This window comes from Salmo trutta, chromosome 18, assembly GCF_901001165.1.
Source record: "Salmo trutta chromosome 18, fSalTru1.1, whole genome shotgun sequence".
NCBI classification, from domain to species: Eukaryota; Metazoa; Chordata; class Actinopteri; order Salmoniformes; family Salmonidae; genus Salmo; species Salmo trutta.
Genome location: NC_042974.1, coordinates 51,368,068 through 51,512,246, shown reverse-complemented (window position 1 = coordinate 51,512,246; position 144,179 = coordinate 51,368,068). Strand labels below are relative to the sequence as shown.

Sequence of the window (144,179 nt, the reverse complement as noted above, 5' to 3'; positions counted from 1 at the left end):
TTGGGTCAAACGTTTCGGGTAGCCTTCCACAAGCTTCCCACAATAAGTTGGGTGAATTTTGGCCCATTCCTCCTGACAGAGCTGGTGTAACGGAGTCAGGTTGGTAGGCCTCCTTGCTCGCACACGCTTTTTCAGTTCTGCCCACAGATTATCTATAGGATTGAGGTCAGGGCTTTGTGATGGCCACTCCAATACCTTGACTTTGTTGTCTTTAAGCCATTTTGCCACAACTTTGGAAGTATACTTGGGGTCATTGTCCATTTGGAAGACCCATTTGCGACCAAGCTTTAACTTCCTGACTGATGTCTTGAGATGTTGCTTCAGTATATCCACATAATTTTCCTCCCTCATGATGCCATCCATTTTGTGAAGTGCACCAGTCCCTCCTGCAGCAAAGCACCCACACAACATGATGCTGCCACCCCCGTGTTTCACGGTTGGGATGGTGTTCTTCGGCTTACAAGCCTCCCCCTTTTTCCTCCAAACATAACGATGGTCATTATGGCCAAACAGTTCTAGTTTTGTTTCATCAGACCAGACGACATTTCTCCAAAAAGTACAATCTATGTCCCCATGTGCAGTTGCAAACCGGAGTCTGGCAATTGTATGGCGGTTTTGGAGCAGTGGCTTCTTCCTTGCTGAGCGGCCTTTCAGGTTAAGTCAATATAGAACTTGTTTTACTGTGGATATAAATACTTTTGTACCTCTTTCCTCCAGCATCTTCACAAGGTCCTTTGCTGTTGTTCTGGGATTGATTTGCACTTTTTGCACCAAAGTACATTAATCTCTAGGTGACAGAACGCGTCTCCTTCCTGAGCGGTATGACGGCTGCATGGTCCCATGGTGTTTATACTTGCATACTATTGTTTGTACAGATGAACGTGGTACCTTCAGGCATCTGGAAATTGATCCCAAGGATGAATCAGACTTGTGGAGGTCTCCAATTTTTTCAGAGATCTTGGCTGATTTCTTTTGATTTTCCCATGTCAAGCAAAGAGGCACTAAGTTTGAAGGTAGGCCTTGAAATTATGTCAATTAGCCTATCAGAAGCTTCTAAAGCCATGACATCATTTTCTGGAATTTTACAAGCTGTTTAAAGGCACAGTCAACTTAGTGTATGTAAACTTCTGACCCACTGGAATTGAGATACAGTGAATTATAAGTGAAATAATCTGTCTGTAAACAATTTACTTGTGTCATACAAAAAGTAGATTTCCTAACCGACTTGCCAAAACTTTAGTTTGTTAACAAGAAATGTGTGGAGTGGTTGAAAAACTAGTTTTAATGACTCCAACCTAAGTGTATGTAAACTTCTGACTTCAACTGTATGTATACAACCATCCCAGATCTACAGATTTTGCTGTGAAGAGACAATCATTAGATCACTTGTTTTGGTACTACCCATATGTATCTTGTTTTTGGTTGCAGGTCCAGGAAAGACTGAATTACTGAAACATTTACTAGGAGCCAACTCTGCAAATAGCACTGCTGGGTGATTTGAAGTCATAGTCATTAGATCAATAATATAATAATACTCAGCAAAGGTATTTATCTTTAATTTACAATCTGTAGAAACTATGAGAATAGAAAGGTTCAACACCTCCCGAGTGGCGCAGCGGTCTAAGGCATCACTACAGACCCGGGCTCGATCCCAGGCTGTGTCGCAGCCGGCTTCGACCGGGAGACCAATGAGGTGGCGCACAATTGGCCTAGCGTCGTCTGGGTTAGGGGAGGGTTTGGCCGGCCGTGATGTCCTAGTCCCAATTGCACACTAGACTCCTGTGGCGGGCCGGGTGTATGCACGCTGACTTCGGTCACCAGTTGTACGCTGTTCCCTCCAATACATTGCTGCGGCTGGCTTCTGGGTTAAGCGGGCAGTTTGTCAAGAAGCAGTGCGGCTTGGCAGGGCCGTGTTTCGTAGGACGCATGGCTCTCGACCTTTGCCTTTACCGAGTCTGTTGAAGCGATGGGACAAAACTGTAACTACCAATTGGATATCACGAAAAATAGGTTAAAAAATGATAATAATTTTAGGTTCAGCACAGTAGAAAAATATATGGCAGCTAGAAATCTAAACTGGATGGTCTTCAGAGATAGATGGGAGGGGTTGAGAGTAGCTCAAGGCTGGGACTAAAAACCAACAAAAGATAACTAATGTAAAATATACTGTTAGTGAAATGTATGTAGTATGTGTAAGTATTATTTTCCATTACTTTACTCCAATTATGGGAGGGGTGCTAGAGTTAGGGGAAAATAATAACATAAAAATATATAGATATGGGGGATTGCAGACAATTACATTGACAGAAGCCACAATCTATCTGCAATATTAAAGCTGATGTTTAAAAAAAAATATATATATATATATATATATTATAATAAATAAACCACTGCACTAAATGACTATCGCCCCATAGCAATCACTCCTGTCATTATGAAGTGCTTTGAAAGGCTAGTCAAGGGCCATTACCTCCACCATAGCTGACACCCAAGAGGAACATCTATGTGAGAATACTATTCATCGACTACAGCTCAGCTTTTAATACCATAGTGCGCTAAGCTCAGGCCCTTGGGTCTGAACTTCTCCCTGTGCAACTGGTTTCTAGAATTCCTGACGGGCCGACCCCAGGTGGTGAGGGTAGGAAACAACACCTCCGCCACACTGATCCTCAACACGGGGGCCCCCCATGGATGTGTGCTCAGCCCCCTCCTGTACTCCCTGTTCACACACAACTCCAACTCAATCATCAAGTTTACTGATGACACAACAGTGGTAGGCCTGATTACCAACAACAACGAGACATCCTACAGGGAGGAGGTTAGAGCCCTGGTGGAGTGGTGCCAGGAAAATAACCTCTCAATGTCAACAAAACAAATAAGCTTATCTTGGACTACAGTAGACAGAAGAGGGAGGATGCCGCCATCCTCATTGACGGGGCCGCAATGGATAGGGTCAAAACCGCAATGGATGAGGGCAAAAGCTTCAAGTTCCTCGTGGTGCACATCACTGAGCACCTAAGACCCTCACAAACTGCACCATTGAGAGCATTCTGTCGGGCTGCATCACTGCCTGGTATGGCAACTTCTCCGCCCTCAACCGCATAGCTCTCCAGAGGGCGGTGCGGACAGCCCAACGCATCACAGGGGCCACGCTGCCTGACCTCCAGGACATTTACCACACCCGGTGTCAAAGGAAGTCTAAGAAGATCATCAAGGACCTCAATCCCATCGACACACACACGCACAGCCAACGCTGCTGTATCATGTTATAGAGTAATTGAACCAACCACTGGTCACTTCCCGTTTCACACTGTGTATTTAAATACTGTATCCTCAACATAGCTTATTGTAATATTTCTACAACTGCACATTGTATTTTAGTTACACTGATAATACGCATCACATATTTATTTATATACCGGATTCTTGACATAGTTCATTATTGTGTCTACTGCTGTACATTCTTAGTTGATCTGGTGTAAATTCCCCCGGTGTACATACTGTATGTATAGATTACATTTTGATACTGCTACATTGCTATTTGGGTTGTTAATTGGATTCGTCCCGCCATTCTTTTTTGTATTTTTCTTTACATTGTAATTGCTTGACATTTGACTGCATTGCTAGGAACTAGCAACATAAGCATTTCGCTGCACAGCTATTACACCTGCTAAACTGTGTACGTGACCAATAAACCTTTATTTGATTTTCTCCGCAACACTGATGGTTAGCTACTGACTTGATCACAGGTGTACGTATGATGATGTATTGTATTGACTAAGGTGTTACAGTACATTTCTAGATACACTTGTACAATTCTGGGGGGGAAAAAATCATTCAAAACATATCTATAGGAAGTAGAACATTGCATTGCATTTCATGTTGCATGAAAGATCAGTCTGTCCGTCCACTAGACGATGACTACAGAGAAAACTTGAGTAAATATGGATGGAACACATCTCCACTAGACACAGAGGCTGGAACATCTCAATGTTGCTTAATACTCAGTCCCTGGTTCTTCAACTCCACTAGACACAGAGGCTGGAACATCTCAATGTTGCTTAATACTCAGTCCCTGGTTCTTCAACTCCACTAGACACAGAGGCTGGAACATCTCAATGTTGCTTAATACTCAGTCCCTGGTTCTTCAACTCCACTAGACACAGAGGCTGGAACATCTCAATGTTGCTTAATACTCAGTCCCTGGTTCTTCAACTCCGCTAGACACAGAGGCTGGAACATCTCAATGTTGCTTAATACTCAGTCCCTGGTTCTTCAACTCCACTAGACACAGAGGCTGGAACATCTCAATGTTGCTTAATACTCAGTCCCTGGTTCTTCAACTCCACTAGACACAGAGGCTGGAACATCTCAATGTTGCTTAATACTCAGTCCCTGGTTCTTCAACTCCACTAGACACAGAGACTGAACATCTCAATGTTGCTTAATACTCAGTCCCTGGTTCTTCAACTCCACTAGACACAGAGGCTGGAACATCTCAATGTTGCTTAATACTCAGTCCCTGGTTCTTCAACTCCGCTAGACACAGAGGCTGGAACATCTCAATGTTGCTTAATACTCAGTCCCTGGTTCTTCAACTCCACTAGACACAGAGACTGAACATCTCAATGTTGCTTAATACTCAGTCCCTGGTTCTTCAACTCCACTAGACACAGAGGCTGGAACATCTCAATGTTGCTTAATACTTAGTCCCTGGTTCTTCAACTCCACTAGACACAGAGGCTGGAACATCTCAATGTTGCTTAATACTCAGTCCCTGGTTCTTCAACTCCACTAGACACAGAGGCTGGAACATCTCAATGTTGCTTAATACTCAGTCCCTGGTTCTTCAACTCCACTAGACACAGAGGCTGGAACATCTCAATGTTGCTTAATACTCAGTCCCTGGTTCTTCAACTCCACTAGACACAGAGGCTGGAACATCTCAATGTTGCTTAATACTCAGTCCCTGGTTCTTCAACTCCACTAGACACAGAGGCTGGAACATCTCAATGTTGCTTAATACTCAGTCCCTGGTTCTTCAACTCCACTGGACACAGAGGCTGGAACATCTCAATGTTGCTTAATACTCAGTCCCTGGTTCTTCAACTCCACTGGACACAGAGGCTGGAACATCTCGAGGTTGCTTAGCTGCTGTATTGTCTTTTATTCTGCTGTCTGATACTCCAGTTCAAGGATGTCCTTCATTTTCTTACAGGCTGCTCCACTAAAAAACAACTATTGAGATTATGTGTATAGTAACTACAGAGTTGGTTTGGTGTCTGTTTTCCAGTTGGCTTTGGTTGGCTTGGTAACTATGGAGGTTGGCTTGGTGTATGATGAGCTGATTGGTTTTGGTTATCCGGTTGGTTTTACTTGGCTTAGCAACTAGGTGGTTTGATGTCGGTTATGCAGTTGGTTTTGGTTGGCATAGTAACTATGGAGGTGATTTGGTTGGTTTGGTGTCTTTTATCCAGTTCGTTTAGGTTGGTATCAAAACTAGAGTGGTGATTCAGTGTCGGTTGAGCTGATTGGATTTGCATGCTAGGCCAGGGATAGAGACGATATGCAGGCATGCAGCAAGTCGACTCGTAACACGACGAGTCAAGATGATAGATCACTTACAGCCCACCTCGAGGATGGCTCTAACAGTCCGTGTGAGTTCTTTAGCCTCTGCAGCTAGCGTAGCTGTCGTCCACTGGGACTTCTTCCCCACGTGGGCTCCCAGGAGTTGAGAGGAAGCGCCGGGCTTCATGTCACCAGAGCTGCAGAGAAACAGACAGGTATAGAGTTAAGCTTTCAAGCTTACAGCACTTTTACACTGTTTTTACCATGGCTGTATTCATTAATCTAGCAAGAGAAAACTCTATGGATATTGGCTTTCACCTGGAATTGTCTATTTATGTCTGACAAAATAATGATAATAATTTTAAGGATATAAGGATATGGATAGGCTAGATAGGATGAAGTCAGAAGTGATGCAGAAAAATACTGTACTCTTTCTTAGGGATGTTACTGTAAAGAGTAGATGACATAGGCCGTACTACAGTTGGTCGGAAATATGGTGGCATGGTGGCAGGTCATGACACGTCATAGCTAATACTTCATAACTGAGAGTATAGCCTTGTCTCAAGTTAAGCAGTTGGTTACAACTGTGAGCGTTGTGGAGACCAAACAAAACTAGCATAGTTGTATTGTGGGTGCATCTACTCTCCTTATTTGACCTAGATATTTTGTGTGTATGTATTGATGTGTAGGCTAGGTGTGCCTTTTTTTTAAATTGATGTAGTTCTGTTCTTGAGCTGTTCTTGTCTATTAATGTTCTGTATTATGTCATGTTTCATGTTTTGTGTGGAAGAGAAGCTGCTGCTTTTGCAACAGCTAATGGGGATCCTAATAAAATACCCCCCCCCCAAAAAAAAATACCATAGTCTGAATTCAATTCAAATAGTGTTTCTAGAAAATACCGCAATATTGCCGACCTCGCCACCTAAATTGATGGAAATTATGTTGCTGTAAAAATGGTTATTGCCACAGTTAATGGGGGATATCAATATTAGAGAAAGAGAAAGTAATTATTGTCTGACAGTGACTGATGAAGTAATTATATTATGACAATGAGAAATGGATATAATTATCTTTGTCTACCATTACCGAGGTGTAAACAACAACATTTCAACCTACATTTCATCTGTTACAACTACTGCCCTACAAACGACCAGGAACACCTGCAGTTCTAGGAAGAAAACGTATTGTCAAAAGTGTTGTTTAACTAACAAATGGTCTGGTTACCTAAGACAGAAGGTTACTTAAAAGCCCAATGCAGCCATTTTTGAATCACCGAGCTGACTAGGTGAAAAATCTATTGGGCAAGGCATTTAAATCTAATTGCTCCTGTAAGATAAGAGAGTCTGTTAAATGACTAAAATAGTCTGAGTAGGGAGGGGTAAACTGGCTGTTGTTGGCAGAGAGGTTTGGAATTATCTTTCTTATTGGTCTATTAACTAATTTACTCCTTCCCACCAAAACAGGCAGAAATTTATTTTATCCTAATTTTCACAATTTCACAGTATAATTCCAACCTCAGTGTGGAAATATATATATATATATATATATATATATATATATATATATATATATATATAAAACAGGAAAATCTCATTTTTGACTGCACTGGATCTTTAAGATAAAAACGAAAGTTGGGAGGTTGGTCAGGGAACGGTTGGTCAGGGAACGTCTTCAAATCCTTTACCCCTAACCTACCTAAAGTTAGCCACAATTGCTAAGCAAAGGTTTACTACAAATGATAACACAAAAAGATGTATGATACTCTACGACTGCTAATATGTATGATACCGTACAACCACTGGACCATTTGTAACGTATCATACAAAATGGAGGGACATAAAAAAAATAACTATAATATCATGCAAATGGGTATGAGACAGCATTGTTATGTCACAAATCCATGTGAGACTGACTGGACAGCTATATTGAGGTTTTCCAGTGACCTACAGATTGACAATAGAACACTGGGCAGGGGTAGCACAGGGGGTCTTTGTAAAAAGGGTTTCAAACTGACACAGACTAATGTGTGTTACGTAGTCAGACTTACAAAACAGGACGTTGTCTAGGTCTTCAGAGGGCCAGAACTAATCATCACCCCACGTTGTTTGCTAAAAACTGCACAGACTGCAGCTCAATACCCAAGTGGAAAGTAAATATATTTAATATACTTATATCATACGTGAATATATTTAAGTATATAGAATTATGTCCATAATATATATACTTTAGTATATTTAAAATAATCTAAATTGGAAAACATTTTAATACATTTAATGTCAACTTTAATAGGGTTTTATTAGCATTTAAGTATATTAAACATGCCCATTAGAGCGTTAAGGGCGGCACCTCACTTGGGATTGGTCAACAAAAAATATATAATTAATGGTTTATGCTTGAAATGCTCATAAAAGTGTGGTAAAAATATATTGTTCAAAACAAGCTGTTACTTACTACTCTGCCCCTAAGTGACTGTCAGCAGTGGCAGCTCTGCCTCCGTGGGTGAACAGGCCGTGTGAACATTGCTTGGATTGTGTTGCCAGCTGTTTGCTATGAAATCAAAGGAATTCATAGCATGAATTATAACAGTACAAAGTAAATGGCCGTCCTGAGGCGATCAAATGTGCGTCCGTTCAGTCAGAACATCTGGGTCTGCTCTAGTCTCCTCCTCCCAATCAATCAGTCTCTTTATTATAGAGAAATACTCCTCAGCATGTTGCGTAGAAGGACAGAGCGATACAGTAGCTACAACCTTTTCATAGTGGATATGGTAGGGATTTTTTTTAAAAATTGTTTCCCACTGTTAGGGTCCTGTGTGGCTCAGTTGGTAGAGCATGGCGCTTACAACACCAGGGTTGTGGGTTGGATTCCCACCGGGGACCAGTACCAAAAAGTATGAAAATGTATGCACTCTGGATAAGAGTGTCTGCTAAACGACTAAAATGTTGTTTATCAGGTTCTACTCTAAGTGACATGGCGACGTGTCGACTACAACAGCATAAAACCAGGTGTTTTACAAAGCATGATCAAATGAATTAGCCAGCTACAGCAATATTGAGAAATAGTTTGGTTGATTTCTTGGGTCAAATAAACCACTTATCTACCTTTGATAAGCAGCTAGCTATAGCTAGCTATTGCTAGCTAGTTAACACCCATGTCAATATCCACAGCATCGGTATGTTTGCTGCGTTCTCCCAGGTTCACTTGTTCGTTCATGATCTTGGCTGCAGGTTGTAAATAGAATCATCTAATCCAGTGGTTCCCAAACTTTTTATAGTCCCGTACCCCTTCAAACATTCAACCTCCAGCTGCGTACCCCTCTAACACCAGGGTCAGCGCACTATCAAATGTTGTTTTTTTGCCATCATTGTAAGCCTGCCACACACACACTATACGATATGTTTATTAAACATAAGAATGAGTGAGAGTTGTCGTCACAACCCAGCTCATGGGAAGTGACAAAGAGCTCTTATAGGACCAGGGCACAAATAATAATAATCTCTTTTTTTTCAACCATCTTACATATAAAACCTAATTTGTTCATCACAAATTGTGAATACCTCACCACAGGTTAATGAGAAGAGTGTGCTTGAAAGGATGCACATAACTCTGCAATGTTGGGTTGTATTGGAGAGAGTCTGTCTTAAATCATTTTCCAGACACAGTCTGTGCCTGTATTTACTTTTCATGCTAGTGAGGGCTGAGAATCCACTCTCACATAGGTATGTGGCTGCAAAGTGCATCAGTGTCTTAACAGCACGATTTGCCAAGGCAGGATACTCTGAGCGCAGCCCAATCCAGAAATCTGGCAGTGGCTTCTGATTAAATGTAATTTTCACAGAACCGCTTGTTGCAATTTCGATGTGGCTCTCTTGTTCAGATATTGGTAAGTGGACTGGAGGCAGGGCATGAAGGGATAACGAATCCAGTTGTTTGTGTCATCCGTTTCGGGAAAGTACCTGCGTATTGCGCACCCAACACACTCATGTGCTTCACTATATCACATTTGACATTTTCCGTAACCTTGAGTTCATTTGCACACAAAAAAATCATACAATGATGGAAAGACCTGTGTGTTGTCCTTGTTGTCCTTGTCAACTTCTTAATCATAGCCTCAATTTAGTCCCGCACATTGAATATAGTTGCGGAGAGTCCCTGTAATCCTAGATTCAGATCATTCAGGCGAGAAAAAACATCACCCAGATAGGCCAGTCGTGTGAGAAACTCTTCATCATGCAAGCAGTCAGACAAGTGAAAATGATGGTCAGTAAAGAAAACTTTAAGCTCGTCTCTCAATTTATAAAAACGTGTCAATACTTTGCCCCTTGATAACCAGCACACTTCTGTATGTTGTAAAAGTGTGACATGGTCGCTGCCCATATCATTGCAGAGTGCAGAAAATACATGAGAGTTCAGGGGCCTTGCTTTAACAAAGTTAACCATTTTCACTGCAGTGTCCAAAATGTCTTTCAAGCTGTCAGACATTCCCTTGGCAGCAAGAGCCTCTTGGTGGATGCTGCAGTGTACCCAAGTGGCGTCCTGAGCAACTGCTTACACATGCGTTACCACTCCACAATGTCTCCCTGTCATGGCTTTTGCGCCATCAGTACAGATACCAACATGAGCAGCAGCTACGTTTGGCAACATACGGACCGTTAGTGGAATTCCCGCGAAAGAGTAACAGTTAATGTGATTGGATGTTAATTATTTGAATCACATGTTTATTTGGCGTAACCCCGACATTGCAATTTATTGCCCTGGCCACATCTGCAGTCCTCATGCCTCCTTGATGCCTCCTCTCGATACCCCTAAACACTGAGGAACATTGGGTGGAAACAATGTGCTTTCGTGGGACCGCCGTTGTGATACCCGGACCACACCGGGTTCGGGGACCTCGGCAACCAGTAACTTCCTCCATCGACCGAGCCACTTGGGAGCACTGTTGCCACAGTAAATGCTTGGGGAGGAGGGCCCTGAGGACACGCACCTTCCCCCGGCCTCCAGCTAGGGTCACGAGATCTGCTTCTTGCCCCTCACCGCGTAATAATCCGTTTTCACCCTGCTCTCCTTCGACCCAGCACGTTGTCTGTGCCAAGATGTCTGCCGCTGCCCAGAAGCACCAATACGGTAAAAAAAACCTTCTGGCCCGGACCCTTCCCTTTATGCCTCAGAAACTGACGCGCCGCCCCTGCGAAGGACTTTCGTTTGTCCTCGAAACAGACTGCAGACTGCTGGACTCCATAGCCGAGCCAAACAACCTTGTTGGTGAAACTGGCTCATCCAAATACATCCGCCTGTCCCTCTCAGGAATCCAGGATTACATCAACTAGAGGTGGCCCTGAGCCTCCATACCTTCCCACACAGCCAGGATAGAACAGCGGGACAGACACAGCACAAAATCAGCCGTAGCATGGCTTTCATCGAGAAGCTCTGGAGCCGGCTTCCCCGCCTCCATGGTCTTATTCAGCTCCTGTAGCAAAACGATATGATACATCTGCAGCATTGTGACCACATTCAATGACCGGGCCGTCACACCCTCTGCCTGGTACACTTTGTCCAGCTGATCCGCCGAGAACCGGCACTGTTTATTTGGAAGCACAGTGCTAGGATTAGCCCCCTTGTTAGCCTCTGGAGCTAAGTAACGCGATAGCTGTCCATCCACTGGCATTGTGCAAACGAGCCCCGCCTCCTCCATACCCTCTACATTCATGAACTCACCATAACCTGATAGCACCAGTCTGGCTGAATGAGGGGAATCCCAGGTCGCCTTTAGCTCATCGGCAAAACCTTTAAAACGGGTAAGTGACGCTTTACCGCTGCAAGGACAGGAGGTAAATACCTTCCCCCAAACCTGCCGGAACGCCGCTGCGGGGGAGAAGATGGCCAATCCACCCCCAGATGATCTGCCGCACTACGACACAGCTCCATCAAAGGTGAATTAACCATCAATAGTTCACTCTCCCCCACCGAATGCAAAAAAATATCGTTTCACAAGTGAAAATCCACATCATCACATGTGAAGTGTTCCAAAAAACACATGGTTTCAAATGATTTCACATGAACAAAACATGTGGAAATGTCATGTGAAATCATGTGGTTTTTTCGTAAGGGTGTATACACTGTGAATGAATGAGATTATCTGAAAGATAGCCCACTTTTGAAGAAAGAAGCAGAAGAAGCAGACATGATTCACTCTCTATTCATTAGAAACGTGCACAATACACATTCTTACCTACAGCTCTTCATGGGGCCTTGGTTTTCAATGAGGAAGTCTTGGACATTCTAAATGGGAAGGAATGTAAATGTACGTATTATTTGAGTTGATATATGCGTCTCAAATGCCACTCCATTTCCTATGGTACACTACTTTCGACCAGGACATATACATAGGGCTCTGGTCAAAAGGGGTGCACTATATTTTTTATTTTACCTTTATTTAACTAGGCAAGTCAGTTAAGAACAAATTCTTATTTGTAGGGAATAGGGCTCCATTTGGGACACATTTGATGAGACCACTTTTCTGAACACTACAACACTATTTAATCAGACATGGGTTCAAATACTATTAAGGTATTTCAATTACTTTCACATACTTTTCAAAGTAAATATTTGGATTTTAATATTTTGAAATACAATTGGAAAGTATTGGCATGTATTTGAAAATACTCCATTCGACAGACAAGTGTATTTTCAAATACAAATATTAAAATACTCCCATGCATTTAAAGCCAGGTCAGTTTGGTTCAAATGGTATTTGCTATGTTTTTGAAAATAAGTATTTGAAATGTGTATTTATAGGAAATAATTTGAAAAAAATACTTCAAATAGAAGCAGTTGATTCAGCTACAATATTTGAAAATACTCAAATACACCAGACAATAAGTATTTTAAAATACAAATACAAAGCACGTATTTGAACCCAGGTATTTATAAACTTGTCATTATTCAGAGATGTAAATGCTAATTTCAGTTTGTCTTTATATTTCTGTATTGTCTTTCTGAGGACGTGAATGATATGAATTCAAATCTGTTTCTCCTTCTCAAATCTGTTTCCCTTCACACACTGTAAACTAGATATGAAGTAATGGTCTTCGAGAGAGAGTTAGTGTTGACATTCAGTAATCACAGTACACACACATACAGTACCTCCACAAAGTTGAGCAGTTTTCCCATGGACACCTCAAAGCCCTTTTTGGCCCCCTCGTTCTTACGTAGTTGACACTCCAGAACGGCCACTCTCTTCTTCAGCTCCTCCACCTCATCCTAACAGGAGGGACATCACACTAGGTCATCAGCACGGGTTCTACTGAATGGCCTGCATCTGGATGGGTTTTCATTCATAAATTCAAAGATTGGCTGTGTTTTTAATTAAAACATTTTTTTTTTGTGATTAATCGCATTGTCTGAAAGCGTTCAAAATACACTGAAAATGTCCAAAATACATAATCTATGCAGCTAAAAACAACAATGCGATGTCAAAACAAGTTGACATTGAGGTTAAAGAAAGCGTGATTATCAATTTACCAGATTTTGCAAACCGTTATTTTAGACAGCATCAAGGCGTCAATATTCTTGCAATCCTTTTGTATAACAAATCTTAAATTACAGCTCAATTTGAGCTAAATCTGAATTTGTGATTCATCTTGATTATTCACAGCAAATCCTGGGATTAACAGCCCTAATTTTCAATAAAGTTACATATTTTCAATAAAGTGTCAATCATTGATGAAAGTTCAATTATTTTAAAACTATAGCAAAATTTCTATTGACTTTTCTGTGACTGCCAAAAGTGTGATACGTTTCATTTATTTATAAATTATCACACACTTTTCCCATTGACTCAGAGTACTATGTAGGCTACATGCCAAAAGCGTAATTGGTGATATAATTGTGGTCCAGGTACAGATCTCCCAAACAGGATGGAGAAAACCTGGAACGGGATCACAGACGAGAGGATTGGGGATCTGGTGCGGACTCACACAGTATAGAAGGGTGAAGAGTGACAGGAGGGAGAGGGAAAGCAAGGGAGAGAAGTTAAGAATGATGAGATGGGTCTACATTTATTTTACTCACACAGTGAAGCAGTAAATCCTGCAGACTCGGACAGGAAGAGGGGGGAAATCAGGAGCAGACTTTTCTCAGCACAGGGGAGAGGGAGGAACCTGGAACGGACTGACACAGGGAGGAAAGGAAGGAACCAGGAGCAGACGTTTCTCAGCACAGGGGAGAGGGAGGAACCTGGAACGGACTGACACAGGGAGGAAAGGAAGGAACCAGGAGCAGACGTTTCTCAGCACAGGGGAGAGGGAGGAACCTGAAACGGACTGACACAGGGAGGACAGGAAGGAACCAGGAGCAGGGTCCAGCAGGGTTTGGGTGGGCTCGACACACTGGATGACAGGATGGACAGAAGGAAATACAGATACATGGAAGGAAGGGAGAGGAAGGAACTACTTCCTTTGAAGACAGGGGAAGAGAGAGTGAGAGAGAAACAGATACAGAGAGACAGATACAGAGAGACAGATACAGAGAGACAGATACAGAGAGACAGATACAGAGAGACAGATACAGAGAGACAGATACAGATAAAGAGAACAGGGTAGTAAGGCCCCTCAGATCTAGCAGAGCTCCCTGTGGTTGATACCTTACACCAAGATAATAATGCATGCGTTTGAGGAGTAGACTGTTATTTATTCCAACAGGGGAATGTAGTGTAGTCCGTTACCTCAGTCTGGGCATGGGTTTTATGCTCAACAGAGAAAGAGGAAAGAGAGAAGGGGGTCTCAAATCCGAGAATGGCGGTTGACAGGTTTAATGGCAATTCTGCTTCTCAAAAGTAGTCTATGGTCCAAAGTAGTGCACTATGGGTGAAAATAGTTATGTTAAGAAGTGTGTAGGCTATAGTAGCTCTGGTCTAAAGAAGTGCACTACATGGGAAATAGTTGCTCTGGTCAAAAGCAGTGGTGGAAAAAGTACCCAATTGTCATACTTGAGTAAAAGTACAGATACCTTAATAGATCTTACTCAAGTAAAAGTCACCCAGTAAAATACTATTTGAGTAAAGTCTAAAAGTATTTGGTTGTAAAAATACTTAAGTATCAAAAGTAAATGTAATTGGTAAAATATACTTAAGTATCAAAAGTAAAAGTATAAATAATTTCAAATTCCTTATATTAAACAAAGCATTTCTTGTTTTAAAAATTTACTCAGACATAATTTACAAATTATGCATTTGTGTTTCGTGAGTCCATCAGATCAGAGGCAGTAGGGATGACCACATATTCACTTAATAAGTGTGTGAATTGGACCATTTTCCTGTCCTGCTAAGCATTCAAAATGTAACAAGTACTTTTGGGTGTCAAGAAAAATGTAGGGAGTAAAAGGTACATTTTCTTTAGGAATGTAGTGAAGTAAAAGTTGGCAAAATATAAATGGTAAAGTACAGATACTTAAGTACTTTACGCCACTGGTCAAAAGTAGTGCAATACATGGGGAATAGTGGCTGGTCATAAGTAGTGGAATAGGGATTATAGGGTATGATTTGAGAACCAGTCTGTTACCTTAGCCTGGCCGGGCTGCTGCTGTTCGTTCCTCTGGGCCTTGAGCTCAGCTATCTCAGCCTCCAGGAGATGGATCACCTCCTCATAATCCATCTCCATCCCCCTGGCCTGCTTCTGGGCTGCTACAGCCAGGTGGATCCGGCTCCGCAAAGCACGGCTCTCATCCGTCCCAGACTTTATCTCCTACCAGGGAGTGACGAGGAGAGGACAGGAGAGTCAAACAGGCACAGGAATATGCTGTAGGTAAAGGTTCAGTGCACTTTGAACTTGTTTTGGAACATTTTACTGCTTGAATGAATGAAAAGGATGCTACATTATTTATTTTTTTAGAAACGGTGCTTTGCTTTAATTTGTTTCTTCAATTATTTTGGCCTATTTCAGAGGCATTTTAGCTTTCTTTTGTAATTCTCTGTTAGAGGGTAACAGTGTTCTGAGGTGTGTGACACTGACACAAACAAACAGGTCTCCAGTGGTGGAAAAAGTACTGATTGTCATACTTTAGTAAAAGTAAAGATACCTTAATAGAAAATGACTCAAGTAAAAGTGAATGTCACCCAATAAAATACTACTTGAGTAAAAGTCTAAAAGTATCTGGTTTAAAATGTACTTAAATAAAGTGGTGGAAAAGTGTTGATACTTGAGTAAAAGTAAAAAGTAAACGCTATACATCAAAATTCTTATATTAATAAGCAAACCAGGTGCCACAGTTGTCTTTTTTTTTACGGACAGGCAGGCACACTCCCACACTTTTGGGTGTTATCCCTGATGTATGGAGTAAAAAGTACCTTATTTTCTTTAGGAATGTAGTGGAGTAAAAGTAAAAATTTTGAAAAATATAAATAGTAAAGTAATGTACAGATATCTCGAAAAACTACTTAAGTAGTTCTCCAAAGTATTTTTACTTATGTACTTTACACCCCTGCAGGTCTCCCTCACTCATCACACGCTAGAGCAGAGTCAACACGCTAGAACAGTCAACATGCTAGAGTAGAGTCAACACGCTAGGGCAGAGTCAACACGCTAGGGCAGAGTCAACATGCTAAGGCAGAGTCAACACGCTAGGGCAGAGTCAACACGATAGAGTAATCAACACACTACAGTCAACGCGCTAGAGTGGTGTTAACACGCTAGAGCAGTTAACACGCTAGAGCAGAGTCAACATGCTAGGGCAGAGTCAACACGCTAGGGCAGAGTCAACACGCTAGGGCAGAGTCAACACGCTAGGGCAGAGTCAACATGCTAGGGCAGAGTCAACACGCTAGGGCAGAGTCAACACGCTAAGGCAGAGTCAACACGCTAGAGCAGAGTCAACACGCTAGATAAGAGTCAACACGCTTGGGCAGAGTCAACACGCTTGGGCGGTGTTAACACACTAGTGTAGAGTCAACACGCTAGAGCAGAGTCACCACGCTAGAGCAGAGTCACCACGCTAGAGCAGAGTCACCACGCTAGAGCAGAGTCACCACGATAGAGCAGAGTCACCACGATAGAGCAGAGTCAACACGCTAGTGCAGAGTCACCACGCTAGAGTGGTGTTAACACGCTAGAGTAGAGTCAACATGCTAGAGCAGTCAATACGCTAGAGCAGTCAACACGCTTGGGCAGAGTCAACACGCTAGAGTGGTGTTAACACGCTAGAGCAGAGTCAACATGCTAGAGTGGTGTTAACATGCTAGACTAGAGTCAACACGCTAGAGTGGTGTTAACACGCTAGAGTAGAGTCAACACGCTAGAGTGGTGTTAACACGCTAGAGCAGAGTCAACATGCTAGGGTGGTGTTAACATGCTAGACTAGAGTCAACACGCTAGTGACACATGATAGATGATGGGACTACCCTGGAGAGAGAGAAACCTGACAGACTAGCCTACATAATTACATAAGATTATGTAATGCTCTACATAGAAAATTCCCAGTAGTTTTTCCTGACCACTTGACCTGAAAGAACTCCTAGCCGTACCTGATACTATGATAATACGGTAGATAACTGACACAGAAGGCTCACGTGTGTTGTGGCCAATCTATACAAGCTGTAGCGTAATATTGAGTTGCAGTTTATGGTTTTAACAAAAAACGTGGGATGGCGACGCCTCTGAAGACTTAAAAAATGTAAACCTAGTGGCATAACATGCATTAGTCTGTCAGTTAGTTCAAAGTTCAAACCCTCTAGCTAATGTTCTATAATCAATCTGTAGGTATGTGGAAAACCTCAATATAGCCGTCCAGTTAAAAAGTCTCAGATGGATTTATTTAAAAAAATATGGAGCTAATGTTCTATAATCAATCTGTAGGTATGTGGAAAACCTCAATATAGCCGTCCAGTTAAAAAGTCTCAGATGGATTTATTTAAAAAAATATGGTGTTTTCTTCCACAAACTATTTCTCTTTGTGTGTGTGTGTGTGTGTGGTCAATGCTGATCCCTGCTGTTGGCTAAAAATAAACACCTAACTCTCTGTGACCTAGATCTCCCCTGGTGTTCCCTATATGGAACACATGTGCACACACACCAGTAAATGGGCACATACGCATACACACATTCATTCACTTGCCACACACACACACACACACACACACACACACACACCATCTGTTCCTGTGACTGGAATACTGGGAATTCTATATATTCTCAGAACCGACGTTCAGAGAACAGAAGGAGAGAGCGCGAGAGAGAGAGCTAGAGAGCGAGGGATAAGATCACTTAAGCTGGGATACATCTCACAGTCATGTGAATGAGTTGCCCGAGTTAGCAATGACCAACAGCATCAGTACACAGGAAGGGCACGATAGGGCAGGGCAGCATACAAGCTGTAACTCTAAACACTGAGTATGCCCTCAATATTGTATCTTTATATACTGTTAGTCTGTGTCTCCCCTTTCCCCCTCAGCTCTACAAAAGAGCCTTAATAAAAAAAACAAACCCCATGCAAACTGATCAAACATGGGTTTATCAGATGGCGTTGTAAACCTTCACAAAATAGCAACAGCAGGACATGTCCCTGGATCTATTCAATACATAATTCAGTTATTTTACTAGTAAATGATGTATTTTCTTTATCCGCTTGTGTAATGTTTTCTGTGTGCTGGCTGGGATGACAGCAGGGATTTAGTTCTGTAATGCTGCTACCCTCTGAGCCTGAAGCTGCTGAGTCTGCAGGGAGCACTATACAGAGCACTTAAAGGAAGCATCCCAAATGGCACCCTATTTCTTATATTGTGCACTTAGCAACGGTCATCGAAATTGTTAAAAAGGTTTTAAAAACATTTATAATATTTGATCCCAGGCTGTGTCGCGACCAGGAGATCCATGAGGTGCCGCACAATTGGCCCAACGTCGTCCAGGTTAGGGGAGGGTTTGGCCCGCCGGGATGTCCTTGTCCCATTGCGCTCTAGCGACTCCTTGTGGCATGCCGGGAGCATGCACGCTGACTTCCGTAGGCAGTTGTACGGTGTTTCCTCCAACACATTGGTGCGGCTGGTTTCTGGGTTAAGCGAGCAGTGTGTCAAGAAGCAGTGCGGCTTGGCAGGGTCGTGTTTCGGAGGACGCATGGCTCTCGACCTTTGCATCTACCGAGTCCGTACGGAGTTGCAGCGATGGGACAAGACTGTAACTACCAATTGGATATCACGAAATTGGGGAGAAAAAGGGGTAAAAAACATTTCTAATTAATGCAACAGTTGGATAATGGGTGAAGATACTCCAAACTTTTAGAAATGTTAGAATCCTCAGATATCGACTGAATTATAGCACATAAAAATTTTACTGGCACAGACAAATAATGGAGTTTTACTTTTATTAGAATGCACTCATTTATACATTTTCTTATTGTATCAGGTATTTTTTTATTATATTCTGTGTTCATATAAAGATAATTATGTGTGCCTAATTTACATAAATATAGTCTATTTGCATATATGAATACATTAACATAAAAGAGAGGAACAGGGCTGCAACCATCAAACACTTGTGCCATCTTCCCTACCTGCACTGTCTGGACTGCCTCAATAATTACTGTTGTCTTGTAAACTTGCATAATTCAACAAGTGTGTTAATAGCAGGATACCCTCAGATTCAAAATAAACACGCTTGACTCTACATTATACCTATCTAAACATACTTTACATTGTTTGCGAGAAAATACCTAATATTGCTATAAACCAAGTGATTTTTTTCGTTAGTTGCCTTCATTTCAGCGCATCTAATTTGTAAACATTTCAACTGTATTCAATTATTACTTTTTTCAATTCCACAAAAAATTAACACCCGTCAAGTTCTCTTTCTTGTGATGCAAGTGTCGAGACGGTGAGTTAAATCCCAGACAAAGCTTTAGCGTTCTTATGGATTCAACGGAAAGGCAATGTATCCTTTTGAGCTCATTTGAGCCATTACTGTGGTGCGTTTGGTAGCAGAAAAGAATGATAGGCACAAGCAATTCCCTTAGGGGCAAGATTTAATTTGAGGAAGAAAAAAAACTCTCCATTGTTGGTCCTTGAATCAAATAACGCATATGTGACAAAGTAGATGATAATTAAAATGTATATAAAGCGTTGTAGAAAAATATAAAAGCAAAGTGTCGGTCCCATGTTGCATGAAATGAAATAAAAAATACCAGAAATGTTCCATACGCACAAAAAGCAGAAGCTGATTAAAAAGCACAATCATTACACAGGTGCATCTTGTGCTGGGGACAATAAAAGGCCACTTTAAAATGTGCAGTTTTGTCACACAACGCAGTCACAGATTGCCATGCTGACTCCAGGAATGTCCACCAGAGATATTGCCAGAGAATTGAATGTTCATTTCTCTACCATAAGCTGCCTCCAACGTTGTTTTAGAAAATGTGTCAGTACGTCCAACCAGCCTCACAACCGCAGACCACGTGTAACCACACCTGCCCAGGACCTCCACATCCTGCTTCTTCATTCTGATTGGCTGGGCCTGGCTCCCCAGTGGGTGGGCCTATGCACTCCAAGGACCACCCATGGTTGCATCCCTGCCCAGTTATGTGAAATCCATAGATTAGGGCCTAATTAATTATATTCAATTGACTGATTTCCTTATATAAACTGTAACTCAGTAAAATCTTTGAAATAGTTGCATGTTTGCGTTTATATGTTTGTTCAGTATACATGTACACTACCGGTCAAAAGTTTCAGAACACCTACTCATTCAAGGGTTTTTCTATATTTTTACATTGTAGAATAATAGTGAAGACATCAAAACAATGAAAAAACACATATGGAATCATGTAGTAACCAAAAGCGTTAAACAAATCAAAATGTATTTTACATTTGAAATTCTTGAAATAGCCACACTTTGCCTTGATGACAGCTTTGCACACTCTTGGAATTCTCTCAACCAGCTTCATGAGGTAGTCACCTGGAATGCATTTCAAGTAACAGGTGTGCCTTCTTAAAAGTTAATTTGTGGAATTTCTTTCCTTCTTAATGCGTTTGAGCCAATCAGTTGTGTTGTGACAAGGTAGGGGAGGTATACAGAAGAAAGCCCTCTTTGGTAAAAGGCCAAGTCCATATTATGGCAAGAACAACTCAAATAAGCAAAGAGAAATGACAGTCCATCATTACTTTAAGACATGAAGGTCAGTCAATAAGGAACATTTTAAGAACTTTAAAAGTTTCTTCAAGTGCAGTCGCAAAAACCATCAAGCGCTATGATGAAACTGGTTGTCATGAGGACCGCCACAGGAATGGAAGACCCAGAGTTACCTCTGCTGCAGAGGATACGTTCATTAGAGTTACCAGCCTCAGAAATTGCGGCCCAAATAAATGCTTCACAGAGTTCAAGTAACAGACACATCTCAACATCAACTGTTCAGAAGAGATTGTGTGAATCAGGCCTTCATGGAACCGCTGCAAAGAAACGACTACTAAAGGACACCAATAAGAAGAAGAGACTTGATTGGGCCAAGAAACACAAGCAATGGACATTAGACCGGTGGAAATTTGTCCTTTGGTCTGGAGTCTAAATTGGAGATTTTTGGTTCCAACCGCCGTGTCTTTGTGAGACGCGATGTGGGTGAACGGATGATCTCCGCATGTGTATTTCCCACCATAAAGCATGAAGGAGGAGGTGTTATGGTGTGTGGGTGCTTTTCTGCTGACACTGTCTGTGATTTATACTGTTCAAAAAAATAAAGGGAACACTAAAATAACACATCCTAGATCTGAATGAATGAAATAATCTTATTAAATACTTTTTTATTTACATAGTTGAATGTGCTGACAACAAAATCACACAAAAATAAATCAATGGAAATCCAATTTATCAACCCATGGAGGTCTGGATTTGGAGTCACACTCAAAATTAAAGTGGAAAACCACACTACAGGCTGATCCAACTTTGATGTAATGTCCTTAAAACAAGTCAAAATGAGGCTCAGTAGTGTGTGTGGCCTCCACGTGCCTGTATGACCTCCCTACAACGCCTGGGCATGCTCCTGATGAGGTGGCGGATGGTCTCCTGAGGGATCTCCTCCCAGACCTGGACTAAAGCATCCGCCAACTCCTGGACAGTCTGTGGTGCAACGTGGCATTGGTGGATGGAGCGAGACATGATGTCCCAGATGTGCTCAATTGGATTTAGGTCTGGGGAACGGGCAGGCCAGTCCATAGCATCAATGCCACATGAGGTCTAGCATTGTCTTGCATTAGGAGGAACCCAGGGCCAACCGCACCAGCATATGGTCTCACAAGGAGTCTGAGGATCTCATCTCGGTACCTAATGGCAGTCAGGCTACCTCTGGCGAGCACATGGAGGGCTGTGCGGCCCCCCAAAGAAATGCCACCCCACACCATGACTGACCCACCGCCAAACCGGTCATGCTGGAGGACGTTGCAGGCAGCAGAACGTTCTCCACGGCGTCTCCAGACTCTCATGTGTCACGTCTGTCACATGTGCTCAGTGTGATCCTGCTTCATCTGTGAAGAGCACAGGGCACCAGTGGCGATTTTTCCAATCTTGGTGTTCTCTGGCAAATGCCAAACGTCCTGCACGGTGTTGGGCTGTAAGCACAACCCCCACCTGTGGACGTCGGGTCCTCAGTCCACCCTCATGTAGTCTGTTTCTGACCGTTTGAGCAGACACATGCACATTTGTGGCCTGCTGGAGGTCATTTTGCAGGGCTCTGGCAGTGCTCCTCCTGCTCCTCCTTGCACAAAGGCGGAGGTAGCGGTCCTGCTGCTGGGTTGTTGCCCTCCTACGGCCTCCTCCATGTCTCCTGATGTACTGGCCTGTCTCCTGGTAGCGCCTCCATGCTCTGGACACTACGCTGACAGACACAGCAAACCTTCTTGCCACAGCTCGCATTGATGTGCCATCCTGGATGAGCTGCACTACCTGAGCCACTTGTGTGGGTTGTAGACTCCGTCTCATGCTACCACTAGAGTGAAAGCACCGCCAGTATTCAAAAGTGACCAAAACATCAGCCAGGAAGCATAAGAACTGAGAAGTGGTCTGTGGTCACCACCTGCCGAACCACTCCTTTATTGGGGGTGTCTTGCTAATTGCCTATAATTTCCACCTGTTGTCTATTCCATTTACACAACAGCATGTGAAATGTATTGTCAATCAGTGTTGCTTCCTAAGTGGACAGTTTGATTTCACAGAAGTGTGATTGACTTGGAGTTACATTGTGTTGTTTAAGTGTTCCCTTAATTTTTTTGAGCAATGTATTTAGAATTCAAGGCCCACATTAAACACACTATCACAATTAGTGTAGGTCTAATATGCGAGGCTACATTTGAATGGTAGCCTAAGTCTAAAGTGTGCCACTCTGCCAAGCCTTGTGAAGTGAGTGATCAAGGTTGTTTCAGAAATATGGTTTCTCATAGGCCATTACTGTGCTTGTAATAGACTATTTGGGGAAAAGCTTCTCCGGTGAAAGCACCTGCATGTGATTGGGATGGTGAATAGAACATGCCAGTTTACTTTTGTCATTATATAAAATGTCAGGTAAACTACAAGATGTAGGTTACAATTGTAGAAAGTGATATGTCTCCTCGTCAGGAGAGGGCGTAGTCACTATGGTTAGCCTCTACCAGGCTTTCACCCCACTGGCCTGGAAGTCGAGGCTACTCTATGGAATACTTGACCTGGATAAAGGTTATTGGGGTTCATAAATATTCCCAGGTTGTCATGGTCTATGTGGAGCTAGCAGTTGGATTAAATATTAATAATCGAAGAGACAAGTTGTTTGGCCCATCTTTATTTCCAAGCCTTACACATTCAAGGCAAAACACTTGAGCAACGAGGCAAGCAATTACAGGCTGTAAAAGATGTGCAGGCTAAACAGCGTTTGCTGTTGATTTGCTACAATTAAATACGAGTTAAGACCATTTTTTATTGTACGTAAATTGAAGTATTATTTGCAGTTGTCACTGACAATTAACACACCCAGAAAGCATTAGTAGGCCTACAGTGTGCAGTCGAATGTGTTGATCAGTTGATTGACAGGTGTACTGTAGAACGATAAATTATATAAAAAAACGTTCCTCTAGTGTGGACTTGCAAAAAACGTCTTTAAAACAACTAACACTGTTACTGCAATCTGTAGGATGATAACGAGAGTGGTTGACTTGGTTAAGGGTGCTCTTATGAAAAAGTGCTTGTTCACGTCCATCTACGTCAACATTTGTAATTGGCTAATGCAGAACTTGTTCCAGGAAATAATCACTGTCATCTGGTGATTTTAGCAGGACTAATGTGTGCCAGGTTATCTGATGGGACCAGCTACAATAGTGTTCTATCACGTGCAAGTAAATCAACAATGTTAATTGGCTGAGTTTAAATTTAAAGTGTTTCTAATGTTCGCAAGTATGACCCCACTGTGTTTGTGTGTGTGCCTGTGTGTTCGTGCATTTGTCTGCATGCGCATGTGTTACTGTGTAGAGTAGGGCTGCCCAAACCTGGTCCCGGAGGGCCAAAACACTTCTGGTTTCCATCCTCTCCTTTTAAAATCAGGGACTAATTCAGATCTGGGACACCAGTTGAGTGCAATTAACTACCAGGTAGAAACAAAAAACTGAAATGTTTCAGCCCTCCAGGACCAGGAATGGGCAGCCCTGGTGTAGAACTTAATCTGATAGCCAGGTAGTGACTACATAATATGCAATCAGTGTCGTGACGAACTTGATGTACAGGAGGAAGATATAGGGATATGGAGAAACCGAATAAATATGTTACTATCCCAGTGCCTGTTGGGATATATTACATTTGGAAATTGATCTGTGTGCTTTATGCATCAGAGGATGAGTCCCAAATGACACACTATCCCCTAAGTGCACTACTATGGGCCTGGTCAAAAGTAGTGCACTATATAGGGAATAGAGTGCCATTTGGGACGTAACCAGAGAGAAGAAGAGGTGTGTTGTGTCAATGACTCACAATACAGGGAGGATCTATTTAGGGTGCACCCACCTCTATGTTCCCTGTAGTCTCACATACAGTAAACCTACACTGTGCTGTCCGTTTCTCCCTCCTACACACGGTGAGTACTGCCGCGGTGCTACAACAATACAGTACGTGCTTAAACCCCATGCTCTCAACACACTCAGAGAGAAAAGATGCTTAGGAATGAGGACAACATGCATGGAGGGGAAGTTTGAGTGTGTGACTGCTCTAGGGTCCCGTAGCGAATTAAGGAGTTCATAATGAGGGGTTTGTTTGTTTCAGTATGTGACGCTCATGTGGTTGGGTGTATGCAGTATGTGATGCTCATGGGTTATCAGTTTATCGGCCGTGTCCGAATACCCCTTGTTGCATTCTACCATAAATAGCAGGATTTTTGGGTATGCTAAAATAGAAAGTGTTATAGCATGTGAAATGTCAAAATGTAGTAAATGCCAGGATGTCATACTAATTTTGGCTTTTCATCTACTAGAATTCTCCACACACGGTTGAGGAAGAGAATTGTCTCTCTACCCACGTGCGTTTGACAACAGCTGATAATCAGATAAGGGGACGTGCTGTACAAAAACGAAGAAATGGCAGGAATTAACGCAATTACACACTAGGGGCTCCCGAGTGGCACAGCGCATCTCAGTGCTAGAGGCGTCACTACAGACCTTGGTTCGATTCCAGGCTGTATCACAACCAGTCGTGATCGGAGTCCCATAGGGTTGCGCACAATTGGCCCAGCATCATCGGGTTAGGGTTTGGCCGGGATAGGCCGTCATTGTAAATAAGAATTGTTCTTAACTGACTTGCCTAGTTAAATAAAATAAAAACATGATGCATTCTTAGTATGGATGAGCTTAGTTTATATTTGTTGCTTACTGCGTTTTTACTAAAAAGTATGTTCTAAATAGTATGTAGTAAGATTAGTACAGTACACAGTATGTTGTAGGCAAGGCAGATTTCAGACATGGTCATCCACAAGACAAACCTGGACAATCTTGTATTATTGTATGAAGTCCACAGTCTAAGACCAAGAAAACTCCATCGCTTGCTGAATATAAACTGTAATCTAGATACATATATTTAAGAGATTGCATGCTAGTCTTATGTTACCTCTTCACGACCGGTCGTTAACAAAACTTCAGTTGGACTCAAGCACAGGAGGTTGGTGGCACCTTAATTAATTGGGGAGAACGGGCTCGTGGTAATGACTGGAGCGGAATGTTATCAAATACATGGTCTGCAGGTGTTTGATGACATTCCATTTGCTCGGTTTCTGCCATTATTATGAGCCGTCCTCCCCTCAGCAGCCTACTGTGGCCTCAAGTGTTTGGTTTGTTCTCTGCGTCTTCATAAGACAAAGAACCCTACAGAACAAAACACATGCATGTAAGTGTGCATGCTTGTGCAGAGCGCCCTCTGGTGAATGGGCAAACAACTACACCCCCCCCCAAAAGCTCAACAAAACCAGCTAACTTCCAGTAAGTGAGCTTCAGATGTATGTGTAAGGCCAGATAAACTATACTAAAAATCACCTGTTTGACCCTGTTCAGCTCTTCCTCCATCTGCAGGTGAAGTCTCTCTGACTCTGCCAACTGCTCCTGGAGAATGTAGAGACACAGCAAGAAAATGTCTATATATATTCTCTAAAGTCTACACACAAACGTTCCTGTGTTCTGACCTACTAATGTTTGATTTCTCTAACTCCTGTGATACCTGTAGTTTCTTGATCTCTCTCAGAGCCTCGATGTGGTCTTTCCTCAGTCTCTCCATCTCCTCCAGGTCATCAGAGTCAGACAGTGAAGGCTGACAGATACAGGACCACAGGGACATTATTAGACAGAGACAGTGAAGGCTGATACGGAGAGACAGGAAGACAGAGGGACATGGATAAAGGCTCTACTTCACACAATCACAGCAACAGAACATGGGACTATCACCTTGTCAAAGGCTTTACATAAAACAAGCATTACCATCATGTATAGCATCAACACAGGAACACAACACCATTAAAATAACATGTTACTACATGATTTAGTTACAGCCTGTATTACACTCTCACACTACAACATAGGAACACATGCATATAGGCCAGTGGTTTTCAAACCTATCCTCGGTGACCCCTAGATATTTCAGCATGTTGTTGTAGTCCTGGACTAGCTCACCTGATGCACCTAACATAGGCTTGATAATGACAGTAGTTGTCAAGTTGAATCAGGCGTGCTAGCCCTGGAACAGTTCAAATACATGGAACAGATGGGTGTCCCAGAAGAGAGATTTGAAAACCCCTAATATATCAGTTACTGAAGACTTTACTGCAAACATATATTGTACAATCATACTACTACATACATTAATCGCCTTCAAGCAGAGCATCAACAGGTCGACATCCATAACCACTACTACACTTTACACATGGATGTTTTCTATAGTAATGCTACAATAGAGAACCACTCTGTGTTAGCGCAGGGATGGGCAACTCCAGTTCTCGGGGGCCTGATTGGTGTCACACTTTTCCCCCAGCCATATAGAAAACACAGCTGATTAAACTAATTGCATTCTAAACTAAAGACCATGATTAGTTGATTATTGGAGTCAGGTGTGTTTGCTGGGGCTGGGGCAAAAGTGTATCACCAATCAGGCCCCGAGGACTAGAGTTGCCCATCGCCACCTTAGCATAACACAGATCTGCAAATCATCATACCCATTTCAAATTTCGCAGTCTGATGTGCACTTAACCAACTACAATACATTAGCTTTGGCGTCTTTACAGAAGAAAAACCTTGAGGCTAAAGTGTACAGTATTAATATCTCCTACCGTGTTGGTGGGTGACTCTAGGAGACTGGAGAGGTCATCTGACACGAACCTTGAGCCTTGACCTCCGACCCCTGACTCCTCAAACTGAAGCTTGAACAGCTCCCGTGTCAGTGTCTCAAAGTCTGCACACAGAGTAATAACATGTGTTTTATAATCACAATCTAGAAATATAGATGCTCATTCGGTATCGCTGAAAAACACATAAGAAAAGACTGTTACCTGTTGTTATAGTTTCAATAGAAACATGCTACATTATACATACAGTTGAAGTCGAAGTTTATATACACTTATGTTGGAGTCATTAAAACTTGTTTTTTCAACCCCTCCACAAATTTCTTGTTAACAAACTATAGTTTTGGCAAGTCGGTTAGGACATCTACTTTGTGCATGACACAAGTCATTTTTCCAACAATTTTTTACAGACAGATTATTTCACTGTATCACAATTCCAGTGTGTCAGAAGTTTACATACACTAAGTTGACTGTGCCTTTAAACAGCTTAGAAAATTCCAGAAAATGTTTGTTTAACACTTTTTTGGTTACTACATGATCCCGTATGTGTTGTTTCATAGTTTTGATGTCTTCCCTGTTATTCTACAATGTAGAAAATTGTAAAAATAAAGAAAAACCCTTGAATGAGTAGGTGTGTCCAAACTTTTGACTGGTACTGTATATATACACACAACCTCTTTTTTCTTCATGTTGTACCAAGTTGATTTTTACTTAGGAATTACCTATCCAAATTGCTTCAATTGTGTTACAAGCAATTCAATCTAAAAACCTGTTAATCAAGATATTACAGGTAGAACGTCACATTGGCACAATGCTGATTATTATGCGTGTAGTGTAGCTGACTTGTAAGTCACCTTTGCTAAGTCTTTCCATGATGAGCAAATAAATATACTGGAGCTTGGCATCAACATGGTCCATGTCTTGATGTCATAGATGGTGTGTTTATAAGTAGGCTACAACTTCTACTGTAGTTCTCTCTGTATTGACGCTTAATTGATTGTTTATGCAAAGCTTCAAGTCTAAATTGGAGAAAAGCAGAGTTATTGGTAAGGATGGGATTGTGTGGGTGACTGACTGGTGTCTGTTGGGTAGGTATTGTGTGTGAAGGTTAGTATGCATGACTCTATTGACACAAGGGCACCCACAACAGTACACGCTTGTATTGTAACCCTGGTCCTCGAGCACCCACAACAGTACACGCTTGTATTGTAACCCTGGTCCTCGAGCACCCACAACAGTACACGCTTGTATTGTAACCCTGGTCCTCGAGCACCCACAACAGTACACGCTTGTATTGTAACCCTGGTCCTCGAGCACCCACAACAGTACACGCTTGTATTGTAACCCTGGTCCTCGAGCACCCACAACAGTACACATGTATTGTAACCCTGGTCCTCGAGCACCCACAACAGTACACATGTATTGTAACCCTGGTCCTCGAGTACCCCCAACAGTACACATGTATTGTAACCTTGGTCCTCGAGTACCCCCAACAGTACACATTTGTATTTTAACCCTGGACAAGCACACCTGATTCAACTAATCAAGCCCTCAATGAGTTGAATGAGGTGTTTGCCATGGGCTACAACAAAACTGTGTAATGTTGGGGTACCCAAGGACCAGGGTTGGGAAACACTGATATAAAAAGCCTAGTATACTCACAACTGCATCGTGGTATAGATATTGCTAACTGTACATAGGTATATAATGGTGTTTTATATATTTTTTTACAAGTGTACTAACAAGTGACTAAAGTACCTGTATAGGCCTCTGTCCCAGCAGGCTTAGGGTTAGAGTTAGGATCAGGTATGGTTATGGTGAAGTTTAGTCTTACCTGCGTAGGCCACTGTCCCTGCAGGGTCTGTTCGTAGTCTGGCCCTCAACGTCTGTCTCTGTGCCTCCGTAGGATTCAATCCTAATGCATCCAGAGCCTGCCAACACACACACACACACCGTATCAAAGACACACACCCTACCCTCACACATTTATACACACATGACTACACACAGAGTAGTAAACACATGCACACCTAGTGTGACTGAGCATGCTGAATGTGAATACTGCCTATAGATTTTGCAATGATGTTGTGGGAGAGGGATTGGAGCAGCTTGGACAACATGCACCACAACGCGCACACACACACACACACACACACACACACACTTGACTGTACACATTTAGAAAAAAGGTTTCCAGGTAGGACCCTCTGTGGAAAGGGTTTTACGTGGAAGCCAAAAGGGTTTTACCTGGAACCAAAAAAAGAGTTATTCTATGGGCAGAGCCAAAGAAATCCTTTTAGGTTCTAGATAGCACATTTTTTTCTAAGAGTGTAGGCATCCGTTTGATTAGGCCAGAGCAAATGACTGGCCAGCAGCAGTAATAGCTTATTGAGCAGTGCCTCTGCAGGGAGGGGTCAAAGTCAACACAATCATTACACTGCAATGGCCCTAGCATCAAACCACATCCATACTGTACACAGACATCTACAGACACACCAAGACAATCACAAACATTCCTACACACATCCTCACAAATCCTCAGGTACAGGCACATACAGTCATACCAGTGGAGGCTGCTGAGGGGAGGACAGCTCATAATAATGGCAGGAACAGAGTGAATAGAATGGCATCAAACACATAGAAACTAGGCCTCCCAGGTGGCGCAGTGGTCTAAGGCTGTGCCACCAGAGATTCTGGGTTCGAGCCCAGGCTCTGTCGCAGCCGGCCGCGACCAGAAGGCCCATGGGGCGGAGCACAATTGGCCCAGCGTCGTCCGGGTTAGGGAGGGTTTGGCTGGCAGGGATATCTTTGTCTGATCGCGCACTAGCGACTCCTATGGCGGGCCGGGTGCAGTGCACGCTGACCAGGTCGCCAGGTGTACGGTGTTTCCTCCGACATGTGTTTGATACCATTACATTACACTCATTACATTCCAGCCATTACCACAAGCCCGTCTACCCCAATTAAGGTGCCACCAGCCTCCTGTGAGTCATAGTTATTACTTGTTAAACAAAAGCTCTTTCTCTGAACTATTGTATTAGTATAACATCTTTTTTTATGTGCATACAATATAGCTCATCATTTTTATTGATAGTCTTTTTTGCTCTTTATCAAGGGTGCCAATCATTATGGACCTGACCGTACAGTTCACCAATACACGCTAACAAATACACACACACACACTGACCTGCTCCAGCCTCTCCAGTTTGAGGCGACTGATGGAGCTGAGGGAGCACTTCCTGTGTGGTGTGTGCTGGATGCTGTTTGGCTGACAGGCTTGGTAGGATTCTGAGTATCGGGACACAGGTGAGGTGTTAATGTATCTCTTCTTTGATGTTTATGACTTACGTTTATTGCATTTACATGTGAAAATAGAAAAGCTTATAAAATGGAGAGAGAAAAAAAAAACAGGGCTGCGTTCAGTACATAAAAGTGTAATAGAACGTTCAATTGAACGGAAACGGTACTGAATTGAACGAACAGTTGAAAAACAGGGAGAGGTTGGATTATGGGTTCAAAATGCACACCTTCTCTTTAAATGCATCGCTCGTTGCTTCAAGCCACACCCCAGCACACCCACCAAAAGGAGCAAACGTATCTCAAAGTCTTTTCAAGTACAAGAAAGTTTGGGGAAAATGTGTCATTCAGTTAAAAACGCTCAGAAATGTAGCAAACGTTTAAGTGAACTGAACGCACCCCAAGTGAGCTACAGGTGTAAACAGACAGTATCACAGAGTCTGGAGCGAGGCATAATTAGAGAGAAAGGCACAGAGGAGAAAAGACAGAAAGAACGAGGGAGGGAGGAAATTACTATTCTGATGGACGGCTCTGCTTCACAGCTTTTCAAACACCCACATTATATTTGTTAAAAATCTACCAAGCTCACGGCATAGCAAGATGATAGACAGATGCAGTCCTTTGTACAGTCCTCTGACAGACAGATACAGATATAGTCCTCTGTAGCTCTGTTGATAGAGCATGATAATGGGTTTGATTCCCGGGACCACCTGAACGTAAAATGTATGCAAGCATGACTGTAAGTCACTTTGGATAAAAGCATCTGCTAAATGGCATATGTTATTATTATTATTATAACAAATTGAAAGTTTGGAAGTGGTGAATCGAGGTAGTTCAGGTAATTAGTATAGGTAAAGAAGGTAGACAATGTATGTAAAACAGTTTTAGGTTACGTTGACAAATGCAGTACACGTTTAGAATGTGTGCACAGGAGTCATATCTGATTATATGGCTGCACCAACTGAACATTAACATGCTGGGCAACAGTTGAAGGAAGCCTATGTGCCAATAATTCACATCTCTGTATCAACTGATATTTAACATGTTGAGCAATACAGAACATCCAGACAACACCACTCATCATCATACCAAAGCCGCTCGAAGAACATTATCCTGAGAAGGGATTCCATCCGGAAGATGACAGTGTCTTGTTTTTGACACCTCCAGGTCCAAGTGTGGGACGAAATGTCCCCTAGACTGTGTAGACTAGACATCCAAGGCCAGATTAGCCTTTTTCCACCTAATAGACACGTGTTGTTTTGACACATTCAGATGAAGCGTCTCCCGCTTCACCCTATCTCCTCCTTCCTGGCTGCACGCCACACCACGCTACATCTGTCCTACCAGTCTACACAGCCAAATCTCCAGTGTTAAAAAACAAACAGAGTTAAATCAACACTGAAAATGTTGAGTCTGTGGACCCATATAGGCACCGGAAGTGTTACATTAACACACTGCTAAGTGTAAAGCCTTATTCAAATAGTAACACACTGGAGAATTTGCTGTGTATCTTCTCTATGTACCAACGCAACAGTCTCTGATATATTTATCTGAGTTTGGGTTCCCAAATGGCTCCCTATTCCCTATATAGTGCATTACTTTTGACCAGGGCTCATATGGCCAACTCTAGAAGACAACATAGGTCAGTATAGAGCAGAGTAGAATATACTTCATTTTCTCATAAGGGGGAACTTTGGTACCCCACATAACCTTACAGAATTGCTTTGAATTGCTTAGAGTGGTATAGAACAGAGTAGAGCAGAGTACATTTCTTTAGAACTGTACAACCCAGCTCAGTGAAGTAAAACTGCCTAGAACAATAACACAGAACAGATACACACCAACGCACAGAACAGTTGTGAACCCTTGAAATTACACACGTGGAGCAAGGAGTGCGTGTGTGCTTGACAAGATATCATGTTAGAACTGGTTTCAAATGTAGGTTTCAAGTATAGGTCACATCATTACTTGGGCTGGTTGTTTGCCAGACTCACTGACTGAGTTTATGACATGGCTCTGTCCGCTGGAGAGAGATAAGGGCTAAAAGGCACACCCTCATTTGACTATTATCTCTTCTTTACCACCTGCTGCGACCAGCTTCCCAGTATAGTTCACACCTGGAGGTGTGAGTCCCAAGGGCACCCTATATAGTACAATATTTTTTACCAGAGCCCTATGGGCCCTGGTCAAAAGTAGTGCACTACATAGGGAATAGAGTGCCATTTGGGATGCATTCAAAGTATAGGTGTACTGTATGTGAGGGCGGGACTGGGACATGTCTTAAAGTCATGGGACACCGTGTTCCCAAATGTACATCAACAACTTTCTGGTCTTGGTGCTTTAAGAAATGTCAGAATAGTTATATTAGCCCAGAGGCAAATGTGAAGGTGAGACAGAGAGAAGAAGAAAGGAGAGAGAGGCTGAGAGAGAGAAAGGCTAAGAGAGAGAGAGAGAGGTTGAGAGAAAGAAAGGCAGAGAGAGAGAGGCTGAGAGAGAAAGAGAGGCTGAGAGAGAGAGAGAGAGAGAGGCTGAGAGAGAGAGAGATGAATAATTGGAGGAGCGAAAGACAGAGAAAAACAGAGACAGAGACACACAGAGAGAGAGAAGTAGACAGGTTTCTCACCAGGCTTGGCATCTGTGGTGCTGGGACTCTGACGGGGGGAGGAGACACACGTCTGTTCTGTTGTCATTCGAACCTGCAGGACACAACCACACAAACCATACCAACCATTAATACCATATAGGAGGAATAAACATATTCACAGAAGACTGGTGTGTGTGGGTTGGACGTGTGTTCGAGCCTCAGCCTCTAACCTGGCTAAGGTTGACAGATGGCAGGGTCTCGCTGGCGGGGTTGGGGGTGGAGGTGATCTTGGGCACCACCAGGGGAACCCCAGGGAGGGCTGCATGGAGTGTGGTTCTCCTGTGCTGGAGCAGTGATGCAGGGGGAGGCATGGCCCCCATCACGGCCAGGGTCTCTCTCCTGATGGGGGGCACTGCGGGGGCTCCGCTGACTGGGCCCTGGGGGGTGATAGGGCTCTGAGGGCCACTGCTGGAGGAAGCAGAGCTGGAGGAAGACCTGTGTCTCATAAACGCTATCTCCACCGTAGGGTCTGGTCTGAAGAAGAACAGAGAAATGAGAATGGAATGGAATACTTTTAATGTAGTAAATAGGGATACAGTGGGGGGGGAAGTATTTGATCCCCTGCTGATTTTGTACGTTTGCCCACTGACAAAGAAAGGATCAGTCTATAATTTTAATGGTAGGTTTATTTGAACACTGAGAGACAGAATAACAACAAAAATATCCAGAAAAAAGCATGTCAAAAATGTTATAAATTGATTTGCATTTTAATGAGGGAAATAAGTATTTGACCCCCTCTCAATCAGAAAGATTTCTGGCTCCCAGGTGTCTTTTATACAGGTAACGAGCTGAGATTAGGAGCACACTCTTAAAGGGAGTGCTCCTAACCGCAGCTTGTTACCTGTAAAAAAGACACCTGTCCACAAAAGCAATCAATCAATTAGATTCCAAACTCTCCACCACGGCCAAGACCAAAGAGCTCTCCAAGGATGTCAGGGACAAGATTGTAGACCTACACAAGGCTGGAATGGGCTACAAGACCATCGCCAAGCAGCTTGGTGAGAAGGTGACAACATTTGTTGTGATTATTCGCAATTGGAAGAAACACAAAAGAAGTGTAAATCTCCCTCGGCCTGGGGCTCCATGCAAGATCTCACCTCGTGGAGTTGCAATGATCATGAGAACAGTGAGGAATCAGCCCAGAACTACACGGGAGGATCTTGTCAATGATCTCAAGGCAGCTGGGACCATAGTCACCAAGAAAACAATTGGTAACACACTATGCCGTGAAGGACTGAAATCCTGCAGCACCCGCAAGGTCCCCCTGCTCAAGAATACATACACATGCCCGTCTGAAGTTTGCCAATGAACATCTGAATGACTCAGAGGACAACTGGTGAAAGTGTTGTGGTCAGATGACACCAAAATTGAGCTCTTTGACATCAACTCAACTCGCCGTGTTTGGAGGAGGAATGCTGCCTATGACCCCAAGAACACCATCTCCACCGTCAAACATGGAGGTGGAAACATTATGCTTTGGGGGTGTTTTTCTGCTAAGGGGACAGGACAACTTCACCGCATCAAAGGGACGATGGACAGGGCCATGTACCGTCAAATCTTGGGTGAGAACCTCCTTCCCTCAGCCAGTGCATTGAAAATGGGTCGTGGATGGGTATTCCAGCATGACAATGACCCAAAACACACGGCCAAGGCAACAAAGGAGTGGCTCAAGAAGAAACACATTAAGGTCCTGGAGTGGCCTAGCCAGTCTCCAGACCTTAATCCCATAGAAAATCTGTGGAGGGAGCTGAAGGTTCGAGTTGCCAAACGTCAGCCTCGAAACCTTAATGACTTGGAGAAGATCTGCAAAGAGGAGTGGGACAAAATCCCTCCTGAGATGTGTGCAAACCTGGTGGCCAACTACAAGAAATGTCTGACCTCTGATTGCCAACAAGGGTTTTGCCACCAAGTACTAAGTCATGTTTTGAAGAGGGGTCAAATACTTATTTCCCTCATTAAAATGCAAATCATTTTATAACATTTTTGACATGTGTTTTTCTGGATTTTTTTGTTGTTATTCTGTCTCTCACTGTTCAAATAAACCTACTATTAAAATTATAGACTGATCATTTCTTTGTAAGTGGGCAAACGTACAAAATCAGCAGGGGATCAAATACTTTTTTCCCCCACTGTACATACCAAATGGCACTATTTCTTACCAGGGCCCATAGGGATCAAGTCAAAAGTAGTGCACCTTTTAAAGAATAGTGTGCCATGAACGCATCCTAGGTTACAGTTCACACAATTACCACAGTAGAGATGGATGTGTTTACTCTTCTTCTACTGTATCTTTATACAGGAACCCCTTGAAAACAAGGTGGTAGACCTCCTATCAATACATATTCAGGTAAAGTCATACAGGTGCGCCCCACCTGAGTTTGGTGCGTGTCAGGATACTTCTAGCCTCCTCATAGGTCACTCCAATTAACGAATCCTTATTAATCGACACCAGCTGATCTCCTGGCTGTAGTCTACCGTCCTGTAATGCAGATAGAGAATATCATTAGTTCATTAGCCTATAGTTTTGACTATAAAAAACATGGTCATTGTCAGTTGAACTAACACATCTTTTTCCTGTCTCACACTTTGTCTTCCCACAAAACCCCATGTAAAAAACCATGAATAACACCTGATTCCCCCTGTATCAGAAGGTAAACATAGTGACAAGTCACCCTCTGGCAGTCTCCTCCAGGTATTATTTCCTGAATCAACACCATTGGTCCCTCAGCTTGGTTAGCTCCGCCTTTGATGATGAGGCCCAGGCCTGTTCCCTTTGAGACACATATCAACTGAATGACGCTGTCGCTGGGGGGGGGAGATGTATAAAATAGGGCAGGGAAAGAGAGAAAGATAGAAAGGGGCAGTCAGGGAGAGAGGAAGTGAGAGTGGACAGTATCTCAGACTAGCGCACAGACTGTGAGCATGATTAAATAAACACACAGGTTTCATTCAGGCTGTCCCTGAACAAATCTCTCTTCCTTTGTATTTGTCTCTTTCTCTATCTCTCTCCTTCTATAAATGTGAGGGTTTCTCTTCTGTTAGAGAGCAACGTGACTGTTCAGCATCATGCACACATTCAATATATTGTTTTGTGTTACACAACTAGATCTTATATAAAAGGATATCAAGGATAAACTGTTACAACCTTTCAATCTATCTTAGTGACACAAGGACATCAGGGATATATAACCTGGCCATATATCTATCTGGTTCTTTGGAAAAAACCTTCTGTCTGGATTTTAAATTATGAGGACAAACAGACAGTGACAACAAGTGCAATATTCCCAGTGCTTCAACTGTCTCGTTCTATTTCTGACTGACACTTACTTGTTGAAGACGTGCTGTGTAGGGGTTGTGTTAGGGTTCGATGTATAGGGGGGCCCAGTGGTATAGAGGGGTCCAGGGGTGTAAGGGGGTCCTGTGACCCCCTCTTTAGGGCTGAGGAGCTGGCTGGTGGGACTGGTAGATCTGGAGGAGGAAGAGGAGGAGGCCGTGTCTGTCTTGCCTCCTGAAGAGAGAGAGAGAGAAAGAGAGGGGGGCAGGGCCAGAAAGAGAATGGAGCAGAGAGAAAGGGGGTTAAGGAGTGAGAAGGATAGTGACAGACAGACACATACAGAAGGGGTTTGTTACTTCCGATCGATGACAGACATTGGTACAGGAGCCATTAATGAATCACACATTGTGAGGTGTAAAAACAGCTCTTTTGATTAGCATAGAGAAACACCTACACACATGTTAGCCACATTGTTGCCCAAAGTTCTCATGCATATCTCAAGGTAGGATTCAGCGCTCTATTATTTTAAATAATGCCGTGTTTAATTTGAGTGTCGTGAAAGGATGTTTGTAGAGGGAGGCGGATTGCGAGAGGAGCTGGGCCAGCACTCAGTTGGAGAAGGTGAAAACAATTGTGAATACGGATGAGAGTAAGGATTGTGAAAAGGAAAATGAATGAGAATTAGAAAGAGTGTGAAAGTAGGAAGATAATGGTTAAGAGACTATAGTGTTACATGGAGATGAGGAGGGGAATGGGGGATAACCAGGTCTTAGGTACAGTGGATGAGTCCCAAATGGCACCCTATTCCCTATATAGTCCACTACCTTTAACCAGGGCCCTTTTCCCAAATAGGAGCCATTTGGGACACAAAGGTCCTAGGTACAGAAACTCACCAGTAGAAAGCTGTGTAGGGGAGACTCTCCCTGAGCTTCCTTTAAAACTGCTTTGAGAGCCATACTTATTCATCAACTCTATGAACTCCCGCCTGGAAGACACACACAAACACATACCCACACTGTCAATTTACCCATAGAAACAGTGCAGTAGATCTCCGTCTCCCCCCCATGGTCAGAGAGACATTGATTCCCAGTGACATCTGACGGGCGCGGACTCATTAAAAGTGACTTCTTTGTCAGTGGTTGAGATTAGGATTATTAGAGCTGTATCAGATCAGGCTGCTAATCCAGTTTAATCTTGCGGTAAAGAGTCTACTGTCTTAAGAGTTCAGGTAAAGAGTCTCTAGGTGCTTGTGTAACCGGTGCAGTACTCTGCGTTGTGTGTGGTTGATTGAGACTATAGACGTGGACTTTGGAGATCAGGTAGTTTTAATCAAGCAGAATTCACTCTCTGCATCCTGCATCTGCATCCAAAAGAAAATGAAGCATTTGTAGAGCACATATGTTCTGCGAATCGTCGCCTCTTTCTCTCACAGCACATCAAAATTATTTTTGAATACAAAAATTAGTACAGCCTCTCCTTATTATGCATCAACACATTTTACATAGATAAAACCACATACCTGCATACAAAATAAAATAAAACATTTGTAGAGCACATATCTTCTGCGAATCGTCGCCTCGTTCTACAACAGATGCACAATACAAGGGACTGGGATCATTCGAGGAGCTAGTCAAATGTAGGGGTGAATATTTTGGGGTGTGGTTTACTCACAACTCTTTTTGTGCAACAGTGAATGAGACTGTCATTCTAGTTTATCTAATCTGTAGGTTCTTCACCTTGGTTTTTTCTGGAAGAGAAGGGTCCACCTCAGGACATAGTGGGCCCGGCAGACAGACAGACAGTCTTCTGTCTCTAATATGTCAGCTTGTATCTGTCTGGCCGTAGGGTGTGACTGTAATGTGCCTGGTAAACAATAAAAAGCACAGAGCCTAGCAGATTGCCAGGTCCCTTTATGTCAGGCCCGGTGTACAAGACTGGGTGAGATGTGACAGGAGTGAGACAGAGGACGGAGACCTTTCCTCAGCAGTTAGAACTAGAGTCACAGAGGGAAGTTTTTAACTGTGACCAACTGAATGACTCATCACAGCATTCTGAGGTAATATTACTGACCTGGCTTTGAGCCAGTGTTGTAGTCCGGTCTCGAGACCACATATTGAGTGTCTCGGTCTTGTCTCGGTGTCGGGATACATTTGTACTCGGTGCTGACTCGATCTCGGATAATAAGGACTCATAATTTCTTCCCGAGACCAGCGGAGTAAAAAACTCATAATTATCAGCTTCCATTCAGTCAGCGCATAAAACTGGTTGTTTCTTGAAGCATTAGCCTTTATATCTATTATAGACGTTTGCGCAGTGGCGAACCTATAGGCCTTCAGGTTGTGACAGATTCTTGATTATAAAAAGAAAGCAACCGTAATATCAGAGCACTCATGTAGGACAATGCTCTTTTTGTAACACACAAAATGGTGTAACGTTAGTGGAAGGTATAAGCAGCTATAAACCATATACCCACTTTTTTTGTGGGTTTTGCGTATACTCACATCTTAATCCTTACTGATGCATATCAAAATAGTGTAGTGGAGGTATACGACTTATCAATGATGTAGTACAAAAGAGAAATCATGCACAAAGTAGCCTGCACAATCGCAAAGGACGTGAAATATATTCACATGCGCGCCGCACACAAAGCCTAGTTTCAACGGAATATCATCATCAGGCAGCAAGTGTGCAGCTCACAGAAGAATGACATCGGTAGCCGGTAGGGTAGGAAATTATATATACCAGTATGCAAACCAGGTATTGAAAAAGTTTAGTGTCATCATGCGTTGCGTGCATCAGGGGCGTAGACATGGATGGGCCACTGGGGAGCCAGGCCCTGCCAGGCCCACCCAACCTGATTGATGTTATTTGTGGTATTGTTGTGGACTTAGAAAAAGATACAAAAAATGTATGGTTTATTTTTTTTTAAATAGTGATTTTGAGAGTGGAAATACAATTTTAAAAACATAGGAAAGCATAGGATTTTTCACACAGGGTGCCTTTCCTTCACTGGGCGGGCCGTTTGGGAAATTTAGGCAAAATTAGAGTATACCCACTTCTCCAGGCACCACTACACCACTGCATAGGGCCGACGGAAAGAAAGCAGTCACACACAGCATGGTGTTAAAGGATAAGCAGTCCATAAACTTGGACATAATCAGCCAATAGGTCCCAATCATAAGAATACAAAAACACGACCATTAAGCATTTCCCAATCGAAATGTACAACTATTAATTCCCACTGCAAAAAGCATGTCAAGTTTAGCACACAAAGTAACTGGTGACCTGAAGTTTAAAGTAGAACTGACAGCGTTTTAACTACTTTGCAGATATGAAACAAACAAACAATCATAATATCAGTAAAAAATATCAAATTTCCAGTTTATGCTATAAAACCAACTTTATAAGAGGTTTTAAAAATAGGTTATATTTTATTTAACATTCCATGAGGTAAACTAAAGCATTGTTGGCAGAATAGATGGATGCAGTTCAAATTAATATAATTGACCAATACATTTCTTGGTAGTCCCAAAAATATTGCTATCAGGTTGTAAATCATAGCTGGCCTGGTACATTGTTTCAGTTTTAATGACTCGATATTCTGGACAAAAATGGACAAATGTAACTAATGCTGGGAATGCTAATACAATCAAACTAGCAAGGGCAATGATCACAAACAAGTCAGTCATAACGTGGCTAATATGCTAGCGTATCTATTTATGTAGCAAGCTAAAAACACGGAGCCTAACGGTAGCTAGATCGCTAGCTAGCTAGCTGCTAGGGGGATGTCATGTCATGCCATTGGAGGAGTGGGTGAGTGACTGACTTTTCCCCCTCATATCATTTTTCGGTGGCTATACACAGCTAGAGATGCAGGTATCATTTGGTTAGATAGCAAGAACTTGATCGACTGTTATCCAGTTAGCGTATCTCTTGCGTTCACAAATTCACGCTGGTTATTTACAGTCAGTAAGCACAGGCAAAAAAAGTAATAGTTACTCAAGAACGCTCTAGATAACATGTAAACAGCCTAACCAGCTCTGCTACGGCAAGTAAAATGGCCAGAATGAGGTGTTCTCTCATTTGTGTCTGAAAGTAGCTAACTAGCAAGCTAGCCAACTTTAGCCAGTTAGCTTGGGTGCTTGGTTGGGACAAGCATGCATTGGCAGGCAAGCTGCAGAAGGATGAGGAGGCTACAATTCCCCATCATTTATCAGTGCAAATTTGACGGCCAACTAGCTGAAAAAATTTAAGAGGCTTTATCTAATGGTCCTTCTTGAGATATTAGCTCACCTTGCTCTGGCTAGCATTAGTTGTTGATCTTGTTGATGTGCATAACTGAGGGAGAGAGAGCATACCTTTTCATGGTTGTTTGATCAGTACTGTAGGACTGTAAAGTTTCCAAATGTAAGAGGACTCCCGTGGTGTTTACATATTTGCAGCAATCCATTCAGGTATATTTTGTGGCTTTTGGCGAATGCGTTCTAATGATCTAAAGTTGCACTGTTGCAACTGCCTGTAAACACACAATAAGGTTCAAAGTGAATGATGGCAGGCCCGTGTGGCAAATGTCTTGCTTTTATAAAGGCCTACTGTAGCTCTGATTGGCTATAGCACACCGGTCTGTGTAGACACCGTTCCTGGACAAGGCAGATGTTTTTATTCGGTTTTATTTACTGCAGTGTCTATTAATTGTCCAAACGCATGTCCGCTTTCCCACTCTATATTGATATAGAATATTCACACATGCCTACGTATACGTAATTCTCAAACATTCGTGACCATATTTAAGTGGTCGCCTGTCAGAAAATGTAAAAAAAAAAAATGGTAATATTCTTCCTGGGGATGTATATGAACAGATTTTAATAAGATTTGATGTTGCTAAAATGCTGTCAGTTCCACTTTAAATGCAACAATGTTTCACACACAAGTTATTTTCAAAGAGATGGCTAACAACGTCAAGCGTGCTGCAATAAAAAACACAGTTCCACTCACCAGATGATGTTCATTTGAAACATAACTTCTTGTTTAAAGTTATTCTTTAAAAAGGAGAAGCTAACAAATTAGCAACATCCTTTTTGATAACACCTGCGCTAGCTAGACCGTGGGAATGCTATTGTGCAGTGACCTGTTTGCCTTCAAGAAGGCATAAGATTCCATGTGTTTTTGTAAAAATGGTCCGACCCATTAAGTCAAAATGTGGTTGGTTGATTCCACTGTCACTCCTAAATGTTGCCCTAATACAGTTGAATGGCAGGTGCCTTTATCTAGCTTCTGATGGCCGAGCTAGATTAGCTAGCTAGCTTTATCTCCCCAGAGACCAGCAAAGAAATTACTGAATGGATCTTTTTTTCTCTTCAGTGTTAACACTTTCGAACAAAAACTGAAGAGATTAAATCAGAACATCATTGAGAATAATAATATAATTATCATTTTTATTATTCTAATCATTATTTTATAACTCCTTAGCCCTTCTCTGCAGGTGTAGAAGGCCCATTGTTCCCCACTGTGTTTGGGTTAGTAATAATTTGTAGAGTGGCTCTATTTTCCCTCAGCATGCATGTTTTCACTATTCTGAATGTGTAAAGAATCCATGTTCTGAAATATGAACCCAGAAATACTGGACATTTTGAACTCTTATTATGGTGGTGATTTGACAAAATGACAATCATGGTATAGAATTTTAATTTGCATTTTTCTGGTCTCGGACTTGACTCGGTCTCAGACCCCTTGTCCCCCTCCCGGTCTTGGTCTTGACTCAGACTCAATTTGCTCCGGTCTTGGTCTTCAATCGGTCTCACTTTAGGTGGTCTCGAACACAACACTGCTTTGAGCTCTCTGTTTCAGAGCAGGTCTGCTTTCAGATCAAGTCTTGATTGATGAACTTTAGTTGTTTCTATAGATCACTTTGGCTGTCTCTCATTGGCATAGGTTGGTAACTGCATCATTCTAATATAACTATGAAGTATTCTGAAAAGAGTGCCAAATACAATAGAAGCAAACAGAAGCAAACACCCTTGCAGCTGTGAATGAACGTGCTTCATCTGTCCTGTCATATGCCGTTTTCTGAATCTGCGCATTTGACATATGTATGCACATATGACTGTAAGTCACTTTGGATAAAAGCGTCTTGTTAATAGCATGTAGTATTATATTATTTATACATCAAGGCCTCAAACACTGTTACGCAACACTCTACCTTTCTTCCCTAAACTCTCTGTTTCTGGCATCCTATTCCCTATATAGTGAACTATTTTTGACCAGGGCTCTGGTTAGGAATATAATATTCCTAACGGTATATTATATATATATATATATATTATATTATACATGATAATACAATATTAGAATAGGGCACCATTTGGGATGCCTTGTCTGTTTATGAGCGAACACTACCAAAGCCCCTTAACGTTCTTACTGTCTTAACCCTATTTTTAGATTGATCAAAAACAAATCAAGGGGTTTATCACCACTCAGCTCCTAACAAGATTAACCCTCGTTCAGTAGTGACAACAATGATGAAGTACTCTGATGTAGTGCACCCTACCATACATAGACTACACACAACCTCACATAGGCTAAGCACTTCACTGCAATGGAAAACTGTCATTTATACAGTAATTTTAGGTATTATCAACCATAAAACATTCTAAAATATTTAACAACAGCATACTGTAAATTATGGTGCATTGTGAGAATATTGCTGTATTTCGAAAGACACTGTAATTCCACCCCACAGAACACAGTATTGTACCATATTTTTAGAGCGCCAAAAACCTTTTGACCACTAGTTGGTGCATGGTATTGTTGTTTCTGGCTCCTTAACATATTTTGAGGTGTGCCTTGTAAGAGGCAATATTTGTTGCACCTGTGAGTGAGAATGCTGTACCAATTTTACTCCTATGTGGTTACTTTTTTAAAAAGTATAATACTGTCAATGTGATGGTATTGTACTGTATGTCATTACACAGTACATGCTGAAGTTACCGTATTTATATTACACATTGTTGTGCTATACAGGGCTCATCTGGAAAAGAAACCTTGGTCTCAGCATTGACTCCCTGTCAAAAAAGTAAACTTTTTTTTTTAAAGTCAGTAGGTGTACAGTCAAGTAGGTGTACATGTGAAATACAGCCGCCAAGCTGCCTGTAAGTTACTGTAAAAATAGTAGGGCCTAAACTCCACACTTGAGGTCTCTCAGGTTCATCTCAGAGCAAAAAGGTCCAGTGATTATCATAGTGTAACTCCTTCACACAGTGACACAGCACAAATCAGACGTGTTGCATTTTTCTTTACTGTGCTTTGAGGTCAGGATTGGAACTTATAAGAAGAGTTTGAAATGATTGGTTAAATGCTCCAAAGTATAAATACCTTCAACCAAGACCAAGAACGGCAAAACTTATATAAACTGCTCAAAAAAATAAAGGGAACACTTAAACAACACAATGTAACTCCAAGTCAATCACACTTCTGTGAAATCAAACTGTCCACTTAGGAAGCAACACTGATTGACGATACATTTCACATGCTGTTGTGCAAATGGAATAGACAACAGGTGGAAACTATAGGCAATTAGCAAGACACCCCCAATAAAGGAGTGGTTCTGCAGGTGGTGACCACAGACCACTTCTCAGTTCCTATGCTTCCTAGCTGATGTTTCGGTCACTTTTGAATGCTGGCGGTGCTTTCACTCTAGTGGTAGCATGAGACGGAGTCTACAACCCACACAAGTGGCTCAGGTAGTGCAGCTCATCCAGGATGGCACATCAATGCGAGCTGTGGCAAGAAGGTTTGCTGTGTTTGTCAGCGTAGTGTCCAGAGCATGGAGGCGCTACCAGGAGACAGGCTAGTACATCAGGAGACGTGGAGGAGGCCGTAGGAGGGCAACAACCCAGCAGCAGGACCGCTACCTCCGCCTTTGTACAAGGAGGAGCAGGAGGAGCACTGCCAGAGCCCTGCAAAATGACCTCCAGCAGGCCACAAATGTGCATGTGTCTGCTCAAACGGTCAGAAACAGACTCCATGAGGGTGGTATGAGGGCCCGACGTCCACAGGTGGGGGTTGTGCTTACAGCCCAACACCGTGCAGGACGTTTGGCATTTGCCAGAGAACACCAACATTGGCAAATTCGCCACTGGCGCCCTGTGCTCTTCACAGATGAAAGCAGGTTCACACTGAGCACATGTGACAGACGTGACAGAGTCTGGAGACGCCGTGGAGAACGTTCTGCTGCCTGCAACATTCTCCAGCATGACTGGTTTGGCGGTGGGTCAGTCATGGTGTGGGGTGGCATTTCTTTGGGGGGCCCTCCATGTGCTCGCCAGAGGTAGCCTGACTGCCATTAGGTACCGAGATAAGATCCTCAGACCCCTTGTGAGACCATATGCTGGTGCGGTTGGCCCTGGGTTCCTCCTAATGCAAGACAATGCTAGACCTCAAGTGGCTGGAGTGTGTCAGCAGTTCCTGCAAGAGGAAGGCATTGATGCTATGGACTGGCCCGCCCGTTCCCCAGACCTGAATCCAATTGAGCACATCTGGGACATCATGTCTCGCTCCATCCACCAACGCCACGTTGCACCACAGACTGTCCAGGAGTTGGCGGATGCTTTAGTCCAGGTCTGGGAGGAGATCCCTCAGGAGACCATCCGCCACCTCATCAGGAGCATGCCCAGGCGTTGTAGGGAGGTCATACAGGCACGTGGAGGCCACACACACTACTGAGCCTCATTTTGACTTGTTTTAAGGGCATTACATCAAAGTTGGATCAGCCTGTAGTGTGGTTTTCCACTTTAATTTTGAGTGTGACTCCAAATCTAGACCTCCAATGGTTGATAAATTGGATTTCCATTGATTATTTTTGTGTGATTTTGTTGTCAGCACATTCAACTATGTAAAGAAAAAGTATTTAATAAGATGATTTCATTCATTCAGATCTAGGATGTGTTATTTTAGTGTTCCCTTTATTTTTTTGAGCAGTGTATATTAGATAATTAAATGTATTAAATAAAGTCAGCCTTGGTTACCTGCTTTCATCGTCCCTGGCAACTATCAGAGACATGTGATTGGAGGCTGACGCTGACCGAAGGATATCAACCGCCCTATAGAACCACAGGAGAGAGTAGAGTAGTTTTAACACTACTCCCAGGTTCAGGAAATTATGCGTCTCAAATGGCACCCTATTCCCTTTATAGTGCGCTGCTTTTGACCAGGGCCCATGGGTAATAGGGTGCCATTTGGAACACACAGGTTGGTGCTCCAACCGGACATAACACTTTCGGACATACAGTGCATTTGGAAAGTATTCAGACCCTTGATATTTTCCACATTTTGTCCTCATCAATCTACATGCAATACCCCATAATGACAAAGCAAAAACAGTTTTAGACATTTTTGCAAATGTATTAACATTTTTTTTTAAACAGAAATACTTTATTTCCATAATTATTCAGACCCTTTGCAATGAGACTCGAAATTGAGCTCAAGTGCATCCTGTTTCCATTGATCATCCTTGAGATGTTTCTACAACTTGATTGGAGTCCACCTGTGTTAAATTAAATTGATTGGACATGATTTGGAAAGGCACACACCTGTCTATATAAGGTCCCACAGTTGACAGTTCATGTCAGAGCAAAAACCAAGCCATGAGGTCGAAGGAATTGTCCGTAGAGCTCCAAGACAGGATTGTGTCAAGGCACCGATCTGAGGAAGGGTACCAAAAAATGTCTGCAGTAGTGAAGGCCCTCAGGAACACAGTGACCTCCATGATTCTTAAATGGAAGAAGTTTGGAAGCAGCAGACTTCCTAGAGCTGGCCGCTCGGCCAAACTGAGAAATCGGGGAGAAGGGCCTTGGTCAGGGAGGTGACCAAGAACCCAATGGTCACTCTGACAGAACTCCAGAGTTCCTCTTTGGAGATGGGAGAATCTTCCAGAAGGACAACCATCTCTGCAGCACTCCACCAATTAGGCCTTTATGATAAGAGAGGCCAGACGGAAGCCAATCCTCAGTAAAAGGCACATGACAGCCCGCTTGGAGTTTGCCAAAAGGCACCTAAAGGACTCAGATGATGAGAAACAAGATTCTCTGGTCTGATGAAATCAAGATTTAACTCTTAGGCCTGAATGCCAAGTGTCACGTCTGGAGGAAACCTGGCACCATCTCTACGGTGAAGCATGTTGGTGGCAGCATCATGCTGTAGGGATGTTTTTCAGTGGCAGGGACTGGGAGACTAGTCAGGATCGAGGGAAAGATGAACAGAGCAAAGTTCAGAGAGATCCTTGATGACCTCAGACTGGGGCAAAGGTTCACCTTCCAACAGGACAACGACCCTAAGCACACAGCTAAGACAACACAGGAGTGGCTTCGGGACAAGTCTCTGAATGTCTGAATGTCCTTGAGTGCCCAGCCAGAGCCCAGACTTGAACAGAATCAAACATCTCTGGAAAGACCTGTAAATAGCTGTGCAGCTACACTCCCCATCCAACCTGACAGAACTTGAGAGGATCTGTAGAGAAGAATGGGAGAAACTCCCCAAATACAGGTGTGCCAAGCATGTAATGTCATACCCAGGAAGACTCGAGGCTGTAATCACTGCCAAAGATGTTTCAACAAAGTAAAGGTTCTGTATACTTATGTAAAAACATTTTTTTTCGACATTTGCAAAAATCTTGAAAAAGCTGTTTTTGCTTTGTCATTATAGGGTATTGTGTGTAGATTGATGAGGGGAGTAAAAACGATTTAAACAATTTTAGAATAAGGCTGTAACGTAACAAAATGTGGAAAAAGTCAAGGGGTCTGAATACTTTCCCAATGCACTGTTAATACAGTAGACATACACATCATAGCCCTCTATGTACAAAATCCAGTTGTTTTTTTATGCAACGTCTGGCATTCAAGTAGATTATTTCCGCGCTTCTACGTCTGCATTGCTTGCTGTTTGTGGTTTTAGGCTGGGTTTCTGTATAGCACTTTGTGACATCTGCTGATGTAAAAAGGGCTTCATATATACATTTGATTTGATTGAAAACATGTTTGAAAGACAAAAGTCAATGAAACATGCTTTAGAGACTAATAAATTAAAGATCGGTAAGAATAAACAAGAAATCTAGTATAGCGTCATTCACACCTTAGGTTCAGAGTCTACCACTGTGCACTACTGACCTACCTCTCGTTGGTTACTCGTCCTCCTAAACTCATATTATTGACTTCCAAAACGAGGTCGCCCGTTCTAAGCCGCCCTGGAACAGAGAGAGATAGATCATTTTGCCATCATCAGCAACAGAGGTTGTTTATCAACTAGGGCTGTCAAAGGACCCCAAAAATTATATTGAGTTAATCGCATGTTTTTCTTTGCAATTAACTCGATTAATCGCATCACATTCTGTTTTCCTGATGGGCCGCCCCCCCAGGTGGTAAGGGTAGGCAACAACACATCTGCCACGCTGATCCTCAACACTGGGACCCCTCAAGGGTAGGTGCATAGTCCCTTCCTGTATTCCCTGTTCACTCACGACTGCGTGGCCAAGCACGACTCCAACACCATCATTAAGTTTGCTGACGACACAACAGTGGTAGGCCTGATCACCAACAACGATGAGACCGCCTATAGGGAGGGGGGGTCAGAGACCTTGCAGTGTGGTGCCAGGACAACAACCTCTCCCTCAATGTGATCAAGACAAAGGAGCTGATTGTGGACTATAGGAAAAGGAGGGCCGAACATGTCCCCATTAACATCGACAGGGCTGAAGTGGAGCGGGTCAAGAGTTTCAAGTTCCTTGGTGTCCACATCACCAACAAATTATCACCAAGACAGTTGTGAAGAGGGCACAACAACACCTTTCCCCCTCAAGAGACTGAAAAGATTTGGCATGGGTCCCCAGATCTTCAAAAAGTTCTACAGCTGCACCATCGAGAGCATCCTGACCAGTTGCATCACTGCTTGGTATGGCAACTGCTCTGCATCTGGCCGTAAGGCGCTAAAGAGGGAAGTGCGTACGGCCCAGTACGTCACCGGGTTCAAGCCTCCTGACATCCAGGACCTATATACTAGGCGGTGTCAGAGGAAGGCCCAAAAAATTGTCAAAGACTCCAGTCACCTAAGTCATAGACTGTTCTCTCTGCTACCGCACGACAAGCGGTACCGTAGCGGCAAGTCTTGGAGCAAAAGGCTCCTCAACAGCTTCTACCCCCAAGCCATAAGACTGCTAAACAATTAATCAAATGGTCATACAGACTATTTACATTGACCCCGTCTCCTTTGTTTTTACAATGCTGCTACTCGCTGTTTATTATCTATGCATAGTCACTTTACAAATTACCCTCGACTAACCTGTACCCCCTGTATATAGCCCGTTATGTAAATATCTTATCTTACTTTTTGATGTAATCCAATTTTTTACTTTAGTTTATTAGTAAATATTTTATTAACTCTATTTCTTGAACTGCATTGTTGGTTAAGGGCTTGTAAGTAAGCATTTCACGGTAAGGTCTACTACACCTGCTGTATTCGGCGCATGTGACAAATAACATTTGATTTGACATTGGGTTGTAGGAATAATATATATTTTTATTATAGGGGAAGAAAACACAAAATAAACTCTATTCTAAGACAATAACAACAGCTCAGCCAGGTCTGAGTTCATGTAAAAATATAATACAGCTATTAAATATAGCCTAAGCTAGGTTACTTATCCATGTTCTTCAACATGAACTAGTCACAAGCTGCTACTACTAGAATTGGGATAATTTTCTTAAAGTAATTGTCCAGGGAAAATCACACTTTTAAAACTCATACCCAAATAATGCTGTTGACCCATCCTATACGCGTTTTTGTGGCCAAAGCATACATTGGAGAAAAAACTCCACCTCAAACTTGTATCTCAAACAGACTGCTTCATGATGTCATCTTCCTGAGGAGGATGAGCTGGCCAATCAGTGTTCTACTTGCGTTAATATTTTTTATGACCGGTATACACCCACATCATTCTGTTGTTGGGATACGCGCGCACCATTCCAACACAGAAAAGCAGATTTTTAACATACTTAATAAATACAAAGTTGGAGGGAAAACTATATCACTCTTATTTTTTATTTCCTATAGTATTTCATAGAAATGTGGAAACACTGGAAATTTACTTTTAAATCTTTTGACCTGAGAACTACAACACAAGCAGTAGCTAAATGGAATGGATGTCCTGTTCTGATTAAAATAATTGTGGGAAATTAGAGTTAAATCAAGAAGCATTCAGCCATGGCATTGTAAACATTCTCGTTTGGTTAGCTAGCTAGCTAATGTTAGCATAACTAGTTAGCTACTTCTGTGCAAATTACGTTTTTGCTGTAATTCAAAAAAATGCCTGGCAATGTGTTGATGATTGAACTTTCTGTAAGTTTTCTTTTGAAATTGTTGCTCAAAAGCTGCACGCATAGTGGATGTGCATATTGAATGCACCACAAAAGAGAGATAGACAGTTTGACAGTTCTCCAGGAGCTGTTAGCTGCCAAGACTAAGAGCACACAGCACAGCCAAGGGGGCCAGTGTTCTGGTCTAGAAGCACGGTTTAGACTGCTCCTACAGGTTTGCTTCGGTACTGCAATTTAACTGACACCCGGCCCAGAAAGACAATTTCCATCGACGGCTACATATTGAAGTCAGATTGGAAAATTCCTAATAAGACACTTTAGACATCACTTTTGTGCACAAAACATCCATTGAATTATTCAAATAATTGTCGCTGAGGTCGATATTTTTTTCCATGAGGAAATGAAGATGCCATTAACAGCTTCAAAAAAAATTACAGCATTAAAAATGTCAAAAGTTAACTGTAATTAATGCTTTAACTTTGACAGCCCTATTATCAACATAGTAGTAAATTATACAAAACAAAAAACAACAACAACCAGACATTAATGTACCATCCTGAGCAGCCAGACCTCCCGGTAACACCCGCTTGATGAAGATCCCAAACTCTTCCCGAGTTTGATCTCTGTAGCCACCTATGATTTTCAACCCTGGATGAGAAACAAGAGACAGAAGTAAGGGTAACACTTTATACTACAGGTCAGAAGTTCTAGAACACCTACTCATTCAATAGTTTTTCTTTATTTTTACTATTTTTTACTACATTGTAAACTATGAAATAACACATATGGAATCATGTAGTAACCAAAAAGTGTTAAAATTCTACAAATAGGCACCCTTTCCCTTGATGACAGCTTTGCACACTCTTGGAATTCTCTCAACCAGCTTCATGAGTTAGTCACCTGGAATGCATTTTAATTAACAGGTGTGCCTTCTTAAGTTAATTTGTGGAATTTCTTTCCTTCTTAATGCGTTTGAGCCAATCAGTTGTGTTGTGACAAGATAGGGGGTACACAGAAGATAGCCCTCTTTGGTAAAAGGCCAAGTCCATATTATGGCAAGAACAACTCAAATAAGCAAAGAGAAACGACAGTCCATCATTACTTTAAGACATGAAGGTCAGTCAATAAGAAACATTTTAAGAACTTTGAAAGTTTCTTCAAGTGCAGTCGCAAAAACCATCAAGCGCTATGATGAAACTGGCTGTCATGAGGACTGCCACAGGAATGGAAGACCCAGAGTTACCTCTGCTGCAGAGGATACGTTCATTAGAGTTACCAGCCTCCGAAATTGCAGCCCAAATAAATGCTTCACAGAGTTCAAGTAACAGACACATCTCAACATCAACTGTTCAGAAGAGATTGTGTGAATCAGGCCTTCATGGAACCGCTGCAAAGAAACCACTACTAAAGGACACCAATAAGAAGAAGAGACTTGCTTGGGCCAAGAAACACAAGCAATGGACATTAGACCGGTGGAAATTTGTCCTTTGGTCTGGAGTCTAAATTGGAGATTTTTGGTTCCAACCGCCGTGTCTTTGTGAGACGCGATGTGGGTGAACGGATGATCTCCGCATGTGTATTTCCCACCATAAGCATGAAGGAGGAGGTGTTATGGTGTGTGGGTGCTTTTCTGCTGACACCGTCTGTGATTTATTTAGAATTCAAGGCCCACATTAAACAGCATGGCTACCACAGCATTCTGCAGCGACACGCCATCCCATCTGGTTTGGGCTTAGTGGGACTATCTTTGTTTTTCAACAGGACAATGACTCAACACACCTTCAGGCTGTGTAAGGGCTATTTTACCAAGAAGGAGAATGATGGAGTGCTGCATCAGATGACCTGGCCTCCACAATCCCCCGACCTCAACCAAATTGAGATGGTTTGGGATGAGTCGGACCGCAGAGTGAAGGAAAAGCAGCCAACAAGTGCTCAGCATATGTGGGAACTCCAAGACTGTTGGAAAATCATTCCAGGTGAAGCTGGTTGAGAGAATGCCAAGCGTGTGCAAAGCTGTCATCAAGTTAAAGGGTGGCTATTTGAAGAATCTCAAATCTCAAATATATTTTTTATTCGTTTAACACTTTTTTGGTTACTACATGATTCCGTATGTGTTATTTCATAGTGTTGATGTGTTCCCTATTATTCTACAATGTAGAAAATAGTAAAAATAAAGAAAAACCCTTGAATGAGTAGGTGTTCTAAAACTTTTGACTGGTAGTGTATATGAACCACCAGTAGATAGAAGACCCCATAGATTTTATCTAACTAGCAGATAGTACATTTAGGACAATTTCGAGGTTCAATATCGGAGCTACCAATATTTAGAATGTTGCTGTGTGTTAGCTAGTTTTTGCGGGGGGAAATGTTGCCCTTATACTTGCTATAATAAACACTCATTGCTAGGGCCAAGAGTTTGTCCTTCACAACCTGACCAGGGAAACCTCTGGGCCCCAGTTATAGCCTGATAAAACATATACATGTATACACTCACTGTAGCTACATGTATTCATAATGCACATCACAGAAGAGGTGAAGTTCTATACTGACCCAGTCCTTTCTTGCAGTCACAGAACTCCAGTCTCTCGATGGCCCGGTTGATGCCGTGAGGTCCCATGATAGTCCTGGAACACACAAACACCTCCTCTGTCACGTCATCCCAACGTTTACCACTTGAAAAATAAATATTAAGCCCTTTCCCGTCGACGGAGAAAGAAGAATACTTCTGACAGATAGAAGGAGAGAATGGAAGAGTTAAGGGAAAAGGGAAAGCAAGAGAGAAAGAGAAGCGACCTCTCACAGTCACAGGGTTTGTTGAATGAGCTTTCGTCTTCGGTCTCCAGATGTAATTGAATCATTGTCCAAAGAATTTCGTTAGAATAGGTTCCGAGAGCAACACCAATTAGTTCCATAACCAGCTGTGGATTGGCTTTAGAGACAAGCTGAGATGAGATGTGTCCGGTGCTGCCGCAAGAGTGTGCAGAGAGAGTGTGTGTAGGAAGTGTGTGGTCTGCGGAGCCACCAAAGTGTCTGGCGAGTGTATGAGGCGAGTGTGTGCGGGCGTCCAGAGTGGTTGCAAGTGTGTGTGGTGAGTTTAAGGTGAGAGTGTGTGAGGTGGGTGTGTGTGTCGGTGCATTGGGAGTGTACGTGGGGTCAGAAGCAGCAGCCAGACACAGACTGACAAGGTTTTAGCATCAGGGGAAAACAAAAACACACTGTCTCATCTCTTCACAGGGAATTTGACTGGCAGAATCACATCAGCTCAGGCTGTCCAGACCAATCTCCCTCTGAGCCATTCTCGGCATTAAAATGCACCATATGACAGTAATAACCAAGGACTTAGCCCAATCTGAAAAGAAGATTTGTTGTTGAGAATAATGCCATTATGCAGGTAAATTGTACAAGGTCAGAAGTTTTTCCAGGACAGCTCATGTGATCAGGGAAAAGTTTTCCTCGCCCTAATGATTTCATATAGTAAGGTACAGGAGCTTTTTTATGAATCCGTCAACAGGAAAAATTCCTGGCCTTATACTGTAAACAGTATGAGTACTTCAGTGGATATCTCCACCAGGGAAAGACAACATGTGCCTGTGTATCTATGTGTAAGTTTCATTGCAAGTTGTGCCACCAATAGGAGTAAATAGGTTACAGCAGCAAAGAGCTTCTAGATTTTTTAAATTATGAAAAAGTAATTACAGTCTAAACAGGTGCATTAGGTATTGGAAAACGCTGCTGCCAATCTGCAGACCTGGGAGGACAGGGACAGGGCAGGCGAGGTAATCCTCTGGACAGACACACACAGGAAGAAGCAGAGGACAAAGGCTTTGGGCTCAAACCAGGGCAATAGATGACTACAGTCAATACAATTGTTTCAAACGTAGTGTACACACAGACGTTGACATCAGGTGCATTTTAGGTGCTAAATGAAGGGTGAAAGGATGTGTTTTCCGGACATCAAAAATATATATTTTCCGGACGTTGAAAATAATGATTTTCCGGACTTTGAAATCAGGTGCATTTTAGGTGCTTAATGAAAAGTGAAAATACATACTTTACAGGTGTCAAAAATACGTATTTTCTGGATGTTGAAAATACATCACTTACAGATGTTGAAAATACGTATTTTTCGGTCATTGATTCTATGGCCAAATTTCAACTGCACATACAGACCATTTGGAAAGTATTCAGAGCCCTTGACTTTTTACACATTTTGTTAAGTTATAGCGTTATTCAAAAATGGATTAAATAAAAAAAAATGTCTCATCAATCTACACACAATAGCCCATAATGACAAAGGATAAACAGGTTTTTAGAAAAAAAAATTAAACAGGAAAACATTATTTACGTAAATATTCAAACTGTTTGCTATGAGACTCAGGTGCATCCTGTTTCCATTGATCATCCTTGAGCTGTTTCTACAACTTTATTGAAGTCCACCTGTGGTAAATTCAATTGATTGGACATGATTAGGAAAGGCACACACCTGTCTATATAAGGTCCCACATTTGACATGTCAGAGAAAAAAACCAAGCCACAAGGTTGAAGGAGGTTGAAGAAGCGACTCCGGGATGCTGGCCTTCTAGACAGAGTTGCAAAGAAAAAGCCATATCTCAGACTGGCCAATAAAAATAAAAGATTAAGATGGGCAAAAGAACACAGACACTGGACAGAGAAACTCTGCCTAGAAGGCCAGCATCCCAGAGTTGCCTCTTCACTGTTGACGTTGAGACTGGTGTTTTGTGGGTACTATTTAATGAAGCTGCCAGTTGAGGACTTGTGAGGCGTCTGTTTCTCAAACTAGACACTCTAGTTGACTCCGGGATGCTGGCCTTCTAGGCAGAATTCCTCTGTCCAGTGTCTGTGTTCTTTTGCCCATCTTAATCTTTTATTTTTATTGGCCAGTCTGAGATATGGCTTTTTCTTTGCAACTCTGTCTAGAAGGCCAGCATCCCGGAGTCGCTTCTTCACTGTTGACATTGAGACTGGTGTTTTGCTGGTACCTTTTAATGAAGCTGCCAGTTGAGAACTTGTCTGTTTCTCAAACTAGATACGCTAATGTACTTGTCCTCTTGCTCATTTGTGCACCGGGGCCTCCCACTACTCTTTCTATTCTGGTTAGAGCCATTTTGTGCTGTTCTGTGAAGGGAGTAGTACACAGCCCTGTACGAGATCTTCAGTTTATTGGCAATTTCTCGCATGGAATAGCCTTCATTTCTCAGAACAAGAGTAGACTGACGAGTTTCAGAAGAAAGTCCTTTGTTTCTGGCCATTTTGAGCCTGTAATTGAACCCACAAATGCTAATGCTCCAGATACTCAACTAGTCTAAAGAAGGCCAGTTTTATTGCTTCTTTAATCAGAAAAACACTTGTCAGCTGTGCTAACATAATTGCATAATTTCTAATGATCAATTAGCCTTTTAAAATTATAAACTTGGATTACCTAACACAATGTGCCATTGGAACACAGGAAGATTGTTGCTGATAATGGGCCTCTGAACGCCTATATAGATATTCCATTAAAAATCAGACATTTCCAGCTACAATAGTCATTTACAACATTAACAATGTCTACACTGTATTTCTGATCAATTTGATGTTATTTTAATGGACAGAAAATGTGCTTTTCTTTCAAAAACAAGGACATTTCTTAGTGACCCCAAACTTTTGAATGGTAGTGTAAGTAGGAAGAATGTACAGCAGTAGTTACATAGGATGAGCCATGTCAAGAATACGGCATGTATTGGGAATGGCGCCAGAGGAGATGACTGCCGTTTTACGGGCTCCTAACCAATTGTGCTATTTTGTGTGGTTGTTTGCGTTGTTTGTAACTTATTTTGTACATAATGTTTCTGCCATCGTCTCTTATGACCGAAAAGAGCTTCTGGATATAAGAACAGCGATTACTCACTACAATCTGGACAACGATTTGTTCTTTAACGAGTCAGACACGAAGGATTTACTCCAGATACCAGACCAGGCCCAAATCCCTGTCATTCGCATGAAGAAAAGACGACGAATACAGGGGACGCAGGTCCGGGTGCCTTGTTAGAATTCGGCGGCGAGTGGGTAACCCGCCTCCACCATCCATCCTATTGGCCAACGTGCAATCATTGGAGAATAAACTGGATGAGCGCCATTCAAGACTATTCAAAACTGTAATATCTTATGTTTCAAGAGAAGGGTATTAATGACGACATGGATAGTATACAGTTGCCAGCAGGACAGAACAGCTGACTCCGGTAAGACAAGGGATGTCGGTCTGTGTCTATTTGTCAATAACAGCTGGTGTGCGAAATCAAATATTAAGGAAGTCTCAAGGTTTTGCTCGCCTGAGATAGAGTATCTCATCATAAGCTGTAGGCCACACTATTTACCAAGAGAGTTTTCATTTATATTTTTCGTAGCTGTCTATATACCAGCACACACCGATGCTGGCACTAAGACCGCACTCAACGAGCTGTATAAAGCCATAAGCAAACAAGAAAATGCTCATCCAGAGGCGGCGCTCCTAGTGGCCCGGGAAGTTAATGCAGGGAAACTTAAATCCGTTTTAACCCAAAAAATTGTGTATATATATATTTTTTTTACCCCTAATTTCATGATATCCAATTCTTTTATTTTTCTGAAGTACTTTGAAAGGCTGGTCATGGCTCACATCAACACCATCATCCCGGAAACCCTAGACCCACCCTAATTTGCATACCACCCCAACAGATCCACAATTTTCACACTGCCCTTTCCCACCTGGACAACAAAAACACCTATGTGAGAATGCTGTTCATTGACTACAGCTCAGCATTCAACACCATAGTGCCCACAAAGCTCATCGCTAAGCTAAGGACCCTGGGATTAAACAGCTTCTGCAACTGGATCCTGGACTTCCTGACGGGCCGCCCCCAGGTGGTATGGGTAGGCAACAACACATCTGCCACGATGATCATCAACACGGGGGCACCTCAGGGGTGGGTGCTTAGTCCCCTCTGGTACTCCCTATTCACTAATGACTGCGTGGCCAAGCACGACTCCAACACCATCATTAAGTTTGCTGATGACATGATGATGGTAGGCCTGATCACCGACAATGACGAGACAGCCTATAGGGAGGAGGTCAGAGACCTGGCAGTGTGGTGCCAGGACAACAACCTCTCCCTCAACGTGAGCAAGACAAAGGAGATGATTGTGGACAGGAAAAGGAGGGCCAAACATGTCCCCATTCTCATCGATGGGGCTGTAGTGGAGTGGGTTGAGAGTTTCAAGTTTTTTGTTTTCTACATCACCAACAAACTATCATGGTTCAAACACACCAAGAAAGTCGGGAAAAGGGCACGACAACGCCTTTTCCCCCTCGGGAGACTGAAAAGACTTGGCATTGGTCCCCAGATTCTCCAAAAATTCTACAGCAGCACCATCGAGAGCATCCTGACCAGTTGCATCACCGCTTGGTATGGCAACTGCTCGACAGCTGACTGTAAGGCACTACAGAAGGTAGTGCGTACAGCCTAGTACATCACTGGGGCCATGCTTCCTGACATCCAGGACCTATATACTAGGCGGTGTCAGAGGAAGGGCCAGAAAATTGTCAAAGACTCCAGTCACCCAAGTTATAGACTGTTCTCTCTGCTACCGCACAGCAAGCTGAAACCGGAGCGCCAAGTCTAGGTCCAAAAGGCTCCTTAACAGCTTCTACCCCCAAGCCGTAAGACTGCTGAACAATTAATCAAAGATTTGGCATGGGTCCTCAGATCCTCAAAAAGTTAATCAAATGGCTACCCGGACTATTTTCATTGACACCCCCCCCCCTTTTTACTTGGCGCTCTGCGACTCACTGTTTATTATACTGTATATCCATAGTCACTTTACTAACCTGTACCCCCACACATTGACTCGGTACTGGTACCCCCTATATATAGCCTTGTAATTGTTATTTTATTGTTGCTCTTTTATTTTTTACTTTAGTTTATTTAGTCAATATTTTTCTTAACTCTTATTTTTCTTAAAACTGCATTGTTGGTTAAGGGCTTGTAAGTAAGCATTTCGAGTAAGGTCTACACCTGTTGTATTCGGCGCATGTGACAAATAACATTTGATTTGATGTACATATAAAGTGAGTAATCAATTTGCTGAATTTCTCTGAGATCAAATAAAATGTCAATAGAATAATAATGCATGAATGGTAATCGTATCTGTATCTAACTACAGAAACGAATTCAGAACAACAAACATTATGTAAACATTATTAAAGTGACCAGTGTTCAATGACTCTATGTACTTAGAGCAGCAGTGTCTAAGGTGCAGGGCAGGGTACCGGGCGAAGCTGGCTAGTGATGGCTATTTAACAGTCTGATGGCCTGTTTTTCCATTCTCTCGGTCCCAGCTTTGATGCACCTGTACTGTCTCCGCCTGCTAGATGGTAGCAGGGTGAACAGGCTGTGGCTCGGGTGTCTGAGGCCCTTGATTATGTAGTTGTACTGGTGGGCAGGCAGTGTGACCCCAGTAATGTGTTGGGCTGAGCGCACCACCCTCTAGAGAGCCCTGCGGTTGTGGGCGGTACAGTTGCCGTACCAGGCGGTGATATAGCGTCACAAAATGCTCTCAGTGGTGGATCTGTAGAAGTTCATGAGGGGCCAAGACACATTTCTTCACCATGGTGTCAGTATGGAGGGACCATTTCAGGTTCTCAGTAATGTGCATGCCGAGGAACTTGCCACTCTCAACTCCCTACACTGCAGCCCCATTGGGGTGCTTTTTCTGCAGTCTCCTAGAGTCCATGATCAGCTCCTTTATTTTGTTGACTGCAATAATGTTCTCAGTAATGGTTACAGATGTTCTCCTTGCTATGAAAGTGATATGTTGTTGTTTACGTATCTACCTTAGTTGAATGCACTGACTGTAAGTAAGTCACTCTGGATAAGAGCGTCTGCTGAATGACAAAAATATAAATATAAAAACAAACACATGCAAAGCATGCAGGGTATTATTGAATTGAGCTCCTCCCCCAAACAAATATCCAAATGGACCAAAATCCAGATCTGAATGAATCATAGACGTTTAGGCTGTTACCAAAGTTGGAACATCACAGTACAGTATGGCACGGTACAGGACAGTAGAGTTTTATTCAGTAGAGTACAGTATGGTACAGTAGAGTGTAATTGAGTAGAGTACAGTACAGTACGGTACAGTACAGTTTAATTCAGTACAGTACAGTATAGTTTAATTCAGTAGAGTATAGCACAGATTAGTTCAGTAGAGCAGAGTACATTAGAGTAAAGTAAAGTACACTATACTTTACTGTACTCTAATGTATTGTACTGTACTCTACTTTTCTTAACTGTACTGTGTACTGAACTGTAATATGCTGTGCTCTACTGTACTGTTTTGTGCTGCACTGTGCTGCTCAAACTTGTGAAACATAGATGTCTTTGATTGGTTCAAATTTGGACCAAATCTGAACCAATTATAGACGTCTATGTTTGGGTCAAATCAAAGTCGGTCTGGACCGGACCAAGTCTGAACTAATTATAGACGTCTATGTTTGGACTAAATATAGTCTGGTCCGGATGTCTGTGGACGTTGAAATCAAGGCCAGTCCAGACCGGACCAAATCTGAACCAAACTTATATATTTGCCGACCTTTCACTCATTTGTGCTTTACTTGGATGACATTGTCATGAAAAGAAACCACCTTTTTCCGTATTTCTACGGCCTATGTTGGCCCTGCTCAGGACTCGGTATTGAGCTGACCCTGCAAGTAGCAGTGGAAAAGGGTTCAGCAAGAGGTTCGACATTCCAGATTTAGGAAGAGCTGACCTGGTTTTCTGACTTTCCTATCCCCTTCTCCTCTGCCTCTTCTTTCAATTCCCTATTGATTCCCTTCCCCTCCTCTCCTCTCATTTCATCATTACCACCTTCTTTTCCTGTCTTTTATTTTCCTCTCCTGTCTTCCCTCCTCTCTCCTTATCTCATTTTCTCTCCTTCTCTCCACCCCTACCCTTCTATCCTTTCCTCTCCTGTCATTTCTGTGTTCTCCTCCAGCCCCCTCCCCCTTTCCCCTCCCATCTTGTCCTCTCCTCCCTCTTCTGCTCTTCCCCATCCCCTGCCCCTTTCACAACAAAAGCACATTTCTAAATTTAGCCCAGGAGATTACACTGACCAATAGACAATGACCAAGACGGACAGTCACTGTCTTCAAAGTCTCATAGCAAGATATCTAAACAGCTGTTGTTCCTGAAACCTACAAAAGTATTATAAAAACACCCTATAGCCTACATTACCACATATAGAACCCTTTATGAATAAACAGTGAGTGAGTCATTATAGTGCGTTATTGGCGGAGTAGCGACAAAACAGTTCCGTTCTTCCTCCTGCTGCAAAAGTAATATGATAATACAGGATAGGCCAGTACCGGTCACAGGGCTCTAGCTGCTATAGGCTACTGGTTTGGGCAACTGGTGGCCCTCCTCCTTTTGTAGGCCCGCGGACAAATTTCCAACCAAAATAATAATAATATATATAAAGTACTATAAAATATTTTATAATTGAGATTCTTCAAAGTAGCCACCCTTTGCCTTGATGGCAGCTTTGCATACTCTTGGCATTCTCTCAACCAGCTTCATGAGGTAGTCACCTGGAATGCATTACAATGAAAAGGTGTGCCTTGTTAAAAGTTAATTTATTTCCTTCTTAATGCATTTGAGCCAATCGGTTGTGTTGTGACAAAGTAGGGTTGGTATACAGAAGATTTGGTAAAAGACCAAGTCCATATTATGGCAAGAACAGCTCAAATAAGCTAAGAGAAACGACAGTCCATCATTACTTTAAGACACCATCAAGCGCTATGATGAAACTGGCTCTCATGAAGAGCGCCACAGGAAAGGAAAACCCAGAGATACCTCTGCTGCAGAGGGTAAGTTCATTAGAGTTACCAGCATTAGAAATCGGCAATTAACTGCACCTCAGATTGCACCTCACAGAGTTCAAGTAACAGACACATCTCAACATCACTGTTCAGAGGAGACTGCGTGAATCAGGCCTTCATGGTTGAATTGGTGCAAAGAAACCAATACTAAAGGACACCAATAAGAAGAAGAGACTTGCTTGGGCCAAGAAACACGAGCAATGGACATTAAACCGGTGGAAATCTGTCTTTTGGTCTGATGAGTCCAAATTTGAGATTTTTGGTTCCAACCTCCATCTTTGTGAGACGCAGAGTAGGTGAATGGATGATCTCTGCATTTGTGGTTCCCACCGTGGAGCACGGAGGAGGAGGTGTGATGGTGTGGGGGTGCTTTGCTGGTGACACTGTCAGTGATTTATTTAGAATTCAAGGTACACTTAATCAGCATTGCTACCACAGCATTTTGCAGCGATACGCCATCTCATTTGGTTTGTGCTTAGTAGGACTATCATTTCTTTTTCAACAGGACAATGACCCAAAACACACCTCCAGGCTGTGTAAGGGCTATTTGACCAAGAAGGAGAGTGATGGAGTGCTGCATCAGATGACCTGGCCTCCACAATCACCCAACCTCAACCCAACTGAGGTGGTTTGGGATGAGTTGGACCACAGAGTGAAGGAAAAGCAGCCAACAAGTGCTCAGCATATGTGGGAAGTCCTTCAAGACTGTTGGAAAAGCATTCCAGGTGAAGCTGGTTGAGAGAATGCAAAGAATATGCAAAGCTGTCATCAAGTCAAAGAGTGGCTACTTTGAAGAATCTCAAATATACAATATATTTTGATTTGTTTAACACTTTTTTGGTTACTAAATGATTCCATATGTGTTATTTCATAGTTTTGATGTCTTCACTATTATTCTACAATGTAGAAAACAGTACAAATAAAGAAAAACCCTTGAATGAGTAGGTGTGTCCAAACTTTAGACTGGTACTCTACATTATCTTATTAGGACATTAATTCTATGGACGCAGTGCTAGTGACGATGGATTCAGTGGATTAAACCACAATGGCCTAGTAGTATTGTGTGGTGGTGGTCTACTCAGCTAAACAGACATCAGGCAGACCAGACGTTTACCTTCTTTTTGGTGGTGAGGATGCGTCTCAGGGCAATCCTCAACTGGCAGCTTCGTTAAGTAGTACCCACAAAACACCAGTCTCAACGTCAACAGTGAATAGGTGACTCCGTGATGCTGGCCTTCTAGGCAGAGTTCCTCTGTCCAGTGTCTGTGTTCTTTTGCCCATCTTAATCTTTTATTTTTATTGGCCAGTCTGAGATATGGCTTTTTCTTTGCAACTCTGTCTAGAAGGCCAGCATCCCGGAGTCGCTTCTTCACTGTTGACATTGAGACTGGTGTTTTGCTGGTACCTTTTAATGAAGCTGCCAGTTGAGGACTTGTCTGTTTCTCAAACTAGACACTCTAATGTACTTGTCCTCTTGCTCAGTTGTGCACCGGGGCCTCCCACTCCTCTTTCTATTCTGGTTAGAGCCAGTTTGCGCTGTTCTGTGAAGGGAGTAGTACACAGCCCTGTACGAGATCTTCAATTTATTGGCAATTTCTCGCATGGAATAGCCTTCATTTCTCAGAACAAGAATAGACTAACAAGTTTCAGAAGAAAGGTCTTTGTTTCTGGCCATTTTTAGCCTGTAATTGAACCCACAAATGCTAATGCTCCAGATACTCAACTAGTCTAAAGAAGGCCAGTTTTATTGCTTCTTTAATCTGAAAAACAGTTGTCAGCTGTGCTAACATAATTGCAAAAGGGTTTTCTAATGATCAATTAGCCTTTTAAAATGACAAAATTGGATTACCTAACACAACGTGCCATTGGAAAACAGGAGTGATGGTTGCTGATAATGGGCCTCTGTACGTCAATGTAGATATTCCAAAATCTGCCGTTTCCAGCTACAATAGTCATTTACAACATTAACAATGTCTACATTGTATTTCTGATTAATTTGATGTTATTTTAATGGACAAAACATTTGCTTTTCTTTCAAAAACAAGGACATTTTAAGTGACCCCAAACTTTTGAATGGTAGTGTAAATATAAGCTCAGCAAAAAAAGAAACGGCCCCTTTTCAGGACCCTGTCTTTCAAAGATAATTTGTAAAAATCCAAATAACTTCACAGATCTTCATTGTAAAGGGTTTAAACACTGTTTCCCATGCTTGTTCAATGAACCATAAATAATTCATGAACATGCACTTGTGCAACGGTCCTTAAGACACTAACAGATTACAGACGGTAGGCAATTAAGGTCACAGTTATCAAAACTTAGGACACTAAAGAGGCCTTTCTACTGACTCTAAAAGACACCAAAAGAAAGATGCCCAGGGTCCCTGCTCACTTGCATGAATGTGCCTTAGGCATGCTGCAAGGAGGCATGAGGACTGCAGATGTGGCCAGGGCAATAAATTGCAATGTCCGTACTGTGTGACGCCTAAGACAGCGCTACAGGGAGACAGTACGGACAGCTGATTGTCCTCGAAGTGACAGACCACGTGTAACAACACCTGCACAGGATCGGTACATCCGAACATCACACCTGCGGGACAGGTACTGGATGGCAACAACAACTGCCCGAGTTACACCAGGAACGCACAATCCCTCCATCAGTGCTCAGACTGTCCATTCCCCCCAGAAATGTCTGGGAACTTGCAGGTGCCTTGGTGGAAGAGTGGGGTAACATCTCACAGCAAGAACTGGCAAATGTGGTGCAGTCCATGGGGAGGAGGTACACTGCAGTACTTAATGCAGCTGATGGCCACACCAGATACTGACTGTTACTTTTAATTTTGACCCCCCTTTGTTATATATATATATATATAGGAATAATAACATGCTTTCAGTGTTGAACGGCTAAAACCATATATAAAGTATGTAGAAAAATGATAATGGAGCTATGTATTTTTATAAATAATATAATCTTTGAGAACTAACAACCAGTCAGGGAGAATGAAAAATTCCAAAAATGTCATGGTATATTTTAGATGTTGTTATAAATTTTAAGTCACTCAGATAGCAAAAGAACAAGGCAAAAGCCATGGCAAAATGTGTAGAATTGCAGAAAACTAGCTTTAAACTGTAAAATGTCCTCTCCGCCCCATGACAAAATGTGCAGAATTGCAGGAAATTAACTTTATATCAGAAAAATGTTGTCTATGCAGCCAAGAGGCGGGCCTGTGAAATGTTTGGTCGGAGACCGCACCAATGGCCACACCCACTACCCTGCTCCCCCCCACGGTAACTTTGCCACTGCTGCTGAAAAATATCCTAGGGAAAACACTGGTGATTGTTTTCAATCAAAATGGTAATAAAAAAATACAAATAAATGCTTCTTAGCTAGAGCAATTTCTCAAGCAAGAATTTTGCTAGGGCTGTCTGGGAGTGGTCTGAGTGGGGAGGAGAAAACTGAAAACTTGCTGTTATTGGCAGAGAGGTTTGGAATTCTTTCTTATTGGTTAATTAGCTAATTTACCACCGGGTGATGTCACCAGGCAGGCCAAAACTCCCTCCCACCAAAACAGGCTGAAATTGCAGGTGGTCTTTTCAAACCGCTCTTAAGCTAAAAGGACATTGTCATCATTTTCACAATATCACAGTATTATTCCAACCTCATAGTGTAGAAATATATATATATATATAACAAACAGGGAAATCACGTTGTTGACTGCACTGGGACTTTAAAAGAGTGAAGAAGATGATGATTAATTAAGCAACAGAGGACGAAAATGAGAAAGATGGACATACCAATATAGTAGAGATAGCCCATCGAATCGTTCTGCCTCCTTAGGCAGCAGTGGCATCGCAGGGAAAGAGAAACTGAATCACTTTCTCTCACAGACAAACACACACACACACACACACATGGATAGAGGGCGATAAACTGACACCCACACAGACACACACACACAAATATTACACAGCCATGGAAGATGACAGCAGTCAGTTGTTTGGAGGGAGATGAGATGAGGCGCTAGCAGTTCAAACAGGGTCGGTGCTGTGTAACTGCAGAGAGAGAGAGAAAGAGACAGATTGAAATCCGCCTAGACAGAAAGAGAACACGCCTGCCTACCTTTACCACTAATCCCTCCTGATACCCGTCCATCACTGGCTGCCTCCCCTCACCTCTCCTTCCACTGTCGCTGGGCGTCAGGGAGTGTTACACACAATCTAAGAAACACACACACACACAGCCACAGCCACACACGACACACCCACATACTCACCTGAGCTGTACCTCTGTCCAATAAGCTATCATGGAGAGACAGATGGACTGAAAGGAGGGAGAACAGAAAAACAAATAGGTAAAACTACGCAACCATGCAATTAGGGAAAGAGAGATGGAATAAAAAAGTATGAAAAACAGAAAGGAAAAGAAAGACAGCACTGTTAAGCTGAGGTCCCTGTGGAGAGAGAGCCTAATGGGTAATACTAAACTACTCTAATTCCATGTGTCTCTGTCTACTACAGCTAGGTGAGTCATTTACTAGGAGTTGATTTTGACATCATAAAAAATCCTCATCAAAATCTGTCTATTTAAGCCTATGGTTTATTAAACTTGAGATGTATCTGGTATTTTGTATGGGATGCGTCTCAATCCACCACATGTCGGCCTTCTGCATTGGCGGTGGAAAGTGGCAGAGCTACAGGGCTGTTTGTCAGACCAGCAGGCATCACGAAATAGGTCTTCTTACAAAAACATCTGTTTGGGATGAGACTCTCATAGACATGATGGTGTTCTCCGTTTTGCTCTATGACCCCCACAAGCGTCACAGGACTCTCTGAGGGTAACCCAGTACCAGTTTAACTGATGGAAGTAGTTTTGTGCCAACAAAAAAAGGGGTTAAAAATGTGTCCAAAATGTTATTCTTTCCTGAACTTTAAAAACGCTTAAAAACCTTATTCCTCATTATTTATTTTTTGATTGTCTTTTTTGCCATTTATGAATGTGTTATTCAATGTATTTCTATGGGCTATAGTAGTAAAGGCCAAATTCAATATTTTATCCCATTTTAATGATTATTTTTTTCAACCTACAGGCGTCCTAAAATTCCATATCAAATAGCTAAATGATGCATGGTACGGCCATCTTAAAACAATTCCATAAGTTATCTTAGTAGAACACCCCCCCCCCCCCCCCCCCCCCATGGAGGCGAATCAGATAAGTAGGTACTAAAGCGCCAAACGAGTTTTGTCATGTTATGTTGTTAGTAGATGATCAAAAAGGAAGATAGCCAGTTATCTAAGTGCACCGGGCCATGCAAAACAGTATTCTCTCGTGAAATTAGAGTTCCTTAGAGTTTCCCAGCCATAGCCTGCCAAGGCTATATGCCTGTGATCGAAATCAACACAGGTAGGCATAACGTTATTGTTTTCAAATATGTATTGGCACTGGCAGTATTATTATTATCAACACTAAACAGACACTATAACTTAGACACTGTACAGCACAGGATATGGTCAGATGATAAATTGGCTTTATTCAGTGTGTCAAAATATTTATTCAAAAACAATGAGGACTCAGTATGATGTGGGTCTTTGCCGTCTTATGTGGACAGTGGCTTCACTCCTGTCGTGTATTCACTCGTGTGATCTTCTCTTGATGTCACTTTTCCGAACGCTTTTCCAACATTACTTCAGTCAAATGATCAAATAAAATATCCCAAAATACAAATGTAAAGTTTTACTTGTCGTATTGGGACTTTTAGTTGGAAGTTTGAAACCAATCAGAATGTTTAACAGCAAGCTAATTCTGCAATCTTCTCTTAAACAGTGATCAAACATGGGCAGTGTCAACCTGGTCTCAGAGCATTTTGTATTATTCTGTACGTAAATCCGATATACTCAATTTAGTATGGCATGTTATGTTTCGGATGGTATGTATTAATTTGTGTATGTCCATTATCCATTTGTATATGTGACAAATTGCAATTCGTATGATATGTTACAAATTATGTGGCTAACGTTAGCTAGGCTAGAAGATAGGGTTAATGGTTAAGGTTAGGAGTTAGATAAGGGTTAGCTAATATGCTAAGTAGTTGCAATGGAGCTAAAAAGTAGTAAGTAGTCTGCAAATTAGCTAAAATGCTAAAGTTGTCCATGAGATTTGAACACGAAACCTTTGAGTTGCTATACATTTGCGTTATACACCAACCTATCCAACCCGACCAACCACCCTCCTTTGTTTAAGTAATCTTTTGTCTTATGTAATCGTACGAAACGTAACATATCATACCAATTGAGTGTCTCGGATTACATTTACTATGTTACGTCTCGTCTATGAGACCAGTCTGGCAGTGTATATTTAACCGACAGAAAATGAATGGTGATGGACTGCGCTATTAGTATGCATAGGAGGCCTACAGTATTGAAGTGCTATTCTGAACTGTTTTAAATCAATGTACAGGTAACTGCCAAAATAATGAATACACCTGAGTAAATGAAGTGTTTGCTTCCACATAGGTGTGGTTCCTGAGTTAATTAGGAAATGAACTTCCCATCATGCTTAGGGTCATGTATAAAAATGCTGGGCACCCCATTATTTTGGCTACCATGGCTATGCTCCCATAAGATGACAATGCCCCCATCCAAAGGGCACGAGTGGTCACAATGTAAACCATATGCCATGGCCATCACAGTTACCAGCTGTTCTGGCTCGTGGTGGCCCAACGTCCTATTAAGACACTTTATGTTGATGTTTCCTTTATTTTGACAGTTACCTGTAGCTATACTGTTTGGAATTGTTAAAGTGTGTAAAATCTATGTAGCCTAACAAAGGTTCTTAGGATAGGCCTAAGGCAGGGTCCAGACCTAATCTAGGCACTGCCGGTCACGGAAGTCACAAGAATTAGGTTGTGTTGCATGCATCAACCAATGGTTGCGTACCACATCATCGACTGCGCCGTCGGGCACCAGATTGCTATAACATATGATTTGGTAATGCTGCATTTGTGACAAAGTGGGAAGGTGGTATTCACCACATACGACTGTGAAGCATCCATTTGAACGCCCCTCTAACTCGTAATTACTGGTGGGAAACTCGTCTATCATCCTTGAGCTCCAACCTCTCCCACATGCTGATCTCTGACGTCACCTACTAAGGAAATGGCCTCTAAAAGCATTTTCAAGCAGTTAAATGTAACAAAACATTCTTTATAAAAAAGCAATGTATTAATATAGTTTTTGAACACTATTATTTGTTTACAAGCATGATAGCTGTAATTTTAGTTTATGGTTGCCGCAGTTTGTTGGCCATTAGCCAATCTGCGTTTCTCAACGTGTTCAAAGCAGTGAATGCATCCAACTGGTGTTTACCGCTTCACACACTGTTAATTACTACCTTCCCACATGGTTATCAATGCAGCATTAGCTGATACGTAAAATACCTATCCAGGCGTTGTAAGATCTGGCATGCATCAGCAACGTCTGAGCAGGGGAACACGACCATCACTTACTTGGCTGGCTGTTGCTAAGTCCACAGCCAGCTGTGAATACTTACAGATCAATACATGCGCCCTCATTTTGGAGCAAACAGGTGGCGGTCATAGCCTTATATAGACAACTCTAGTGCCCAAAAGCCTGTTTTAGCATGGGCAGCGCTATTGAGGACTTTCACAATTTTGAAGTAGTCAACTGGTTCGGACTTCCTTTGAGTTTAGGAATGATCACATAATTCCATCCAGGTCATCAGGAGGGATCAGGCAATGAATTATACTTGTGAGGAAACATTCCATAACTGCAGGTGGCAGTAAATTGCCAACCTTGGCTTTATACCTGTTCAAATAACACACTCCAAGTGGTAGTATGCACCCTTTCAGTTTGCTTACCAACTCATAGAAGTAGCAGAAGAATAAACTGTACTACTTCAAAATGAAGATGGCCTCATTGGTGCTGCCTATGTGCTCACAGAGGGCATAATGGGACAGATACAAAGAAGAGTCCTTGAAGGTTAGTGCTATCCGGGGTCCTTGGGATGTCCCTACCTTAACCCCTACCATAACCATTTTAAATGTCAACTTCAATGGGTAGGGAAGTCCTAAGGATCCCGGACTGCAAGGACCTTGACTACCTCTATGGTGGTGGTGCAGTCTCCTTCATACATGCACCCAATCAGAACACACAAGCAATTAATTCAAATGGACCAATATGCTCTCAGTACAAAATCACATGATTACCCACCATTTTCTGCAATTCAGGGAACCACCACCCTGTTACAGTTTAATAGCTGATTAACTATATCAAAGCTTATGGATATACTGACAAGACACATGTCGCTCCACACTAACAATGGGAGTAGTCCACAAAGCGCACAGCGGACTGTCTAGCTCCAACTGCCTGTATTTAATGGAGAGAGATGTAGTGGTGTAAAGTACTAAAGTAAAAATACTTTAAAGTACTACTTAAGTCTTTTTTTGGTATCTGCTCTCAAACTAATACACATGCTTGTGAATATTTCCTGACAAATCTTTCCCAGACTAGCTGTCTTGGTTTTCTGATAACTTGATATTTTATATTTATATTTTTGACAACTTTTACTTCACTACATTCCTAAAGAAAATAATGTACTTTTTACTCCATACATTTTCCCTGACACCCAAAAGTACTCATTACATTTTGAATGCTTAACAGGACAGGAAAATGGTCCAATTCACGGACTTATCGAGAACACATGGTCATCCCTTCTGCCTCTGATCTGGCAGTCTCACTAAACACAAATGCATCTTTTGTAAATGATGTCTGAGTGTTGGAGTTTTCCTCTGGCTATCCATACATTTTAAAAACAAGAAAATTGTGCTGCTTGCTTTGCTTAATAGAAGGAATTTGAAATGATTCATACTTTTACTACTTCTTGAATTTATTTTGGGCAACAGACATATACAACAAAATGCAAAATGTGGACCCAGAGGATATCACTTGTAAGTATTAATTAAAACATTATTTCCAAAGTGATCCTCTGGTAAAAACAATAACACATAATGATTAAAAGACAAGACAAAATTACACACAACCATAAATACATTCATTTATATTGTCATCCTAAAAAGTGTCACTATGGACTGCACTTCTCCCTAACCTTAAAAATCAAACACATTAATTTCACATTAAAACAATTTATTAATTGTACATCATACGATCATTCAAATAAATACACCTGACCAGCAGAAGGGGCACAAGGGGCAGTGGAGTGGTTTCCCTTACTTAAACAACCTTGTCCAAATGAAAGACTTAAGTATATTTAGAACCAAATACTTTTAGACTTTTACTCAAGTATTATTTTACTGGGTGACTTTTACTTGAGTCATTTTCTATTAAGATAAACACTTTTACTCAAGTATGACAATTGGGTACTTTTTCCACCACTGGAGAGATGCTATGCTACTGGCCTCATTACCATGAATATGCATATCCATCTCGAGATCAATTTAAACTTCAATATAAAGTGGGGTTTTTTCAAAGTTGCCCGAGATGTCACGTCTACTACTTAAATCAGTTCATCATAAGCATTACAAAACGTATATTTAATCAAATAAACCTCACGTAGTAAATAAGACATTCATTTTTTTTTGACGAAATTCGGTCGGCACTGATTGACCTGCATAGAAATAAATCCTTGTTTGGTGGGCGAAACAACTAAAAAACGCCACCTGCTGGAGGGAGTCAGATTTTCAGCCGAATTGGGCTTCTCTCTTCAGCTCTCATTGCATTCAAATCAACTTCCCACACGTTTTCTCTGAATACATTTTCTGCAAACAAAAGCGATACAGATTTAGTATTTAAGGGCTATTCCAATAATTATAATTGTGAATGTGTGTTAACATGCAAGTTGTGAATGCGGGTGAAGACTCAAGTAGCCTACTACAGTAGATGGCGAAAGGAGAAATTTAGACCATCTACTGTAGCTTTTGATACTATTACCTGTGTTGAATGCATTTCTTCTATGTATAATCATATTTGGAATTTGGGTGTACTAATTTGCTAAATTATCGTGTGTTAAATAGCTAATTATTTATCAAGAAAGGTTAAGGGAAAGGGAATGGCTGTCGGTGTGGCCATGAGGTGGGGGTAAGATGGAGGACATGGAAAAAAAGGAGAAAAGTGGAACATGTTTTGAGTTAATATGGAGTGGTGGATCACACAGACCTTTTGGAAGAGCTACAGAAGGAAATTGAACATGACGAGAGTGAGGGTGAATTAACTGCGGTGGCAGCTGCGGTGAAGACCGCTGAGTTTGAGCCTCACCTTGATGATGACAAAGATATTCCTGGCCCAGTGAGAGTGAGATTTTTTTGCCTTATGGATCTGATTCCTAGATGTGAGAAGTGTGCAGGAAGACATGAGTCAAAGAAATGTCGTATCGGTGGAAAAAGTTGTGTGTGTAAACTGTAGGGGTACCCATGGTGCTGGAGATCAGAGGTGTCCAATGATAGAAAGGCAGTATGAGGTTGCCAGGATCAGAGTAGTGCACAAAAGTGTCCTATGCTGAAATAGTGAAGAGAGTAGTAGAGGAAGATGGGTCCAGGGTGAGGGTTCTTAAGAGGATCCCTATGAGTAGGCAGAGGCCAATAGAGTGATCGGAATAACCTGTGCTTTGGTAAGGTTGTTTTTGTTTGGCGCTCATGGCCATGGTTGTCAAGTACCGCAGGAATGACACGGAAATCAGAGAGGATAGATGTGGTGGCAGCTGCAGAGAAGTACTTGGGTGTACAAGATTATACTGCTGAAGAGTTACAAGATGTTTTGAACAGGATCAGATGGGGCCAAAGTAGTTAGTTGGTAAGGCAATTCTTTTTGTATTTGTATTTTTTTCACAAACTGTAATGAATTCATACTGTACTACAGATTAGTAGGCTGATACACAGCCAATACAGTAGGTGGCGGTATGCACCTAAAATATTTGAAGAAAAAAAAGAGCTGACGGAGAAATAGCACTGCCCGGAACCTATGATTATGATCCTCGTATCAAGGGGGGACGTTAAACCGCTGGACCATGCTTTTCTTATGTTTTGTAATGTACAATCCAAGGGTGTGTGGCAGCTGAATTTACTTGGTGAGTTATTAACTTTGGGCAGTATCAACGCGACCTTGGCGGTATGAGCAGTTACAATTTATATGTAGTTTGTAGCTACCAAAGCAATTTACCCGTAGCTAGCTACATTAGCCTGCGCATGTTTACTAATGAATAATTGTTTCCTATGGAATTTTTCTAAACGAACAGTAGTTAGCTAGTATATTGTCTTGTGTAGCTAAATTAGCGAGATAATATTAAGGGTTTTCTCAACGCTCTATCACATCGGCAGTATTGAGAATATTCTGGCCAACCATGTCTCTCTGTCCCTTTTTTTTCACAGCTCAATGGGTAACGTTAATTTTACTCTACTGTTATGTCTTGTTAGCTAGCAGATTGTGACCGGCCAGTGATGCTCCATTACCCTTACATGATAAGTACCGTTTGGCGTAGTTCAGAATTTTCGACCAACCTTAACTTTGGGATAACTTCGTTCTCGATTCGGCCAAACACGTATCTTCTAACATGTATTTCCGTTTCCAGTTGCAGGTTTTTCGTTTGAATTTAGAAAATGCTTCGTTTATTAAATATGTACTATACAGAAATCGCTCAGCCATTTCCTGGTTGTTAAAATTTGAATAGTACCCCTAATTTCAGTTTGTGACAACAAGAAAGTACTGTATAGTGTAGGGAATCATTTTACCATCTAAACCGCTGTGAAATGTATTTTCCATAACCAAAAATGCAGTGGCGTAAAGTACTTAAGTAAAAATACTTTAAAATACTACTTAAGTCGTTTTTTGAGGGGGTATCTGTACTTTACTTTACTATTTATATTTTTGACAACTTTTACTTTACTACATTCATAAAGAAAATGATGTACTTTTTACTCCATACATTTTCCCTGACACCCACAAGTACTTGTTACATTTTGAATGCTTAGCAGGACAGGAAAATTGTCTAATTCGCGCAGGTTACTTTTACTTGAGTCATTTTCTTTTTTTAAGCTATCTTTTACGGCAAAATGTTTGTATTTTCAGCTCTTTGAAGCTGGTGTACCAAACAAAGTAAAACGCACAAAAACAAAAGTTACGAATGGGAAGTATAGAAGTAATGCACATAGAACAGATATACAGCTTCTTAGACTTGCTTTCAATGAGAATGACAGATCTATAATGCACATTTGTATGTGAATATGGCTGGGTCGTCCAAAAACGTACACATTGCAGCTTTAAAGAAATCAATGTTTTGCTCCATGAACTAATCCAACCTTGTGTTCCACCATCTTGTCTATTTTAACTCTTCTCTCATTGATCGAGACAGTTGTCATGACATGCGGCACTTTGGTGACCCACCTGTCTCAATCATTGGACTAGTTTTAGTGGTGAATGCAACAGACTGTTGATGACACAGGGGGTTGTTGGTACCTTAATTGGGGAGAACGGGCTTGTGGTAATGACTGGAAATACATCAAACACAGCTATTCCATTTGCTCCATTCCAGCCATTATTGAGCTGTTCTCCCCTCAGCAGCCTCCTGTGGTTGATGAAAGTCGAGGAGTGAAGTCGGGGGAGGTGTATCTGCAACAGCCGAAAGTCAGACACTGATGTGGTTTTCCAACCGCAGTGCAACATGACAGTGTTTATAAAAGTTGTTCTCTCCAACCCCCATATCACACACTCACAAACTGAAAATGTGTGTCTATTGTACATAAATTGATGAGAGCATTATATTACATTCATTTGTACATATCCACTGTATACATGAATTGCGGCAGAGTTGGTTCCTGTTTGTCACTGGTCATGTTCGCATCAAAAACACCTTAATGATTGATTGACAATTGAGCCTCCCACAATGCAGGTGATGAATGCAACACACTTTAAAAGGCCGACTTGACAAAACTGAAAAGCTTGAACGCCCAATGAAAGAAGATATAAATAGCTTCAATATACATTTATAAATAGGCAAGATGGCAGCGTACACATTATTGGATTACTTCATGGAGCAAAAAAACAAACATTTATTTTAATAACTGAGCATTTTCTAAATTCAAACAAACCACCTGCAACTGGACACTGACATTTTAGAAGATATTTTTGGGGCGAGTCGAGAACGAAGATAGTATCGCCAACTTAAGCTTTGTGGAAAATTCTGTGCTACGCCAAACAGTACTTATCCTGTAAGGGCTAATGGAGCATCACATTAGCTAGCAGATTGCAACAGGCTAATGTCTTACTAGCTAGCGAAGGGTTTTGCTTCCTTGCTTTACCAAATATGTTTGATAAAGTCAGGTTTTATCTGTGTTTTTACCAGTGACAGGTTATTGTAGTGCAGTGAACCGGCATTAGCTACAGTTGAAGTCAGAAGTTTACATACACCTTAGCCAAATACATTTAAACTCAGTTTTTCACAATTCCTGACATTTAATCCTTGTAAAAATTCCCTGTCTTAGGTCAGTTAGGATCACCACTTTATTTTAAGAATGTGAAATGTCAGAATAATAGTAGAGAGAATGATTTATTTCAGCTTTCATTTCTTTCATCACATTCCCAGTGGGTCAGAAGTTTACATGCACTCAATTAGTATTTGGTAGCATTGCCTATAAATTGTTCAACTTGGGTCAAATGTTTCGGGTAGCCTTCCACACGCTTCCCACAATAAGTTGGGTGACTTTTGGCCCATTCCTCCTGACAGAGCTGGTGTAACTGAGTCAGGTTTGTAGGCCTCCTTGCTCGCACATGCTTTTTCAATTGAGGTCAGGGCTTTGTGATGGCCACTCCAATACCTTGACTTTGTTGTCCTTAAGTCATTTTTCCACAACTTTGGAAGTATGCTTGGAGTCATTGTCCATTTGGAAGACCCATTTGCGACCAAGCTTTAACTTCCTGACTGATGTTTTGATGTTGCTTCAGTATATCCACATAATTTTCCTCCCTCATGATGCCATCTATTTTGTGAAGTGCACCAGTCCCTCCTGCAGCAAAGCACCCCCACAACATGATGCTGCCACCCCTGTGCTTCACGGTTGGGATGGTGTTCTTCGGCTTGCAAGCCTCCACCTTTTTCCTCCAAACATAACGATGGTCATTATGGCCAAACAGTTCTATTTTTGTTTCATCAGACCAGAAGACATTTCTCCATGTGCAGTTGCAAACCGTAGTCTGGCTTTTTTATGGCGGTTTTGGAGCAGTGGCTTCTTCCTTGTTGAGCGGCCTTTCAGGCTATGTCGATGTAGGACTCGTTTTACTGTGGATATAGATACTTTTGTACCTGTTTCCTCCAGCATCTTCACAAGGTCCTTTGCTGCTGTTCTGGGATTGATTTGCACTTTTCGCACCAAAGCACGTACATCTCTAGGAGACAGAACGTGTCTCCTTCCTGAGCGGTATGACAGCTGTGTGGTCCCATGGTGTTTATACTTGCATGCTATTGTTTGTAGAGATGAACGTGGTACCTTCAGGCATTTGGAAATTCCTCCCAAAGATGAACCAGACTTGTGGAGGTCTACAATTTTTTTCCCTGAGGTCTTGGCTGGTTTCTTTTGATTTTCCCATGATGTCAAGCAGAGGTACTGAGTTTGAAGTTAGGCCTTGAAATACATCCACAGGTACACCTCCAATTGACTCAAATTATGTCAATTAGCCTATCAGAAGCTTATAAAGCCATGACATTTTATGGAATTTTCCAAGCTGTTTAAAGGTACAGTCAACTTAGTGTATGTAAACTTCTGACCCACTGGAATTGTGATACTGTGAATTATAAGTGAAATAATCTTTCTATAAACATGTCATGCACAAAGTAGATGTACTAACCGACTTGCCAAAACTATAGTTTAACAAGAAATGTGTGGTGTGGTTGAAAAACAACTTTTAATGACTCTAACCTAAGTGTAACCTTCCGACTTCAACTGTAGCTAGACTGGTTGTTATGCCTTAACACTGCTGAAGTGGTGCTGTCAGTTTAGTCAAATCTATCCCTGAACCTATCAGTAATCAACATGAAGGTTTAGTTAGTTCCGAAACATTCACACATTTTAATGTTTTCACACCCAGGTGAACCCAGATAGGAGCAGCATCTGACTCGACTGAAGCTTGAACTTATAAACCCACTGCAGTCATGCTACTCCCCATCCTTGTCCGTGAGTCCCTATGCTGCTCAAAGAACTCTGTTTTACTGACATCCTCAAACATACAGACCTGTATCAGGGGTCTTCAGGGCAAGGGAGCCAGGGGCCTCCACAGCTACGCCCAGTGGTTCCTCTGTAGGAGGGTCCCCTCACGCCTCAACACCCAAATACGGGGGGTCAAGAGTCGGAAGAGCCAGACCAAGCAGCAGGAGGATGAGTGGAGGAAGAGGAACAAGACGGTGCTGACGTATATCACTGCTGCAGGGGTGGGGATGATCGGCATGTCCTACGCTGCTGTACCCCTCTACAGACTCTACTGCCAGGTAGGAACAGAATCATATATTTAGAGTGTATGGACATTAAGGTTTCTGCATTATGTATTTACATGACACTGTAATTCAAAATGGCATCCATGTTAAACTATATGGTAGGAGAGCAGAGAGAGACCCAGAGAGACATACAATGTTTCATATAGTAGTACTGCCACTTGAAGATTTTTAATGTATTATTTGATATTTTGTTTGTGGAGGTAGATATAGTAGCACATCGCAAATTGTTGGTTTGCTTACAAGTCATTATAGAAGCCTTCATGAAATCTGGAGCTAAGTATTACAAGAAGACCTGAAAATAGTGGGTGAAAGATGGATTTATTAGATAGCTGAGTGTCTCATCTGTTGTGTGTCTGTCTCTAGGCGTCCGGTCTGGGTGGGACGGCGGTGGCAGGTCACGATGCAGAGCAGGTGGAGACAATGACGCCGGTGATGGACCGCATCATCAAGATCACCTTCAACGCTGACACACACGCCAGCATGCAGTGGAACTTCCGGCCGCAGCAGTCCGAGATATACGTAAGACATACTTAAAATAGTGCTCACTCGCTCTCCCTCCACACACACACCCAGTAAGGAGGATACATTAGAAGACTGACATTAAAACCATTACTTTTAGCAGAAAACAAATCCTTATTGTGTGTTACAATAGAGGTGTTTTGTGTGTTTTAGTTATCTTATTATTATTATGTTTTTTGAACAGGGACAATGAACAACAAAACATAACTTTCAGTACACTTGAGGAAAGATATGTTGTACCAGATTTAGCCAACAGCTAATATCCATCAGCAGTCCCCGGGCAGGTGAACATTTAAACAAGAAAAACATTATATATGGACATATAGATACGTTTCCACAATGAAGTCAAGACATTGGTCACGAGTGTGTATGTGTGTGTTGTTACAATAGGTATTTTATTGTGTGTGTTACAATAGAGGTATCTTATTGCGTATGTTGTGTTCCAGGTGGTTCCAGGAGAGACTGCCCTGGCCTTCTACAGAGCCAAGAACCCCACAGACAAACCTGTTATTGGGATCTCCACCTACAACGTAGTGCCCTTTGAGGCTGGACAGTACTTCAACAAGATACAGGTACTAATGAACATGTAGTCCATGTCATTTATTTTATTTAAAAAATATATATATTTATATTTCACCTTTATTTAACCAGGTAGGCTAGTCGAGAACAGGTTCTCATTTACAACTGCGACCTGGCCAAGCTAAAGCAAAGCAGTTCGACACATACAACAACACAGTTACACATGGAATAAACAAACATGCAGTAGAAAAAGTCTATATACAGTGTGTGCAAATGAGGTAAGATAAGGGAGGTAAGGCAATAAATAGGCCATGGTGGCGAAGGAATTACAATATACCAATTAAACACTGGAGTGAACCGATGTGCAGAAGATGAATGTGCAAGTAGAGATACTGGGGTGCAAAGGAGCAAGATAATAAATACAGTATTGGAATGAGGTAGTTGGATGGGCTATGTACAGGTGCAGTGATCTGTGAGCTGCTCTGATAGCTGGTGCTTAAAGCTAGTGAGGGAGATATGAGTCTCCAGCTTCAGTGATTTTTGCAGTTTGTTCCTGTCATTGGCAGCAGAGAACTGGAAGGAAAGGCGGCCAAAGGAGGAATTGGCTTTGGGGGTGACCAGGGAGATATACCTGCTGGAGTGCGTGCTATGGGTGGGTGCTGCTTTGGTGACCAGTGAGCTGAGATAAGGCGAGGCTTTACCTAGCAAAGACTTGTAGATGACCTGGAGCCAGTGGGTTTGGCGACGAGTACGAAGCGATGGCCAGGCAACGAGAGAGTACAGGGCGCAGTGATGGGTAGTATATGGGGCTTTGGTGACAAAACGGATGGCACTGTGATAGACTGCATCCAGTTTGTTGAGTAGAGTGTTGGAGGCTATTTTGTAGATGACATCGCCGAAGTCGAGGATCGGTAGGATGGTCAGTTTTACGAGGGTATGTTTGGCAGCATGAGTGAAGGATACTTTGTTGCCGAAATAGGAAGCCGATTCTAGATTTCATTTTGGATTAGAGATGCTTAATGTGAGTCTGGAAGGAGAGTTTATAGTCTAACCAGACACCTAGGTATTTGTAGTTGTCCACATATTCTAAGTCAGAACCGTCCAGAGTAGTGATGCTGGATGGGCGGGCAGGTGCAGGCAGTGATCGGTTGAAGAGCATGCATTTAGTTTTACTTGCATTTAGGAGCAGTTGGAGGCCACGGAAGGAGAGTTGTATGGCGTTGATGCTCGTCTGGAGGTTAGTTAACACAGTGTCCAAAGAAGGGCCAGAAGTATATAGAATGGTGTCATCTGCGTAGAGGTGGATCAGAGAACCACCAGCAGCAAGAGCGACATCATTGATGTATACAGGGAAGAGAGTCAGCCCGAGAATTGAACCCTGTGGCACACCCATAGAGACTGCCAGAGGTCCGGACAACAGGCCCTCCGATTTGACACACTGAACTCTATCAGAGAAGTAGTTGGTGAACCAGGCGAGGCAGTCATTTGAGAAACCAAGGCTGTTGAGTCTGCCGATAAGAATGTAGTGTAGTGATTGACAGTCGAAAGCCTTGGCCAGGTCAATGAATACGGCTGCACAGTAATGTCTCTTATCGATGGCGGTTATGATATCGTTTAGGACCTTGAGCGTGGCTGAGGTGCACCCGTGACCAGCTCTGAAACCAGATTGCATAGCGGAGAAGGTACGGTGGGATTCGAAATAGTCCGTAATCTGTTTGAACAGGCTAGTAATAGGGTTGCAACAATTTCGGCAGATAATTTTAGAAAGAGAGGGTCCAGATTGTCTAGCCCGGCTGATTTGTAGGGGTCCAGATTTTGCAGCTCTTTCAGAACATCAGCTATGTGGGTGAAGGAGAAATGGGGGACGCTTGGGCGAGTTGCTGTGGGGGGTGCAGGGCAGTTGACCGGGGTAGCCAGGTGGAAAGCATGGCCAGCCGTAGAAAAATGCTTATTACAATTCTCAATTATAGTGGATTTATCGGTGGTGACAATGTTTCCTAGCCTCAGTGCAGTGGGCAGCTGGGAGGAGGTGCTCTTATTCTCCATGGACTTTACAGTGTTCCAGAACTTTTTTGAGTTTGTGCTACAGGATGCAAATTTCTGTTTGAAAAAGCTAGCCTTAGGTTTCTTAACTGCCTGTGTATATTGGTTCCTTACTTCCCTGAAAAGTTTCATATCACGGGGGCTATTCGATGCTAATGCAGTACACCACAGGATGTTTTTGTGCTGGTCAAGGGTAGTCAGTTCTGGAGAGAACCAAGGGCTATATGTGTTCCTGGTTCTACATTTTTTGAATGGGGCATGCTTATTTAAAATGGTGAGGAAGGCACTTTTAAAGAATAACCAGGCATCCTCTACTGATGGGATGAGGTCAATATCCTTCCAGGATACCCGGGCCAGGCTGATTTGAAAGGCCTGCTTGCTGAAGTGTTTTTGGGAGCGTTTGACAGTGATGAGGGGTGGTCGTTTGACCGCGGACCCATTACGGATGCAGGCACTGAGGCAGTGATCGCTGAGATCTTGGTTGAAAACAGCAGAGGTGTATTTGTAGGGCGAGTTGGTTAGGATGATATCTATGAGGGTGCCCGTGTTTATGGATTTGGGGTTGTACCTGGTAGGTTCATTGGTAATTTGTGTGAGATTGAGGGCATCAAGCTTAGATTGTAGGATGGCCGGGGTGTTAAGCATGTCCCAGTTTAGGTCACCTAGCAGCACGAGCTCTGAAGATAGATGGGGGGGCAATCAATTCACATATGCTGTCCAGGGCACAGCTGGGGGCAGAGGGTGGTCTATAGCTAGCGGCAACGGTGAAAGACGTGTTTCTGGAAAGGTGGATTTTTAAAAGTAGAAGTTCGAATTGTTTGGGTACAGACCTGGATAGTAAGACAGAACTCTGCAGGCTGTCTCTGCAGTAGATTGCAACTCCACCCCTTTAGCAGTTCTATCTTGTCGGAAATGTGTACCAAACTGTTGAGGTATTGTGCCAGTCTGTTAAGAGGGATCAAATTCATATGCAGGACCAATGTACAGTATGTGTGTTGAGTTGCCTTATGACATTGTTTGACAGAGTCACTACATTTACATTGTAGTCATTTATCAGATTGTCTTTTCCTGGGCGACTTACAGGAGCAATTGGGCTTAAGTGTCTTGCTCGAGCATATCAACAGATTTTTCACTTAGTCGTCTTGGGGATTCGAACCAGCGACCTTTCGGTTACTGGCCCAATGCTTTTAACCACTAGGCTACTTGCCGCCAGTACTAGGACTATTTGCTCTAAATTACTTATTTGGAGGAAGAAATGTTGATTAAGTAACGTATCTCCTCGCATACTAGTCTGTCATGAAAAATAGTCTGTCAGGCATTGACGAGCCTTGCATTGCCAGACATCACGTAAACGGCTGGGGGCAAAGCCGGACATTGACATGCATATTTATTTAACTAGGCAAGTCAGTTAAGAACAAATTCTTATTTTCAATGACGGCCTAGGAACATTGGGTTAACTGCCTTGTTCAGGGGCAGAACGACAGATTTGTGCCTTGTCAGCTCGGGGATTCAAACTTGCAACCTTTCGGTTACTAGTCCAACGCTCTAACCACTAGGCTATCCTGCCGCCCCATATTGAGGCTGTGTCTGATTTTTACACACTTGTGTTGAGTCATTATCGCCAATGGCAATCAGTGTAGATCAGGCTGGCTGAACTATACGGAATTCACCAAAAGTAAAATTCAAAGCAAGAACAAACTTGCATTTTTTTCTCCATGTGCATCTCTTCATTGATCTTCAGTCTGCAATACTTTTTTGGGGTAAGCACTGCAGCTCACATCAGTGTTGTAGTACTCGAGACAGGTCTCACTTTAGGTGGTCTTGAACACAACACTGGCTCACATACAGCTTCATCTACATTATTTAGTTTGTTGTGGGGACTCCTGACCTAAATTGAACCTCTGATATTTACCTCCATATCGAGTCTCTCTGATGTTTAACATGCGTATCTCTTCTCCCCTCCCAGTGTTTCTGTTTTGAGGAGCAGCGGTTGAACCCTAAAGAGGAAGTGGACATGCCCGTGTTCTTTTACATCGACCCTGAGTTTGACGAGGACCCGCGTATGGCCCGTGTCGACACCATCACCCTCTCATACACCTTCTTCGAGGCCAAGGAGGGACAGAAACTACCCCTCCCAGGATATAGTCCGATTTCCCTACACAGCTGAAGATTGGCCACATACTATTTACTGTTCTCCTCAGAGCTGCTGAGTTAGTCCAATATATACAGGCATTCAATCCATAGATTGGATTTAGTGCTGAGACACATTTCGTCACTACAGGATGTTACAGAAAATGTTAAGGTGTGTGTATTAGACACAGATGATTGCTGTAATATCAGTCATCCATCCCTGAATCAGAGAATGCAAAGATAATATACGAAAATGATAATGTACAGAGAAGGGGTTATGTAAAAATGTTGTCCATGTGATGAATAGTTAACTTATCAAGTGTCTTTAAGACTGCACAGTGTTCTTCAATCAAATAAATTATGATTTGAGCTTTGAGGACTAATCACTGTTCTATTCCCCCCCCCATTTAAGGGTCAATTTATCCCTCTGAACTTTGTAAATGCCTTGTGTGTTTGTATTGCTGCAATTTCACCACTAGAGGTCATCACTAATCATGGAAGCGTATACCTGCCGAATGATACGTCAATATCATGTTTGCCATTTATTTTCCCATTTACCTGCTCTTAATCGGTGACAATTCAAAGACAAATGTGTTGTTCTCTGAGAACTTTCATCTGAGAATATCCCCACAATCTCTAAAGTTTTCCTTTTCAATTTCTACCATGGTTGTGCTTATTCTTTCTTTTAGAAACATTTCATTTTGGGCCTGTCCATATAACAATTTACATTTGTAAAGTGCTTTTCATCATACAGGAATAATCGGTATATAAAATAGTAAAAAAAAAAAAAAAAAACCCTTGGGGTACCAGTCAAGTTTGGACACCTACTCATTCAATAGTTTTTTTTTTTATTTTTTACACCAGCTTGATGATCCTAAACTCCTCCTGTGTTTTGATCTCTGTAGCCACCTATGATTTTCAACCCTGGATGAGAAACAAGAGAGAAGTAAGGGTAACACTTTACACTACCGGTCAAAAGTTTTAGAACACCTACTCATTCAAGGGTTTTTCTTTATTTTTACTATTTTCTACATTGTAGAATAATAGTGAAGACATCAAAACTATGAAATAACACATATGGAATCATGTACTAACCAAAAAAGTGTTAAACTCAATTTAAACAGCACCTCCAGCCTTTCACTGATCTCTTCAAGTTCGCTGGAGAGATCGACCATCTGCTTCTCAACCTTAGCCCTGGCATCATGCTCAGCCTCAATTTCCTCCTCCAGTTCCTCAATACGGGCCTAGAACAGGGGGCAGGAGCAGGGGGGATGAATACTACAATACAGTAAAAAGCACCATCTTTACAATGTTAAGAAGCATAAGCAAGAAGCACCATCTTTCAAGCCACTGAGCCATCAGAAGCCACCAGGAAAAATGTGTGCTACCTGAACAAATGTCAGTTTTTTTCAGGAAATTATTCAGGTGTGCTTTCCTGTACTTGAGTTTAGATCTCGTAATGTACCTGGAGTTCCTTGATCTCTTTCTGGAGCTGAGCTCCCAGAGACTGCTCATCCTCAATCTTGCTGTGGCCTTGGTCAGAATGTTGGCTTTGTCCTTCTCTCCTTGCCAGTCGTCCAGTGTCTGCTTGTGGGACTCTTGGAAGGCTTTCTTCTCCTTGGTCAGCTTGGCAGCACTGTCAGGTGTTTGGAACAATATACTTTTCAAACACAACCAATTTCCACAGTTGGCTCTTCGGTATTTTTGTAGATATTACCCATTTTATACATAGAAATTGACAATGTAGGTCTTTAACCAAACACAGACCTCCTTTGGGATTGCACATTAGAAAATCACCAGCAGACGGAGTCAAATACATTTTGGTGGTGCTCATAACATTTATCATAACTTTGATATACTTGTAGAGTATATTGTTCCAAACAACAGCTAAATCAAGAAGGGTACTTTTGAGATATTAACATTTGTAATGTTTAATACATTAATGTGATTTTTTTTATTTCAGAATGTTGACATACTCCATATTTGAGAGCAAACTATAAGGAGTATAATGACAGCAAAAGTTGGCTGTATCATGTATGGTTTACAGATCATAAGGTCTTACATGGGGGTGTGGAAAGGGGTCTAAAATGTCCACTTTCATCATGATTAAAAATAGTTTGTGATTCAAATGTAAAAAGCATGTCAAACATCCTTCCTCCCAATTAAGTTACTATGTCAGAACTGCCAGAACAATCTGACATACCAAAAATATTTTTGACCTAAGCTGGTGTGGAATTGCTTAATAATAAGGCTGGGCAGATCTGGTTCCACCTCAGAGTATGGTTGTGGATAGCTGGAGGAGACCTGCTGGAGGAGACCTGCGGGAGGAGACCTGCTGGAGGAGACCTGCTGAAAGGATATGCAAATCTAATTTTATTGCCCACATACACATGGTTAGCAGATGTTAATGCAAGTGTAGCGAAATGCTTGTGCTTCTAGTTCTGGCCGTGCAGTAATATATAACAAGTAATCTAACAATTTCACAACAACTACCTTATACACACAAGTGTAAATGAATGAATAAGAATGTGTACATATAAATATATGGCCGAACTGCATAGGCAAGATGCAGTAGATGGTATAGAGTACAGTATATACATATGAGATGAGTAATGTAGGGTATGTAAACATTATATAAAGTGACATTGTTTAAAGCGACTAGTGATACATTTATTACATCCAATTTTTAATTATTAAAGTGGCTAGAGATTTGAGTCAGTATGTTGGCAGCAGCCATTCAATGTTGGTGATGGCTGTTTAACAGTCTGATGGCCTTGAGATAGAAGCTTTTTTCAGTCTCTCGGTCCCAGTTTTGATGCACCTGTACTGACCTCGCCTTCTGGATGACAGCGGGGTGAACAGGCAGTGGCTCGGGTGGTTGTTGTCCTTGATGATCTTTTTGGCCTTCCTGTGACATCCGGTGGTGTAGGTGTCCTGGAGGGCAGGCAGTGTGCCCCCGGTGATGCGTTGTGCAGACCTCACTACCCTCTGGAGAGCCTTACAGTTGTGAGCGGAGCAGTTGCCGTACCAGGCGGTGATACAGCCCGACAGGATGCTCTCGATTGTGCATCTGTAAAAGTTTGTGATTGTTTTTGGTGACAAGACAAATTTCTTCAGCCTCCTGAGGTTGAAGAGGCGCTGTTGATGTGTACGCCGAGGAACTTAAAACTTTCCACCTTCTCCACTACTGTCCCGTTGATGTGGATAGGGGGGTGCTCCCTCTGCTGTTTCCTGAAGTCCACGATTATCTCCTTTGTTTTGTTGACGTTGAGTGTGAGGTTATTTTCCTGACACCACACACTAGTTGTGCAACCTCTGACTAACTATTGCATGGGGCATATTTCTAGTCTAGCAATAGATACTGTTGTTTTGGCTGTATGGCATCATTGAATGAGATTGCCAATAGTTAGCTAAGATATATCAGTTAGCTAACAATTTACAGTAACAGCAGTTCATTTTTAAGTCAATACACTATCATTGTTGGGCTTAAAAGGTGACAGGCAAAGGTATACAACAGCTAATCACATCATAAAATGATTTGCAATAATATTGTGGTCAGAGTAGATTTTGTATTCTAGATATAACACTAAGAGAGGCATAGCCACCTAATTACTAGGCATTTTGAAAAGGTTCAAAAGGATCTGATTTAGTAGGGTGTCCAATAAAGAACGCATATTTTGGCCAATGCGTAACATAATATGTTAATTGTGTAGATACTCCTCTAATAAAACAAATGGTCCAAATCGTATGTTTCTATCATCATGCATTCAAACATGATTGGAGTTATTTACCCGTGTGGGGATGGCCAAGATTAGGGTGACGAAATCAATGGATCACCATTGAACTCGTCATATTCCTTCTTGAATCCGGAGGACATAAAACAATATAGGGGTAAAATAGATATCGATTTTGAGACATGACTTGTAGTATTTTCATATTTGACTATACGCTTTTCACGTTATACATTTGATCTAGCTATTCCAGTCATGAAAAAATCCGGTGCCGGGATTTTGAAGTAATTTTCACTTTTCACTTGTGCTGCACAGTGAGACCAAAGGTACAGTATTTATAACTAACCCAAGATAGCTCATCTGTGTCGTTTACAGTTGGAGCAAATTAATGAAGCATAGTGGGCAGAACAAGCAAGGAGGTGGGCAAAGCCAAGCAAGAGCTAGCAAGATCCCATTGGCGTATTTTAGCATGTATTTGCATATTTCCGTTAGGGAACGCCTGCTCTGTGAAAGTCAATTCGATCTTGCGCTGCTTCTAAACTATGCACTTTTTTACTTTGGTAAAGCGTCAAGTCTATAAAACTTAGTGCAATGTGTTCGTAAGATATTTTAGTTTTGGGAACATAAAATGTGATCAGATGTTTCATCGATGAGAAATTAGCAGAACGTAAACCCAGTTTCATCCTCTCTCACTACCATATTTGGTGGTGAGAAAACGTTCTAAACGGATGCTTCAGCTTTATAGCCCTGTGATGTGTCTTTGTTACCCTTTCTGTCTGTGGTGAGACCCTTCGGTTGGCCAATCTGATTTATGCTACAGAAGAAGCTACTTAGCTAGCTATCAAACACATTTGGGTTAGTTAACATTCGCTAGCTAGCTAACCAGTGAAATTTAGCAGAAAGGGTCTAGTTATATGGTAGCATTTAGCTAACCAGGATTACCATAGCTGTATAATTTTCATGTGGTAGTTAGCCACGTTTTGGTTAGTTAGTTAGCTGCCTGTAGCTAGCTAGCAAGCTAACTATTGTTTACTTATTGGAAAACTATAGCTAGATATTTCTGTTAAGTTTATTAGCTAGCCAACTAACTAGCTAATATTAATTTGACATGTGTTGTGTCATCCAATAATTTCTTAACTCAAAATTTAAGCTAGCTAGTATTGGCTGTTTTGAACTGCAGCCTAATCACATTGGGAATTAATTGGCTATAACTAGTCTTTCTTTTTGCCTAGTAATGATGTCATTCTTGCGTTCTATGGTCAGAAAATGACATCTTCACCAAAAAGTAGAAAAGCCTAAATTAGCATTATTAAGTGTTATATTTTTATGGAGACATTTGCCTGTTACCTAGAAATTGAGAAATCGTACCTTGGCACTGTATAAGCGTTTAACCCCACTTACATGTGAACATTGACATGTCAAGTTGTTTTTTGGTTTACATGCAACAAAAAAAACTACATTTATCCCCTATCTTGTTTTTTGCATATAAACCAAAAAACAACTTGATATTTCAATTTTCACATGTGGGTGGGGTTAAATGTGGGATGCCTGTCATTGGCCAAATACACAGCCAACACTTCCGGTCCCTCCAAAATAGCAGTTCACCTTTTTAATTCTATTAATCTACTATCTATTAATTAATCTATTAATGCCAAGATCAGGTGATATTTCTCCATTTCTATTTTAGATTTAAGCAAACATCTGGAGAAATTAACGCATATTAATCAATCACAGACCAATATTGTGGAGAGATTGGCTACAGATGGGAGTTTGGACTGTGTCTGATTTGTTTAAAGATTGTTAAATGATGGATCTGAATAACTTGAAGGATAAGACCAGCTCGACCAACCATTTTAGAATCATTCCGATTGTATAGGCAGTCAAGTCGGAGATAGAACAACTACATTTAAACAGGATTTGAACAATTTATAAAGGATTTCCATTCCAAAAACCACCTGCTATTGAGGGTGTATAAATTCTTAAAACAAAAAAAACAAGGGGACTACATCTTCCCTTAAAGTGATGCTACAGAGGTTTTATATAATTTTTGCCAGTAGTTTGGAAAATAGCCCTCACGAGCCAAAACTGGTCCCCGAAAATGGTGTACAATTGTGTACTACATCATCCAGTTCGTATGACATGTAACGCCCTGCAAAAAAAATGTAAATCCTGAAATTCTTATGTTACAAATTCGAGTTAGTACAATACGTTACGAATGTGTAAGTGCTTAAGATCCCATTCAATTTCCTTAAGGGAAAAATGGGGTAAATATTTGAAGATTAATGTACAAGAAATTGAATGGGAAAAACAATTTTAGGAAGGGCAGAGTCCAAAACACAAATGGTTTAGTATAATATAATGAATAGATCTTACTGGACTCCCTCTAAAATGCACCGACAGCAAATGTTGGAGATGTAAATCAGATGACGCTGGCCTTGTTCATATCACCATTGGCCTCATAGTGAAATCCCTGAGCCATGTTTGGACTCACCTTGTGCTGTGCTCACTTGAACAGGAAGGTGGCGCGGCAGTCCATCGTGGGCAAATTTTGCCATCAAAGTCTGGTATTCTCTGGATTTATGAACAGTGAAAAAAAACAAGGTTGAATGATGACTTTAGTGATCTTTAGGTCGGACCTCTAGAAAGAGGCCCGAGTTCCCAACTTGGAATTCCGAGTTGGATGACCTTTAAAAACATATTTTCCCCGTCAGAGCTAGTTTTTTCAGAGTTCCTTGTCTTGAACTCACTGAAGTCTGAGATTTCCCAGTTCCAAGTTTCCAGTTGTTTTGAAAGCGGCAGAAGTCATGCTGGGTTGACAGCATGGCCAATGTTGAATGTTTATCCTTTTAAGCTTGGAAAAGAGACCCTTAAACCCAGACTTGGACCACACATCCACTCCACTGAATAGCAGGCTAGTGATTACTATACTTGCAGTTAGCCACTGATTCCTTCCAAACCACACATTGTTGAATTTGTTATTTCCAACTTGTTGTGTAATGTTTATATCCAATGGCCAATTAGCACCGATACGTTTTAACTATAATTTCTCTACATATAACAAGGATTGAAAAGTATTTGTCAGTAGATTGTCGACTTGATTCATGATGATGACTGCTAGCTAAGATTTTGAAAGTATGATGTCCAATCAAAGCTACTGTAGCTATCACGTGATTTGACATCATTTTATATCTGTGGCCAATGACCTTGAGCCTTCTTGGATGGGCACTTCTAATGTAACTCTATGGCAGCACCCAAGGGGCTTGAATTTTTGAGCTCTCCCCGTAGATTTTGCGGTAACGTAGTGTCCCCATAAGTGACAGAACACTGAGCCAATCACGGCGCAACTAGAGAACATTACCAACCCCTCCGCTCCGTATTTTCTGCTGGCTGCCCCACCACCACAGAAAGCACTGAGCTAGAATGAAACACCTGCATTTTGGAGCAGCCTTACTCAAGAAAGCAAAAAAGAGACCATGTTTGTATGCAGCTTTATTAAGTCAATTATATACATATTTTTTTACATTGTTTGCAAACTGATATGGGACACGTATTAATGCCAAAATAACATGCAAAACAGGCCCCCCAAAAAATGAAGGGTCGCCACAGGACTTACCATAACAAAGGGGTTGAATACTTATTGACTCAAGATATTTCAGCTTTAAATGTTGTATTAATGTAGAAAATGTTATACAAACAAAATTCCACTTTGACATTATGGGGTATTGTGTGTAGATCAGTGACACAAAATCTCAATGTTATAAATTCAGACTGTAACACAACAAAATGTGGAGAAAGTCATGGGGTGTGAATACATTCTGTATTACATTCTGTAAGGCACTGTATATGAAAAACAAAAACGTACACGTATCCATCCGAACTTTGCATCTAGAATGTTGCAAATGTATTATGTGTACTACCGACAATTCACCAACCGAGGGCAGTAGATTAACCGTAATCATTGCTGGTAGACGCACTCAAAAACTGTGGCGCACTAATGAACTCGGGTAGTGGACGATATTATCTGATGTAATATGAGCAAAGAAAAAAATTACCACTCAAATAAAAGCAATGAACAGAACATTTAAGAAATTCTGTCAAATTTAAGTCGCATCTTATTTTCTTTAAATTATCTAAATTGCACTATATATTCAGTAAAATAGGCTACCAGCAATGTTTTATTATCATGTACATTATGTCCCATACCATTGATGTTGTAGGCTAATAACGAATTTGTAATTAGGGTACAAAATATGTCCATGTCCGTATTCATTCCTCGAATCCATCCAGTCTGGTGCCTGGTGTGCAATTACGCAATGGCCACAGTGGAGTTGGAACTGGCGCCAGAAGGCAGCTCCTCTCTTATTGTTACATAACCCATCTGATCAACAGACCCGCGGCATCCATCCACTACACTGTGTAAACAATATTGTACTGCTGCGCAATGCAATGTTTACTCACTGATGAATGTAGGCTACACTGCAGTCTCGTTTTGTTTTAGAATACCTCCATCATTGTATGATAGCCTATTTACAGGACAAGAGCAGCGTAATATGTTGTATTCCTATTGAGCAGTAGATGACATGTAAACAGCCCATCAGTAATAATGGTGCAGTTGTATTGTTCTTGAATCATGTGCTGTATGGGCTATGTAGCCTATTGTCTCATACTGTTGTTCTTAGGGAAAACATAATCCATTAAATTAGGTAATACTATTATTGATCACGTTTTAATCCGATTTTTCATTATAATTCCCTTATCAAAATGATTGTAACTGTTTTTCTCGGTTATGTGCTGTTGTTTTGGAGCGTGGCTGACTGCGCCATTGTAGTCTGAATAGTATAGCCTAATGTCCCTAAATCCTCCGAGGTGTTCTGCGCTACGTCAGAAATCAGAAATCGTGCCCAGCCAAAACAACAACAAACACACACCGAGCCATGCTGTCCGTTGCCAAGCCAGCGGCTGCTGCGGACATCTGCAAACACTGACCCGGAATCAGTTCAAACAGCCATCATCCTATCCCTTCCTATCGGATTAAAATCACTAACACTGATCTCAAATCAGTGGTGGGGTGGATTCCAGCCCAAACCGCACAAAGCTTGGCTACCGTTGGTAGCCACACCCCTCTATTGAATCAAATGGGTACGCCTGTATGGGGATTTTGACAGACGTTTGCAGCGACGAGCCTACTACCGACTCAAGACTGCCCTAGCAACCCGGTGGATGAGCCAACCATAACCGTGTAAAACTCGAGACTCTGCCGCTACTGGGGACAGGAAACGACAGAGATCAGAGAGAGCTGCGGAACAGTGTGGCTGGCGGTACAATACAGCGTTATAACAAGTCAAACGTCTGGTACTTTCAAGGCACGGTAGCGGGAATGGAGGATTTGTGGAATGACGATTTGAACACTGGAACAGGTTCGGTGTGAGCGGCAAGCTTTGATGTTACAGCGGAACACACTGTAGATGTAGGCTAATTTGTATAATTGTTTATGTTACATTGTGTTGTCACTTTCGTTGGCAAAATTGACACTTGTAGCTTTCATTCAAATTCCTATTTTAGGAGACTTCAAATCTGTGTTTGATGCATTTATTCTAAATGGATACATTGTGAGTTCCCAGATATGAATTATGACTGATAATATAAGGCTATCCACTGGATGAACTGTCAAAGAACACCACATTCAACTTGACTCTCTTTGCTACTTGAATTCGTGCGTCACACAGCTCAAATCTTGAGTTGGAAGAGAAATAGAAGTGATTGAACAGTCTTGTACAAGTTGTTCCATGATGGAACATAATCATTCTTCACCGCGAGGATGAACCACAGAACCAGCCCCGCCAAGGCTTACGATTTTCTGCTTAAGTTTCTCCTGGTGGGGGACAGCGATGTGGGAAAGGGGGAGATACTGGCGAGCCTCCAGGACGGAGCCAGCGAGTCTCCGTATGGCTACAACATGGGTGAGTGTCCAGTATACAACGGCAGCCAGAACTATAAACAAACAAATGACATATTTTCATTTCAAACATTTCTTTCTAGAAAATATTGAAGATTACATGTTATGATCACCAGGACTCGATAATATAGGACTTTTTCAATGTTTTTATTGCGCAACAAACAAGTGGCCACACACAGTTCGTTTTCTGCACAGCTTGTTCTGGATGGTCCGGGTCATCAGAGCCCCGAACAGCGCAGTGGTCGTCATGCTTTAGCTAGCCATTGCACATTCTTTAGGTTTAAAGGGTTATATTTAAGATTAGTGGACCAATACCAAGACTGGACATGTCATCTTGGACATCTGAGAGTAAGTCTGCGTCCCAAATGGCACCCGATAGTGCACTACTTCTGACCAGTGCCCTATTTAGGGAATATGGTGCCTTTAGGACCATATTGTGGATGATCATCTTGAGTGACAGGACATATGGGCTTAGATGTCACCCACCAGTGTCAGAGCTTGACAGTCACCTCTTCTCTAGGAAAAAAAATCATAAGTGTTTTATTACTGGGGATATTAAGGTAATGGCATGTCTCAGGGTGGACACATTGGCAGTCAGGATCTCTAGTCTCAATCAAGTGTTAACACCTCATGGTTCCCCTTATCCAACTGTTGGTGGAGAAACAAGTTTTTGAGTGTCCAGAAATAAAACGCATAAATTCTTCCGACCGGCATGGAAGAGGCTAGAGTCTTCAGAGGTGTAAGGATAATTATGCGTTTGAAATTAGGGTATTTGGTGCAGTTCCACTTAAAAGGAGTGTAATAAAAGATTAGCCATATGTACCACAACATATACAAAAGCATGTGGACACCGCTTCAAATTAGTGGATTCGCCTATTTCAGCCACACCCGTTGTTGACAGGGGTATAAAATTGAGCACACCGCCATGCAATCTCCATAGACAAACATTGGCAGCAGAATGGCCCATACCGAAGAGCTCAGAAACGTTCAATGTGGCAACGTTATGAGGCCACCTTCCCAACAAGTCAGTTTGTCACATTTCTGCCCTGCTAGAGCTGCCCCGTTCAACTGTAAGTGCTGTTATTTTGAAGTAGAAACGTCTAGGAGCAACAATGGCTCAGCCGCAAAGTGGTAGCCCACACAAGCTCACAGAACGGGACCGCCGAGTGCTGAAGCGCATAGAGCGTAAATCTGCCCTCGATTGCAACACTTACTACAGAGTTCCAAACTGCCTCTGGAAGCAACATCAGCACAAGAACTGTTCGTCAGGAGTTTCATGAAATAGGTTTACATTGCCGAGCTACCGCACACAGGCTGGAGCGGTGTAAAGCTCGCCGCCATTGGATTCTGGAGCAGTGGAAATGCGTTCTCTGGAGTGATGAATCACTCTTCACCATCTGGCAATCCGACGGACTAATCTGGGTTTGGCGGATGCCAGGAGAACGCTACCTGCCCCAATGCATAGGGCCAACTGTAAAGTTTGGTGGAGGAGGAATAATTTGTCTGGGGCTGTTTTTCATGGTTTGGGCTAGGCTCCGTATTTCCAGTGAAGGGAAATCGCTACAACATACAATGACATTCTAGACGATTCTGTGCTTCCAACTGGGGAAGGCCTTTTCCTGTTTCAGCATGACAATGCCCCCGTGCACAAAGCGAGGTCCATACATAAATGGTTTGTCGAAATCGGTGTGGAAGAACCTGACTGGCCTGCACCTTTACCTCAACCCCATCGAACACCTTTGGGATGAATTGGAACGCTGACTGAGAGCCAGGCTTAATCGCCCAACATCAGTGCCCGACCTCACTAATGTTCTTGTGGCTGATTGAAAGCAAGTCCCCACAGCAATGTTCCAACATCTAGTGGAAAGCCTTCCAAGAAGAGTGGAGGTTGTTATAGCAGCAAAGGGGGGACCAACTCCATATTAATGGCCATGAATTTGGAATGAGATGTTCGACAAGTAGATGTCCACATACTTTTGGTCATGTAGCTGTCTCACCACCAGTTGCTTTTCACCACAATGCGTAACTTTAGTAGGACACCCTAAAGGTGGTAGGTACAGTGCCTTCAGAAAGTATTCATACCCTTTGACTTATTCCACATTTTGTTGTGTTACAACCTGAATTCAAAATTGATTAAATATTTTTTTAAATCTCACCAATCTAAACACAATACCCTATAATGACAAATTGAAAACATGTTTTTAGAACTGTTTGCAAATGTATTGAAAATGAAATACAAAAATATCTCATTTACATTCACACCCCTGAGTCAATACTTTGTAGAAGCACCTTTGGCAGCGATTACAGCTTTCAGTATAGTGCGTATGTTATCATGTGTGTGTATGCATGTGTCTGTGCCTATGTTTGTGTTACTTCACAGTCCCCGCTGTTCCATAAGGTGTATTTTTAGCTGCTTTTTAAATCTGATTCTACTGCTTGCATCAGTTACCTGATGTGGAATAGAGCTCCATGTAGTCATGGCTCTGGTATTGCACACAGAGTTAGTCCATGCAACTTAGGATGTGACTTTGATTTTGTGATTTGTAAAAAACGTTTTACTTATTTAGGCTTGCCATAACAAAGGGGTTGAATACTTATTGAATCAAGACATTTCAAAATGATAAAAATATAATTCCACTTTGACATTATGGGGTATTGTGTGTGGGCCAGTGACAAAAAAAACAACCTTTTATACATTTTAAATTCAGGCTGTAACACAAGAAAATTTGGAAAAATTCAAGGGGTGTGAATACTTTCAGAAGGTACTGTAGATGCGATTTCAGAGGCATGTCCAAGCTCGTTTCTGCAACCTTGAGAGAACTCCCCAGCGTTGGTCGAAGGCAGCTCAGGCATCAGACAGCTAATCATGCAAAGCCCACACCAATATGTTCTGATAAGTCAATATCTCTGTTACTGCATATCCACAACATCCAGCACGCAAATTTACATAAGAATTCTGAGGGGAAAATAAAAGCTACTGCAGGGCATGAACCAATTATTGTGTTGTGGGCATAAAGACGTTGTTAATACACAATAAAGTACATCTTATCTTATCCAAAACTCTACCATAGCCATTAGGGGAAACACAAAACTGAACTTGAATCAGCGTCTAGAGGGAACGTCTTCCTACTCTGTTAGTTGTTTACCTGCATTTGCAGGTAGCTAACTAAGATTAGGTTGTGGAAAATGTAATGAGGTACATGAGAGGGAGGGCTTACCTCAGGGACTGACTGTTATAGTCCCAGGCATGGGGAGAGCACCACAAAGGGAAGTCCTCTCTGTGTACTCTGGTAACCTCCGTGTTGTCCTTTGGCCTGGTTGATATACAGTGTTCCCATACAACTGGCCTATTAGATATAGTCGGAAACCCCCAGGTACGTTTATGAAGTGGCGGCTATGATGGTAGGCCTATTTGTGGCTTATTTATTAGTGGACATGTATTGTGCAATTTTGGAGTCCCTTTTATTGTAAATAAGAATATAATATGTTTCTGAACACTTCTACATGAATGTGGCTGTTACCAGGATTATGGATAATGACGAATGAATCGTGAATAATGATAAGTGAGAAAGTTGCAAAATTACACACTCAATTATTTATCATTCATTTCTATTGGGCGCATCATAATCCAAAACAACCAAAACAAATGGCAAAAGCAGCCAACAAGTTTGTAGAGTCACAAGCATGATGTAGTCATGGTGTGTTAGGAATATGGGACCAAATACTAAACTTTACTGCTTTAATACACCTTCAAATGGGGGGACTAGATACATAAAGTGCTTTAATTTCTAAACAGTAAAATAGATATGTATGAAAATACCCTCAAATAAAAGGTGACATTCTCTACTATCACCTCATATGAAACATTTGATCTCAAATCTAAAATACTGGAGTATAGAGCCACATTAAAAGATGTAGCTTCAGTGACGTATTCATGGATGCCAAGGGAAGCCAGGCTTCCCCAAAAAGCGGACCAAGAAAAAAACATACAAAATAATTTATCTTTCGTCTGTGTTTCATAATGTTCCTTCAATTCGCAAAAGGCTGAATGTATCTCCCCGGAGAAAGTATCCGGGCAAATGAAACAGCGCCCCTCTGTCTTTGTATGTGTAGCCCATCTATCTGATGCTGTTTGGTCAAAAAGAGTAGCATTTTGTTGCCGCCTGGAGCATTGAATGCAAGGGAAGCCAGCCTCTCTTGATCATATTTTTAATACAATAATAGCCAATCAGCGTTGAGCTAAACTGAGTGAGCTCATCTGTGAATGGTCCTGTCACACCAAAAAAAAGTGTCAAGGGAAGCCAGTTTGGACTTGGCTTTACACCAATCACATCACATCAAATGCCAAATCTCATTGACAGAAAATTGTCCTCCAGTGGCTAGCTAGCTAGCTAAAATTGGCCCTTTCCTAATTTAGCCATGGATGGAGATAGGGATTTGGACTTGTGGTTTTACTTAATTCTCTGTACTGGCCAATGACTATAACGGCATTTCTGATCTAACCATAAATTCATAGGATGGAAGTTCAATATGTAGCTAGATGTAGTAGGCTAATGTTAACTAGCTGGCTAATCATTGCCCATGAAAGGAAGTTAGGCTAGAGAGCAAGCATTTTAGCCAGGTAGCTTAGGACAACAAAAACTAAGTGTGTACTATATGACGGAGTCATAGACTGTTTTGCCAACATGAAAAAGTGGAGGATGGCATTGGCGTTTCTCTACAAGTAGGGTGAGTCAACATGATTTTCTACTTATTTAGCCTACGTTGATTGGACTAAATGGTTTTTGGAATCTTTTAGTTGTCGCTGTATTAGACTAGACATAGGTGATTTGATTTGATGACGTTGAAATTGAAATGGTGCTGGAATAGTGGAAGCAGCTACTGTTTTCTTTGCGACTTGCAGTAAATCTCCGGTGTTCTAAATCAAAAGTTGTTTAGTAGCCCGAAAACTTGCTTGACGATGTTATAGGTCATGTAACTGTTTGTTACATGCAATATGTTTTGTAGACTTCACCGAACAGAGGTTGCTCTCCGGTTTTGTGATGAAACAAAGGTGTGATTGAATTTATTCTGCCACTGTGTCTTCTTAATGTCTTGACCTTTAGGCCTATATATCACGGTGGCAAGGCATATAAACTAACAGGTTATACAGCAAACAATGCAATTATCACAAAACATACAGTAGCTTGTAATATGGCTTTTTTTCCTGTCTTGTCTTCCCAAGGGATTTTACCCACGCACCGCTACAGTTTAGCTTCACTGTTGAAATAAATACGTAGGGGAGTGTAGTGCACTATTTTTGACCAGAGCCCTATGGGCCCCATAGTGGCCATTGTCTTGATATCAGGGCCTATTCAATGACTTAAGACAGTCTGGTCCAGTGTCTGTAAATAAAGGTTTGGACTTCGGTTTAGTGTCTCATCCAATGGGATGAGAGTAGGTAAGTGAGTGTTGAAATATGTTGATATGACGACTGCTCACTGTGCCCAGTGTTCAGTAATAAATGGTGTGTGAGTCACCTCGTCAACGGTTTGATCCAGCACTAACCCCAGTTAAGGTGTCTGAGTGAGAGAGAGACAATGAAAGAGAGGCAGAGGAACGGGGAGATGGTGAGAGAGAGATGGGAGTCTAGATGTTAGGAGAGAGGAGTTCTGTCTCTGCTTAAACTCTGGTACATAGCAACAATTGCTAGAGCGACAATGTAGCTGCCTCTGCTCCCCTGCCTGGATGATGGGTCTTACACTATGGAAAGACTTGCTGCTCCTCTCGATGAATACTGGCTTTATCAACAGTTTGCTCAGTCTCTATATATGTGTGTGTCTGTGTGTGTGTGAGATTTGTCCGTTTGACTGCCAGATGGTGAAGCGTGATTCACCACTCCAGCCGACGCTTGTCGCATTGCGCATGGTGATCTTAGGCTTGTGTGCAGCTGCTCGGCCATGGAAACCCATTTCATTAAGCTCCTGACGAACAGTTCCTGTGCTGACGTTGCTTCCAGAGGCAGTTTGGAACTCCCACGTTGAAAGTCACTGAGCTCTTCAGTACAGGCCATTCTACTGCCAATGTTTGTCTATGGAGATTGCATGAATGTGTGCTCGATTTTATACACCTATCAGCAATGGGTGTGGCTGAAATAACCGAATCCACTAATTTCAAGGGGTGTCCACATACTTTTGTATTTTTAAATGGTGGCATGTGAGTCTGACTGGCTGGCTAGTTGCAAGCGGAGAGCAGCACAGCCCAGAATGGGAGCATTCAGTCTGCTTACGTTTAGAGTCCCCGCCAGTAGCAATGGAATGTTATCGAGCTGACATGAGTCTATTATTGCATGTAGCACAGAACATTGTTATGCAGTGTTTTACAGTGTTTGTATCCCAAAATGGCACTCTATTCCCTATGCAGTGCACTCCTTTGGACCAGGGCCCACAGGGCTCTGGCCAAACGTAGTGCACTATGTTGGGAATAGGGTGCCATTTGGGACACAGGCAGTCTTTTTTTCTATGCAGTGTTTTTTCCGCTCTGCAACCGTCAGAAAGTGTAACACCTGGGTTCAAATACGGGTGTATTTGAGTATGTGTTATTTAAAATACTTTTTTCTGTGTATTTGAGTATTTTCAAATTCACAGCCCAAAACAAGTAGTTTTATTTGAGTATTTGAATGGTTATTTGTATTTTAAAAAATAGTCTTCCTAATTGTATGTCTTCCAAATTGTATTTGAAAGTCTTTTCAAATACATATTTCAAATACTATTTCCAAATGCCTTAGTTAAATGGTTAAATGTATGGAAGTATGTTTGAGTATTTTCAAATACTTTCCAAGTGTGTTACTATAGTATTTCCAAATACATTCCAAAATTCTAAGACTTTAAAAAAATATATATAGGTTATCTGAATACTTACTTTGGAATGTATGGGAAAATAATGAATTGATTTTAAATAGTATTTGAACCCAGGTCTGGAAGGTTTCACCCCATTAACACGCCTCTGAGAGGGAGTTCCTAACATTCAATGTGAAGTACTTTTGAGATTCAGGGAAAGTGTTATAGGCTATAAATGCAAGACATCATTATAATCATCATCAGTGTTTGTTTTTATTCTCTAACTGATGTTTGTTTGACTGATTCCTAGAGGGAGCTGTATAAAAGGCAGTCGGGCTGAGTCCCAAATGGCACCCTATTCCCTATGGGTCCTGGTGAAAACTAGTGCACTATATTGGGGATAGGGTGCTATTTGGGATGCACTACCGTTTTCCTCAGAGGATCTTAGTTAGCTGTTAATTACCTTATTTTCTCTGTTAGTGTTTTTTCCTAATGTTCTAATTACAACAATGCCAAGCGTCATCATCTAGAGCAGTGGTTCCCAAACTTTTTATAGTCCCGTACCCCTTCAAACATTCAACCTCCAGCTGTGTACCCCCTCCAACACCAGAGTCAGCGCATTCTCAAATGTTGTTTTTTGCCATCATTGTAAGCCTGCCACACACACACAATATACGATACATTTATTAAACATAAGAATGAGTGTGTGTTTTTGTCACAACCCAGCTCGTGGGAAGTGACAAAGAGCTCTTATAGGACCAGGGCACAAATAATAATATAATAATAATCAATCATTTTGCTCTTTATTTAGCCATCTTACATATAATACCAGATTTTTGTTCATCAAAAATTGTGAATAACTCACCACAGGTTTGACCTTTTCGTCTTCCAATTTTAACCTTTATTTACAGTTGAAGTCGGAAGTTTACATACAGAATCTACTCTCACATAGGTAGATGGTTACAAAGGGCATCAGTGTCCTAACAGCGCGATTTGCCAAGGCAAAAAAACTCTGAGCGCAGCCCTATCCAGAAATGTTCAGATATCGGTAAGTGGACTGGAGGCAGGGCATGAAAGGGATAACGAATCCATTGTTTGTGTCGTCCGTTTCGGGAAAGTACCTGCGTAATTGCGCACCCAGCTCACTCAGGTGCTTTGCTATATTACATTTGACATTGTCCGTAAGCTTGAGTTCATTTGCACACATAAAATCATACAATGATGGAAAGACCTGTGTGTAGTCCTTGTTAATGCAGACAGAAAAGAGCTCCAACTTCTTCATCATAGCCTCAATTTTGTCCCGCACATTGAATATAGTTGCGGAGAGTCCCTGTAATCCTAGATTCAGATCACGCAGATAGGCCAGTCGTGTGAGAAACTCTTCATCATGCAAGCTGTCAGACATGTGAAAATTATGGTCAGTAAAGAAAACTTTAAGCTCGTTTCTCAATTTAAAAAAACATGTCAATACTTTGCCCCTTGATAACCAGCACACTTCTGTATGTTGTAAAAGCGTTACATGGTCGCTGCCCATATCATTGCATAGTGCAGAAAATACACGAGAGTTCAGGGGCCTTGCTTTAACAAAGTTAACCATTTTCACTGTAGTGTCCAAAACGTCTTTCAAGCTGTCAGGCATTCCCTTGGCAGCAAGAGCCTCTTGATGCTGCAGTGTACCCAAGTGGCGTCGGGAGCAACTGCTTGCATGCGCATTACTACTCCACAATGTCTCCCTGTCATGGCTTTTGCACCATCAGTACAGATACCAACACATCTTGACCACCAAAGTCCATTTGACGTCACAAAGCTGTCCAGTACTTTAAAAATATCCTCTCTGTCACGCCCTGACCTGAGAGAGAGGGTTTGTTTCTCTATGTGGTTAGGTCAGGGTGTGGGGTAGGCATTCTATGTTTTTGTATTTCTTTTTGTTGGGCCGAGTATGGTTCCTAACCAGAGGCAGCTGTCTATCGTTGTCTCTGATTAGGAACCATACTTAGGCAGCCTGTTTTTCCTTTGGGTTTTGTGGGTAGTTGCTTTCTGTTTAGTTGTAAGTACCTGACAGAACTTTCGGCTGTCGTTTTTGTTTCATTTGTAAAGTGTTCATTTTTGCATTAAACGACAAGATGAACATATTCCACGCTGCACCTTGGTCTACTCACTTTGACGTCTGTGACAGAACTACCCACCACAAGAAGACCAAGCAGCGTGGGCAGGATGACTGGACCTGGGAGGAGATCCTGGATGGGGCAGGACCCTGGACAAGGCCTGGGGAGTATCGCCGTCCGCAATGGGAGATCGAGGCAGCAAAAGCGGAACGGCGATACTGGGAGGAACAGGCAAGAAAGCAACAACGGAAGCCCGAGAGGCAGCGCCAACATTGTTTTTTTTTGGGGGGGGGGGGGGGGGCACATGGGGAGATTGGCTAAGGCGGGTTTAAGACCTGAGCCAACTCCCCGTGCTTACCGTGGGGAGCGAGTGACCGAGCAAGCACCGTGTTATGCGGTGATACGCACTGTGTCGCCAGTGCGTACTCACAGCCCGGTGCGCTCGTTGCAAGCTCCTCACCGTTGCCGTCTAGAGTTGGCCGGCAGCCAGGGAGAAGTGCGCCGGCTCAGCGTATCTGGTCTCCAGTGCGTCTCTTCAGCCCAGGTTATCCTGCACCTGCTCTACGCACGGTACTCCTCATTCACCAGCACGGCCCAGTTCGTCCTGTACCAGCGCTCCGCCCTTGCCGGGCTAAAGTCAACATCGAGCCAGGACGGGTTGTGCCAGCCCTAAGCGCCAGACCTCCAGTAAGCCTCCACGGCCCAGTATACCCTGTGCATGCTCTACGCACCCAGTCTCCTGTGCGTCTCCCCAGTCTGGTGAGACCGGTTCCAGCTCCCCGTAGGAAGCCTCCAGTGATGATCAATGGCACGAATCCTCCAGTGATGATCCATGGCCCGAAGCCTCTAGTGATAATCCATGGCACGAAGCCTCCAGTGATGATCCATGGCCCGGAGCCTGTAGGGATGATCCATGGCACGAAGCCTCCAGTGATGATCCATGGCCCGGAGCCTGTAGGGATGATCCATGGCACGAAGCCTCCAGTGATGATCCATGGCCCGGAGCCTGTAGGGATGATCCATGGCACGAAGCCTCCAGTGATGATCCATGGCACAAAGCCTCAAGCGATGATCCATGGCGCGGAGCCTGCAGCAAAGGTCCCCAGTCCGGAACCTTCAGAGACGCTCCCCAGTCCGGAGACTCCAGCGACGCTCCCCAGTCCGGAGCCTCCAGCGACGCTCCCCAGTCCGGAGCCTCCAGCGACGCTCCCCAGTCCGGAGCCTCCAGCGACGCTCCCCAGTCCGGAGCCTCCAGCGAAGCTCCCCAGTCCGGAGCCTCCAGCGACGCTCCCCAGTCCGGAGCCTCCAGCGACGCTCCCCAGTCCGGAGCCTCCAGCGACGCTCCTCAGCCCGGAGCCCCCAGCGACGCTCCTCAGCCCGGAACCCCCAGCGACGCTCACCAGTCCGGAGCCTCCAGCGATGCTCTCCAGTCCGGAGCCTCCAGCGACGCTCTCCAGTCCGGAGCCTGCAGCGACGGTCTGCAGCCCGGAGCCCGCAGCGACGGTCTGCAGCCCGGAGTCTTCAGCGACGGTCTGCAGCCCAGTCTTCAGCGGCGGCCTGCAGCCCAGACTCTTCAGCGGCGGTCGGCAGTTCAGAGCCTCCGGCGCTGATCCACGGTTGGGTTCCTCCGGCGACACAGAAGAGGGGGGATCAGCGGGCGGTGTGGGGGCTACGCCCCAAACCAGAGCCGCCGCCAAGTATAGATGCCCACCTGGACCCTCCCCTATAGGTTCAGGTTTGCGGCCGGGAGTCCGCACCTTTGGGGGGGGGGGTTTGCCTGTCCTAGCCACTCGGTAGTTCACCATATAAGACGCTTCTAGCCCCTTCTTATTAATGATATCTGTTGCTTTTATGTCTTACTACTCAAATGTCGGCTTTATTCTTGCTCAAAAAACTCCCATGGCTTATGATTTATTTAATGATTTATTTCAGCTTTTATTTCTTTCATCACATTCCCAGTGGGTCAGAAGTTTAAATACACTCAATTAGTATTTGGTAGCATTGCCTTTAAATTGTTTCACTTGGGTCAAACGTTTCAGGTAGCCTTCCACAAGCTTCCAACAATAAGTTAGGTGAATTTTGGCCCATTCCTCCTGACAGAGCTGGTGTAACGGAGTCAGGTTTGTAGTCCTCCTTGCTCGCACACACTTTTTTAGTTCTGCCCACAAATTTCTATGGTATTGAGGTCAGGGCTTTGTGATGGCCACTCCAATACCTTGACTTTGTTGTCCTTAAGCCATTTTGCAACAACTTTGGAAGTATGCTTGGGGTCATTGTCCATTTGGAAAGACCATTTGCAACCAAGCTTTAACTTCCTGACTGATGTCTTGAGATGTTGCTTCAATTTATCCACATCATTTTCCTTTCTCATAATGCCATGTATTTTGTAAAGTGCACCAGTCCCTCCTACAGCAAAGCACCCCCACAACATAATGCTGCCACCCCCGTGCTTCACGGTTGGGATGGTGTTCTTCGTCTTGCAAGCCTCCCCCTTTTCCTCCAAACATAACGATGGTTATTATGGCCAAACAGTTCTATTTTTGTTTCGTCAGACCAGAGGACATCTCTCCATGTGCAGTTGCAAACCGTAGTCTGGCTTTTTTATGGCGGTTTTGGAGCAGTGGCTTCTTCCTTGCTGAGCAGCCTTTCAGGTTATGTCGATATAGGACTCGTTTTACTGTGGATATAGATACTTTTGTTTCCTCCAGCATCTTCACAAGGTCCTTTGCTGTTGTTCTGGGATTGATTTGCACTTTTCGCACCAAAGTACGTTCATCTCTAGGAGACAGTATGCGTCTCTTTCCTGAGCGGTTTGACGGCTGCGTGGTCCAATGGTGTTTATACTTGCATACTATTGTTTGTACAGATGAACGTTGTACCTTCAGGCGTTTGGAAATTGCTCCCAAGGATGAACCAGACTTGTGGAAGTCTGTGGCTGATTTCTTTTGATTTTCCCATGATGTCAAGCAAAGAGGCACTGAGTTTGAAGGTAGGCCTTGAAATACATCCACAGGTACACCTCCAATTGACTCAAATGATGTCAATATGCCTATCAGAAGCTTCTAAAGCCATGACATAATTTTCGGGAATTTTCCAAGCTGTTTAAAGGCACTGTCAACTTAGTGTATGTAAACTTCTGACCCACTGGAATTGTGATACTGTGAATTATAAGTGAAATAATCTCTCTGTAAACAATTGTTGGAAAAATTACTTGTGTCATGCACAAAGTAGATGTCCTAACCGACTTGCCAAAACTATAGTTTGTTAACAAGAAGTTTGTGGAATGGTTGAAAAATGAGTTTTAATGACTTCAACCAAAGTGTATGTAAACTTCAGACTTCAACTGTATGTGTGGTAGTATGTATGTGTTCATACTCTGACTGTTATTGCACTCCTTTATAAAACCCCTCATTCAGAATGTGTAATAGAAACCAACGTTTAACTGATTATACAGTGGAAGTTATCTAATTAATGATCTAGATAATACAATTAGGGAGGCATGGTAAGCTCTCTCTGAGGAATTTCATTTTCTATATTTTACCAATTAAGAAATGTTTTCCATAATTATTTTGAGATCTCTACATTGCTACTTTAGGATTGTAAACAAAAAGTTCTGTCTGACTTTTTCTGGGTTGCATCTTGTGTTTTATTCATAGAGGACAATATCCACAAACTGAAGAGTGTGGGTATTCTCTTGCTCGACCAGTGATATCTGTTGGATGTTTGTACACTATAATTTATCCTGGTTGCCCTGACATGGTTTGTTGTCTGTGGCCCTGCTGTGTTTTTCTTTAGTATCACAGGACATGATGAATCTGATGTGTGTTTATATAAGAGCCACAGTTTCCTCCACCTCCAGGCTGGTTTGGCTTGTTTTCAGCAGCATGAAACAAAGCTGCTTCCAAAATGGTACCCTTTTCCCTTTATAGTGCACTACTTTTGACTGGCCTCTGGACAAAGTAGTGCACTGTATAGAGAATAGGGTGCCATTTGGGATGCTGACAGTGTTTCCCCTTCCGCACTCTGGCCAATAATTGCTGTTGATGTTAGGCTACTAAATGTGGAATCAACAGGATCCAAGGCGCATCTCAGTTTTCTGGGTCAGCTCTACTAATAGGAGGAAATAGAAGGAGAGAGTGGAAGCATTTCTGTGATCAGCCCGTCTCCGTGGCCAGAGATCAGCCAGTCTCCGTAGCCAGAGCTCAGCCAGTCTCCGTAGCCAGAGATCAGCCAGTCTCCATGGCCAGAGATCAGCCAGTCTCCGTGGCCAGAGATCAGCCAGTCTCCGTGGCCAGAGATCAGCCCGTCTCCGTGGCCAGAGATCAGCCCGTCTCCGTGGCCAGAGATCAGCCCGTCTCCGTGGCCAGAGATCAGCCCGTCTCCGTGGCCAGAGATCCCCTACATACAATCACCTCCAAAACAGCCAAAAAGACTGTATTAAATAATTATAAATACTGAGTTACGGTATATTGTATGCTCAAAAATGTGTTTATGTATAGTTCATGGTGCCGTTGACCTTAAAGGGATACTTCGGGTTTTTGGCAATGAGGCCCTTTATCTACTTCTCCAGAGTCAGGTGAACTTGTGGCTACTACCTCTAACTTCCTTCATACTGGACACAGAGACATAAAAATGGTATCCACAAATTAATCTGACTCTGGGGATACCAAATCCAAAATGCCAAAATCTCTTTAACAAGGGCCCAAGGCCCAGTGGAAGCAAAACAGACCCATAACATCAAAGATCCACAACCATATTTGACAGTAGGTATGAGGTTCTTTTCTGCGTATGCATCCTTCTTTCAAGGCCAAACCCACCACTGGAGTGCGTCACCAAAGAGCTATATTTTCGTCTTATATGACCATACCTGTCACGACTTCCGCCGAAGTCGGCTCCTCTCCTTGTTCGGGCGGCGTTCCGCGATCGACGTCACCGGCTTTCTAGCCATCGCCGCTCCATTTCTCATATTCCATTGGTTTTGTCTTGTTCCATTACACACCTGGTTTTCATTTCATAATTACTGCATGTATATAGTCCTCTGTTCCCCTCCATGTCTTTGTGTGTAATTGTTGTGTTACGTGGTTATCGTTACGCGCCAGACTAGGTCTTCATGTTTCCGTGTTTTTTGCACACGGTTTGTTTAGTTTGTATTACAGTGTCTTGTATTGAACATTTATCGCACCTTACACTTTTGCCTTGTGGGCTGGAGGTTTTCAAGAAGCTGCGTTCTTCTGTTATTTTCTCTACTGCCATAATAAAGTGTGCGCTTGTTCAATACTCCCTGCTCTCCTGCACCTGGCTTCTCCACCAGCAGCGCACAGCCCTGACCATACCACCCCGTTCCGGTCCAAGTGCCAATGCCGTTTAGCAAACTCCAGGAGTTTACATATGTTGGTTGTTCTTAATAAAGGCTTTTTTATGGCAACCATTCCAAATATCCTATTGGCATGGAGGTGGCAACTAATTGTAGATTTGGAGACTTGCTGACCTAAAGATGCAACCAAGTTCTGGAATTCTCCAACTGTGGCCCTTGGACTTCTTTGCGTCCCAAATCATCTACCTCACAGCATTTGGGGACAAGACACACTTGCAACCTCTACCTGGCAAGTTTACCACTGTTCAGTGGTTTTAAACTTCTTAATTGTTGCCGTAATAGTGGTAAGTGGTATATTTGTTTTTCAGTTGTTTTTTTTGTACCCATTGCCTGATTTATGAAATTCAACCACCATTTGTCTCTTTTCATTTGTGAGTTCTTTGCCATGGATGACAAAGGAATTTACATGCATGTTAGCGCGGGGTGAAAGTAGATTTCATTTCTTCAGGAACCTTCTGTGTGTGCACGCACTTTAATTACAATTTTAATGAACCTAATCATAGAATTACATATAGAATTCCTATTAATTTAATAGGCTTAATAGTAAAGATTTGTCATTTAAGCCTACCTTTTAATGTGACATAAACACAACCAGTCATGATGTTTTCATCTGATTGTCAAACAATTATTTTTTGCTCATCTTTATCAAGGGTGGCAATAATTTTGGAGGTCTGTAGTGCACTATTTTATTCCAGGGCCCATGGGGCTTTCGTCAAAAGTAGTGAACTATGTAGGGAATAGGGTGCCATTTGACAGGCAGTCGGGGAGAGATGATGGCTGAGGGCGCGTTAGTAAATTCACTCTGGCTATCTACTCCGATTTCAGAGCGCTCTCGTCTGTGTGCCAGAGCAGCAGAATAACTGATGAATTTACGAACACCCAACACCCGTTGAATATGGCCGGTGTCAGTAAACGTTGGCAATAAAAGTGTAATTAAATTGTGCCTGCAGCGCAGTTACAGTCACCAACACTCTGGATAACATATAAACTTCCTAATCAGCTCTGCTATTGTGAGTAAAATGGTTAGAGTGGGGTGTTCTCTCTTTTGCCTGAAAGTCATTAGCAAGCTAGCCAACGTTAGCCAGTTAGCTTGGGTGCTTGACTGCCGGTGTGAGGTCAGAACGCTCGGATCAACCCTACTCCTCGGCCAGAGTGTCCAGTGCGTGCTCTGAATTTATGAACGCCCAGTGGGCACTCTGAGCGCACTCTGGGACTCCAGATTGAATTTACGAATGCACCCTGAGTTGGAGCGCTCACAGGTGAATGACCACAGACTCCAGAAGCAGTGGAACAGTTGGAACACAGACAGTGGAGTGACCACAGACATTCTGGAATCCTTCCATAAACTGTTATTCCAGTCCCAAGCCACGGAACAGTTCCAAACCAAAATGAATCACTTGATAATAGTTCAGAACACACACAGGGAAAGAGGCACGTATGCACACAGACAGACATACACACACACACACACACACACACAGATTTGAATAATTATTTTTGAAGAACAGTGTCTGGAACACAGTTCTCCATTTTTACTTTAATTTGCTCTTTTTTAACTGAATGTATAGTAAGATGTGTTCATGTTTTAAATGGCCCTGTGTTTGTATTCTTGCTAGATCTGTATAGCACTTCTTACAATTGAGTTTCAAAAACTACCACTGAAGGTTCTATTAATGGTCAAAAGAACAGAATGTTTGAAAAGCCAATGAGTCGAAGAGAGTGTATTTGAACTGTATGAGTTTAGAAATGTTTGACAAACTGTGTGTGTGTGTGTGTGTGTGTGTGTGTGTGTGTGTGTGTGTGTGTGTGTGTGTGTAGCAGTTCTGTGGGGGCTGCCGATGCCAGGAGAGGATGACTCATCTTTGTATCTGATCCTACTCAGACAGAGCGAAAGAACGAGAGAGAGAGAAATGAAAGAGAGGGAGAGATTGACCTTGGCAAACGTATTAAAAACACTTGTATGAAGCATCTGATCTAAACACAGTAGACTTAACCCTAAAAGCACCAACAGGGATCAAAAATGTAATAAAGCCTTTTTTTTATCCTTCTGAAATGTTGTACTTTGTCAAGCAACTAGTTACAGACAAAAAAACATTGGAGATTGGAAAGCACGGTGGGAGGGATCTTAGACCTTTCCTCCATACAGAATCTTTCCAGATCCTTGATATCTATCGTCTGCTTTTATGGACTGCCCTCTTCAATTCAAACCACAGGTTTTCAATAGGGTTCAAGTCTGGAGACTGAGATTTTCATAGAAAATGTTTGATTTTGTGGTCAATTATGTCACGTCCTGGCCAGTATAAGGGTTAATTGTCATTGTAGTTTGGTCAGGACGTGGCAGAGGGCATTTGTTTTATGTGGTTCGGGGTGGTGTTTTGGAAAAAGGGCGTTTGATTTAGTATTTCCGGGTTTTTGGTTTATGGTCTATGTTTATGTATTTCCTATGTGTAGTCTAGTGAGTGTGTTTCTATGGTTGATTAATTGGGGTTGGGACTCTCAATTGAAGGCAGGTGTTTTCTCTTTGCCTTTGATTGAGAGTCCCATATATTAGGGTGTGTTTGTCATTTGTGGGAGATTGTTCTTTGTCTAGCGTATGTGAGCCTGAGAAGACTGTCAGTATATTGTTTGTTTTGTTGTTTTTGGTATTCATTTTGAGTTAATAAATGTTCAAAATGAACAAACACAGTCCTGCTGCATTTTGGTCCTCCTTTTCCGACGATGATTTCGCCATATCGTCTGACGACGACGAAATCCCTGACAAATTAACCATTTCTTTGTGGATTTTGATTAGTGCTTGGGGTTATAGTCTTGCTGGAAGATCCAATGGCAAACAGGGATGGTAATTGCTTAATTAACTCAGGAACCACACCTGTGTGGAAGCACCTACTTTCAATATACTTTTAATCCTTCATTTACTGAAGAGTTCCCTTTATTTTGTCAGGTACCTGTACCTCATAACTACGGTAAAATATGGTGGTGGGTTTTTTATATTATGGGGCTTTGTTAAGGTCAACGGCATCATGACATTTTAGCCAAAAACCTGGTTGCCTCTGCCAGGAGGCTGACACTTAGCCGCAAGTGGATCATCCAGGAAGATATTAACCCCAAGCACTAATAAAAATCCACAAAGAAATTATTAAAGGAGAAGTTATTTTTTACAACCAAATCTCTATTTTTGATATAAATGGCATGTTTTAGAAGGGTCCGTACAACTTTTTTGCAATTTCACATGGTTTTGAGAAACTTACCCCAAACAGAAAATTGCTTCCTCATCCTCGTTGTGTAGTATGGGGGCCCTGGGGGAAAAAAACATTAAAAAAAATCTCAGAAAACACCCCAAAATGTCCTTTTAGAAACAGCAAAGCAAGTCTTTAGATGTTGTACACATGAAGTTGTCATTTAGAACTTTATCTGCAATATTATATTCCCTTTTGCGCAACTCAAGTCTCAAGCGGTTCTGTTTTCCGTGTAGCCTGCTGCTACAAGTAACTGACAAAATAAAGGAAACACCAACATATATAGTGTCTTAATAGGGCGTTGGGCCACCACGAGCTGCCAGAACAGCTTCAATGCATCTTGGCATAGATTCTACAAGTGTATGGACCTTCCTGTGTGGAAGCACCCCCTGCTTTGTATCCCTCATTTACTCAAGTGTTTCCTTTATTTTTGCAGTTACCTGTAAAATAGACGGAGCGGTATCGCTCGAGTCACAACAAAATGGAATATAACGCAGCGGATAAAGTTCGGAATAACATAATTTAATGTCAACAGCATTTAAAGACCTGCCTCACGAAACTGAGAGCTTTGCTGTTTATTAAAGGGTGTATTTGGGTTTTTGGATCCTTTGTTCATGTTTTTTCGGGTCCCCCATACTACATAACGAGGATGAGGAAGTGATTTGCTGTTTGGCGTAAGTTTCTCTAAAACATGTAAAATCACAAAAAAGGCATTTGGACCCTCCTATACTGAACGAATATATAAATGCAACATGCAACAATTGTAAAGGTTTTACTGAGTTACAATTCATATAAGGAAATCATTCAATTTAAATAAATATATGAGGCCTAATCTATTGATTTATTTGACTGGGAATACAGATCAGCATCTGTTGGTCACAGATACTTTAACAAAAAGGTTGGGGCGTGGATCAGAAAACCACCATTTGCCTTATGCAGCGTGTCACATCTCCTTCGCAAAGATTGATCAGGCTGTTGATTATGGCCTGTGGAATGTTGTCCCACTCCTCTTCAATGGCTGTGCAAAGTTGCTGGATATTGGCGGGAACTGGAACACAGTGTCGATCCAGAGCATCCCATAAATGCTTAATGGGTGGCATGTCTGGTGAGTATGCAGGCCATGGAAGAACTGGGACATTTTCAGCTTCCAGAAATTGTGTACAGATCCTTACAACATGGGGCCGTGCATTATCATGCTAAAACATGAGGTGATGGCGGCATATAAATGGCACGACAATGGGCTTCAGGATCTTGTCACGGTATCTCTGTGAATTAAAATTGCCATCGATAAAATGTTTGTTGTCCATAGTTTATGCCTGCCCATTCAATTAGCCCACCACCACCATGTGACACTCTGTTCACAACGTTGACATCAGCAAACCGCTCACCCACACAACGCCATACACGTGGTCTGCGGTTGTGAGGCCGGTTGGACGTCCTGTCAAATTCTCTAAATCGACGTTGGAGGCGGATTATGATAGAGAAATTAAGATTCAATTCTCTGGCAACAGCTCTGGTGGATATTTCTGCAGTCAGCATGGCAATTGTACCCCCCCTGAAAATCGGTGTGGCTTTGTGTTGTGTGCAGTGGCGATTTTAGCATGTAAATCTTGGTGGGGCAAACAAACCAAAAAGCCACTACACAACACAACGCTAAACAATACATTAATTGCACTATAATGGTGACAAACAGTGCCCACAAACTGTTAGGGCCGACATAAATCTTTCCCAACAGCAGTCCCAACACCTTACCAATGCTACACCTGGCTATCAGCTGAGCCTTGTCTGGAAGCAAAACAATTCATTCAGCCTCATTTCCTGCCCTTTAAAAAAACATAGCTGATATGGCTGACTTGCTGACAATTGAGATGTACAAACTATGGCATAAGGGGATGACAAGCGAATAAGAGGCAATCCGTAATTTTGATAAAAGCATTAATGAGCGAGCTAGGATGGACCTAGTCAATATAACTGCTGGCCTTCTAGGCAGAGTTCCTCTGTCCAGTGTCTGTGTTCTTTTGCCCATCTTAATCTTTTCTTTTTATTGGCCAGTCTGAGATATGGCTTTTTCTTTGCAACTCTGCCTAGAAGGCTAGCATCCCGGAGTCGCCTCTTCACTGTTGACGTTGAGACTGGTGTTTTGCGGGTACTATTTAATGAAGCTGCCAGTTGAGGTCTTGTGAGGCGTCTGTTTCTCAAACTAGACACTAATGTACTTGTCCTCTTGCTCAGTTGTGCACCGGGCCCTCCCACTCTTTTTATTCTGGTTAGAGCCAGTTTGCGCTGTTCTGTGAAGGGAGTAGTACACAGCGTTGTACGAGATCTTCAGTTTCTTGGCAATTTCTCACATGGAATAGCCTTCATTTCTCAGAACAAGAATAGACTGACGAGTTTCAGAAGAAAAGTCTTTGTTTCTGGCCATTTTGAGCCTGTAATCAAACCCACAAATGCTGATGCTCCAGATACTCAACTAGTCTAAAGAAGGCCAGTTTTATTGCTTCTTTAATCAGACAATAGTTTTCAGCTGTGCTAACATTATTGCAAAAGGATTTCTAATGATCAATTAGCCTTTTAAAATGATAAACTTGGATTAGCTAACACAACGTGCCATTGGAACGCAGGAGTGATGGTTGCTGATAATGAGCCTCTGTATGCCTATGTAGATATTCCGTAAAATAATCAGCTGTTCCCAGCTACAATAGTCATTTACAACATAAACAATGTCTACACTGTATTTCTGATCAATTTGATGTTATTTTAATGGGGAAAAAATTGCTTTTCTTTCAAAAACAAAGACATTTCTAAGTGACCCCAAACTTTTGAACGGTAGTGTATGTGAGTAATACATGTATTTAGATATATTTATTTAAAATATTAGTACATATATTATCAATCAATAAATCAAATGTATTTATAAAGCCCTTTTTACATCAGCCGATCTCCCAAAGTGCTTATACAGAAACCCAGCCTAAAACCCCAAACAGCAAGCAATGCAGATGTCGAAGCACGGTGGCTAGGAAAAACTCCCTAGAAAGGCCGAAACCTAGAGAGGAACCAGGCATATATGTATTTGAAATATATGTCAATATATTAGGCTTCTGTATGGAAAAGTTAGAACTATCAATTAGTTTTAGTGTTTTTACTGATATCAATTTTGTTTCTGAATTATTTAGTGATTAAAACTTCAAATTCTGTTACTTAATCAGTAACAGAATGTAAAAAAATATTGGTCGTAAACAGAATTTCTGAAAATGATTTGGCTACAATGGGAAATCATAGTAGCCACAAACCAAAGTTAGGTCACCTTCTACTGCTACACTGATAAAAATGTGTGTGATGACGTAGTGCACACAAAATTGACTTTTTCGCTTAAGTTTTCATGTGCCGAATAAAAATTGAATGTTCAATGTGTTTCCATCTCATTTTCAACTCTACCAATAGTTTTGTCACAAAAATGTTTGCGTTAAATAGCAAATGTGTCTACTCTGGTCTTGGCACGTGCTCTATCCAACAGCTCGCAGACACAGTGCGGGTAGGCTGTTCTGGCAGGCTAGTCTACATGATGAGATTATGATTAAGAGCGAGAATGTTTTTATTTGTCAAAACAGCAATCAAGCATCAATCATCATGTCACCAGAATAAGACCCTCGACATTTATTGGAAAGGAGTGTCAAGTTCCATGCACTTTCACCACCCTGTAAAGTTCATCATAATTCATTTAATCTGTAGCCTAATTTAAACTGCATGGTTTCCCAAGTCATAGTGGGAGGACATACCATGTCATCGCGTGACTGCATCGCGTGACTGCCATTTCTCGTATAGTACATGTTACAGACACAAATGTACTTCCGGCGCCGACAGAGATGGCCGCCTCGCTTCGCGCTCCTAGGAAACTATGCAGTATTTAGTTTTTTTTATGTGTTATTTCTTACATTGTTACCCCTGGTAATCTTAGGTTTTATTACATACAGTCGGGAGGAACTATTGGATATAAGAGCAACGTCAACTTTCCCGAAGCGGATCCTCTGTTTGGCCCGCCACCCAGGACAATGGATCGGATCCCAGCCGGCGACCCAAAACAACGACGACGTAGAAGGGGCAGATGGAGCGGTCTTCTGGTCAGGCTCCAAAGACGGGCACATCGCACACCGCTCCCGAGCATACTATTCGCCAATGTCCAGTCTCTTGACAACAAGGTAGACGAAATCCGAGCAAGGGTAGCATTCCAGAGAGACATCAGAGATTGTAACATTCTCTGTTTCACGGAAGCGTGTCTCGAGTGAGCCATGATATCTGAGTCAGTACAGCCACCTGGTTTCTTCACACATCGCGCCGACAGGAACAAGCATCTCTCTGGTAAGAAGAAGGGCGGGGGTGTATGCCTTATGATTAACGAGACGTGGTGTGAACATAATAATATACAGGAACTCAAGTTATCTACCAAGAGAATTCTCTTCGATCATAATCACAGCCGTGTACATCCCCCCCCCCCCCCCCCCAAGCAGACACATTGACGGCCCTGAAAGAACTTCATTGGACTCTATGTAAACTGGAAACCACATATCCTGAGGCTGCATTTATTGTAGCCGGGGATTTTAACAAGGCTAATCTGAAAACAAGGCTCCCTAAATTTTATCAGCATATCGATTGTGCTACCAGGGCTGGTAAAACCCTGGATCATTGTTATTCTAACCTCCGCGATGCATATAAGGCCCTCCCCTGTCCTCCTTTCGGAAAAGCTGACCACGACTCCATTTTGTTGCCACCAGTCTATAGACAGAAACTAAAACAGGAAGCTCCCGCCCTCAAGTCTGTTCAACGCTGGTCCGACCAATCGGATTCCACGCTTCAAGATTGCTTCGATCACGTGGACTGGGATATGTTCCGCATTGCGGCGAACAATAACATTGACGAATACGCTGATTCGGTGTGCGAGTTCATTAACAAGTGCATCGGCGATATCGTACCCACAGCTTCTATTAAAACATTCCCAAACCAGAAACCGTGGATTGATGGCAGTATTTGCGCAAAACTGAACACGCAAACCACTGCTTTTAATCAGGGCAAGCTGACCGGAAACATGACCGAATACAAACAGTGTAGCTATTCCCTCCGCAAGGCAATCAAACAAGCTAAGCGTCAGTACAGAGACAAAGTGGCGTCGCAATTCAACGGCTCAGACACGAGAGTTATGTGGCAGGGTCTACAGTCAATCACATACTACAAATGAAAAACCAGCCCTGTCGCGGATCACGATGTCTTGCTCCCAGACAGACTGAACAACTTTTTTGCTCACTTTGAGGAGTGACACGGCCCGCTACCAAAACCTGTGGGCTCTCCTTCACTGTAGCCAACGTGAGTAAAACATTTAAACGTGTTAATACTCGCAAGGCTGCAGGCCCAGACGGCATCCCCGGCCGCGTCCTCAGAGCATGCGCAGACCAGCTGGCTGGTGTGTTTACAGACATATTCAATCAATCCTTATCCCAGTCTGCTGTCCCCACATGCTTCAAGAGGGCCACCATTGTTCCTGTTCCCAAGAAAGCTAAGGTAACTGAGCTAAATGACTACCGCCCTGTAGCACTCACTTCTGTCATCATGAAGTGCTTTGAGAGACTAGTCAAGGATCATATCACCTCCACCCTACCTGACACCCTAGACCCACTCCAATTTGCTTACCGCCACAATAGGTCCACAGACGACGCTATCGCCATCACACTGCACACTGCCCTAACCCATCTGGACAAGAGGAATACCTAAGTAAGAATGCTGTTCATCGATTACAGCTCAGCATTTAACACCATAGTACCCTCCAAACTCATCATTAAGCTTGAGACCCTGGGTCTCGACCCCGCCCTGTGCAACTGGGTCCTGGACTTCCTGACGGGCCGCCCCCAGGTGGTGAGGGTAGGTAACAACATTTCCACCCCGCTGATCCTCAACACTGGGTCCCCACAAGGGTGCGTTCTCAGCCCTCTACTGTACTCCCTGTTCACCCATGACTGCGTGGCCATGCACGCCTCCAACTCAATCATCAAGTTTGCAGATGACACTAACTACAGCGGTAGGCTTGATTACCAACAACGACGAGACGGCCTACAAAGAGGAGGTGAGGGCCCTCGGAGTGTGGTGTCAGGAAAATAACCTCACACTCAATGTTAACAAAACAAAGGAGATGATCGTGGACTTCAGGAAACAGCAGAGGGAGCAGCCCCCTATCTACATTGACGGGACAGTAGTGGAGAGGGTGGAGAGTTTTTAAGTTCCTCGGCGTACACATCACAGACAAACTGAAATGGTCCACCCACACAGACAGCGTGGTGAAGAAGGCGCAGCTGCGCCTCTTCAACCTCAGGAGGCTGAAGAAATTCGGCTTGTCACCAAAAACACTCACAAACTTTTACAGATGCACAATCGAGAGCATCCTGTCGGGCTGTATCACCGCCTGGTACGGCAGCTGCTCCGCCCATAACCGGAAGGCTCTCCAGAGGGTAGTGATATATTATATTATATAATGTTTTCATACCCTACATTGCTCATCTCATATGTATATACTGTACTCTATACCATCTACTGCATCTTGCCTATGCCGTTCGGCCATCACTCATTTATATATTTTTATGTACATATTCGTATTCATTCCTTTACACTTGTGTGTACAAGGTAGTTGTTGTGGAATTGTTAGGTTATATTACTTGTTAGATATTACTGCATGGTCGGAACTAGAAGCACAAGCATTTCACTACACTTGCATTAACACCTGCTAAACATGTGTATGTGACAAATAACTTTGATTTGATTTTGATTTGAAAATGATCCCACCATGTGAAACGAGCAAGCATTTATAAAATTGTACCGAAACTTCCTGTTTCCCATCACAGCTATTGTGATTTTTTTTATACGGTATGACTTTCCTCACATAATGTGATTAGTGACACACACGCTCAAGGTCCTAAACGACATCATAACCGCCATCGATAAGAGGGCCTGTTGTCCGGACCTCTGGCCGTCTCTATGGGTGTGCCACAGGGTTCAATTCACGGGCCGACTCTCTTCTCTGTATACATCAATGATGTTGCTTTTGCTGCCGGTGATTCTCTGATCCACCTCTACGCAGACAACACCATTCTGTATATACTTCTGGCCCCTCTTTGGACACTGTGTTAACTAACCTCCAGACGAGCTTCAATGCCATACAACTCTCCTTCCGTGGCCTCCAACTGCTCTTAAACGCAAGTAAAACTAAATGCATGCTATTCAATCGATCACTGCCCGCACCTGCTCGCCCGTCCAGCATCACTACTCTGGACGGCTCTGACTTAGAATACGTGGACAACTACAAATACCTGGGTGTCTGGTTAGACTGTAAACTCTCCTTCCAGACTCACATTAAGCATCTCTAATCCAAAATTAAATCTAGAATCGGCTTCCTATATCGCAACAAAGCATCCTTCACTCATGCTGCCAAACATACCCTCGTAAAACTGACCATCCTACCGATCCTCGACTTCGGTGATGTCATCTATAAAATAGCCTCCAAAACTCTACTCAACAAACTGGATGCAGTCTATCACAGTGCCATCCGTTTTGTCACCAAACCCCCATACACTACCCACCATTGCGACCTGTATGCTCTCATTGGTTGGCCCTCACTTCATACTCGTCGCCAAACCCACTGGCTACAGGTTATCTACAAGTCTCTGCTAGGTAAAGCCCCGCCTTATCTCAGCTCACTGGTCACCATAGCAGCACCCACTCGTAGCACGCACTCCAGCAGGTATATCTCACTGGTCACCCCCAAAGCCAATTCCTCCTTTGGTCGTCTTTCCTTCCAGTTCTCTGCTGCCAATGACTGGAACAAACTGCAAAAATCTCTGAAGCTGGAGACTCATATCTCCCTCACTAGCTTTAAGCACCAGCTGTCAGAGCAGCTCACAGATCACTGCACCTGTACATAGATGGGCTGTTTACAGATGGGCTATCTACCTACCTCATCCCCAAACTGTATTTATTTATTTATATTTCTCCTTTGCACCCCAGTATCTCTACTTGCACATTCATCTTCTGCACATCTTCCATTCCAGTGTTTAATTGCTATATTGTAATTACTTCACCACCATGGCCTATTTATTGCCTTAACTTACCTCATTTGCACTCACTGTATATAGACTTTTTGTTTTCTTTTGTTCTACTGTATTATTGACTGTATGTTTTGTTTATTCCATGTGTAACTCTGTGTTGTTGTATGTGTCGAATTGCTATGCTTTATCTTGGCCAGGTCGCAGTTGTGAATGAGAACTTGTTCTCAACTAGCCTACCTGGTTAAATAAAGGTGAAATAAAAATAAAATACTAAAACAAATAAAAGACATGGTAGCGTAGCAGCAAGATCCAAATGCTGTGAACCAAGAGTTCAAGAGTTCTGAGTTCAAATCCCAGGTGAGGACATATTGAATAATAATTACTCTATAAATAAACATGCACAACATTTAATAATGTGTGTCAAGTAAGTTGAATGCACTATTTGTGTTCCTAACCTTGCCAACAGACAAAGTGATGTGAATGGATCAGTGGTTCACCAAACATGGGCTCTGCAACGGTACAAGGGGTGATGTGTAATGAAATATGTATTTTTTTGGGGGGGGGGCGTTTCTTTGAGACCAGCCGGGATCTCGATAAAAACCTTAAGGGGACCAAAATCAAATCAAATGTCACATGCGCTGAATACAACAGTTGTAGACCTTACAGTGAAATGCTTACTTACAGGCCCTTAATTAAGATTTTTTTTTTAAAATAAGTGTTAAGTAAAAAATAGATACAGTTGAAGTCGGAAGTCTACATACACCTTAGCCAAATACATTTAAACTCAGTTTTTCACAATTCCTGACATTTAATCCTAGTAAAAATGTCCTGTCTTAGGTCGGTTAGGATCACCACTTTATTTAATAAATGTGAAATGTCAGAATAATAGTAGAGAGAATGATTTATTTCAGCTTTTACTTCTTTCATCACATTCCCAGTGGGTCAGAAGTTCACATAGACTCAATTAGTATTTGGTAGCATTGCCTTTAAATTGTTTCACTTGGGTCAAGCGTTTCGGGTAGTCTTCCACAAGCTTCCCACAATAAATTGGGTGAATTTTGGCTCATTCCTCCTGACAGAGCTGGAGTAATTGAGTCAGGTTTGTAGGCCTCCTTGCTTGCACATGCTTTTTCAGTTCTGCCCACAAATTTTCTATGGGATTGAGGTCAGGGCTTTGTGATGGCAACTCCAATACCTTGACTTTGTTGTCCTTAAGCCATTTTGCCACACCTTTGGAAGTATGCTTGAGGTCATTGTGCATTTGGAAGACCCATTTGTGACCAAGCTTTAACTTCCTGACTGATGTCTTGAGATGTTGCTTCAAAATATCCACAGTTTTCCTACCTCATGATGCCATCTATTTTGTGAAGTGCACCAGTCCCTCCTGCAGCAAAGCACCCCCACAACATGATGCTGCCACCCCCGTGTTCCACGGTTGGGATAGTGTTCTTCGGCTTGCAAGCCTCCCCCTTTTTCCTCCAAACATAATGATGGTCATTATGGCCAAACAGTTCTATTTTTGTTTCATCAGACCAGAGGACATTTCACCAAAAAGTACGATCTTTGTCCCCATGTGCAGTTGCAAACCGTAGTCTGGCTTTTTTATGGCGGTTTTGGAGCAGTGGCTTCTTCCTTGCTGAGCGGCCTTTCAGGTTATGTCAATATAGGACTTGTTTACTGTAGATATAGATACTTTTGTACCTGTATCCTCCAGCATCTTCACAAGGTCCTTTGCTGTTCTGGGATTGATTTGCACTTTTCACACCAAAGTACGTTCATTTCTAGGAGACAGAACGTGTCTCCTTCCTGAGCGGTATGATGGCTTCGTGGTCCCATGGTGTTTATACTTGCGTACTATTGTTTGTACAGATGAACGTGGTACATTCAGGCGTTTGGAGATTGCTCCCAAGGATGAACCAGACTTGTGGAGGTCTACCATTTTTTTCTGAGGTCTTGGCTGATTTCTTTTGATTTTCCCATGATGTCAAGCAAAGTGGCACTGAGTTTGAAGGTAGGCCTTGAAATACAGCCACAGGTACACCTCCAATTGACTCAAATAATGTAAATTAGCCTATCAGAAGCTTCTAAAGCCATGACATCATTTTCTGGAATGTTGCAAGCTGTTTAAAGGCACAGTCAACTTAGTGTATGTAAACTTCTGACACACTGGAATTGTGATACAGTGAATTAAAAATGAAATAATCTGTCTGTAAACAATTGTTGGAAAAATTACTTGTCATGCACAAAGTAGATGTCCTAACCGACTTGCCAAACTATAGTTTGTTAACAAGAAATTTTGGAGTGGTTGAAAAATGAGTTTTAATGACTCCAACCTAAGTGTATCTAAGTAAAAAATAGAAAATAAAAGTAACAAATAATTTAACAGTGAGGCTATATACAGGAGGTACCGGTACAGAGTCAATGTAGTCGAAGTAATTCAGGTAATATGTACATATAGGTAGATTTTAGGTGACTATGCATAGATTATAAACAGAGAGTAGCAGCAGCGTAAAAGAGGGGTCTGGGTAGCCCTTTGATTAGCTGTTCAGGAGTCTTATGGCTTGGGGGTAGAAGCTGTTAAGAAGCCTTTTGGACCTAGACTTTTGGACCTAGACCAGAGGCCGCTGTTCTATCCTGCTGAAAAAGCTTAAAACCCGCCAGCTGTATGTTAATCATGTCGTCGTTCAGCCACGACTTGGTAAACATAAGATATTCCAGTTTTAATGTCCTGTTGGTAGGATATATGTGCTTTTATTATCGATTGATTGAACGTTGGCTAATAGGACCAATGGTAAAGGAAGATTACCCTCTCGGCGACGGATCCTTACAAGGCCCCAGGACCGTTGTCCACGATATCTCTGTCTTTTCCTCCTGTGAATGACGGGATAAGGGCCCTGTCGGGCGTCCGAAGTAAATTCTTCCCGTCCGACTCATTGAAGAAGAAGAATTCCTCCAGTACGGGGTGTGTAATCGCTGCCCTGACATCAAGAAGCTCTTTTCGGTCATAAGACATGGTGGCATGTACAGAATGTCCTATGTTTTAAGGTAAGTGGTACACTGTTCAGCCGAAATAGTGTAAACATCTTTAATCAATATGATTGCATATTTGACATGATCACTTAGTGCTGGCTTTTCAATATGACCCCATCTGGGATTTCAGGGTGCCTTGATCTTTCGGGTTGCGCCACAAAGTCCCCTACAGATTCATTACCAATAATACATCTCTGAGTAGCATCTGCACAACTATTTTAGTTATCAGTTCATCTGATACTCTATCATCATTGATTTCATTGACTTATTTCAGCAATTTGAGGGTTCTGTATAGTTGCCTAATGTTGGTTGGGGCTTATTATTATTTGGTTTATGTTACTCCTGAATCACTATGATAAATATAATCGGTTTTCTTATGGGATGTTGTGAATTCAAATCCCAAGTAAGGTAATTTTGAATAATAATGACTGTATAAATAAACACACAAAATATAATCAAGTATGTCAAAGTGTGTCAAATATGTCAATTGAAAACACTGCGACTGTGTGATGTTCTTTGGGACATCCTAAAGACTCATTTTGGTTTGCAGGGCATCACCTGTGAAATCTCATGTGAAATATATCCACATGTGAAACTTCATGTTAAGTATCATTGCATGTGAAAGTGTTCCAAAACCACAGGATTTCACATGTGAAAGGTTATGTGATCACATGTGAAATATCATCAGATGTGAAGTGTTTTCAAAACCACCTGGTTTCACGTGACTGTACATACATACTCCAACCAGAAGCCATGGATTACAGGTTACATTCACACTGAGCTAAAGGGTAGAGCTGCCGCTTTTAAGGTGCGGGACTCTAACCCGGAAGCTGATAAGAAATCCTGCTATGCCCTGCGATGAACCATCAAACAGGCAAAGCGTCAATACAGGGCTAAGATTGAAACGTACTACACCGGCTCCGACGCTTGTCTTATGTGGCAGTGCTTGCAAACTATTACAGACTACAAAGGGAAGCACAGCCGCGAGCTGCCCAGTGACACGAGCTTACCAGACGAGCTAAATCACTTCTATGCTCGCTTCGAGGCAAGCAACACTGAGGCATGCATGAGAGCATCAGCTGTTCCGGACGACTGTGTGATCACACTCTCCATAGCCAACGTGAGTAAGACCTTTAAACAGGTCAACATTCACAAGGCAGCGGGGCCAGATGGATTACCAGGACGTGTGCTCCGGGCATGTGCTGACCAGCTGGCAGGTGTCTTCACTGACATTTTTAACATGTCCCTGACTGTATCTGTAATACCAACATGTTTCAAGCAGACCACCATAGTCCCTGTGCCCAAGAACACAAAGGCAACCTGCCTAAATGACTACAGACCCGTAGCACTCATGTCCGTAGCCATGAAGTGCTTTGAAAGGCTGGTCATGGCTCACATCAACACCATTATCCCAGAAACCCTAGACCCACTCCAATTTGCATACCGCCCAAACAGATCCACAGATGATCTCTATTGCACTCCACACTGCCCTTCCCATCTGGACAAAAGGAACACCTATGTGAGAATGCTATTCATTGACTACGGCTCAGCGTTCAACACCATAGTACCCTCAAAGCTCATCACTAAGCTAAGGATCCTGAGACTAAACACCTCCCTCTGCAACTGGATCCTGGACTTCCTGACGGGCCGCCCCCGGGTGGTGAGGGTAGGTAGCAACACATCTGCCACGCTGATCCTCAACACTGGAGCTCCCCAGGGGTGCGTGCTCAGTCCCCTCCTGTACTCCCTGTTCACCCACTACTGCATGGCCAGGCACGACTCCAACACCATCATTAAGTTTGCAGACGACACAACAGTGGTAGGTCTGATCACCGACAACGATGAGACAGCCTATAGGGAGGAGGTCAGAGACCTGGCCCGGGTGGTGCCAGAATAACAACCTATCCCTCAACGTAACCAAGACTAAGGAGATGATTGTGGACTACAGGAAAAGGAAGACCGAGCACGCCCCCATTCTCATCGACAGGGCTATAGTGGAGCAGGTTGAAAGCTTCAAGTTCCTTGGTATCCACATCACCAACAAACTAGAATGGTCCAAACACACCAAGACAGTCGTGGAGAGGGCACGACAAAGCCTATTCCCTCTCAGGAAACTAAAAAGATTTGGCATGGGTCCTGAGATCCTCAAAAGGTTCTACAGCTGCAACATCGAGAGCATCCTGACTGGTTGCATCACTGCCTGGTACGGCAATTGCTCGGCCTCCGACCACAAGGCACTACAGAGGGTAGTGCATACGGCCCAGTACATCACTGGGGCTAAGCTGCCTGCCATCCAGGACCTCTACACCAGGCAGTGTCAGAGGAAGGCCCTAAAAATTGTCAAAGACCCCAGCCACCCAAGTCATAGACTGTTCTCTCTACTACCACATGGCAAGCGGTACCGGAGTGCCAAATCTAGGACAAAAAGGCTACTCAACAGTTTTTACCCCCAAGCCATTAGACTCCTGAACAGGTGATCAAATGGCTACCCGGACTATTTGCATTGTGTGCCCCCCCCCCCCCCAACCACTCTTTTACGCTGCTGCTACTCTCTGTTTATCTTATATACATAGTCACTTTAACTATACATTCATGTACATACTACCTCAATTGGCCCGACCAACCAGTGCTCCCGCGTATTGGCTAACCGGGCTATCTGCATTGTGTCCCGCCACCCACCAACCCCTCTTTTACGCTACTGCTACTCTCTGTTCATCATATATGCATAGTCACTTTAACCATACCTACATGTACATACTACCTCAATCAACCTGACTAACCGGTGTCTGAATGTAGCCTCGCTACTTTTATAGCCTTGCTGCTGTAAATAGCCTCGCTACTGTTATTTTTCTCTGTCTTTTTTACTGTTGTTTTTATTTCTTTACTTACCTATTGTTCACCTAATACCTTTTTTGCACTGTTGGTTAGAGCCTGTCAGTAAGCATTTCAATGTGAGGTCTACACCTGCTGTATTCGGCACACTTGACAAATAAACTTTGATTTGATTTCACATGTGAAAGGTTATGTGATCATGTGAAAAGCCGAATTCAATATAATTCCAATGTAAGAATCTCCCAAAATTGTGACACTCAACGATTTCAATGTCCCCCTTAGTCACTTTATCCTGGCACTGGGTCTGGCATGCCATCAGTGTCTGTAACAGATGGCAGAGAGGTGAGATGGAGGGATGAAGTTTGGCAGATGGACATAAAGGGAGGAGTAACTTGAAGCATTCAGCCTTACTGTACTAGGCTACTGGATGCAACCCAAATGGAACCATATTCCCTTTATAGGGCACTTCTTTTTACCAGTGCCTATAGGACTCTGGTCAAAAAGAGTGAACTTTATAAGGAATAGAGTGTCATTTGGGGCGTACCCACTGTAGATTGTTCAGGGATGTATAAACTCAGAACCATAATGTCTGCATGAGAGAAAGGGCTGAACTATACCTTAACCAAGTTAATGCAGCCGTTTCTTATTGTCTGGATGAGTAGCCTCATTTGCACTAATGAAATCACAATTACACTTACACATTATAACCTAGATACAACATTTATTTACTGTGAGAGTGTGTGTGTGCGCCAACAGTGAACTGTTGTTATGATGTACATTGAGTTTAAAAAACATTAAGAACGCCAGCTCTTTCCATGACAGACTGACCAGGTGAAAGCTATGATCCCTTATTGATGGCCCTTGTTGAATCCACTTCAATCAGTGTAGATCAGGGATATCAAAGTCAATCAGAGCATGGACCATATTGAGCACAGACAGACAGACTATTATGTTTAGTTTTTGTAACTACAAATAACAAAAACGTAGCTAGGTTGTTGTAACATTTAAACTTAAAACATGTTTAAAATGTTTTTTTGCACTGCATGGATCACCGGTGTGGTTGAATGCAGCATTCAAAATGTATTGTAGTTGAGTAGCCAGCCTAGGCTACTGCTCAAAGGCTACTGCTCAAAGGCTACTGCTCAAATGTTGCTGTAATAGGCATTCATGTTTCTCCTTTGAATTGGGTTTGGTTGCAGGTTTTCGGTTTTTGATTATTAATTTTCAAGCTTTAAAAACCCAAGCCAGACTGCAACATTTTAGTAGCCTAGCTAGGACAGTGGCATGTGTCAGTAGCCTACACTTTCCATCTGATGCGCTGTACGGGCCACGAAAGTAGTGCAATTGATGTTGAATTCGCCGATGCGAGCGCATCAGGCTGTAATTTCATAAAGTAAATGATTCAACTGTTAACTCATTTATACTCGCTTGTGTGTCATGTTGCCCATTAGTAGTAATTCATACCCGCGTGTGAATCCTTTCTTATAACATTTTGACAACCAAGTTTACATTTTCTACAGGCTAGCGCATTGACCCGTTGGCACCAAAACGTGGCATGGAAATTTAGCCTACACAGGGGCGGAAATCCCGGGGGGGACGGGGGGGACACGACCCCCCCATCCTGGGAAAAATATGATTTGTCCCCCCCAATATATCACTGAAACATAACTATGTACTTTAAATAATATTAATAATACGCAATGAAAGCAATTGTGCTGATTATAGATACTTAATAGTGCGTTTTTAAGTTTCAAAAGATTGCGACCCCCCCACCCTTTTCCTCACAATGGTTTGATCCACTGGCAAGGTAACAGAGGGGTCTTGTCTACTGTCTGAAAGGCACTCATTGAATGTAACTGACGTAAGGTTAATCCAGTCAATCGCGCGCACACACTAGCTGAATATGCAGAGCTAGCGCGCAAATATTAACTATTAAGCTAGCTAGTTCCTATTCCATTTATGTGGCCTCGTCAAAGATGGAATCTTTGCTATCGTCAATTTATTCCGAGATCAGTATGCAGATGATGTAAGTTAGTGCTTCAAAGTCCCTGTGATAAGGTTAGCGATAAACTGAAGTCCAAACTGAACAGAACTACACTCTTCTTCTGCCATTGTCTTAAATATATTTAATGGTCTCGTTGCAAAAGCTAAATTGTCGCAAGGGAACTTTTATTTATTTTATTTAACCCGGGTAGCAAAGATTATAGCAAACACCACTGAAACGGAATTGGTGCTCGCTTGCTTTGCAAATTCAGCTATTGTTGGAAGCCAGACAATATGAAACAAACTATTAAAATTACAAAAGGTTGCAGCATATGTTGTGTAAATGGTGAACTCATACAGCTGTCAACTCTTGTCATTTTAATCCGTTTCACATTTGCTAGCTACCTTTTAGATCAAAGCCCAAATAGAATGATAAAAGATAAGATGATAGAAGCCCATCTCCTACTGTAAATAACCTACACACTGTGTGTGTGTGTGTAGCCAGCCAGCCAAGTAGAAAAATGGCAGAAAAATAAAAGACGGACATCAGAGTATTTTTCAGTACACCAAAACGCAAAGTAAGAACCCTAGTAGCCTAATATCTCAAAGACTAGTTGATAAAATGTTCATCAGAAAGAAATTAAATTCTAATGGAAATGTTTCACAATGATGTCGTTAGGCAGAGCAGGCAACAGATGGCACACAGACAGCAGAGTTGGGGACAGATATGCAGGGACAGACTGGCAGAGACAGGGAGTCTCAGGTAAGTTTGTTGAATCTTTGTTTGGCAACATTATGAAAGGTTCTCAATTGTTTTGACTTGTAAAATAGGAATATAATTGGAAAATGCCATGGATACCCCCACTCTCAACTTAAACTGGTGACTGAACTAAGATTTGTTAAAGGCAATGGTATTGCTGTTGTGAGTAGTTGTGTAGTTTTGGGTACCGGTAGTTAGGAGTACGGCAAACACCTTATTTCTTTGGTTCCTCAATATACATTTACCATATTACAATGTAGGCTATGTGTTACAGCACTACTTTTGGTGTCCACCTCAGGAATTGCTCTTGAGAAAATTTCATGTAATTGTCCCCCCCAAAGTTGATATCAGATTTTCGCCCCTGAGCCTACAACAGTTTTAAACTTTCGGTCTGGTAGAAGGAGGAGGTAGGCGTGCGCGTGTGTGTGTGTGTGTGTGTGTGTGTGTGCGCGCGCACGTGCATGCATTTATGCACACATACTGTACCCATGTTTTGCGTGAATCTTCCTCAAGGTGTCAGCACAAACGATGTCCAATCCAATCCTACAATGTCACGTCCGCATGTAAACAACGTCTCGGAACCAGACCGCTCCAAACCCAACTAGACACTTGGGCCAGTACAGACAGACAGTGTTAAGACCTACATTCTTGACCCCACTTAAAGGCAGGAATAACACCTAGATGGATGCATTATGGGAGCAGGTCATGAGGAGAGTGGTTGCCAGGGGTGACAGTTGGACTGGGGAACCAACTCTTCATCTGGAGGAAAAGCATTAAATGTGATTTGTCAGCTGCCATTGGCATCTGTGAGCGCACACACGGAGGCACGCACGCACACACACGCACACATATGAACGTGTTAAAATTGTGCTGCTGTCAGAAGCACCTCTCAGTGAACAAAAGTAGAGAATGGCTTTTCTTCCCTGATTACTGGAATTATCAGAACTTGTCTGATCTCACTGGAATTAAAAACTCAGTACACTGCTGCTTCCAGACGTGGTAAGGCTCCGAGTACATACTGAAGCTTCATCTTAATGCTCACAGATACCGTGTGTGTGTCGGTGCGTGCGTGCTTGCATCTGTGTGTGTGTCTGTGTGTTTGTTTGCGTGTGCGTGCGTGCATGCTTGCGTCCGTGTGTGTGTGTCAGGGTTTCTGTTAGGAAAATGTTGCTCCGGACATTTGACCTGCAGCATTTTAAATTTACTGGTCATTTGAGAAATGTACCGGACCCATGTGCATTGGGTGCGCAACCTGATAACGGCGCCCACCCATGGGGCTCGGAATTACAAAAATCACATTTCGATTATGGTAATTCATGTTACCAGAACATGCAAATTGAGGATGCAACGATGTGCGGTCCTTCTTACGGAATTCTGATGGACACTTTGAAGATGCTACAATAACTTCCCACACGGACTTTTCCTCTGACAAAAAGACGTGTAACGAACAGCAGAATCACTGGCCTATGTCAATCTACTATCCCCATAGTAGAAAACTTTACCTATTCTGTTGGTCAGCTTGTCGAGAAAGAAATAGCCCATTCCAAACAGACTGGGACAGTTGTGGGACCATAGATCCCAAATTCATACAACTAGTAGGCCTAGGATACATCTTTTTTTAAAAGCAATGAGTCTAAAACCACAGATCAGAACGTTTAGATTAAAATCTTGATGAATTATTATTTCTTCACGTTTTAAGTGCAGCAATGCGCACAAGGCAGTAGACTACGAGCAAATGTTCGTTCCCTGATGCAATTATTGGGAAAACACCGTTGTCACACATGCGAGCGGTTTCATGTGACAGAGATTCAAATATTCGTTGGAAACGTTGAAAGAGGGGAGATGTAATATGTGCCTTTGGCTACTGGACAACAAAAGAAAGTTGATATCAAATAATTCCCTCTACGGATATGGTCTGATTTTGGCTAGGCTACTTTGAAGCAATGTAAGACATGCCTCATAATATGTTGTGAAACGTCCAGGTTTAAACAGTTAAGTGTATGTTAACCGAAATGCATACTGGTGTGACTCGCTGACGCATTCCGTAGCCTATGCGTTTGCTGTTTGAGATGCTGTATGTAGCAGCTCTTGCGCTGTCTGGCATATTTAATGCTCAAGGGCTCTGTATCTGTATGTTGTACGCGTGTGACAAATAAGATGCATGACGAATATACTGTACACACGCCATTTTAATTACACTAAATTATGAAACTTAACCTATACACCGATAAGCATGACCAGTCAAATGTATTTACATCAACTGGCATTTCCATCAATGAATAGGCTAAAAAGCATGATTTCGCAATGGGATTTGTTCTTCTTCTCAGGACAATTGGCCGGTGTCATTACCATATATTTTTTTTCAGCCAAAAGCCGGCTATTACCATCTAACAGAAACCCTTGTGTTTGTTTGCGCGTGTTTGGATGTGGGTGCTTTCTTGTGGCTCAGTTGGTAGAGCATGGCGCTTTCAACGCCAGGGTTGAGAGTTCGTATACCCAAGGTGGACTAGAATGCCAATGAGACTGTATGCACTCACAACTGAAAGCCGCTCTGGATAACAGCGTCTGCCAAATGACTGTCACTTTAATGTAAAATGTGTGCATGCTGCTGCCACCATGTAGCTTCACTATTTGTTCTGTGCAGTATGAGTCATGCCCTCTGGGTGAGATCCTGTGTGGGATTTCATCATCCAGTACTGTACGACTTAACCCTTACATGGTCATGGTTTTAGCTTGATTTCTATGAACACATGTTATTGTCATCCTCACACACCTCATTCCATGGTGATAAGGTAATGTCTATGGGGTGATAGGTTAATAATGGATCTGGTATCCAGAGAAAAGCAGGATTCCTGAGCTTTGACACACGTGCACAAACACACGAGCACACACAAACACTAGGAATCCTGTGGAAAGAGAACGTGAGAAGAATGTGGGAATTATGTGGATCTTTCTAGGGACAGTTGTTATTTTCACTGCCTTATAGAGACAGAGAGACACAGAGAGAGACACAGAGAGAGACACAGAGAGAGAGACACAGAGAGAGACACAGAGAGAGACACAGAGAGAGAGAAAGGGGTGTAGACAGCTGGAGAGAGGGAGGTAGTGAGTGAGGGGGAGGTAGTGAGTGAGGGGGAGGTAGGGGTAGAGAGGGGGAGGTAGGGGTAGAGAGGGGGAGGTAGTGAGTGAGGGGGAGGTAGGGGTAGAGAGGGGGAGGTAGGGGTAGAGAGGGGGGGTAGGGGTAGAGAGGGGGGGTAGGGGTAGAGAGGGGGGTAGGGGTAGAGAGGGGGGGTAGGGGTAGAGAGGGGGGGTAGGGGTAGAGAGGGGGGTAGGGGTAGAGAGGGGGGGTAGGGGTAGAGAGGGGGAGGTAGGGGTAGAGAGGGGGGGTAGGGGTAGAGAGGGGGGTAGGGGTAGAGAGGGGGGGTAGGGGTAGAGAGGGGGGGTAGGGGTAGAGAGGGGGGGTAGGGGTAGAGAGGGGGGGTAGGGGTAGAGAGGGGGGGAGGGGTAGAGAGGGGGGGTAGGGGGTAGAGAAGGGGGTAGGGTAGAGAGGGGGTAGAGAGGGGGGGTAGGGGTAGAGAGGGGGGGGTAGGGGTAGAGAGGGGGGGTAGGGGTAGAGAGGGGGGGTAGGTAGATAACGTAGAGAGAAAAGAGGGCATAGAGACAGAGAATGTGAGAAGCAGATTTCAACAGGATCAGAGGATCAGATTTCCATCCCAGTTTTCTATGATTAATCTGTGTGTGCATGTGCGTGTAATCTGTGCATGCGTTCATCCGTGTATGTGCTGGATAGAGATTACAGTGTGTAATGTGCTGGATAGAGATTACAGCGTGTGTATGTGCTGAATAGAAATTACTGGTTGTGTATGTGCTGGATAGAGATTACAGCGTATGTATGTGCTGGATAGAGATTACAGCATGTGTGTGTGCTGGATAGAGATTACAGCGTGAGTATGTGCTGGATAGAGATTACAGCGTGAGTATGTGCTGGATAGAGATTACAGCGTGAGTATGTGCTGGATAGAGATTACAGCGTGAGTATGTGCTGGATAGAGATTACAGCGTGAGTATGTGCTGGATAGAGATTACAGCGTGAGTATGTGCTGGATAGAGATTACAGCGTGAGTATGTGCTGGATAGAGATTACAGCGTGAGTATGTGCTGGATAGAGATTACAGCGTGTGTATGTGCTGGATAGAGATTACAGCGTGAGTATGTGCTGGATAGAGATTACAGCGTGAGTATGTGCTGGATAGAGATTACAGCGTGAGTATGTGCTGGATAGAGATTACAGCGTGTGTATGTGCTGGATAGAGATTACAGCGTGAGTATGTGCTGGATAGAGATTACAGCGTGAGTATGTGCTGGATAGAGATTACAGCGTGAGTATGTGCTGGATAGAGATTACAGCGTGTGTATGTGCTGAATAGAAATTACAGGTTGTTTATGTGCTGGATAGAGATTACAGCGTGTGTATGTGCTGGATAGAGATTACAGTTTGTGTATGTGCTGGATAGAGATTACAGTGTGTGTATGTGCTGGATAGAGATTACAGCGTGTGTATGTGCTGAATAGAAATTACAGTTTGTGTATGTGCTGGATAGAGATTACAGTTTGTGTATGTGCTGGATAGAGATTACAGTTTGTGTATGTGCTGGATAGAGATTACAGTGTTGCCTCAGTGCTTACTTTACACATCCACCCACCTCCCTCCCACATGATCTACTTCCCAAATGGCACCCTATTCCCTATTTAGTGCACTATTTTTGACCAGGGCCCATGTGGCTGCAGACATGTTAATTTAGTCAGTTTAATCTCCATCCTGCTTCTTCCACATGTTACCTCCTGAAACATACACAGCCTTATTAATACCCTCTTATTCATCTCTCTCCCCCCTCTCTCGCTCTCTCCCCCTCTCTGTCTGTCATGTAGAAGAATCACGACAGCTCAGACATACTGTCAGGGCCAAGATCCATCCAGAGTAGGCTAACAGAGATGGTATTAACATCTGTTTCTCTTGTTTTATGTTGTTGGCAGGAATCGACTACAAGACAACTACGATACTCCTAGATGGAAGAAGAGTCAAGCTGCAGCTCTGGTGAGTGAAGTCACTGTACACAACACACACTCGCACGCATGCACAAACACACCCACCCGGCCGTTACCATGCTAAACTCATCCCAATTCTACATCAGGGTTATTGGAACATATTGAAACTGTAAATGGGACTCTATGGCCTCCTAGTTCCTGTCCCAAATGGCACCCTGTTTCCTATGTAGTGCACTACTTTTGACCAGGTCCCATTTGGCTCTATATAGGTGATAGAGTGCAATTTGGCTGTATCATGCTGATCAGATTAGGAGAAGAATAGAGTATTGTCAGCGAGAGAGAGACATTCCTGAGAGTTGTTGTAAGGAGAAGAGCAACGGGGGAGAGAGCTCTGTACATAGGCTCAATAAGTAACATGTGAGTCTGATTACACTGAGAGGCATTGTAGCCAGATTTGTCAAAGCAGCAGAATAGGGATGAGGGAAAGACAGACAGACACACACACACAGTACACACAGTGCCTTCAGAAAGTATTTGCACCCTTTGAATTTGTGTGTGCAATAATAGTGTTTAACATGATTTTTGAATGACTACCTCATCTCTGTACCCCACCCATACAATTATCTGTAAGGTCCCACAGTTGAGCAGTGCATTTCAAACACAGATTTAGCCATAAAGACCAGGGAGTTTTTCCAATACCTCGCAAAGAAGGGTACCTATTGGTAGATGGGTAAAAAGAAAAAGCAGACATTGAATATCGCTTTGAGCTTGGTGAAGTGTGTATCAATGCACCCAGTCACTACAAAGATACAGGCGTCCTTCCTAACTTAGTTGGTGGAGAGGAAGGAAACCGCTCAGGGATTTCACCATGAGGCCAATGATGACTATAAAACAGTTACAGAGTTTAATGGCTGTGATAAGAGAAAACTGAGGATGGATCAACAACATTGTAGTTACTCCACAATACTAACCTAAATGACAGAGTGAAAAGAAGGAAGTCTGTACAGAATACAAATATTCCAAAACATGCATCTTGTTTGCAACAAGGCACTAAAGTAATACTGCAAAAAATGTGTCAAAGCAACTAACTTTTTGTCCTGAATACAAAGTGTTATGTTTGGGGAAAATCCAATACAACACATTACTGAGTACCACTCTCCATATTTTCAAGCATAGTGGTGGCTGCATCATGTTATGGGTATACTTGTAATTGATAAGGACTGGGGAGTTTTTCAAGATAAAAAAGAAATGGAATCGAGCTAAGCACACAGACAAAATCCTATGGTTCAGTCTGCTTTCCACCACACTGGGAGATTAATTCACCTCTCAGCAGGGCAATAACTTAAAACACAAGGCCAAATCTACACTGGAGTTGCTTACCAAGTAGACAGTGAGAGTTCTGAGTGACCTGAGTTAGAGTTTTGACTTAAATCTGCTTGAAAATCTATGGCAATACTTGAAAATGGTTGTCTAGCAATGATCAACAATCAACTTGACAGAGCTTGAAGAATTAAAAAATTCTAATGGTCAAATGTTGCACAATCGAGGTGCGCAAAGCTGTTAGAGACTTACCCAGAAAGGCACACAGCTGCAATCTCTGCCAATCTAACATGTATTGACTCAGGGGTGTGAATCCTAATGTAAATGAGATATTTCTGTATTTCATTTTCAATACATTTGCCCGAAATATCTATAAACATGTTTTTACTTTGTTATTATGGGGTATTGTGTGTAGATGGGTGAAATATATATTTTTGTAATCCATTCAGGCTGTAACACAACAAAATGTGGAATAAGTCAGGGGGTGTGAATACTTTCTGAAGGCGCTGTACACACACATGCACAGATGCACACTAACCCACATCACACACACACACTCCGTGGTTCCCATCGTGTGACCTTTGCCCTTCTCTTCTTTACTCCTAAACCCTTACCATGAGAGTGCTACTTTTATTTCTAAAAGGTTTTGCTTTTAGTCAAGTCAATATTAAATGATTAATCTGGAAACTTTTTGTTGATGTCTAAAAGGATGAGACGCGTTATTACTTTAACAGGAGGGCTGTTAGTAATGCTCTCTATCCTCCTCGCCATGGCTACACGCTAATCACAGCTAGCAAGTGTGGCATTGGGGGAAGGGGAACATTGGTAAAATGCTAGCGTGGCATGCTGGAACATTGGTAAATTATAGAGTGGCTAACATATTAACAAAGAGATAACAAGCGTTAGCGTGCAGAATTGGCCAGTGGTGAAAATTGTGAACTTGTGAACGATCTGCAGGTGGAGTAGGCCTACGGATACACATAATAAGATGATTGCAAATCTGAAGCTTATGAGAAGAAAGGAGAATATGAGTATCTAAACGACATGTGGTTATTCTCCTATTATTATTATTAATATATTGACATTTCTATCCTCTATAAAACTAAAGCTTCTCCCTTCATAGTAGGCTAGTGTGTAAAATATGGTATGTGGTGTCAGTATATGAAATCATATCAAGAAACAAGTGTTCAAAGTTTTATATGTGCATGACTCTCATCGGCGTGTGTGTGTGTGTGTGCGTGTGCGAACCCAAACACTGCTGTGTCATCCAGGTCTGGAGAATGCAATCTGGAAACATGCTATTGTTCTAGCTCTGTACTCTCACTACCTTACCCAATTGCATTCTCTTAAATGCAGGCTTAATCTTAGTGTTTTTGTGTTTATTACACCACAGTAGGTTTTGAATATATGTAGTTAATCCTCTCTTTGTAAGGGATGTATGAATTGTCTGAATTTCACAGCCAAATATACTATACATTTGAGAAGTTAGTGTTGCTAAACATAGATAATTGGTGATTGTCTGACAAATGATAGCAATAGATGCCTTGCCTTTTATAAGGTCATTAGAATAGGGGTGGAATGTTGTTGGAATACTGTGTGTTTTGATTGACATATGGTTGACATTCTGACCCCTTAAAATCCCTTAACCCCTGACCTCTGTGTGTTGTTTCAGGGACACCTCTGGCCAGGGGCGCTTCTGCACCATCTTCCGCTCTTACTCCAGAGGAGCGCAGGTACGTGTGTTCGTGTGTGTGATTGAGTTAGATTCTTTTTTCAGTACACTGTTTGATAATGGGTCAGTCGACACAAATTATTGTTTCACAATTACAAAACAAATAACATGTTTGCAGCAGGGGAATGTTTCTCTTGGCTGCTGCTGCACACTGCATAGTAAACCCTAATGTATAAAACCTTACATGGATCTGTGGAAACCTCACTCAAAAAAACAGATTTCATCTCTGAGGAAAGGAATAGACTTGAGAATTTCAACATAAAGAACACAGTAGCCTATTTGAGAATGTTTTAGAATCAGCACATACAACCTTTAAATACTATGCTGTAGACCTACACATGCACAAGTCTTACTGGCTGCGCTAATATTATAGAGTAGGTGCATGCAAGTTATTTGTACATGTTTTCACATCCAGCTGTATATCAACACCATCACTACTGACCCCAGCACCCTTTCCTGTGGAAACAGTACAGTATGGGTAGATGGGGGTGCTCCTATCTAAACAGGGACAGTGGATGGGCTTGTGCACTGTACAAAAGCAAAACGTTAATGGTACATCAATGTTAGTGGATCCAGTATGTAGGAAATCTATTTAGTTCAACCACAATGTCGCCGGAAGAAATGGCAGCAGTTTTACGGGGGCCCAACCAATGGTGCTATTATGTGGGGGGTTTTCGCGATATTTGTAACTTATTTTGTACATAATGTTTCTGCCACCGTATCTTACAGCAAAAAAGTGCTTCTGGATATCAGGACAGTGATCATTCACCTCGTATTAGACTACGATTTTTTCAACAACAAGCAAGACTCACATGTTATTCTCCAAACACCCGGCAGGGCCGACATCCCAGTTATTCGCAAGAGGAAGTGACGCAGGTACAGAGGACGAAGAGCCGGATGCCTCATCAGGATCCGCAGGAGGCGAGTAGGAAAGCTGCCGTTACCGTCAATATTACTCGCCAACGTGCAATCATTGGACAATAAATTAGACGAGGTACGATCACAAATATCCTACCAACGGAACATCAAAAACTGTAATATCCTATGTTTCATGGAATCGTGGCTGAATGACGACATGGATATTCAACTAGCGGGATATACGCTGCACCGGCAGGATAGAACAGCACACTCCGGTAAGACGAGGGGGGGCGGTCTGTGCATATTTGTAGACAACAGCTGGTGCATGAAATCTAAGGAAGTCTCTAGATTTTGCTCGCCTGAAGTAGAGTATATTGTAATAAATTGCAGGCCACACTACTTGCCTAGAGAGTTCTCAGCTATACTTTTCGTGGCTGTTTATTTACCACCACAGACAGATGCTGGCACTAAGACCGCACTCAGTCAGCTGTATAAGGAAATAAGCAAACAGGAAACCACTCACCCAGAGACGGCGCTCCTAGTGGCCAGAGACTTTAATGCAGGGAAACTTAAATCAGTTCTACCAAATCTCTATCAACATGTTAAATGTGCAACCAGAGGGAAAAAAATTCTAGATCACCTGTACTCCACACACAGAGACGCATACAAAGCTCTCCCTCGCCCTCCATTTGGTAAATCTGACCACAATTCTATCCTCCTGATTCCTGCTTACAAGCAAAAATTAAAGCAGGAAGCACCAGTGACTCGGTCTATAAAAAAGTGGTGAAGCAGATGCTAAACTACAGGACTGTTTTGCTATCACAGACTGGAACATGTTCCGGGATTCTTCCGATGACATTGAGGAATACACCACATCAGTCACTGGCTTTATCAATAAGTGCATCGAGGACGTAGTCCACACAGTGACTGTACGTACATACCCCAAACAAAAGCCATGGATTACAGCCAACATTCTCACTGAGCTAAAGGGTAGAGCTGCCGCTTTCTTGTAAGCTTCTAACCCGGAAGAAATCCCGCTATGCCCTGCGACAAACCATCACACAGGCAAAGCGTCAATACAGGGCTAAGATTGAATCCTACTACACCGGCTCCGACGCTCGTCGGATGTGGCAGGGTTTACAAACTATTACAGACTACAAAGGGAAGCACAGCCGCAAGCTGCCCAGTGACACAAGCCTACCAGACGAGCTAAATCCCTTCTATGCTCGCTTCGAGGCAAGCAACACTGAGGCAAACATGAGAGCATCAGCTGTTCCGGACGATTGTGTGATCTCCGTAGCCGATGTGAGTAAGACCTTTAAACAGGTCAACATTCACAAGGCTGCGGGGCCAGACGGATTACCAGGACGTGTGCTCCGGGCATGTGCTGACCAACTGGCAGGTGTCTTCACTGAACATTTTCAACATGTCCCTGATCCAAGGGCTCTCTATGGTCAGGGCGTGACAGTACCCCCCCCCCCCCCAAAGGTGCGGACTCCGGCCGCAAAACCTGAAACCAAATGGGGAGGGTAGGGGGGGTGACTAGTGTCGGTGGCGGATCCGGTATGGGTCGCCGCCCAGGCCCCGAATCCGGCCATGGCGTCGGGCTGAACGCCGTGCCTGGACTGGGCATCGGCGCAGAGGAAGGCTCCGGCCTTGGAGCGGTACTGGGTGCCGTGCCTGGACTGGGCACCGGCGCAGAGGAGGGCTCCGGCCATGGAGCGGGACTGGACGCCGTGCCTGGACTGGGTACCGGCGCAGAGGAAGGCTCCTGCCATGGAGCGGGACTGGACACCGTGCCTGCAGTGGGCACCAGCGCAGAGGAAGACTCCGGCCTTGGAGCTGGACTGGACGCCGTGCCTGGACTAGGCACCGGCGCAGAGGAAGGCTCCGGCCATGGAGCGGGCCTGGACTGGGCACTGGTGCAGAAGAAGGCCATGGCACCGGCGCAGGCAGCTCCGGGCCGTGGACCGTCACTGGAAGCTCCAGATTGTTGACCATCACTGGAAGCTCCGGGCCGTTGACCGTCACTGGATCCCCGGGTCGTTGACCGTCACTGGAAGCTCCAGGCCGTTGACCATCACTGGAAGCTCCGGGCCGTTGACCGTCAATGGAAGCTCCGGGCCGTTGACCGTCACTGGAAGCTCCGGGCCATTGACCGTCACTGGAAGCCTAGTGCGTGGAGCCGGTACAGGTGGCACCGGACTGTTGACACGCACTTCAGGGCGAGTGCGAGGAGCTGGCACAGGATGTACCGGACTGGGGAGGCGCACTGGAGGCCTGGTGCATGGAGCCGGCACAGGTGGCACCGGACTGGTGACACGGACTTCAGGGCGAGTGCGAGGAGCTGGCACAGGACGTACCGGACTGGGGAGGTGCACTGGAGGCCTGGCGCGTGGAGCCGGGACAGGTGGCACTGGACTGGTGACACGCACTTCAGGGCGAGTGCGAGGAGCTGGCACAGGACGTACTGGACTGGGGAGGCGCACTGGAGGCCTGCTGCATGGAGCCGGCACAGGTGGCACCGGACTGTTGACACGCACTTCAGGGAGGGTGCGGGGAACTGGCACAGGACTCACCAGACTGCTGACAGGATCTTCAGGTCGAATGTTATGCAGAACCAAGGGCTCTCTATGGTCAGGGCATGACAATACCCACGTGGGTGATTGAAAGATGAACTGAGGTCCACACTCCAGTCCAGTAATGCACCTTAAAGTTGGTTGCCAACCGCCATATAAAGTCCAAAGAAGAAGAAAAAGCCTAAAAGAGGAGAGATTACTAGAAACAAACTCGGTTGACCGTTTTATCTGTGGATTAATTGTCAGAGTAGAGGACATTTCAGGTAAAATAACAACCCAATGTTTATATCCCAGGACAAATTAGCTAGCAACAACGAGCTAGCTAGCTTAATTGGCATAAATGTTTAATGCTTTTTGACCTGTCCCCAAATTAATATAATTGGTTCAGAGATTGTTTTGATATTTCAACTTGGGTGTGCTGATTGTGTCTGGTGTGGGTGGACAAAATCAACTTGCGGGCAATGGCGGACGCATGCACGGTCTGGTCAACATGTAACAGTTCTATGGAATGCAAACTGATGGAGAGTTAGCTTGAATCCTCAGTGTTAGCAACTGGCGCCACCAGTGACAGTAAAACTTAACAGTAGTTGGCAGTTGGACAGACTACTAATTGCATTTATACAGGAATGTGCTATTCCCATGAGACTTTCTATAGTTTACACTGTACCCAATTAACTGAACAGTCTGCTTCATTGTCTCTGGTCTCAATTCATTTTGAGTAGCCTACTTACTGAAAACAATATCACATATTTTATTGTGCATCTCCACTTAGAATGTGTGTGTGTTTGTGTTTAAAAGACCACTTTTTTTCAACTGAAAGATGATGCTCAGAGCTTACCATTCAAGTCAATAAGTCATACTTTTAGGCAAAGTATGATATATTTGTGGGAAATCCAAAATGGGGACTTTTTTTCTGTGGCAATGCCGTGTGTTTCCCATATGATATGACATGCTAATACTTTCATTTTCAGGGCTGAGTTTTATTTAATTGTTACCACCCACCAGCATGGCATTGTTAATAATCAGAAACACCTGCAAAGTAATTTATGTCTGTAATAAACCCTTTTGTGGGGAAAAACTCAATCTGATTTTCTGGGCCAGGCTCCCCAGTGGGTGGGCCTTGCTCCCAATTGGGTGGGCTATGCCACCCGTGGCTGCGCCCCTGCCCAGTCTTGTGAAATCCATAGATTAGAGCCTAATGTATTTATCTCAATTGACTGATTTCCTCCTATGAACTGTAATTAGGAAAATCGTAAATTGCTGCATGTTGCGTTTATATTTTTGTTCAGTATGAACAGTATACTTGCGTGATATGATTGCATTTTGTAACCCTGCTACCCCCATCGTCCCAAGAAGAATGGTTTTGACCACTAAAGTCTTGCTTCACTGCTTTGGTTGGTGCTAAACCACAAGTGTCTATCCTATAATGAACAGGCACCCCTCGAAAGAAAATTTAAGGAACTTGTTTATCTATTTTGTTGTTCTGTTGTTACATTTGTATTGTTGTTTCGTGTCCGTAGCGCTCAGGGTGTTGTTACATGTAATTTGTGACATGAGTCATTGTAGCTTATCATTTCACTTCCCTTGTGAGAACCATGAGCACGGGTTGATTTGGCTTTGCTGTACCGCAGCCAAAGCCTGCCACCAGCCTACCTACCAAAGGTTGCATCATGTTCATTACACAATGTAGAAAAACACATCTCTTATGGAAGATGCCAAAACTATGGAGATAACAAAAATACTGGTTTCCATCTGTGGTAAAGTTTTCCCTATTATGCTTATGACAAATCCAGCTCCAGAACCAGCGTAGCCAGCTGGTTAATCTTTGGAATACTGTGTTGTAAAAAAAAACGTACATATCCCAACTGGAAGCCATGCAACATCCGCACTGAGCTTAAAGACTAGAGTTGACGCTTTCAAGGAGCGGGACACCAACCCGGACGCTTATAAGAAATCCTGTTATGCCCTCCAACAAACCAACAAAACAAGCAAAGCATCAATACAGGACTAAGATCGAATCCTACTACAAGGCAAGGCAAGCAACACTGAACCATGCGTAAGAAGACTAGCTGTTCCGAACGTCTATGTAATCACATTCTTTGTAGCCGATGTGAGTAAGACCTTTAAACAGGTTAACATTCACAAGGTCACAGGGCCAGACGGATTACCAGGACGCTTACTCAGAGCATGCACTGACCAGCTGGCAATCATCTTCACTGACATTTTCAACCTCTACCTGACCGAATTTGTAATACCTACAAGCAGACCACCATAGTCTCTGTGCCCAAGAACGCCAAGGTAACCTTTCTAAATGACTATCACCCCGTAGCACTCACATCTGTAGCCATGAAATGCTTTGAAAGGCTGGTCATGGCTCACATCAACACCGTCATCCCAGACATCCTGGACCCACTCCAATTCGCATACTGTCCCAACAGATACACAGATGACACAATCTTTATTGCACTCCACACTGCCTTTTCCCACTTGGATAAAAGGAAGACCTACATGATAATGCTGTTCATTGACTACAGCTCAGCGTTCAACACCATAATGTCCTCCAAGCTCATCACCAAACTAAGGACCCTGGGACAAAACACCTCCCTCTGCAACTGGATCTTGGACTTCCTGATGGGATGCCTCCAGGTGGTGAGGGTAGACAACAACACAATTGCCACAGTGACCCTCAACACAGAAGCCTCCCAGGGGTGCCTGCTTAGTCCCCTCCTGTACTCCCTGTTCACCCACGACTCTGTTGCTGCACATGACGCCAACACCATCATTAAGTTTACCAACGACATGACAATGGTAGGCCTGATCACCGATGACGATGAGACAGCCTATAGGGAGGAGGTCAGAGACCTGGCAGTGTGGTGCCAGGACAACAACCTCTCCCTCAACGTCAGCAAGACAAAGGAGCTGATCGTGGACTATAGGAAATGGAGGGGCGAGCATGCCCACATTCACATCCACGGAGTTGTACTAGAGCAGACCGAGAGCTTCAAGTTCCTCAATTTTGTTGTGTTACAAAGTGGGATTCAAATGGATTTAATTGTCTTTTTTTCAACAATCTACTCAAAATACTCTGTCAAAAATGATTGAAAATAAAACACTAATATCTTGATTAGATAAGTATTATTCAACCCCCTGAGTTAATACATGTTAGAATCACCTTTGGCAGCGATTACAGCTGTGAGTCTTTCTGGGTAAGTCTCTAAGAGCTTTGCACACCTGGATTGTACAATATTTGCCCATTATTCTTTTTAATTCTTCCAGCTCAGCCATTATCAAGTTTTGCCACAGATTTTCAAGACGATTTAAGTCAAAACTGTAACTAGGCCACTCAGGAACATTCAATGTCATCTTGGTAAGCAACTCCAGTTTATATTTGACCTTGTGTTTTAGGTTATCGTCCTGCTGAAAGGTGAATTTGTCTCCCAGTGTCTGTTGGAAAGCAGACTGAACCAGGTTATCCTCTAGGATTTTGCTTGTGCTTAGCTCTATTCCGTTTCTTTTTATCCTAAAAAACTCCCTTGCCGATGGTTGAAAATATGAAGAGTGTGTTGTGTTGTGTTGTGTTGGATTTTCCCCCAAACATTGTATTCAGGACATAAAGTTAATTTCTTAGCAATTTTTTTGCAGTTTTACTTTAGTGCCTTATTGCAAACAGGAATATGTTCATTCTGTACAGGCTTCCTTATTTTCACTGTCATTTAGGTTAGTATTGTAGAGTAACTACAATGTTATTGATCCATCCTCAGCTTCCTCCTATCACAGCCATTAAACTCAGTGACTGTTTTAAAGTCACCATTGGCTTCGTGGTGAAATCCCTGAGCTGAGTTAGGAAGGAGACCTGTATCTTTGTAGTGACTGGGTGTATTGATACACCATCCAAAGTGTAATTAATAACTTCACAATGCTCAATGGGATAGTCAATGTCTGTTTTTTTATTTTGAGGGGGGGGGGGGGGGGGTTACGCATCTACCAATAGGTGCCCTTCTTTACAAGGCATTGGGAAAAGTCCCTGGTCTTTTTGGTTGAATCTGTGTTTGAAATTCACTGCTCGATCGAGGGGCCTTACAGATAATTGAATGTGTGGGGTACAGAGATGATGTAGACATTCAAAAATCATGTTAAACACTATTATTGCAACTTATTATTTGACTTGTTGAGCACATTTATAGTTGTGAACTTATTTAGGTTTGCCATAACAAAGGGGTTGAATACTTATTGGATCAGCTTTTCATTCTTAATTAATTTGCCGGCATTTCTAAAAATATAATTCCACTTTTACATTATGGGATATTGTGTATAGGCCAGTGACACACAATCTCAATGTAATCAATTATAATTTCAGGCTGTAACACAACAAAATGTGGAAAAAGTTAAGGGGTGTGAATACTTTCTGAAGGCACTGTATCATGGTCCAAACACACCAACACCGTTGTGAAAAGGGTACGACAACATTTCTTCCCCTCAGGAGCCTGAAATTGGCATGTGCCCTCAGATCCTCAAAAGGTTCTACAGCTGCATCATTGAGAGCATCTTGACTGGCTGCATCACCGCTTGGTATGGCAACTGCTTGACATCCGACCGCAAGGCGCTTCAGAGGGTATTGCGCTCCAGCCACCCAATTCACTGACTGTTCTCTCTGCTACCGCACGGCAAGTGGTACCGAGGTATCAAGTCTGGAACCAACAGGACCCTGAACAGCTTCTACCCCCAAGCCATAAGGCTGATAAATAGTTAGTCTGGGTAGCTATTTGGTTAACTATTTAACTATCTGCATTGACCCTTTTTGCACTAACTTTGACTCATCACTGCTACTGTTTACCATCTGTCACTTTATTCCTAGTTATATCTTCCTCAATTACCTCATACCACTGCACATCCACTCAGTTACCCCTTGTCTATAGCCAAGTTATCGTTACTCATTGTGTATCGTTATTTTTATCATTACGTGTTTTACTTTTCTATTATTTCTCAATTTTCTTTATCTCTGCATTTTTGGGGAGGGCCAATAAGTAAGTATTTCACTGTTAGTCTACACCTGTTGTTTTATGAAGCATGTGATGAATAACATTTTTGATTTGATCTCTCAGGGTGTGATCTTGGTCTATGACATCACCAACCGATGGTCGTTTGATGGTATTGACAGATGGATTAAGGAGATAGATGAGGTAAGAGACATCAATCAATCGCTCGCTCTCAGAAACAGTGAACCTCAGCTGTGTCCCAAATTGCACCCTATTCCCCAAAGGGCTCTGGTCAAAAGTAGTGCACTATAAAGGGAATAGGGTGCCATTTGGGATGGCGCCACATGGTAAATTGCCGTCTACATCACTGAATCACTCCTATTCCTCTATGATGTAAGACACGTTGCTCAATTTCTGCTTGTGATAATGACTAAACTTTCTCCAACCCACATCTCTGGCCTTTGCTCCAAAAGAACTCACACACTCATTAACTAGCCACACACAGAGTTAGACTTTCAAGATAGCCCATGTTATGTGAATAATATTATTCACCTTCAATTAAAAATAAAATATGCTCAACGATTGATTCTTGACATCCTTTTTGCCGCCTTGGGACCTTCTATTACCACTCCATTATTTGACTTATTACAGGGAAGAACTTATTACACTGACTTATTACAGTGTAACACATACGCATACACACACCCTTATTATGTACTAACAGAATCTGTACCTCACTACTTTCTGTTCCCCTTCCTGTCTACCCAGCATGCACCGGGAGTGCCTAAGATCCTGGTGGGGAACCGGTTACACCTGGCCTACAAACGCCAGGTGACCACAGAGCAGGCCCAGGTGTACGCCGAGAGGTTAGGGGTCACCTTCTTTGAGGTCAGCCCGCTGTGCAACTTTAATATCACAGAGTCCTTCACAGAGCTGGCCAGGATAGTCTTGATGAGGCATGGCATGGAGAGACTCTGGAGGCCTAACAAAGGTGAGGCAGCATAAACTGAGCCTAGAGCAGCTTGTTCTTACTCTCTCTCTCTCACTGTTTTACACAATGGTGCCCTCTCGTGGTGTAATATTTCTATTTGTGAAATATTAAATATTCTGTCTCTCTCACACTCCCCCCACCTTCTCTCTCTCTCTTAGTTTTGAGTCTTCAGGACCTGTGCTGTCGTTCCATCGTGTCCTGCACCCCTGTCCACCTTGTTGACAAGCTTCCTCTCCCCCTGGCTCTCAAGTCCCACCTCAAGTCTTTCTCCATGGCCAACGGCCTCAATGCCCGCATGATGCACGGACGGTCCTACTCCGTCACCGCCACTGCTGCCAACACCACCCACATTGCCACCAAGAGGACCGGATGCCAGCTGCTGAAAAAGAAAAAACTCTTCCGTCCTCCGCCGCTCAGCCCGGCGGCCGAACAGAGCTGCACTGGCAACAGCTGCAAGATCTCCTAGCAACCAGTTGAAACAGGAAGAGGAAGTCCTTGGGGAAGGATGTTGTCATCACATGAACAGGAAGTTGGTGTTGATCACTAGTGCAGCCAAAGATGGTGGATGAATTAAGATCTCCCACTGAGGCTGTTTACCATTGAAAAAAATTGTCACAGTTCCGGTCTGCTTAAGGGGTGGCTCTCCCATAGGCACCAATGTATTAGCAGCTGGTTCATTGACTGTTCATTGACTGTAAATGAGCGAGTGAGATGTCTTCCTTCCTCTTCCGTCTCTGGTGCAGCCATAGACTTAGATAGACATTGCGTCATTATTTCTGTCCCATTATAATAATAATTTGGTAGGTGCTTACAAGTGTGTATTAATACACATGTGAATTGGAAATATGCTTTTTTTGCATATCCCAATGCTCCCCGAGACACCCCCAGAGAGTACGGTTATAGCCAGGGTCTGCCATTATCAACAAGAACCCTGGAGCAATTAGGGTTAAGTGCTTTGCTCAAGGGCACGTTGACAGATTTTTCACCTCGTCAGTTTATGGATTAGAACTAGCAACCTTTCAGTTACTGGCCCAATGCACTAACCACTAAGCCACCTGCCCATTATGGCATCTGTGAGAGCACGGGCAGTGCCATTTAGGCCATCTCCATTATAAAGTGGTCCATTTTCTTCTTCTACTACTTCTATGAGTTGGCAAACAACTGAAAACGTGCATACTGCCACTCGAAGTGTGTGGTTT

At 42.7% G+C, this 144,179-nt stretch overlaps 3 protein-coding genes and 1 long non-coding RNA gene across 7 annotated transcripts; 2 read left to right on the top strand and 2 right to left on the bottom strand.

Annotated features, from left to right (window-relative positions):
• Positions 1–3,395: 3,395 nt before the first annotated feature.
• Positions 3,396–47,825, bottom strand: stxbp4 (syntaxin binding protein 4). Its single transcript, XM_029697426.1, has 15 exons — positions 47,745–47,825; positions 45,605–45,679; positions 37,475–37,566; positions 36,635–36,815; positions 33,478–33,781; positions 33,287–33,359; positions 30,554–30,654; positions 29,201–29,297; positions 27,355–27,476; positions 26,253–26,342; positions 26,072–26,137; positions 15,126–15,308; positions 12,712–12,828; positions 11,798–11,847; positions 3,396–5,765 (listed from the first exon to the last, which is right to left on the bottom strand). Exons 1-15 carry the CDS (start codon positions 47,774–47,776, stop codon positions 5,618–5,620), a joined length of 1,731 nt encoding a protein of 576 aa, XP_029553286.1. The 5' UTR covers positions 47,777–47,825; the 3' UTR covers positions 3,396–5,617.
• Positions 47,826–71,836: 24,011 nt separating this feature from the next.
• cox11 (cytochrome c oxidase assembly homolog 11 (yeast)) lies at positions 71,837–81,948 on the top strand. Of its 4 annotated transcripts, XM_029698982.1 has the most exons (6): positions 71,859–71,948; positions 72,250–72,257; positions 75,959–76,355; positions 76,725–76,880; positions 77,327–77,452; positions 81,409–81,948. In XM_029698982.1, exons 3-6 carry the CDS (start codon positions 76,023–76,025, stop codon positions 81,607–81,609), a joined length of 816 nt encoding a protein of 271 aa, XP_029554842.1. In that variant the 5' UTR covers positions 71,859–71,948; positions 72,250–72,257; positions 75,959–76,022; the 3' UTR covers positions 81,610–81,948. The 4 variants fall into 4 exon arrangements, with proteins under 4 accessions (XP_029554841.1, XP_029554842.1, XP_029554844.1 ...); XM_029698981.1 differs by lacking the exon at positions 72,250–72,257 and having other exon boundaries at positions 71,837–71,948; XM_029698984.1 differs by lacking the exon at positions 72,250–72,257 and having other exon boundaries at positions 71,929–71,989.
• Positions 81,949–82,410: 462 nt separating this feature from the next.
• On the bottom strand, positions 82,411–83,340 carry LOC115153493 (uncharacterized). The gene is made up of 3 exons (XR_003867700.1): positions 83,038–83,340; positions 82,668–82,816; positions 82,411–82,496 (listed from the first exon to the last, which is right to left on the bottom strand). It is a non-coding gene; the product is annotated as an uncharacterized LOC115153493 (long non-coding RNA).
• Positions 83,341–90,439: 7,099 nt separating this feature from the next.
• On the top strand, positions 90,440–143,589 carry rab40b (RAB40B, member RAS oncogene family). Its single transcript, XM_029698980.1, has 6 exons — positions 90,440–91,263; positions 130,513–130,573; positions 133,517–133,577; positions 142,116–142,193; positions 142,758–142,980; positions 143,139–143,589. The coding sequence occupies exons 1-6, from the start codon at positions 91,122–91,124 to the stop codon at positions 143,444–143,446; spliced, it is 873 nt and encodes a 290-aa protein (XP_029554840.1). The 5' UTR covers positions 90,440–91,121; the 3' UTR covers positions 143,447–143,589.
• The last annotated feature ends 590 nt before the right edge of the window (positions 143,590–144,179 follow it).

Coding starts and splice junctions, on each gene's coding strand:
- rab40b (XM_029698980.1), top strand. CDS start 91,122: ATGAACCACAGAACCAGCCCCGCCAAGGCTTACGATTTTCTGCTTAAG. Junction 130,574..133,516: donor AGAGTCAAGCTGCAGCTCTG/GTGAGTGAAGTC, acceptor GTGTTGTTTCAG/GGACACCTCTGGCCAGGGGC. Junction 142,194..142,757: donor GGATTAAGGAGATAGATGAG/GTAAGAGACATC, acceptor CTGTCTACCCAG/CATGCACCGGGAGTGCCTAA.
- cox11 (XM_029698981.1), top strand. CDS start 76,023: ATGCTACTCCCCATCCTTGTCCGTGAGTCCCTATGCTGCTCAAAGAAC. Junction 76,881..77,326: donor CGCAGCAGTCCGAGATATAC/GTAAGACATACT, acceptor GTTGTGTTCCAG/GTGGTTCCAGGAGAGACTGC. Junction 77,453..81,408: donor AGTACTTCAACAAGATACAG/GTACTAATGAAC, acceptor CTCCCCTCCCAG/TGTTTCTGTTTTGAGGAGCA.
- stxbp4 (XM_029697426.1), bottom strand. CDS start 47,776: ATGAGTTTAGGAGGACGAGTAACCAACGAGAG. Junction 30,655..33,286: donor CACCACAGATGCCAAGCCTG/GTGAGAAACCTG, acceptor CCCGATACTCAG/AATCCTACCAAGCCTGTCAG. Junction 12,829..15,125: donor AGCAGCCCGGCCAGGCTAAG/GTAACAGACTGG, acceptor CCCTCCTGTTAG/GATGAGGTGGAGGAGCTGAA.